Source organism: Pinus tabuliformis, chromosome Q (genome assembly GCF_031772625.1).
Source record: "Pinus tabuliformis cultivar Carrire ecotype Pingquan chromosome Q, CPIR1, whole genome shotgun sequence".
In the NCBI taxonomy this organism is placed as follows: Eukaryota; Viridiplantae; Streptophyta; class Pinopsida; order Pinales; family Pinaceae; genus Pinus; species Pinus tabuliformis.
The window spans coordinates 138,566,832-138,711,010 of NC_142296.1; positions in this window are offsets into that span (position 1 = coordinate 138,566,832).

Sequence of the window (144,179 nt, forward strand, 5' to 3'; positions counted from 1 at the left end):
ACCAAATCATTATCTTCCATTAATTTTAATTTGGTATCAGAGCCTAGTTGGGGAGGCGTTGAGCTAGTGCTGCAACATTTGGAAGTTTGTGAAGGTTGTTCCAAAATCATTGCCTAAACACTGTATCATGTCATGGCATGTACTTGAAGAGTGAGCCAACACAAAGAGTAATGATGCGTTGTTGGCACTATACATATCTCGGGTTCTAGTAAAGATGATTTCCTTGCTTGGCTATCCTCAAGTGAGTGGACTTTGTAGTGGAGAATAATTGAACGATCGACATGTTTTATGTTGAGTAACATCGAGAGATGGTGTAAGAAAGTATGTAATCCATCTTCCTACTATTAGTTCAACTCTAGCAAAGGTTTTGTGTTGAGGAGACACCAACGAAAGTTGATGCAGGAGCATCCATCTCCAGACGACACATTTTGACTTGAGTTAAAGGGGTCATGTAAGTTTCCAAAATGAGAAACACATTTCCTCTAATCGTAAATTTGTATAAAGTAGAATTAGAAAATTCAGGTAGAGCCAAGTGTCCAAGTTACAAAATAATCTGGGACTAGCAAGTTGTTAGTCAGTTTTATGAGTTGTTATTTGGGGTCAATAGGGCCTTTGCAATTGTAATTAGAATATACCAATGTTTTATATAGTTTTAGAATGCTAGAAATATGTCTCATTCTTTTTTTTTTTGTTGAGATATTTTCATGTGTCAATCCTATTATATAGAGGTATGTGTGTAGTAGAGGGAGAATCAATGTAACACCCTCCTCCCAGATCTACGCAAGCAATCAGCCAATCGGGGTAAACATGCGACAAAAGCCCACTATGATATGATTCGACCTCCTAAGTGACATTAAGGAAGTGGAACTTGTTATCACCCCAAGAAACTCACCTAGGTTGTATATCAGTGATGCTCGGGAACATTACAAACTCAACAAAATGTTGGATAAATTGATGGATGAATGAAACAAATGCTGCATATTCAAGCTAGATAACCACTCCTACTATGATTAACCCCAGACATGGGTGAACACCCCCAGACTACAAGGCTTTTAACCACCAATTACTTACAGTTTGAGGATAAGGTGATAATGGAGAAGACTGACCACACCAGCAGATGCATAGGACCCTGTGATGGCCGGCTGCAACCAGTTAAAAGGTCTGTAGAGCTGTTTTCTAATACACAGACAGGATGACATCTCTCTGGTATTAAAACAATAGAAACCTACAAACAATTTCAATGATGCATGCTAAATCCTAGCACAGAGGTGGGATGACAGCCCCTCTAATGCTAAACATTAACAACACATGAATAAATGTAAACCAAACACAGCCTGGAACAAGGAGAAGAAGTGGAAAATGAGCAATCAACAAGAAAAGAAGCTTGTATTAGTTGGAAATGAAGACCAGAAGCTGCAGGTCTCATAATAGTTACAGTCTCCAGAAGTTGAAGCTTTTCACAAGAATTACATTCATACAACACTCATCCTGATTACATTGTTTTTCTAGATATATATAGAGGTGTAATACAAAATTGCTCTGCATAACTCATGCGTGGCGGTGTTTTATTGGACTACCAACTGCATTTACATTCAGATATGGGTCTCTGATAACAGTTTGATTATTTTTAATTAACAAAATAGTTCTTTCTGTACTTTGATGTCCTTCCTGACCATATGGAATGTAATGCGCACAATGCTCCATGACTGATTAATACCTTGATCTACTTGAAGCCATCCTTCTTGTCCTCGGTCGTGCTGACTCTTCAATACAGTGGGTGAAGTATTAATTGCAGAGAGCTGGAGGATGATCACCTTCATCCCCTGGAAGCGCGGGGCAGGCCAAAACATGGAAATTGCATGGAAAACCAATGAGGGGCTAAGAACAAATGATAGCTGTCGAATGGTGTAAATAAATGACCGAGATCTAATTTGAGGGGCTATTAGGAGCTAACAGAAATGGAGGATCGGGGTTTAACGAAAGCCGTTGGATTAAGAGAATTAACAGTGGGGATTTGGTCTGAGAAGGCTATTCGGTGTAAACAAGGATAGGCAGATGATGGCTGTTGGATCGCGGCGGGAATGATCCAATGGATGATGAGAGGCGGAGATAGGCGCAAGTTAACGGGCTGAAAGCTGGGTACGGTGGCGAGAAGCGGTTTCCCCGCATCACTTTACGGGAAAGGTGGTTACCGTATATAACGATGTGACACAACCAGATTAAAACATGTGGCCAGTGGGAAACTGCTTCCCCGTGGGCTAAAGGATGAGTGGGTTGTCGGAGCGGGGAAAGCGTATGGTGTCGGATCAACAGGTGGGATGATCGGACGGTCACGGTAAAAGGGCACGTGCTCATGGGTTGATATGACAGGCAAGGGGTGGGCCCGGGCTTTATTAAATCTCAGGGTTATGAACTTTATTATATGCGCAGTTAAATGAACCAAGGTTAAAACTTAAACACCCGGGAATAAACATATAAGGTTTATGCAGGTTTTAAAAGGCTTTTAGGCTTTTATAAAAGGTAACAGAGTTTATAAAGGGTAAGCAGGGTTTAATAACATTATAAACAAAATATGCCAGGGAGAAGATAAAAGAAAGGGTTTAAGCGGGTTTTAAAAGGCTATAGAGAAAAATGATGATAATAGGATTAAAGAAGGGTAAGGAGAACGATGGAAAAAGAGGAAATGAAGGAAGAGGGAATTGTAAGGGAATGAGGCAAATGAAAAGGGAAAGGGTAAAATGGATTGCCACGAGCTCCTTAGCAACCAAAACCAGCATTCTCCAAACTGATTTCAACCCTTAAGCACTGAATCTGTAGCAGAGCTAACACTGGTTCCTTCTGGGGATGAGATCCTCCCTGTGAGGTCTCAAGAACCTGCAGACCATTACCTTTCCAACTGAAAACAATTTAACCAAAATTCCTAGTGTTCCATTTGGCATGGAGTCTACTTTGCCTGCAAAACTGATAAAAACAAAATATTTACAGCCTTTAAGGCCAAAGACCTTAAACAACATAAACTTTCAAAAACCGCCCATTAATTGGGCCATCAAAAACTGTCTCTCCTCCCATACTTTTTAGTATGAAGGTGTTGTTCCCTTGAACCTGTGAAATGATGAAAGGCCCTGTCCAGAAAGCATCAAATTTCCCATGATTGCCTTTCGTCTCTTTCAATGCATCCCACTTCAAAACCAAGTCACCAACCTGAAAATTATTTGTTTTTGCCTTCTTGTCAAAGGCTTCCTTGATCCTTTTCTAATGTGCTGCAACCCTTTCAACCAGCTGCTCTCTATTATGATGTAACTCTGCCAAATCAGTGATTCTCTTTCCCATGCATTCTTCATCATCCTACTCTTCTTGAAGGAATTTTGCCACAGGGAGAGTTGGTTGAATTGGAAATACAACATCAGTGCCATATACCAACTTGAAAGGAGAATGCCCTGTGGATTTTTTAATGGTCACTCTATCAGCCCACAGTGCATACTTGAGCTTTGAATCCCAATTCTTCTTATTGTCCTCTAACAGTTTTTTAATTATCATGATCAGACTTTTATTAGAGGATTCTGATAGACCATTTCCTTGAGGATAATATGAGGTAAAATGAACAAGTTTAATGCCCATTGAATCACACATTTCCACCAGCTCTTTGGCCTTGAAGGCTGTTGCATTATCTATGACTAATTTCTGTAGACAACCAAATCTGGTGAAGACATTCTCTGTTAAAAACTTGATGACCACATTATGATCAACCTTCCTGGTAGGGATTGCTTCAATCCACTTTGTGAAATAATTAGTGGCTACTAATATCCACCTGTGCTGGCCACTAGAATGTGGATTGATTTCACCAATGAAATCCAAACCCCACTACTGAAAAGGTCCTTTTGCCTGAATTGGCTTTAGGGGCAGGGATTTCAACTACTGCTTTCCTTCAAATCTTTGGCACCTGTCACAAGATTTAACAAAAGAAAATACATCAGAAAATAAAGTGGGCCAATAGTACCCAGCTCTAAGAATTTTATGGGCTGTAGTTTTCCAATAATGATGCCCTCCACACATGCTATTATGAAACTGCTGCATCACTTCTTTTGACTGTTCTTTGTCCAAACACCTTAAAAATAATCCAGATGGATCCCTCAAGTAGAGCAAATTTTGATTAATGCAATATTTTGCTGCTCTAAGTTTTAAAGTTCTAGCTTGACCTGTGCTTAAGCCTGAAGCTATTTCTAGCTTCAACAAGAAATTAATTATTGCAGAATACCAGCCACACGAAGTTAGATTCTCGGCTACTAATTGTTCTTTCACTATTTTAGCTGTTTCCTCTTCTTCTGTCTAACCAATTTTTGCCATCGTGCATAGGAAATCGATGTCTAAAGACCTGCAATTTTCCTCAGCTAATAACTTGGCAAGCCCCTGAGCTTTGACCAGCTTGGTGGGCTTTAGCTCAACATTAAATTCTATTAATCCATTTTGCCCTCCTTCCATCAACATCAGGTTGTGTTAGGAAATCGTTTATTGCAGCAGAGGGTACATATGCAATTATTTTTGAATGCAAGATATAAACTCTGAAAGCCTTCAAGGACTTAATAAGAGCATATGCCTGTTTTTCTATAATATCATACCTTAGTTCAACATACCTCAAATTCTTGCTGAAAAATGCCATTGGATGCTCTGAACCTTCTTCATCTTGCTGCAATAAAAAAACTGCAATGGTGTCTTCAGAGGCAAAAGAAAATATGTGGAATTCCTTGCTGTAGTTAGGACTGATTAATTTGGGAGCCTCCATAATAGCTTTCTTAATTGACTCAAATGATTTCCTTGCTGTATTAGTCCATCTTACCTCTGCTCCTTTCTTCAACATGGAGGTCACATGCTTCACCAATTCAGAAAAATTTGGAAAAAACCTCCTTACAAAATTTATTTTGCCCAGAAAGGATTGGATATCTTTCTTTGATCTTGGGACAGACAAAGACCGTATGGCTTTTACTCTTTCTGGGTCAATCTGAACACCTACAGTAGATACAATATGTCCTAACAACTTGCCTTCATTTAAAGCAAATTGAGATTTTTTAGGATTGACTGAAATTCCAAACCTCCTGCACTTCAAGAATACTTTTTTCAAATGCTGTAAATGATTTTGATGGCTGCTAGAATAAACATTTATGTCATCAAGGTATATAAGCACAAATTTGTCCTTCTCTCCCACAAATGCTATGTCCATAACTCTCTGAAAGGTGTCTCCAGCATTCATCAATCCAAATGGCATTTTGGCATACATAAAAGTGCCCCAAGGAGTGGTAAATGCAGTCTTTTCTTGATCATCTAGGTGCACAACAATCTGATTGAAGCCTGAAAATCCATCCAAAAATGACATCGATGTTAATGTGTATCACTTTAAAGCTTACTCTGAGACCCTTTGTCAGCAAATGCTTTCCTATTGATTCGAGCAGATTGGATAGTTGATCCGTATCTTTTCAAGTTTAGCATATTGTTCGTAAATTATTCAAAATGAAAATCAACATTTCATTTAACTTCACATAAAGCTATTGTGAGTGATTAACTAGTTTTTACCAATATTTACTATCTTGACTTATTTGCCTCACTTTCTAAACCCATTAAATAGGTTCACTAGCTTTTATTGTGAGTTAGCTTTGTTACCAAGTATGAAACTGAACTCATTTGAGTACTATATAATGAGACTGACCCCATCACTTTAGCTCCTGAGACCCTTTGTAGCAAATGCTCCATTTTCGGCAGAGGATAGTTATCCTTCTTTGAGCATTTGTTCAAATTTCTGAAATCAACACATAGTCAATTTCTCCACTCTTCTTCCTCACCACCACTAGATTGGCTACCCATTTTGAATATCTGAGAGGTACTATGATCTTTGCAGCCAGCAATTTTTTAATTTCTTTTTCAATCAGTGGAAGAAGCATAGGATTTATTGGTCTCAGCTTCTGTTTGAAGGGAACAGTGTCTTTTTCCAAAGGGATTTTACACTGAATTATATTCTCATCATATGTCTTCAGGTCACTATACTCCCAGGCAAACACATCAGCAAATTGCCTCATTAAATTGCAGTATTCAGCACTTTGATCATCAAACAAATAAGTGGAAATATTTACATACTTAGGCTAACCTAGATTTCCTATATCATACTTACAGACTGTAGATTGATCTTCTTTTTGGGCAGCCTTGTAAGGCACATCATTCTGGTCAAATAGTCTTTCAAGAGGAATTAGGCCTTTAGGAAGATGGTTACTAGGAAGCTGGACTATGTTGTCTTTACAAATTTTATTTCTAAGCTAGGACTAGGGGTTTTATTCCAAGGCATCATTCTCTTGGTCAATTTGCATTTGAGAAAACTCATCAATGACTTGCAAGAACCTACTCAACTCATCATCATCATCAAAAACTTTCCAATGATGGACATTATCAGGCAAGGAAGGTCTAAATTTCACTTGGACTTCGTAAACTAGTTTGGGAGGCATGGGAGGAATAAATATACTAGAAGAAACAACAAGGGAATCAACAAGCTGATTTTGGGCTCTAGGAATATATGAAATACAGAAAAAATCAAAAGAGTCTCTGATTCTCCATACCTCATCTCAGTATGCTTTGAGCCTTGGGTGCTTTGCTTGAAAGGTTTTATTTATTTGTTGAATAATTAGATCAGCATCTCCAAATACCTTTATATTCTTGATTCTTCTGTCTTTTGCTGCATTAAGGCCAAACAGCAAAGCCTCATACTTTGCTATGTCGTTTTTCACTTGAAAAACCAGCTTAAAAGACAGTTGAATGCTTTCTTGTTGTGGAGAAAGTAGCACCACCCTTGCTCTTATAGTTTCTCTAGAACATGCCCCATCAAAGAACATTTCCCAAACCTGACCTCCTTGTTCTTTCTTGGCCTGAACTGTTGGTTTCCTGAGCTGCATTTTGGCCTTCTAAGATTCTTCTATTTGGAGAATACATGCTCCAAAATCAGTGTCCACTGCATAAATGGGATGATTTGTAGGATTCTTCTCATCACTGATGATGTATGTCAGTTGTGCTTCTCTATATAATCTCCTGCTTTCTCCTCAAAACACTGGGACAATGGCATAAGATAAGTCATTCTGTAATGTCCCACCTAGTCTCTTAATCCACCCTCTGGACAACAGCATGCCAAACTTGGGAGGAACATCTTCTACTACAATATCCATCATCATACTCTTCATGGGCAACTGAGTTAAGGTAATGGCTAGATCTTTTATTAATCCAAGACATTTCACCTTCCTTGAATCAAAAGAAAACAAATCATGATATGGTTTGGTGATATCAAGGCCCAACTCCTCCATGATAGCTTTAGGCATTAGATTGTGGCTGGCCCCTATGTCTAGCAGGCAGTTGTGGAGGATTTTATCATGAATGGTCAATGAGACATAAATATATGGAGAATTATTATCAGCAGGTTCAATCATGGGGTTGAGCACAATGGCAGGCTTGTCATCTTGCAAATTGACAGAGTCAGTGGAGGTTTGTTTGGTTTCTAGCTCAAGGGCTTCAAGGATATGCTTTCTAAATAATTCACTCTTCACCAACTCAACCAGAGGCACAGATATTTTCAATTTTTGGACCTCCGACTCAAAGCTGAAAGAAGAAGGTGACTTATCGGAACTTTTTACCTCTTGAAATGGAGCTTTGAGGATGATTGGATCAGCTGCTGGTCTTCTCTGCCTGCTATTCTATGGTTCTGTTTGGACAACAGCTCCTTGGGCAGCATTCTCCTTGAAATTTTTTGCATTAGACCTCAGGTTATATCTCTGCTACTGCTCACCAGATTGTATAACAACTCCTCTATCCCACTCTTGATTGTTTTGTTCCTGTAGCAATGATTGTTCATACTCAGCTAATGTAAAAAATGTAGCGCTGTCTTTATCTTCCATGCAGTGAATTTCATCTTCATCTTCTTCAAATTGTTCCTCCTCCATGACTACATTATAAAGGGAGCTTTAACCTTATGTTCATCCTTTGTTTCTTCACCCCTTTGCATAATGTGTAACTGCTCATTTGCTCTTCTGAATGGATTTTGATTTCTTGGAGCAAATGTGTTATGCTGCCTTATTTTCCATGAATTTTGCTCAACCTTTAGCTTAGAAATTTCAGCAGCTAATGACTCTACCATCTTAGTCATTTTGTCTAATTTAGGCTCTGAAGATGGTGCAGAAGAAGTAGAAGCCTAATTTCTCTATCTTCTTCTGTCAGCTTGATTTTTGAGCTTCTCTGCAGCCATGTTATTAGATTCTACTTCTAAAGCTGCATCCTGCATGTCTGCCAGCGTAGCATGTCTCCTTTCTCTCAATAACAGGCAGAAATCAGAGCCAAATGCATTGGCATAAGTGAGCTTAGCAGAAGTAGGAGTAGGCTTTACCTCAGCTGGTATCTTACTATACATTCGGTTGAATCTTTTATTAAAATCAGGTATTGATTCACCAATTTCCCTTTTAAGATTACCAAACTCTGTATGGTAATACAACAAGTCCTTTTTATCTCCCCATTGCTTCAAAAATGCATCATCTAATGCTTCAATATTTGTTATTAATCTCTGGGGTAATTCTCTAAACCACTTCCTAGCCTCTCCATCAAGGCTCTGGACAAAAACTCTCATCCATACATCATTTTCACTTATATCTAAATTATCAACATAACTGTAAAAAGCTTCAATATGTTCTTCTACTGTTACTCCCTCTGTTCCAGTGAATTTAGGCATATATTTTTGATATTCTCCCACTGGCATAGGATTTAAAGGCACAGGCAACACCAATGGTCCATATCTGGCAGCTATAATTCTTTCTATCCTCGTAGGTGCTTGTTGTCCTGCCATGATTGGAATGTTTGGAAGAATACTGGCAGATGGAGCAGCAGCAAGTAATGTGATGGATGGCAGAGATAAAGGGATGTTTTGGACTGAATGGGATGCTTTCTTCGGACTGAGATTCAGAGGGGAACTAACTGCACTAGGGGCTGTACTAATCTCTGAGGATTTTTGCTTATTAACAGTGCTGTGTTCTAATTCTTCAAACTGTAAATCTCCAGCAATGACTTTATCCTTCAAATATGAGTAAGATTTCTTAGGCTTACCTGATCTCGATGCCCCTTTCTATGAAGCTTTCTTTGATTTAACAGTTCTCTCAGGTTCAGGCCCACTGTTTAACTGGAAGCTTCTGAGGATTTCTTCGAGTGTTTCTCACAAACTAAGCCAGAACTTCAATGTGGAGTCGCCAAAGGATGGTCTTCCACCAGTTGGAGTCGCCAGACATATGATTACAACTAGAAACTGTGTTCAAACCTTGTCTATCACCAAAGCTTGAAGCTGTGTCATTTTCCCAGGGAAGCTAAGCTTCAATTCTTCGATCCCCAACAATGACGCCAATTAATGTTATCACCCCAAGAAACTCACCTAGGTTGTATATCAGTGATGCTCGGGAACATTACAAACTCAACAAAATGTTGGATAAATTGATGGATAAATGAAACAAATGCTGCATATTCAAGCCAGATAACCACTCCTACTATGCTTAACCCCAGACATGGGTGAACAACCCCAGACTACAAGGCTTTTAACCACCAATTACTCGCAGTTTGAGGATAAGGTGATAATGGAGAAGACTGACCACACCAACAGATGCACAGGACCCTGTGATGGCCGGTTGCAACCAGTTAAAAGGTCTGTAAAGCTATTTTCTAATACACAGATAGGATGATAACTCTCTGGTATTAAAACAACAGAAGCCTGCAAACAATTTCAATGATGCATGCTAAATCCTAACATAGAGGTGGGATGATAGCCCCTCTGATGCTAAACATTAATAGCACATGAATAAATGTAAAATAGGCACAGCTTGGGACAAGAAGAAGAAGCGGAAAGTGAGCAATCAACAGCAAAAGAAGCTTGTATTAGTTGGAAATGAAGACCAGAAGCTGCAGGTCTCATAATAGTTACAGTCTCTAGAAGTTGAAGTTTTTCACAAGAATTACATTCATCCAACACTCATCCCGATTACATTGCTTTTCTGGATATATATAGAGCTTGAATACAAAATTGCTCTGCATAACTCATGCGTGGAGGTGTCTTAATGGACTACCAACCACATTTACATTCAGATATGGGTCTCTGATAATAGTTTGATTGTTTTTAATGAACAAAATGGCTCTTTCTGTACTTTGATGTCCTTCCTGACCATATGGAATGTAATGCGCACAAGGCTCCATGACTGATTAATACGTTGATCTGCTTGAATCCGTCCTTCTTGTCCTCGGTCATGCTGTCTCTTCAATATAGTGGGTGAAGTATTAATCGTAGAGAGCTGGAGGACGATTACCTTCATCCCTTGGAAGCGCGGGGTAGGCCAAAACATCGAAATTGCATGGAAAACCAATGAGGGCCTAAGAACAAATGATAGCCGTCGGATGGTGTAAATAAACGGCCGATATTTGATTTGAGGGGCTATTAGGAGCTAACATAAATGGAGGATCGGGGTTTAACGAAAGCCGTTGGATCAAGAGAATTAATGGTGGGGATTTGATCTGAGAAGGCTATCGGGTGTAAACAAGGATAGGCGGATGATGGCCGTTGGATCACGGTGGGAATGAGCCAACGGCTGACGGGAGGCAGAGATAGGCGCAAGTTAACGGGTGGGAAGCTGGGTATGGTGGTGGGAAGTGGTTTCCCCGAACCGCTTTACGGGAAAGGTGGTTACCGTATATAACGATGCGACACAATTAGATTAAAACATGTGGCCGGTGGGAAACCGCTTCCCTGCAGGCTAAAGGACGAGCGGGTTGTCGGAGCGGGGGAAGCATATGGTGTTGGATCAATAGGTGGGATGATCAGATGGTCACAGTAAAAGGGCATGTTCACCTGGGTTGATATGACAGGTGAGGGGCGGGCCCGAGCTTTATTAAAGCTCAGGGTTATGAACTTTATTATATGCGCAGTTAAATGAACCAAGGTTAAAACTTAAATGCTTGGGAATAAACATATAAGGTTTATGCAGGTTTTAAAAGGCTTTCATGCTTTTATAAAAGGCAACAGAGTTTATAAAGGGTAAGCAGGGTTTAATAACATTATAAACGAAATATGTCCAGGAGAAGATAAAAGAAAGGGTTTAAGCGAGTTTTAAAAGGCTATAGAGAAAAATGATGATAATAGGATTAAAGGAGGGTAAGGAGAACGATGGAAAAAGAGGAAACACATGAAGCAAGAATTGTAAGGCAATGAGGCAAATGAAAAGGGAAAGGGTAAAATTGACTGCCACGAGCTCCTTAGCAACCGAAACCAGCATTCTCCAAACTGATTTCAACCCTTAAGCACTGAATCTGTAGCAGAGCTAACAGAACCGATGGAAACACACCATACAGACATTCAACATCAGCTTCACGACCCTTATGAACTAATCCAACACTTCAGACAACTTGCCCTTGGGTCCCACTGAACTTTTGGACAACTTAAGCCTTAGTTGCTCGCATGCTACAGGCATGAAAACATCCAGAAACCCAAAGTCTCTCTCACAAGATTTCTCACCAGTGTCTAGAGACTGAATTTGTTAGTGCTGTGCCATTTTTCCCAGGATTTGAGCCACTTTTTCAGGCCCATAGCCCAGGTCATTACCCAAAATTTCATGACACCTTCAGAATAGTAAAATAACATGGAAAGGACAATACTAAAGTAAATTATTGAATGAAACCTTGACTAGACCCCTACTAGCCATGATAGGCATTTCGTCAAACACATCATGAATATGTAATCTACAGGTGTAAATAACAGTTCTGAGCATAGGGTTCTCATACTTAGTTGAGAATTTCCAAGAACCATTGGTAACTCAATACATCAACTACCATTTCATCCATTAAGTCATAGATGCATTGATCATTTAATTACAAGTAAAAACAAGATGAAATCCATACACAACTACTTTCATAAAACACATATATAGCCAACATAATAGCAACATAAATACTCATGAAAGTAAAACCATATAGACCACATATAATCCATCAAAATTCTCATAGAAATACAAGGAGAAATAAACTTTCATTAATGATGCGAAATCCAAACCTGGGATGAGACTTCCACGTTCCATGCGACCATAGAATGGCTGAGCCAAATATATCTTGAACCATTCACCCCCATGCCATCTTACAAGCATGAATGTGTGTTGGGAAAGAGTCCCCTAGGGTCAATTTTGGGGCTAAAAGCACAAATTTTGGGGCAGAAAGCCCAAGTTTTTATATGTAAAGTGTAAAGTCTCTACAATTTGTGGTCACGACGCGCATAGATGTAAAGTGTCATAAAGAGTTTTACCCTTTTGTTTATGTAAGTTGTGTCGGATTTAGAAGATCTACCCATGGTCTGTGGACAATGGAATTATTTAAAAAGGAGAGTCTTAGAAGAGTCTAAGGCATTTCAATTCAGTCATTGATGAAGGTAATGGGTCATTAGTAGAAAAGAGTGAGTAGAAGAAAGGCTCTGCAACTGTGTGCGCAGAGGCCTAGGGTAGAAGTCCATAGCTGAGTGTGCGGAACCCTGCAACTGAGTGCGTAGGGTAGTTAGAGTTTGTAATAAGATCTGAAGCATTAATAAAAAAGATTACTTTGTAAATACTTGTGTTTGATATATTACTTATGTTGTGAATGAATGCGATTATGTCATGATGAATACTAGTTTTATGATTTAATGCTATATTGATGTACGAATATCTATGTTTTACATTGTTATATGAATGCAAGTAATAATATTTTCTTCTGCGAAGACTATCTTAATGCATGCTAAAGATATCAGACACCTAAGACGATCTAGGTAATAATGGACTTAGGAGTGATTAGAGTGGCGTGTAAGTGGTTGATTCGCCTATTTAGGGTCCACGAAAGACAATCATAGACCTTCGCGAAGGTCTAGAGGCTAATAAGAGGAAGTTATATCGATAAGCCTCGAGGGTTTATCGATCTGCGTGAAGGTAGATAAAGGGGTACAAAACGAAATCATAACCTTCTCTGGGTGCGGAAACTTAGTTCCAACATCCCCCCATACTGCTTCGGGTGAGACTTTAGTTTACACTTCGCGGATTGATGTTAAGAGGACGTCTAGTAGTGTAGGCAATTGTTTGGCTATCTTAACGCTGAACCTGGGTTAGGACCCACTAAGCCAACAAATGGTTCCATTGTCGGGACCAGGATCTACATAAAGATATGTATGATGTCACATCATTGGAATCCAACCAAGAAGGAAATTAAATATGGGTTGGATATGAAGATCCACGAATTTGCGGAGGAAGAGAACAGGAACCTACGATTGACGAAAGAATAGTGGTTGGATAGGTATCTGTGAATAGAGATACACATAATTTTCTTTTGTTCCTTCCCGATTGAATTATACGAGTGGATCATTAAATTGGCAAATGACTAAGGAAGGTGGAGGCTTGATGGTCTGATAGCGTGGACCCTGGAGTTAGTGCAGAGATTGGAAGCCTTTAAAGATAATATTGTACGTGCTATTGATCATTGGCTTGATCGTATCATAGGAGGATTTGTGATAGAGTTTGTGGTTGATACTTCAGTTAGCTACAATGAAGTAGAACGATGCTTCTTCAAAGGACCGTGAGGTAAGTATTTAAGGTCTTTGAATACTTGGATTAAGATGCTCTTGGGTGAAAGGAGGGTTATACAGTTACCTTGATGTTTGGAGCTACACGAAGTGGAAAGTTATTCAAGGATAGAAAGGGAATAAGACCTGAATACAGCCCTCTGATTGAGCCTCCTCTGAGTGACGACAAAGGAGCAGCACAACCTTCTCTGCAGAGCACTGTCCAGTTAATAAGGAAAGGGTTCCCATGAATACCACATCCACCCACACCACCTCCATCTTCGCCTCCAGCACATACACCTTCGCCCACACAGCCACCACCTTCGTCACTATTCAATATGGCGAATTCGATAAAATTGCGTGTTTTAAAGGGCTTGTGGAATGAGGACCCGAACCAGTTTTGGTTCATCGTGAAGGCTGTGTGGGAAGCCCAGGGCATTACAAATAATCATATGAAGAAAGCTACATTGTCACTACTTTATAGGAATGTGTGCTAACATGGTACAATAAATACTGCACTAATAACCCGATGGCTGCGTTGGCGGAAATTCAGACTGCACTGAATAATGAATTCGGACTGCGTTGAATAAGGAATTCATACTGCGCTGAATAAGGAAATCAGTAGGCCCAAATCTGAAGCACAATTGATCGTTGGATTCAAAGAGATCATGACGAAGCCTGGCGAGACACCTTGGGAGCTAGATCAGATATTGAAATGCAAGATCCATGAAGCTAAGATGAATCTTACAGATGGGTAGCTCTGTGAATGGTTTGTGGCTTTGCTCTTGCCACATTTAAGGGTTTCTTTATCATAGCAAAAGATTGGGACCGAGGCGGAGGCCCTGGAGATTGCGATGAGATTGCACGAGACACCGATTCAAGATTCTTCTTTAGGAGTTCAGCAGATTCACATGGAGCTACAGAACCTTTGCCTAGAATTTAGAAGTCTGAAGAAGGATAGGGCGGCTCAGCCAGATGTGTGCGAATAGGTTTGTTGTTTGAAATGTAAGAGTCAAGGGCATGATAAAGATCATTGCCCTGTCTTTTCAAATTATGTTGTAGGAGGACGACCGATGCCTCTGAGGCTGGAATCTCAAGTAGGGCCAAGTGCAGGGCCCACGTTGTGGTGTGTTATCTATCAGGTAGCTAGAAAACATGCAACAGGTAATGGCCACTTGTTGTAAAAATTTGTACAGACAATGCAATAGCTCTTCTGAAAATTTTGCCTATCAGTAGGCCATGATGAGCACAATTGCCATAGTTATGAGTTAATGATGGAAAGAACACCTGTGTATCGAATGTAGATAGAAGCTCAGCCTTTGGATCAAGGCACTGGGGCACCACAAGGAGGATATTAGGGGCACGGACGAGGCGAAGGCAGAGGAGGAAATGCAAGAGGTCCGGGGCAAGTTATTTGCTACAATTGTGGGAGTCCAGGACACTATGCGCGAGAACGCATGAACCTGATGCACCTGTCATGTAGATACTACACTCAGTTTGACCACATGACAGAAGACTAACTTGTACTAATAGCTAAGATGCGCGAAAAGGGGATGTAGCCTACGCTGAACCTGTAGATGATGAGGATTGAACCTCGTGAGGAGGACCCCAATGTGAATATTTTGCTGCGAAGTGGAATGACAACTGGTGAAGATAAGGGAAAGCGACCTGAAGAAGGTGAATGGGTCTGCAAGGATCCAGAGAAGGAGGTTGGCTTTGATTTGAAGTGCACGAAGGAAACCTTCATGGAAGTAAAGAAAATCTTTGCTAAGGCTTCTACCTCAGGAAGTCAGGATAAGCAGTCTAAAGAAATGGACCCATCCATGCTTACTACATTTATGGAGACTTGTATGAAGCTACTATGCGATAGCAAGGCCATAAATGGATTATAGGAGTTGATCAATAAATGTGCTGGTAATGCTCCTGGGGCACCGCAAGTGGTCAGGAAAATTGGTAAGCATAAGGAAAGAATAGGGTGTGAGATGAGGCTCACCGCGCAGATAGGAGAGTATGAAATGGACCAAGTTATTTTAGATCTTGGGTTAGATACGAATGTTTTGTTGAAACAAACATGGGAGAGAATGGGGAGACCTGTGTTGCATTGGTCTCTTATTCAATTGATGATGAATTAGCAAAATATTATTCCCATGGGAAGATTATAGGGAGTGACAGTCGATATTAAAGGCGCAAGCGCATTGGCGGATTTCTAAGTAATTGTTATTGGGAAATCTAATGTCTATGCAGAGCTGCTAGTCCCACTAAGACTGGTAGCTATCTTAGAAATAAACAAACTAAAACTACTTTCATTTTCCTTTATGAGAAGTAGATAAGAGGGGAACAAAGGAGACCAACCTCTGTCTTACACTTGGTTCCTTGCTTGATTCCTCTCCCTTCTGATAGATATTTGCCACTCACTTCCTCGTCTACCCAGCTTCAAAGAGCACCTGTGGAATCAAAGCAGCATAACACTATCGAAGAACAGAGATCTACTATCATAAACAATATAGGACCAGATATATATTGACCACACAAATGCATATATCATCAATCATACAAGCGTGTGGAGGAAAACCTGAATAGCTTTATTAATATCAAGAATAACAATGAGGATTACAACCAATTGTTCTGACCCAGCATCATCCTCTCAGCAAGAAAGCCCTTCTTCACCTCATGAAAAGCTTAGATCACCCAACACTATGATGTTACACCAAGAAACTAGCAGCAATTCCTTACAAGATACAAAATTCCAGCCTCTGGATCTCTGGGATGAGGGATCCATATATAGATGTTTGCAGGGGGGGTGAGTCAGCTTCTGAGATTTGATTAGTGTCCTCTCTTTGATAGTTCTCAATTCCACTTGGAGATTGATGATCTCTTACTCATTCCTGGGCGGATGCAGAGAGGCAAGTGTCACAGGAGAAGTTTCTAGAAGATTCCATGATCCTCCACCTCGCAAATTAACTCTGCCATTTGTCCACTCTCGCCCATCGCACCCCATAGAAGGGCTTTTCAGTATGCATTGCACCTCCCATGTGCATTTAGGTGGGATGCAGCACACTTTGACCATGGAGCAGGTGAGATGGTCCAGTTTTGACCAGTTCTGAGTAGTTTTTCATGGAGAACTTCTGGGAGATGATGTAATCAGTTGACCTTGTTCTTTTAGGGGTTGGAACAACACTTTTAGGGACTTAGGAGCCCTCGGTTTATGGACATAATTGATTGGGGTTGCAGTGCCCAAAAATGTCTATAACAGTTGCCCCCTAAAGCATGAGGTCGTTAATCTTTTGATGTCGGGTGAAATGCTTTATCTTGAGGATCCGAAATTTTTTCGAGCTGGAAGGCAACCTGTAATACGATACAATACAATACATTATCTTCATAATATTTTCATGATCTAGCTGAGGTGGGCATTCCCATGCTCAAGTTTATAAATTCATTTTTATGTACATAAGACAGACAATCGTCTGTGTGCAGACTGATGATTCTGGCAGAGCCATCATTGCTTAGATGGGATGATTATCTGTGTAGCAATGATGTACATTTGATGTCTTTATTTTCATGAATATATATCGCAGCCCAGATGGATGAAACTAGATCCGGGGTCTTCAATCTCGTTCGATCTTCACTCAAAGTACAAGTCGATCCATGTGAGAGATGTTCTGGAGTCGAACATGGAAGGACATCGCCTGATTACCAACCAATGATGTAAGCTGTTAAAGGCGCGAGAGGAATCACCGATAATGATGATGACCCTCAAGGTACTACAGTACAATTCACGTGGTGTGAATAAGGGACTTGGCGTCGAAAACCACGCAAAATCTTTCGGTTGAATGCCATTGATGTAAACCTATCACCGGAAGTGAGAAAATTGCCATTGAGGCATGCAAGCTTCAAAGTACTAAAAGGGTTGTTCCTAGATCAACTTCCTGGATAATGAGCTGATGTCGACAAGAAGCGATCCATCATAGGAGGGCCTTAATGACTCCCTCATTTATGACATGGAACGGAGCAAATGATTTTAATGGAGGTGAAAACGATCTGATGATATGAGGTTCAGGGTGGCGGTCATGAAAGAATGGAGCGTAAATGTATTGCAGTGGATGAGACACAGGTGAATTCTCTGAGCGACTTCTCTTGAACATACCGGCGACACTGACATGATGGATTGGTAGCGTTAACCCCAAATATGGATGGCGTGATGGACTAATGGTGATATGACCAGTGAACGGAACAACCCAACCCGACTCGGATGAGGAGTGAAAGTGTCATGTTCAAGAGTGACTTGCTACCAATAAAGTTTCTTCAAGTTTTCTTCCCAATTTTTCCCCAGTCATTGCTGACCAGTACCTCTTTATTTTTGTCAAGCTTGAGGAGGATAACATATGCTTGTTCTATAATTTTCCCTTCGAGCAAACCCATCGCTATGTTTTAACGAGCCTAGCAATAGTGAAACTCGTTCTTGTCTATATGGACAAGTTTGTTTCTATTCGGTTTTAACGAGTTTAACGACAAAGATAACTCAGTCCTTTTCAATTTTAGAGAGTCTAAAAAGGGACGTAAAGAAAACTCCAACAATCCTTTTTCATCATATAAAAGTCCGAAAAAGTATAAAATAATACACAAGGGATGAATTTTCGGTAATTTTAACGAGCTGAACAAAACAAGCGCTCGATCGTTTTGTGTAATAATCCCTCAGGTCCAAAAATATTAAAATCTAAAGGAGGGATAGCACTTCGAGTCACTTTAACAAGCTGGAGAGGCTAATTTCTCGGCAATATTTTCATATTTTACGAGTCAGATGAAAAGAGCTTAAAGGAGACTCGTTTTTCGAGGAACGAGTGATAAATTCGGGTAGCAACTAATTCCAGGTAAGGTTTGGAATTTTCCAATCACGGCAGTGTCACAAGGATGGCTAACAGGATCACTCTTCGCAGATGTTCCTCAAAAAGGGTAAACAATCAAGTGGAGGTGAATGATCGGCCAAAATAGAGTGGAGGTGATGATGAGAACACGACCAAGGCTTCAAAGGCTGATGATAATGCATTCACAATGGTTATTTACCGGAAATTGGTTCATTTTTTAATGAATGAGCTTAAACTCTGGGGGAAACATTTGCTCATTGCTTATGTTTAATTTTTAACGAGCTTGAACTCCACATAAAAAGTACTCGATATAATGGTCATTGATTACCTTGATTTTACCATTGACAACTTTGTTCCTTCAAAGGTTGTACTGCCTTCAATTGCTTCATCAAACTAGTTAGAAACGAATAATATATGCTTGAAAAATGAGTCAAAACATTAATATTTTACTTGAATTACATGAAAGGTAATTTAAAAGTGGTTTTTACCTCTCATTTTACCATTTCATTTGAACTTTGGTTTGTTGGAGCTTTGGACGTGCTTTCCCCTTTGATTTTCACTAGATGATTCCGGGAGATTCTGTGGACGATTCTTGGCACCGTCTGGACCAGGTAAGAGCTAAACCTGAGCTCTTCAGTTTCATTCTTTCCTTTTTGAATTCTGAGCATGTTTCCTGGTTTTTCTGAGCCCCTGGGGTTTGAAGAATTCGCCCTGGCTCCATCACACTTTTCCTCTATCGAAAGGTGCGATGCATGCTGGCTTGGCCATTAGCCAGTCAGCATGCATCCCACCCAGTACACCACTGGGGGTGTGATGGGTGCAAGGAGGGAAACTTGTGCACATTTTTTCATGGAAATTTTTGCCTGTTTTTCTCCAAATCAGGGTCCTGACTCTTCTCTTGTTTGTTTTCAGAGATTCATTGGAGGAAAATTCCTGTTACATGGCGAGAACATGAACATGAAGAAGAGAACATGCTTGCTTTACATGATCTGGTTACGGTAAATGCATTGCGGAACTGTGGCCTGTTCAAGTTTTTCTGCATCTCTAGTATGAGGCAACAAATCAACTTGTTGCAATATTTTCTCGACGCATGGGATCCTACCAACCAGGGGTTCTAGATTAGGGGCAAATCCATCCCCTTGACGATTGTGGACATCTATTTTTTGACCGGTTTATCGAGGCGTGGTGCCCCTATCTCATTATCAGGTTCGGCCCGTGGGGGTGAATCCGTGAGAGATTACATTCGCCGGTATTGTAAAGAGGGATCTCAGCCGAGTAAGGACAGCAAGATCAATATCCAAGATGTCACTGACAGGTCTCTGAGGACCATTCTGTTCACTTTTGCTAGACTGGTGTTGAGACTTGAAAATGTCATTCATTTCCATTACACTTTCACTATTATGTCCATTATATCACCTCCATTTCACTACTATGTCACCACATTCATCCCACTTTCATTATCATTGGGCCACCTTTATGTTTTTCCAATATTTATTATTTCTAAGCCTTTTAAGTGAATTTGTGGTTAAACATTAGAAAATAATGTGCATATGCTTATACCTAACAAATGGGTTGAGGTTGTTGACATGTGTAGGTTGAAAGGAGACTTCTAGAAGACCCTTATGTGGCACCCCAAGGCCAAATTCGAATTTGGTTGGAAAGAATCATGGGATCATGAGGATATGTGTCACATCTCCTAATTGTATTGTAACTCTAAAAAGACATGTGTCTTATCAGTTCCTATTTTGATTAGGACTTTAGAGGTAGAGGGAGAGATTCATGGACTATCATTAATGAGATGGCTCTCATCTTTTTGTATAAATAGGAGATCTCTCTCCTTCATTAGTTAGTCTTTTTAGTCTTTAGTCCCTAGTTCTTAAGTTTGTAGTTCTTCCTTGATGGCTTTTGAAAGCTTTGGAGAGCTTTGTTGTACTTTGTACTTTTGAAGAAATTGAATAAAGCTTTGATGTTCTCAACATGGAAGGAGATGTGAAGTAGATGTCATGGAGCATATTAGGATGTAAGGTAGAGTAGATTTCATTTTGTAAATATTGCTTTGTAGAATGTAAGGTAAATTAGATTTTTCATTCATGCAATTTTAATTCATGCAAGTGTGTTCAATTTTGCTTTGATTTCATGACTAGTGGCATGTGTGATCATCTTGTCTATGTTGCTGACCTTTATTTTTCTGTAGTTTGATTTTCATTAGTATCATTTCTTTAACTTGCACTTTACTTTCTGCTCTTAGATATCAAGTTGTTCATCTATTGATGGTTCTTTTTCCATAATCAAATAACTTTGTTGGAGCCAAAATATCACGTAGTACAGCTTGGTTTAGTTTGCTTTAAGACTCACATTGCTGACTTGTTCATAACTATTCTCACATGATAAATCTAGCTGAAAGGCAAAAAGGTTAAGAAAAGGTTAAAGTAGTGTGATTTGTCTCCTTTATGTAGTGTCACTTAGATTTCACATTGCTTAGATTAAGTTGATTTCATTTTCATTTTAAATCAGCAGCAGAGATACTGGGCCGATGTCATTAGTCCTTTATTTGATGTCTTTATTTTCCTTTAAGCATTTGATTTCATAGGTGGTAGAGGGGCCCCTGCCTTGTATAGTTGTCATTTTATTTTTGCATTTTATTTCACCATATATATTAGCTGTACATAAATTGCTTTCAAGTTGATTGTAGATTAGTGATGCACATAGCCTTTTAATGAACTAATGACGTGATAGAATCATCTTGTCCTTTTGCTGAAGCAGCAAGGATACTGGGTCTCATAGTCATTCTCTCATTATTTGATTATTGCATTTTATTTCGATTGAACTAGTTGCATTAAACACTTTAGAAAAGAAACAAGAACAAAACCCCAAAAACAACATAAACTATAAAACAACGAAGTAAGAGAAAGGTTAACTAAGCACATATGGTGCACCACACTTCATCAGTTTACGATACCCGGATTGATAATTTATGTAGAGCAATTTAAGACGTTAAATTGACTAGACAACTGGCTGGTAGTGCGGCTCTTCATGTAGCCAACAGGTCTTATATGCGGTATGCCTTGGAATGCCTTGAACCAAAGGTGTTCAACTGGTGTGCTACAGTACTCTCTGTGATGAAAGAACAACTGACCAAGGTAAAAAATGGAAGATTGAAGAACTTTGGATATGGTTCTATTTTGACTGCTTTTGCCTTGGAAAATATCCCGCTGATGCAGCCGCAGTATGTTTCACTTGGTTTACCTCCACCGACTGAGCCACAGATGCAGAGATGGGTCGACCTTATGTCCAGACATGCTGGTCAGTCCCAAGTTTCCTTTTCTGATACCTTCTTCGAGTGGTTCAATCGTCAGGAGATGGTTTTTTCTGAGTATCCATATGCTGGTATGGATTTCCAGGGTGACCCGGATTTGGTGCTGCCGACTGGCGAGCAGTGGGGTGCCATCGGTAAATTCTCTGACCATATCTCTGTTTATCATTTCTTTTTTATAATGTTCTTGTTCTTTCTTCTATCAGGACTAATCAAAACTCATGTGCTCATGTCGATGTTGGACTAGTTCAGCCAGTAGTACGCCTGAGAGTGCTAGTTGCCGCTCCAGCAGGAGAGACTGTGGGAAGGGCTATCCTTCGCGACCTTGATGTGGCCGAGACTCTTTCAGCATTGCAGGATCAGGTCGAAGGCCTCACTCTTGGTATTCTGGACGTGAGGACTGACAAGCTGCCTCTGAGGTTGCAGCGACATACTACCGGCGTGCCGAGTCGATGGACTAGGCTTTTACACATGATTTCACAAGCGGTGACTTGTTATCACCAGCATCATTAGACTAGGGTGCACCCTAGAATTTTGAGTTTTGGGTCATCTGACCAATTTTGTCTTGGTTACAAAACATTATGTGTAAACCATAAACAATTATATATATATTTTTGATTTTCAGAGTTTTATTTCGGTTAAGTTACATGATCGCGATGCAAATATTGATGAAATGCTTCTTTCTTAAATGTTGCAAATGTCTATCTAACACATAATTTGCCAATGAGTCTGTTAATGTGTTTAAGTTTATGGAAATATGCTGATATTGAATAAGATCAAATTGCCTTTCCAAAATCTTTACCCTTAGGAACATGCGATAGATAGCTGGATTTCGGATGGAGTAGATGCCAGTGAGTTGTAGGATGACGAGTTGTGAGTCTAGCCTGATGACAAGTCGGCGTATGCCATGGGTGATGGCATCAAAGAGGAGTTCTATCAACATGCTATATTCAACGATGTTATTTGTTGACCGACCAATACATACCCCTCTGAAACTTACTAACTCGCTGCTTGGATCAAAAATGGCCCACGCTGCAGAAGATAGGTTCTGCGAACTACGAATCGCTCCATCGACATATCCAATAAATGATTCCAATAGGTTCAACATTTGCAACAAATGTAAAAAGTGGATTACTTGACCAAGACAATTACCCTTAGCGAAAACAAAAATGTAACAAAAGCATAGGGGTTACTACACTGAATCATGCGTAGTAACACTTAAGGTACAACCCGTTATGGGGTTGTGCCAGTGAAATACCGTCATAATCCACTAACTCATAGGCCCCTTTTGCTAATACACATTTAACAATATAGGGGACCATCCACAAAGACTTGAATTTACCTGCTCCCAATTTATCGGATTCCTGGTCATAAAGTAAGACCAAATCACCTTCTGAGAAGACACGGGGTTTGATATTCTTGTCGAACTGCACCTTGTCTCAATTCTTATGGGCTTCGTTAGCCAAAGTGACATCACGATGGGTTTCATCCAATTGGATTAGTTCCAAGAAACGAGCCTCCTCTTCTGAAGTTCTGGGGAGAAGGTCGACTGCGAGTTTGAGGGACGAGATTTCACACTGAACTGGTAAGATCGATTCTAGGCCATACACCAGTTGAAAGGGTGTAAACCCAGTTGCATTCCTTACCGATGTTCGGTATGCCCACAAGGCTGAGTACAAGATCAGGTGCCAACTCCTTTTGTGGACTCCAATCATCCTTTGCAGCATTCGCTTCAGGACTTTGTTGATTGCTTCAACTTGTCCATTGGCCTGTGGGTAATATTGAGTAGAGCTATCGTGAGACAACCCCAATTTGGTAGCCAATTCAACCATCATGTGATTGCGAAAATGTGATCCATGATCTGTGACTATGGCTTGTGGAATGCCGAATCTGGCGACTACATGATTGAAAAATAAAAGGGCAGTTTTTTCACCGGTGTTGTTTAATGTAGGCATCGCCTCGGCCCATTTGGTAAAATAGTCTACTGCGACTATGATATACCCATGCCCCTCGGTCGAGGTGGGGTTACATGTCATGAAATCAATGCCCCATTTGGCGAATGGCCCAACAACAACTATTGGTTGTAGGGGTGCGGGTGGTATTCTGGTTTTGCTATCGAAAATTTGACATGCATGGCAACTTCTGACTACGGTTATGCAATCTTTGAACATTGTTGGCTAGAAGTATCCTGCTCATAAAATTTTTTGCGTCGTAGCATAACCAAATTGATGCCCCCCACACGTACTTGAATGGTAATCATTCAGGAATTTTTCAGCCTCCTCATGGGTGAGGCACCTCCTCAGAACTGTATCGACACCACGACTGTAAAGCGTATCACCGACCTATATTTTTGGGTTTGGAGATAGATGATTATATCTCCATACCACAGATTGCTTGAAGATATCAGAAACAAAGATTCATCCACTATGGTTTCTTCAGATGTTTCATCGTTGGACGACGATGGGAGATCGCATAGTAATTCCACGAAAACCAGAGATTTCTTCGATTTGGATTTTACAAATTCCAGATCAAACTCTTGAAGAATGGCTATCCATTTCGAATATTTTCCCCCCAGCAACTGTCGCGACAATATATAAGTCATGGGGTTGCAATCTGACAAAATGGTAGTTTTTCAAAAGAGGACATAGTGTCGAAATCTCTCTATTGCTTGAACAGTTGCGAGAGCCAGCTTTTAAACATAGGAATATTTTCTTTCTATATCATTTAAGTTTCTACTCAAATAATATATGGGATGTTCAATTCCATTGTCTTCTTGAACTAAAACCATTGTGATGGTTGTATCTGCTGCAGCCAGATACAGGCTAAAGTCTTTTTGATAATCAGGAGCGTACATTAATGATGCTTTCATTAGGGATTCCTTTAAAGCATCAAAGGAAGCTTGCGCGACCTGATCCCAGACGAAGGGTAATTCTTTTTTCAATAGACATGTATAACCTTTAGCAAGTTCGACGTAATTTGGAATGAACCTCCTCAGAAAGTTTGCTTTCCCTTGGAGTTTCTGAATCTAAAGCAAATTTGAAGGTGGAGGCAAATTTATGATTGCCTGAACCTTACATGGATCGAGATGAATTCCGTCCTTTGAGACTACAAAGTCAAGAAAACGACCAGAACTGACATAGAACACACATTTGTGTGGATTGAGTTGTATCTTGTAGTGTCGGCAACGTAGAAATATCGCTCTCAGATGCTGTGGATGATCGGTCCGCTTTCGCGAATGAGCCAGAAGGTCGTCAAGATATGGTTGAATGATGTTTTTGATGTCATGGAAGGCGTAATTCATTTCCCTCTGAAATGTTGCCCCTGCGTTCTTTAAACGAAAGGGTAACTTTCGATATGCAAATGTGCCCCACAGACAAATAAATGCAGTCTTTGACTGGTCCTGTGGGCGGATATTTATTTGATTATACCCGGAGAATCCATCCATAAATGAAAAGATTTCACATATGATGCATTCATCAATTATCTGGCCAATAAAGGGTGTAGGGTAGTTGTCTTTTGGACAAGCTTGATTTACATCCCTATAATCGATGTACACTCTAATTGTCCCTTGTTTTTTCATTACAGGAACAATGTTCAATACCCAATCGGTTAGAGGAACCGGGTAAATAAAACCAGCGTGGAGAAGTTTTTCAACTTTTGCCTTGATGGCAGCGGCTTTCTTGGGGTGCACCTGCCGTAGCCGTTGTCGTACTAGTTTGACATCTGGATACATATTTATTTCATGTTCAACTATACTTGAGTCAATGCATGGCATTTAATCATATGACCAAGCAAAGACATCTATGAATTCACAAAAAAGAACTTTGTATATTTCCAGTTCTGAAGGAGAACAACATTTGCCAACATAAATATTCTCTACAACATCTGTTTTGGTCGAGATATTTATGGCGATAGTCTCATCGATATTGGACAAGTTTCACTCGGAATCCACCGTGTTTACAGTATTTGATAGGAAATAAAAAACTGAAGGATGATGAAGGTCATTAGGAGTATCTTCTTGACAATCCGGAAGACGGGAACGATGGTGGTAATCTTCCCATGGTGCCCCATCAATTATCATTGATTGAACAATTCCTTCGTCGGTCTAATGCACTTGCGACAAAGGATCTAAAGGGGTGCCATATTCCTTAGACCTATCTATCCAAACGCTTGATGAGCGTTGATTTGGGTTTGCCTCCCATGCCAAAAACATTGATTGCTACAATATTTCTATTGAACTTGGAGGCAATACGTGCAGATGATCCATGTTAATATCGTTTTCTGAGATCTTTTGAATAGAAGATATTATATTGCAGGTTCCTACCGTTGCCACTTCCGCCATATTGATTGGAGGTGGGAGGGAAAAGGTCCCCATTAATATAGGGTCTTTTAGTAGGCCTACTCCAATATTTTGAAGTGAATGGGGGCTTCCATGGATCATCGAAATGCTTCCCGTAACTTGGGAACTATTGGGGAGAAATGTTTGTTGGTCGACGATTGTAATTCCTCCTTGAAAGGGAAATGCAATCTTTCTAAAGTAGGTCGACACAATGGTAGCCATAGCATATATCCAGGGCCTTCCCATCAGGATGTTGTAATCGAGGTTTTCGTCGATTACTTCAACATCTATTTCTACTGTTTTCATCGACATAATACATGTAGATGCCCCCTCATCAATAATTGTTCGATGAACAATTTTGTTGAGGGCTTTCACTTGAATGAGGAAAGCTAGTTGAGCTGGTAACTGAGGGTCATATCCTTTGTGATTAAAGGACACCAGATTAGAATCCTTTGGGTCAATCCCACCTATTGCTGATAATAAAGCCTGCTTTTGGGAGGGGCAATTTTACTATCGGGAAATCTAGTGTCTATGCAGAGCTGCTAGTCCCACTAAGACTGGTAGCTATCTTAGAAACAAACAAACTAAAAATACTTTCATTTTCCTTTATGAGAAGTAGATAAGAGGGGAACAAAGGAGACCAATCTCTGTCCTGCGCTTGGTTCCTTAATTGATTCCTCTCCCTTCTGATAGATCTTTTCCACTCACTTCCTCGTCTACCTAGCTTCAAAGAGCACTTGTGGAATCAAAGCACCATAACACTATCCAAGAACAGAGATCTACTATCATTAACAACATAGGACGAGATATATATTGACCACACAAATGCATATATCATCAATCATACAAGAGTGTGGAGGAAAACTTGAATAGCTTTATTAATATCAAGAATATCAAAGAGGATTACAACCAATTGTTCTGACCCAGCATCATCCTCTCAGCAAGAAAGCCCTTCTTCACCTCATGAAAAGCTTAGATCACCCAACACTATGATGTTACACCAAGAAACCAGCAGCACTTCCTTACAAGATACAAAATTCTAGCCTCTGGATCTCTGGGATGAGGGATCCATATATAGATGTTTGTAAGGGGGTGAGTCAGCTTCTGAGATTTGATTAGTGTCCTCTCTCTGATAGTTCTCGATTCCACTTGGAGATTGATGATCTCTTACTCATCCCTGGGCGGATGCAGAGAGGCAAGTGTCACAGGAGAAGTTTCTGGAAGGTTCCATGATCCTCCACCTCACAAATTGACTCTGCCATTTGTCCACTCTCGCTCATCGCACCCCATAGAAGGGCTTTTCAGTATGCATCACACCTCCCGTGTGCATTTAGGTGGATGCAGCACACTTTGACCATGGAGCAGGTGAGATGGTCCAGTTTTGACTAGTTCTGAGTAGTTTTTCATGAAGAACTTCTGGGAGATGATGTAATTAGTTGACCTTGTTCTTTTAGGGGTTGGAACAACACTTTTAGGGACTTAGGAGCCCTCGATTTATGGACATAATTTATTGGGTTTGCAGTGCCCAAAAATGTCTATAACAGTAATAGATATTGTCGATGACAACAATCTCTACCATGTGCTCCTGGGGATCGACTGGGCTATCGACATGAATAGGGTGATCAATTTAAAGAAGTGGACGATGTCATTTGAAAGAAAATCACTCTGTGTAGTAGTACCATTGTACCTTGCATAAGGATTTTCCTATACTGAACCGGTCAGCGATTACGAAAGCGATGATGATTTGGACCAGATTTATAAGATAACAATGCGAGATCAAGATTGGGTGAATCTGACAACTGATGGATGTATTGCATGGGACGGCGAGAGCTCCTTCACAGCAGATTCAGATGAGGAATTGAAACACTGGTAGAATAGATTACACGAGCTATCTACGCTACGATGTAACATGATGACTAAATTACTGTGATGTGTATCATCAGAGGTAAGAAGTTTGCCTTATTATGATGGTCTAATTAACATTGATAAATTTCTAAATGCATTTGGAAGGGAAGTGCCAGAGAAGCATCACTTCCAAGCCTTGGATTTGGCATTGTACACTGTGCGCTACACTCGCAAGATGGTGGGGTACACATAAAGACAATTTCGACAGATGGCATGAATATAGAAGAATGATGAGGGTGCAGTTTGGTTGCTCAAAGGTGCGATTGAAAGATAAATATGATGGGAGGAGTGATCCATGCGATCACTTAGCAAAATGGACTGATGCCTATGGAGCAGAACTACAACAAGAGTGGGTGCATCTGTTCTGTCACATCTTGGATGTAATACTTATGAATTAGTACTTGGAGACAAAGCTTTGCCATGGCACAGACGGATGGGATATTTTGAAACATGGATTCTTGATGAACACAAGTAATAATATCTACTTACATGAAGACTATATTAATGCATGCTAAATATATCAGACACTTAAGCTGATCTGTGTAATAAAAAAGGAGTGATTACAGAGGCATGTAAGTGGTTGATTTGCCTATTTAGGGTCTGCAAAATACAGTCATAGACCTTCACGAAGGTCTAGAGGGTGGTAAGAGGAAGTTATATCAATAAGCCTCGAGGGCTTATCGATCTGCGTGAAAGCAGATAAAGGGGTACAAAATGACATCATAACCATCTCTGGGTGCAGAAACTTGGTTCCAGCATCCCCCCATACTGCTTCGGGTGAGACTTCAGTCTGCGCTCTGCGGATGGATGCTGAAAGAGCCAATAGTGTAGGAATTTGTTTGTCGATCTTAACGCTGAACCCGGGTTAGGTCCCACTACGCCAACAATGTGGGATCTCATAGGACACATCAATCAAAACTCATCCAAGGCTTCTAGAGGCCATCCACCTCAACCCATTAAATAATGATTCCACCTCATGGTCGGACATCATAAAACCATCATCAGATTGATCTCTATCCAAGCCTTCCAGGGCTACAGAGCATTTGTCCAACAAAGGCTCCAGGACTATTAACTCAACCCATCAAGGGCTCTAGAGCATTTTTCCAACCAAGGATACGAGACTAGTAGCTCAACCCAAGTTGTTCCAGGGCTCCAGAGCATTTTTCCAACTATGGCTATGGGACTAATAACTTAACCCAAGCTAAGGAAACATGAGTACCAACCAAAAACACAACAATGAAAATAAACCCACAATCACCATGACTATATAGGAAATGGCAATGCTAGGCAATCCACTGTCAATCTCGCCCATCCTCCATGCCAATGATAAATCACAACCAATAATCCACATGCATATGCCATGCATGCAAAAAATAGTGAAGAAATCATACATGCAACTGGGTACCTACAAGAAACTCTGATGTAGTTGCTTATCCTGATGCCTTCTTCCACTTTCCTACTCTTCCTTTTCCATCTTGCTCCAAGAATCCAAGTATGCCACACCCTCCAAGAGTGCTCCAAGAAAACTATAAGTCTCCAAGAGTATGAGAGAGAGAGAGAATAATGAGAGAGCTCCAACACTAAATTGACAAAAGGTTACCAACTGATCCTTAGAAGCCTTTTTATGAATGAGGCCTCTATTTTCTTCATTTTCCATTATTTTCCTTCAATTTCCTCCTCACATGCAACCTGTGACCTTTCACTTCCTTTTTATGCTAATTTCCATCATTTTCATAAATAAATGTGCCAAAAATGCCATTTTTCCTTTCCAAAGTCTTAGCCATTTCCTTCGCTAATTTCCTTAGCCATAAACAATCACAAGTGATCCCCATCACTATTATTTTTCCCAACGTTCAGATTGTAATAAGTGTCACATTGTCCGTGGTTATTATTTTGCCTTTATTTACTTTTATTACATGAAATTTTCACTAGGGTTGTTACAATCATGATCCCAATACATTACAAAAGAAAGATTTCATATAGAAAGTCCACAAGGGTCTTTGTAAATATTCCTTGATTTATAATGAATACATGTTTTCTTTGAATCTCCTTTATGCATTTGTGCATGATTCCTCTACTCAAACTCTTTGTAGATATAATTCTGTTCGATTGAGTCAGACATGAGAATTCTCGATTTTGTCTCAGTAATTATACATATGATATCTACTGTAGACATGATTTTGTTAGATATGAGAACCACTTAATGCATTCTCAACAATTTACATTGGTGGAGGGGAGAGAGGTGAAGGGTCCAAACATAAGTAGATCCTCATTTGATTTATGTTTATAATTACTATTAAATTGAGAAGGAAAGATCGACAAAATAAGCTTGCAATTACCATCTTATGGGCTTAGTGTTATTTCTGAAGAGCGAACTAAAGCCCTCAATAGTGCAGTGTTGTACATGCAATCTACAGAGACCACACGGCCCTCTTCAAGGTGTAGAATAGGCATACGACAAAAAGGTGAGTCCCAGTGAATTTGGAAGGTCACCATATCTAGTTTCATTGCACCTTGGAGAAGAATAATGGAGTCATCTCGTTAAGAGACAACCATTGTTGAGAAGAATGTGGGTTAAGGGCTTACAAAATGACAACTACCAAGAATAATCATGTTGATGCCAATACTATTCTAGAGTAGTCGAGAGTCAGCTTCATGGGTGTTGAGTTTTATACATAAAATACATTGCCGACCTCCGATCCATTGCGGGACAAACTCAAGCGAGTTCAATTTTGGTTAGGTCAGAGCTGACTATAGTTGGGGCTAAGGTGAGTTAGTGTGGTTGTATTTTCAATTGCGTTGACATGCGCAGAGGCATTTATAAGGTTTGACCTCCAATCCTCTAGTCAAGGCCGACCTCCGATAGGGCCTAGAAATCCCTTGAACGGTTTTGGCGAGATTGCGATAAAGCTTGAGGGTGGAGACGAGAAAATTCATCAAGGTATTAGTGAAGAAATTATGAGGCATCCAAGCTTGTTTTGGGAAAAGTAATCCCTTGACCAATTTTGGTGGGATTGTGGTAACGCCTGAGGGTGGAGGTCATTTAATCTCTTGGAAACCCTGATTATTTGTGTTCTTGTTTTGGGCCTAGCGATATCTTGAACTGTTTTGGTGGGATTATGATAAAGACTGACAGTGGATTAAGTTTAATCTCCCGGAAGCCTCGGTTGTGTTTTCTTGAGCCCTACATTCATGCTTAGAATATGGCCTAGGGGTGATTGGATGAAAGAAATATTTGGTTCAACTCAGTCTATGGTCGGGTGGTACATGGAAGTTCATGACTTGGTTAGATTTTACATAAGATATTAAGAGCTCTTATCCTATTGTATCTCATGAGTAATTGTTCTTGTTATTATTTGGCTTTGATGGTTGTTTTATCATGGTTATTATTCTAGTTATATAATGTTTATAAGCATGGTTTCATAATAGGTTATAATTATGGATCTTGATATGTTTTGATTAGTTGATGAATGATTAATGAATGCATGAGCTAAAGAATTTTATTGCAACTATTATGAGAGGGAATTAGACCTTCTTGATGATTCTCAGATAAGTATCAAACCTCTATGTTCAAATATGCATTCATGACCTATAGATTGCATGTTCTCAATATGTCTGACGAAATAAATGTCATGGTTACGCCTGGTTAGGTCAAGTCATTGTTCAAATTTTGTATGAATGAATTTGTATTGATGTCATTATTGATTCCGGAAAGTCTCACTGAGTTTTGGGAAATGGTTTGGAGGATGACCTGGAATTAAGGCTCAGAATCTAGGACTGCACCCTCTGAACTAGAAAAGTTGGGTTGCAACTGCATGGATGTAGACTTGTGCATGTGATTTGAGGTTCCCAACTTCATGAAGGCCTTGTTGTGGGAGAAGTTGAGGGCCCAGGGCTGAGAAATAGAGGTCTAAACAAGGGTTTGGCCACCCAGGTTGGTTGTCCAACCCTTGAGTGACCTGTGGCTCCTATAGGAGGTGTTGAGTTGTTAGTTTGTCATCATGGGTTGACCCCACTTCCTTAATGTGATCTAGGAGGTTAGGTAATGCATAGTAGCCCACAAATCATGCTTACCCTGATAAGTCGGTGAAAGTGGGTAAATGTGGGAGGGGTGGTTACAAAATTCATGATAATTAAATCCAAAAAAATCATCCATGAAAATTTAATAGATGATTACAATTACTTGAAGAAGGTTTCTTCATACAAATATTTAGGTATTGACATTCATCGTGATCTCAACTAGAATTATAACATTGAGAAAAGGATTATTGGCAGCTGGAAATCTTATTATGAGCTTGAAAACAATTGCAAGATGACTGATACCTATGTTTGGAGTAAAAAAAAGTTCCTCTCTAAGACCATTGTCACCCCTATAAGTTTATATGGACATGAGGTTTGGGGTTGCAGAGTTGTCATCCGGATAGATCATTCTACGGACAAGACCGATCTCCCTAGTATCAACAGATATCTAGCAACAAGCAGGACAAGCAAATATACCTTTCTCTAAATATATTGCGATTCATTAATAAAAACTAAGAGGTGTTTTAGACCCTACCTTAAGTCCAACGCTAGTTTGTGGTAGCCATGCTTCGACCATCCGAAATAGTTTCCTTTTGAGAACCTACAATAAAAAACAAGCACACATCAAATAACACTTGCATAGCTAATATAATAAATCATATTCATCATGGTGATCAAGGAATCCATGAAATAAACCATAAAACACAACTTATTGAGAAAAATAAACTTGATTGTATTAACTTTGAAAATAGAAGAACTTTACAACCTTTGGTGCCTTGATGTTGTACAAGCTCCTCCCAGGGTCTGAAACAAGAACCTCCTCTACTTTGACAAGCCTCACACTCTTCCAAATGAGATCAACAAGGTATGTAATCTTTCTTCACAGAAGCTCAATTAGGAAGACTAAGTTCCAGCAACATTTCACCTCAAAAATCTTTAGCTTTCAACCTCCTCAGTAACCAGACCAATGCTTCATTTTATAGTGCAAAGGAAGGAGGTTACAGGTCCACCTATGAAGGGATACAGTCCTCCTTCAAAGGGATAAGCTCCTTAAGGTATGGGATGCATGAACCTTAAAGGAGCGAACTTGCCACCTCAAGATTCCTTCTAGAAGCTTCCAGAAATGACTCAAAGTGAGTTTTTAAGAATGTACTTGCACCGTTTTGACTTTTACAGGGGTCCGCACCCATTACACAGAGACAGAGCGGTCAGGTACACAGGGGACATGACCAGTAGGTGCGGGACCGCAGGTAATGCTAAGAGAAAGTGCGGAACCAGAGTTTTAGAGACTTTTAAAGGATTTCTCTTATTTTCAAGGCTTGACATGAAGAACTGAGGTTTAAGACTTGCAAAGGAGGAAAGTATGAGTGGTGATAGACTCACACAGATTGCAGAATGTCATGGTAATAATATTTTGTGCAACAGATTGCCCCCTAAAGTGTGAAGTCTGTAATAGATGAGGATAGCATTTGTCATCTAAGAAGAGTGAAGTACTTTATCATTTCAAGGATCATCCTGTGGACACCCTGGTCAGAACCTGTAAAAACATTCAATACAAAATATATATGTGAACATATCATTGCTGAGGTAGGCATTCTCTTACTCGGATCAAAACTGACTAGAAAACTAACTAAACTACTCTAATACAGGAATGATTTTGTAATACATCACAAGTATAGACACATGTAGACACAGTATGGGCGCAGCCATCTGTTTATGAATAGTCCACTGTATAATTAATAATATAATTCCTCATAGCCTAGATGGTGGAAACTAGATCCAGGGTCTTGATTTCTGTTTCCCGAACTAGTATGATTCTATCCATGTGAATGAATGTGTTGAAGTTGAACATTGTAGAAACCACTTGATTACCAGTCAATGATGTGAACTATTAATAAGTGTGATAGAAACCACCAGTAATATAAATGGCTCTCAAAGTACTCAGTACAATCCATGAAATGTGAATAGATGAGCTGATGTCGAACAATTCATAGAATCCTTTGATCGAAGGTCAATGATGAAACCTGTCATTGAAGGCGAGAAACCTGCCATTGAGGTATGCAGATTCCAAGGTACTGATGATTTCTAGATCATCTTTCTAGATAATGAGCTGAATTCGATAGAAAGTGATCCGTCGTAGGCAAGCCCACAACACGAAATTGTAGATCAAGTTTGAAGAAATATATTTGGCAAGGACTAACTCAGGGATGGTCAAGATGGATGACAGATATTTTGCAGATAAATGGTTTATTTGAACTGACCTCTTGAACACATAATGACACTGCAAATGGTTTGGTGACAATTGACCCAAAGCTAATACCTAGAAACCGGCTGAAGACTTTCAATATGGTTTGATTAACTGTTAGGCAAAGGATTTCCCAACCCAGGTGAACAAAAGTGTCGTGTTCAAGAGTTGTTGATTGCTTTTATAAAACACAAAGTATAACAAACAGGTTCATTTTTCTCTCTTTTTCTCCACCATTTCTGGCAAGTACCTCTTTATTTTTGACAAGCTTGAGGAGGATAACATTTTCTTGGTTATAAGTTCATCCTTTGGATGAGTCCAACTTAGTTTAAAATTTGAATACTAAGAAGGAGTGGTTCGTTCTTGTTTAAAATTGAATAGGTCCTTTACTATTAAATTTTAACGAGTCCACTATAGGAGAAACTCGATGTTTTTCAATTTTAGGGAGTCAGAAGAAAAACTTAAGAAAACTCCATGGTTGTCCTTTTTCATAAATTTGTGTCCCCCAAGTCTGAAAATGTATAAAATAATACTTGAGAGAATCACTTGAACATTATGATCAAGGAGTACTTTTCATAATTAGTGTCCCTGATCCAAAAAAGTAAAAAAATGATCAAAGACACGTCATTTTATAACCAATATCGAACTTGAAATGACAAAAATCTGGCAATATTTTCATGTTTATGGGCTAGAAAAGAGCTGTAAGTGGACCGTCCTTTTAATTCCGTTTTAACGAGTTAAAAAGGGAAAAACTTGGCAATCTTTTCATATTGTACGACTCAGAAAAGAGCTTAAAGAGGACTCGTCCTAGAGGAACAGGTGGTATAAAGGGTAGCAACTGGTTCTGGCAATGGAGGAACTGCTCAAATATAATGGTTAAGAGGCTAGCTAATAAAACCACTCATAGATGCGGTCCCTTAGGATGGGTAAACAAACAAGTGAAAACATATGATCAGCCAAAGAGATGGTGGCGATGGAATGAAAACAACCAAGTCTTATCTAACAGAATTTAGCGGATAAAGACGGCAATCACGAGATGTAAATCAGGTATAGGTTCATTTTTACATAATCTTGAACCATAGAGAACTCTGCTTGGATTCGGTTTCATTTTTACGCAAGCTTGAAACGAAAAACTATGCTTGTTATAAGTTCACATGCCCCTAGCATAACAACGCAAAATGAGGTACATGCCCCCTAAGCTTCATTGCATTCAACTAGGTGGATGGAATGAAGGTTCACTTTCTAGATCTTGGAAAGAATCGAGGGAGTTGTTTCATTTTTTAATGAGGTTGACATAGGAAAAGAACTATCCTCAAAAACCCTTGTTTCATTTTTAAGCGAGCTTGACACAAGACAAGGAACTATGCTCTAAAATCCTTGATTCATTTTTTAATGAGCTTGACACAAGACAAGGAACTGTGCTCAAGACTCCTTGTTTCATCTTTTAACGAGCTTGACACAATACAAGGAACTATGCTCATAACGTCCAGTTTCATTTTTTAATGAGGTTGAGACAGGAACAAACTATCCTCGTGACATCCTGTTTCATTTTTTAACGAGGTTGAAAAAGGAATAAAACTATCCTTGCACCACCCTGTTTCATTTTTTAACGAGGTTGACATGGGAACAAAACTATCCTTGCACTCACTGATTCATTTTTTGACGAGGTTGACATAGTAAAAGGAACTTTCCTCAAACTCACTGATTCATTTTTTAACGAGGTTGACACAGTAAAAGGAAATTTCCTCAAAATCACTGATTTATGGCTTCCAACTGGAAGAAAGACATGTCAATGGACACACCTTGATCATGGCTTCTAAGAGATCTTCATCAGAAGGAAGAATAGTTCTCTGGAAGGAACACATGTCAAGGGACTCAAAAGGGATAAGAACATCACATTCAAGTAATCCCATAGAGTTTTCCATTTCAATTACTGGATCTAAATCAAAGGAAGATGAGCAAACATTGAGAGGCTCACTTACATTGGTAACTGAAAACATGGGACCAGTTGCCACATAATTAACCCATGGTGGGGTAGATACCACTTTAGAATTAGGAACATTCAGGGGTGTCATATTATTGGTAGTTGAAACAAGACTAGGGAATGAAAGCTGGTCTACAGTCAATATATTTGCATTGTGAGGGAAAGCCATCACGTGAAAGAGTGTTGATACGTCTGCTTTCATTGCATAAACATAGTCTCGCCCAAGGAATAAATTGAAATCCAAGGGACCTCGAACTACCATAAGATCAATACAGATAGTTTTACCTTCCAAGCTAATAGAAAACTTAGGAAGGATCCCTAAAGGTTCACTAATGGTTGTGTTAAAAGCTTTCAGATTCTATGTAATAGGCACAAGCTAAGGGGAACCCAAAGCTTTCCAAGCAATTGAGGATAAAATACTAACTGAAGCACCTTCATATACCTGTGTGTGGTGTATGTCCCTACCACTGGCCTTGACAATGATTTGGAAAGGGATGGAGGAAGGAAGACGAGGTTCTGTTAGTCTATTCCAATCAAAGGAAAATACCTCAGTACTTGGAGAGGGTTCTGTAGAAACAGGTGAAATGCCCCCTAGCATAGAAGAATCTGATGTAACAAGAAGAACCTGAGTAGTATGAAGTTCACTCTCTAAAGGGAGAGTGGGAGTGACCGAATGTGAAATTGAATCGACCACTTGATCAACTAATGGATCATCAACCTGAGTGATATGAGTTTCACTCTCTAATGGAAGAGTGGGATCGACTGTACTTGAAATTAGATCAATCACTCCGTCAGTTGACGATAGGTTGGGAGAAAGTTTACGATAACCAGTTGGAAATTCTTGCTGTGGAACAGTAAGGTTTTTCAACAATTTTGAGGCTTCATCCATGTGAGGGAAAATGTGAGTTTGATGACTCCCTTTGCATAACTTACAAGGAAACCTAACTTTACCCTTTTTCCCAGGAACCTGACTATCACTGGTTGATGGATCAATGGAAAGTTGATGAGATTTTTCTGACCATACTTCCAAGACCTTTGGAATACCAGGACAATTGATAAGGAAGTGGTCACCCTTACATAGCCTGCAAGGGTATTTGGGTTTGCGATGCATGTTGGAGGTTTCCTCAACACAACTAACACTTACAACCATGGTTAGTTGGTTGACTTCTTTCTTATCTTGCTTCTTCTTCTTCGTCTTCTTCCCTTTCTTCTTCTTCTTAGCCACCTAGTTACTAGCATCAAGGCTTTTACCAAGCGAAGAGGAAGAAATGGAGGAAGAAATATTAGGTGAAGAAGATAAAGGGTCAACAGAAGGTTGGTGATGTTGAGATGGTGAACTCTGTTGAGGTGAAGCATTCAGTTGAGGAGGAACAATTGGAGTATTTGGGGTCAACGAAGTTGAAAATAACCATATTGGTAAACCTATTGTAAATCCAGGTAATGACAAAGTATCCATATAAGGAGGACCAACATTTCCAAAGCAAGGAAAAGTACTAGGATTCTCATTAAGAGGGGTTCCTTGGTTGGTAAATTCCGGAATAGTTGCCATTATATTCAAATTCAGTGAATTTTATTAACAATTTAAAACTAAAATTAACAATTCACAATTCACACCTAACAATTAAAATTCATAATTCACACCCATGGTCTCTAAAAGTAAAAACAAACAAATTAACACGCGCTATCAAATCTAGGAGTCAAACAACACACAAACAATAACTTCCCGTACTAAAAACACTAGTTGGTGATGAAATCCAACTTAGCAGAAATTTAATACAGAAAGGGAGGTTGGAACAGTTACCCCGACAACCTACTTAATGAAACAGACTAGCACAAGTTTCTTCGCAAAACCATCTCGAGTGAAGAGAACCCACTAGAGAGTCCAAGTGAGTCTAGTTGACGTCTGCTCCAGGTACAGTGGGATCTTCCCTCCACCATCACCTTAGGAAAGAATCCTATAGATTATGGGCACTAAGGTTACCAATAGAAACAAATATACGTGGGGGAACAGTCTACGATTTGATACACACGCAAGGGCAGAGTAACAAAGCTCAATCCACTTGAAGGCTCCTTGACATAATCCAAGGTTTACCAACAAGTGACCCCAGGCTCCTCGACAATGGTCAATCCGAGGTTTACCGTTTTTAATACGTGTATATCTGCTATCGTTCCTAATGAGGAAGGATTGATTACCTCACTGGTTCATATATGATCTCACGCTTGACTCCTTTAGAAGGAGCTTCCCAGAGCATACATGCAACAATTGGAATTTTTCCTACCGCAAGATCGACTACTTGTTTGTTTTACTGTCTTGGAGAGTTAACTAAAACCTATTCCAAGACACTAGCCTAAGCTATATTGGTGGGAAGAGCCCTAAAAATGTAAAAATTACTAGATGAATTTTAATTAAGCGCTGTGTTATTTAGGCTGTTATTAATCAAAAGGGTAAATGGATATGAAACCAATGGTGTTATGACCCGACCCAAAACTGAATGCAATCGAATATGATAATGTAAATCTTTTCAATTCGATGAATCCTAACTAAAGTAAGGAGAGAGTTTCCATTCACTTCCAACAATGCCAAATATTGATCACTACGAGAAAATATAACAAATTCTCTAATGCACTAATTTCATCAAGAAAAATTAATGCAAATCAATTCCAAAACAGTTTTTTTATTTTTATTTTTGTGTGTTAAAAACAAGCATAAAAATATGTAAATTCAAATCAAAGAAAACTGATCTAAATCTACAATTGATTTTTCAGAATGTAAACTATCCAATTGTAATCTATGCGCAATTCACTTGAAAAGTATGCAAATGTAATCTATTCACATTTTTCATTCATATTCTGAAAATGAGAATTCTAATTATGCAAATGTGATCTATGCAAGAGAATCCTCAAACACAAGATGATTCTAATGTAATCTAAGAACCAATCAAGTGCAAGTCAAGAAAATTGGGTGAGAGTTCCAAAGATCAAAAAATTAAAACACTCAAAGGCGATTAACACTCATACACAATTGCAAAAACAAAAGCAAAAAGATGCAAAATTGTGAAAACACTGAGACAAACCTCCAAGTAATGACCAAAGGAAATCAAATTAAGAATTTCTCAAAAAAGAGACTCAAAACACATAATTAACTTAATGGAGATTGATGAGATGAAGAATTTGATGAAAGAAACTCATAAACAAGGCTTTTTGACAGAAAAATACAGATCTAGGTAGGCTAAAAGCCGTAAATAAAACCTAAACCTAACTGGACAAAAACATTTCAAGTTTTTCAAAAATTTAACAGGGTCCGCATGCTTCCAGTAGAACCAGATGAGATACCGCTCTGTGTACTAAAGGAAAAGTGCGGAGAGGTTCGCACTGTCTATAAACAGAAAGTGCGGTTCTGTGTAAACCTCGAAAAAAATGAAAGATAATCTAGACCCTAAAAACTACCCAATCCCACACACATCAAGCAAAAACCAGAAACAAGAACAAGTTTTTCAAGTCAAAGATAAAGGAAAACCAAAAACCAAATTCAGTTCCCCAGTGGTGTCGCCAATTTGTCAGCCGGATAAATCGTTCTACAGACAAGACCAATCTCCCTAGTATCAACAGATATCTAGCAACAAGCAGGACAAGAAAATCTACCTTTCTCTAAATATATTGCGATTCATTAATAAAAACTAAGAGGTGTTTTAGACCCTACCTTAAGTCCAATGCTAGTTTGTGGCAGCCACGCTTCGACCATCCGAAAGAGTTTCCTTTTGAGAACTTGCAATCACAAACAAGCACACATCAAATAACACCTGCATAGCTAATATAATAAATCATATTCATCATGGTGATCAAGGAATCCATGAAATAAACCATAAAACACAGCTTATTGAGAAAAATAAACTTGATTGTATTAACTTTGAAAATGGAAGAACTTTACAACCTTTAGTGCCTTGATGTTGTACAAGCTCCTCCCAGGGTCCGAAACAGGAATATCCTCTACTTTGACAAGCCTCACACTCTTCTAAATGAGATCAACAAGGTATGTAATATTTCCTCACAAAAGCTCAATTAGGAAGACTAAGTTCTAGTAGCATTTCACCTCAAAAATCTTTAGCTTTCAACCTCCTTAGTAACCAGCCCAATGCTTCATTTTATAGTGCAAAGGAAGGAGGTTACAGGTCCACCTATGAAGGGATAGAGTCCTCCTTCAAAGGGATAGGCTCCTCACATCAAGTGGTTAGCTCCTTAAGGTATGGGATGCATGAAGCTTAAAGGAGAAAACTTGCCACCTCAAGATTCCTTCTAGAAGCTTCCAGAAATGACTCAAAGTGAGTTTGAAGAATGTACTTGTGCCTTTTTGACTTTTACAGGGGTCCGCACCCATTACAGAGAGACAGAGTGGTCAGGTAAGCAAGGGAAATGACCAGTAGGTGCGGTACCACAGGTAGTGCTAAGAGAAAGTGCGGAACCATAGTTTTAGAGACTTTTAAGGGCTTTCTCTTATTTTCAAGGCTTGACATGAAGAACTGAGGTTTAAGACTTGCAAAGGAGGAAAGTATGAGTGGTGATAGACTCACACAGATTGTAAAATGTCATGGTGACAATATTTTGTGCAACAAAAGTATCTAGAGAATTGTGGAGGAAAATCGAACTGATCCAAAAGCAATTTATAACCTACAACCTCAAGATTGAAGGTAACAATCCCTATCCTATCCTCTTAACTGAAGCTAGCCTGTCCCCCATTGAAAGCATGGCTATGTTTCGCTATTTGAGGTATAAGAAGACGCTTTACAACATGGAAATGAAGAGGTTCCCCAAAATTACTTCTAACTCTAGCCAAAACACCCACTGTCATTTCAATAAGGGTTGGCACAAGGATGCCCAGTCTTGGATCGAGTATTGGGAGTTATAGGAGGAAATAATATGAGAGAATAAATATAATATTAAAAAACTATTACTTCCAAATTTAAAGACAAATTATGGGATGATAAGGATCTAGAGGGGGAAAGGAAGTTAAGGTATTATAAGGAGGTGATCAATCCCACTCTCGCTAACCAAAATTATCTCTCTCTATCTTGATTAGTGCTAGGAAAAGAATAAACATTGCAAATATAAGGACTAACTCCCATGAGCTTCGAAGTGAAACCTGACATTGGTCTATTCCCAAAACACCTTGTGATGAAAGAATCTATCAATTGTGCGACACTAAGAGGGTTAAATATGAAAAAAACTTTCTCTTTGGTTTTTCGACTCTTACTCATATCTAATATTATTTCCAAATGATCTACCACATTTCCAACCTTCTTGACTTGTTCAGTCAACAAAACTATAGTGATCTAGGAATGCTTCTTTCCCTTCTTTTTGATTATAGAAATAAAATATTAAAAAGTCTCAATTAATCTCTTTTCTTAAGGTTCAATAGAGCTCATTGGTCTTAGTGGATGTTAATCACCACCACCACCACCATCATCATTAATTTTATATGAAGAATTATTTGATTTTTATAGTTTTATTAGGGAATAATTGATTTTTTTCACATTCATTTACTTATGTACATTAAATATTTTATGATGGTTAACATTAATTTATTTTTTCCTCTCCCTATATACATATATATGAAATTCATATTGAAGTAAATTAGTTGTGGCCAATATGGTAGAGATGTTTTAATGTCCTATTCAACATTTTGACTGCATCAAATTATATAAAATTAAAAATAAAATTAAATAAGAACAAATAAAATAAAATAATTGATAATTATAATTGTTAATGAAACAGTTTGACTCCTCTCTCTCTCTCTCTCTCTCTCTCTATATATATATATATATATATATGTTGTATTAAGATAATTTTTAAAAATATAAGAATTATACATCTTGTTCACACTCAAAAGTGAATATATATATATATATATATATATATATATATATATATATATATATATATATATATATATATATATATATATTTTTATTATCTCTCTAAAATTATGATAAAAATTATCTTACTTTATATGCACATCAAAATAATCTATTTATGGTTGAGAGTAAGAATGAATATTTCAATTTTATTTTAAAAGTGATACTTGTCCATTCAATGCATATTTTATTTTATTTTCATTTTACTTTTAGAATGTACAACAAACTTTTTAATATATAATATTTTGAAAAAATAAAAAATAAAACATAAAAAAGTGCCATAATGTATGTTACATCATGAATAAAATATTAGAGAGATTTTCTATCTATTTATCTTTCATAAGAAAAATAAAATATGACATTTAACATCTGATTATTAACATCATGAATTAAAATAATAAAGAGTTTTTATTTTTATATGTTATATATAAAAATATATATATCACATACACTTTATATATATATATATATATATTTTGGGATGGTCAGAAAATACATTCGTTAGTGGAAGCGGTTAATGTCATATTCTTCAATATATATCTGCCACTCAATTTTTTGTGTGATGACAAGGCAATTCAATTTTGCTTTGAGTAATCATGTTATTATATAGAACGATAGATTTCATGTTACTTCTACTAGATTGTTATATAATCATCATAATAATATTTAAAATATTTTAAAACTAGCGATTACACTACATGTTACAAAGGAAACATCGTAAGGCGGTAGCATAGGAAAGAGTATCATAGAAGAAAGAAGTTCTTAGTGGTCATTATAGCTTAACTTATGTGAATACAATATTGGAAATTATTATTGACTATTGTCACATGTTTGTCCTTTGATAGTGCTGATTTTCGATAAAACTATCGTGAGAATGTTCATTTCTTCTACAATCATCTGCAACAAAACATAGTACTCATAGCAGAAATCAAATTGGGCAAGATGAGTTCCTTTGCAGTGTGACCACAAAGAAGAAATGATTGTGGCAAACCAAACAATGACAAATTTTCCTACTGTCAACCTTCTTCCCTTACCTCAACACTATCAACAATGCATCGGTCATCAACATCAAAGGGATGCATAATGAACACAAACACAATTGCTTCAAAGACTATGCAAATACCAACTGTGATGATACCAAAAAAATGACATGGGATGTGGCAATCCCAAAAACAAGTAAAATGACAATTATCATGGCTATGGATGCCCACTTTTGCCCGAAGGTCATTACTTTGATCATTGATGCTAGGAAATTTGCATTTATTTCGATGGTTGTTGATCCAATCCCTATTTTGAAAGGATGATATTATTTTGGTGCTGTTATTACTAACAGTTTCTCCAATGTGGAAAATATATCCTCAACAAGCATTGCCAAGTTGTGTTTGATATGGTACCCGGGCTTGCGCGTTTGATAAAAAGGCTTATGAATTGTTGAGTTTCACTTGGTTTGGATATAAGTAGCAGATGTACCAAGTCATCACCGTAATTCAGTCTTAGTGTCCCAGTTGGAGTTTTTTTATATGGGCATCTATGAATTGTGTACATAGGGATGGAAATTTTTTGGTGTGCTAAGACTGCCTGTTCCATTGTTCAGGGATTATTTTTTAGAAGTCATTATAGTTTACTAATCTTTAACTAGCATGTCCAAGCCTGTATAAAATTTTCCTAGATGGCTGTGATTACCTGGAGAGAGCCTCATTTTCCCCGGTAAGTTGTTTGTAGTGTTTTTAATATATTCTATTAATATGATGCATTGTATGCTTTGCTTGATTATATGCATCTATAAGGGGTCGGTCTCTAATCCACTACAAAATAAATGTGGAAGGATGAAAGTAAATATTGAATGTGTTTCTCGTAAGATCTCTTATATATGTAGGTTTAATCATATGGTATATGTATGTTTGGACCAACATGCAAGTTTAAGAAAGAACAATTTCTAGATTCATCAAGACAAGATTGATGAATTGATTCAAACACTTCATACATATGGAAAGATCCTTAGACAAGATATTGACTTGAATGAGGCCACCTATCCATCTACAAATAATACAATAGAATATCACATTTGACATGGGTGAAAAGTCAATAGGTAAAAATGGATACCATGCATAAAATGTGATACCATTAGACTTAGAATTTCATTTTATCATTAAATGCATGTGCACTTATAGAGTGATTACATTTCCACATTGATCAGATATAATATACAATCTATGCATCACACATAGTTGTACATATATTTGTAAAATATCAGCACTTGTTTGAGTACAAAACCATTACAATCCCACCATTGCAAATGACCACTTTGTTTTAATCAGAAACAACTCATTTCACAATTCCATATCTCAATAATATTAATATGAATATGGATATTTAAATTTATTAATAATATTAATAACTGGCTAGGAATTTGAACATAATAAATCCTAGGGTAGTGTTGTAACGGCTACAACCACCCTCCAAAAGTTTGCCTTTGCTTTTTTCTGGAGCCTCCCTCCTTAAATCATAGAAGCTTGTCTTGCACTGCTTAGGTACTTGTGTTTTCATTTGAATTTATCTATTTCTTTATAGCATGTGTTCGTTTACTTGCTTTGTTGTCTAACCACAATATGAACACTGTGACTTGGTTGATCCAGTCCTTGCATTGCCTTGGAAAACTGTGCAGTCCTAGAGGGCAGCCAACCTTGCTCTCAAGAATTGCACGGAGCAGCCCAATAGTGAGCCTTGCGCTCAAGAATTGCGCAGATCAACCCAACAGTGAGCTTCAGCCCCAGAAATATGTAGACCCAACTGACAACTTGTCTTCTGCTGGGAAATTGTGCAGAGCATGAGAGGTAGTTAGAGCCACTCAACCAAGGAATTGTGCTGAAGCATTCCCTCAGCTGATGTCCAATGCATGTGTAGGCAGGTTGCCTGGCTCCCTCCAGAACTGCACAATTTCTCTATGCATGCATGGTAGCCTTTCCCGAAAAATGAAAAAGCAAAAAGTAAAAAGAAACCCTATAAAATAGGGATCTATTTTAAGCAGTGGGAGCTGCACTTGAGCTATTTTTAGAAATTTTCACCACTTGTTGTTTTTTCCTAGATTTTTGGCATGTGTGTCATAAACCATAAATCGATCAAATCTATTTAATGGACGCTACCAGAGCTCATTTCCACATTTGATCATGGATGTCTAGCATTCCCGAAGCATCTACGGACCTTTGGCATGATTTTTCTTAGTAAGTTTTTCTTTTCAAGTCTTTTGTTGCTTTTTCTATCGCTTTTGTTTCCTTGGCTTATGTGAGTGATGTTTTGCATGTTTTATTGAACGACCATTGGTGTTTTAGTTTTTTTTAACTTGTATAATTGTTGTTCCAAGTTTTTCATTGTCTTTCTTGAGTGTCACATGCATAACCTCATTTTTGCACTAACAGTCGTCGTTGCGATGACTCTCCTCAGAATCTTTGTTGTTTGTCTGTTTGACTAATTTCTACACTTGCTTTGATTGCATGCATGACCATTCACTTAGATATGCACCATCCTTCCTCATCCATTTAGATCTACTCGTTTTCAAGATTCCCTTGGGAAGATCTAGGCTGCCTCAGCACAAATCTAGATTCTCTTGACATGCACTACACATTTATGGAGCTCAAGGCTCTTCCTTGGCTCCAGGAATTGCGTAGATGCTACAAGTGACTGGCTACAACTGTGCTCTTCATAGTTCCAAGAGACAGTCCCCTGTCTTTCACACAGGGATTGCGCAATGCGCAGTCCCAACTAGCATCAAGCCAAACTAAACTCTGCATTGTGGAGTTCTAGTCCAAAACAATCTATCCTGGACTATGCTCTGCATAGTTCCAGTCAAAAGGACCTCTCACTGGTAGATGGGACTGTGGAATGCGCAATTCTAGCTGATAGTCTCTCGCCTATGAACATCAAAACTGCACAATCTTGCCCAACAGTTGCCCAGTTTGTTGCATGATCGATCCTTGAAGTGCTTTGTGTATTAAGCTGACATTTGTTTACTGTGAGTGTCCACTTTGTCTCTAGGTACATCAGTTATTGAGCAGCTTCTCAGTTGTACAGACTTCATGGTTTCCAAGAGAGGTGGATCAAAGGATACTATAGAGAGAAACATTGGAGATGTGGCTGAACATGTGCCAATGAACTTTCCTATCTATGCAGACACACAATTTTTTGAAGAGAAGGACATGAAGATTACATGGCAGGAAATAAAGGACATATTTACAAGTAGTTTTAAGGAAGATCTGGAAGACTGAAAAGTCTATGTCAACATCCACAAGTCAGGCTTGTACAAGTTTACATGCAGGTACCTCAGCTTCCCATGTGAGAATATCATTCACTGGATTGTCTCACACATCGATCCTGAGACAATGACACTGAGAAGTACCAATGGAATAGAGCATGCCACCTTCAGGACATAAAACTACCATCAGATGTATCACTTTCGATAGTCTATGAACTATATGGATGTACTATTCTACACTCCCAACATCAATGTGAACATGAGAGACATCATGAAGTGCTGGGTAAAAGAGCTACCAATGTTCAGAGAGACACCCAACCAGGTCTACAAGACGAAGTCACTCAGGAAGGCTTACAATTTCTTGGTCACCTTTGCACGCTGCTTGTATGGACAAGAGAGAATATGGACCTTCCCACAAAGTTGTTGGTTATGTTGGAGCAGTTGGAAAATGAAGGAAGGCCATTAAACTAGTCCGACATGTTGTCTCTTCAGCTAAAAGTGCATGTGTCTAATTCTTGAAGTCTGCCTAAGAAAGAGCAAGCAAGATTCTTTATGTCCATGTACCTTCTTGATGCGATTTGTGCCCAACAACAGTTCCTTGGCATGGGTTGGACATGGAAACCATCAGAGGATGCAGTGAACATCTATTGCAAGCTTCTCTCTGAGTACAACTACTCAGGAGTCATGGTGAGGTTTTGTAACCACTTCATCACCCCACTATACATGATGATATTCGAACAAGATCCACCTTGCATGTCCTCAGAGGCGATGCAGGCATTTCTTAACGTTGCAGATTAGTATGCATCACCTGATGTCACCTTCATTAGGATGTTTGGCATGGAGAACCCTCCACATGAGCTATAGAGATTTTCCATGGATAAGATGGTCATGCAAGAGGTTGCATACCACATCTACAAAGGGTTATCAATAGAACTGCACAGGAGGAAGAAGGAATCATGGCCTACTCTTCCTTTACGGATTGGGTTGTACGAGATCCATACCTTGAAGGATGTGAATGCCAAGGCCAGGGACTTGAAGAAGTTTGGGTTCAGCACCAAGAGTTTCAATCCATATGATCCTCATTACATATGCAAGAATCACTGTGTAAAGGTGTATTACACATGGATCCACAGGGCATGTCATTGGGTAGAGGAAGATCCTTGGATGTATTGTTATAGCTCCTCTATGCTTAATGAACCAGTCAACATAGTTGTAGAATGTAAAGTAGCACCACAAGAAGCAACAACAACAACAACAGTGAACAACAAATTAGAACAAGACAAAGGTAAGAAAAAGATTGCTGAGAGCACAGAGGCTGAGAAAAGCTACAAGTTCAAAGAAGATCCTCTTGTTGAGAGAGTATATTTTGAGATAGATGGAAAGAGGTGACAATGCGAAAGGAGAGTAGAACGGAGAAAGAGAGATATACAAAGGCTGGAAGGTACAAAGAGGAAGTTGTAGGAAAAAGAAAAGAAGATGAAAGTAGAGAAAGAGCTCAAGAGGAGAGAACGAGAAGAAAAGCTGAAACAAGAATCAGAGGAAAGGAAAGGTGCACTGGTAGAGAAAACCATGCCTATACATATTGAGACAAAAGAGCAGCTAGCAGATGAAGAAGAGGGTGAGCGGGTGCAGGTTCAATAATTTTCTTAGCAGGTTGAGTAGATGGTTTATGCAACAAACATGGAGATGGAATAGAAGCCACAGGACCAAGACACTGATCTCATGCCAAGGGCATCCGAGGTCGCACTATAGTCTTTGCCACCTCTAGAATCATAACCAGTCTCGAGCGAGCAAAGGAGAGGTTTTTCTCCTTGATGGTGATCTCGAGATGGATCTGTACAATCTGTCATTCGACAAGTCACAACACAAGATTGTACAGGCATGAAGAAAGTAGCTCCCGGATGATCACATATCACATGTGCACATAGAGGAAAGGGTGATTGTATTAGATGTTATAAGACATGCAACAACCATGGCTAACGCATCTTAGGCTTATGCAGAAGCCACAAGTTCGCTGGTCAAGTTCTTCATAAAAGAGGATCATCATATGGCAAAGGACTTGCAAGAGTCTAGGCAGAAAATAGAACAGCTCACACGATCCACCATGGTAGAAATGAGAAAGAAATACTTGTGGAGATATCAACTTTGGAAGCCACCATGCAGACGTTGTATAGAAGATTTATCACCGTGCACAAAGTGGTTGTCCATCTATATGGTTTTCAACAAAAGTGCGCAAAGAAAACCCAAACTCTCAAGGAAATCCACGCTGCCATTGCGCACGTACAAGAATGGACAATGAGGTACATGGGGGCCCCGCTTTACTTTCACAAGATGATGAAGCCGTAGACAGAGCTAGGCAAAGCACGGATTTAGATGTTGATATGGAACTATGAGCAGCTGCCTCTACTCATCACCATCATTGAGGCTTCCTATGCATGGTTGTATAGGATTCTAGATGTCATAGTCAGGGCACACATGATCCCTTCCATCATAACCCTCACTCAAGCCATGAGGAAGAACCAAGTCATGCTGCAGGTCAAAGGGTACATAGAGAAGTTGATGCATGAAGCCACTAATGATGACTTGCAGCTAAGCATAGAGAACATGCAGAAGTACATCAGTGGTCCAGCCACACTCAGGACAGTGTTGTGCATGATTAAAGATGAACTGGACAGAGGCTTCAGAACCATATAATCGGAAGCCATGGAGGCGAGAGTCCGCTTCGATAAAGACATCACCAAATAGTATGGGGACACGATAGCGCAGTACCAAACTTGGTATGAGTTCATCACTGAAGATGACCATAAGGAGGTTACTGAGTTGGTATTTCCCCAAGACCCTGAGTGATGTTGTTTGTCTTGTTAGGCTAACTCAATCCTATTTTGTCCCACATGGGTATATGTGGAAATTCTATTATTGTAAATATGTTGTAAGTGAAATTCCAAGTGTCACTAGTGGAATGTGAAGAGTCATGAGGGTAGTCCAAGAGTCAAAGGGGAATGTCAAAGGCCACCCCACCCTTTTCTATATATAGTGTTAGTTCCTAGATTTACCTTAGGCTGAGGAAGGTAGGATCTAGGGGCAACATCAAACCACACTTAACCTGGTAGCTAGCCCTACCAGGTCAGGAGAGGGCTCTCTCTGGGTCAATCTCAGCAAATTATGATCGATGAAGGCTTGAGATGACTAATAGAAATGCTGATCTTAGGCTAGGTATATGTGTGAAAGGGTTTGATTGAATGAAATGATGTTTTGTTGGCTCAGATGGAAAGGTAGATTTTGGGTGCGGGGATTGAGGCTCAGTCTTGCAAAGATCTCAATGGGGCAAGGTAGGAAATTGGTTTTGGAACTTTAGTTTGAATGAGATGGAAGGATTAGATAGGTGAGGAGATGAAGAGGGCAAGGAAAGTCATGGATCCTCTCCAAACAACTGAAAACATCAAGAAACTAAAGCAAACCTCAAGTAGAGCACTGCAATTTCAATGGATTCTACTTACACTCTTGTTTGTTTAGTTAAGAAGAAAAAAGATAGAGAATGGCATACATAACACATAAGAAAATTCACAATTACAAAAGAAAGCACTGTACCAAGACAAATTGCCACATGGATCCCAAAGAGTGATGCAAACCTTGGTCTCAATTCCTTAGCCAAAATGCTGATATGAGTGTAAAATGAAGCTCAAAGCTTTCCCAAAAGTCCAACCATGCTAATGACTGAAAAAAACATAATATAGACAAACCATAGCTCATCCTAGCCTTTAGGGGTCGAGCTTACATGTTTAAGATCTATTTCAACTAATTCTAAAATGAGAACTAGAAATCAGGCAACAGAACAACATGCCTCTAGAAACATGGGAACTGATTCATTCAGTTTCAAACAACTTTTAAACTAATGAATATACGTTTATAAGTGAACATTTGACACATTTACATCATGATACATCAATTTACTTTAAATTACATCACAAATTTTCCATTAAGAAAGTGAAAAAGTCAAACTAGCCAAAGCTGGGTGAAAAACAGAGTAATACTTGGTCAAACTGGCAAAATTTCCTCTATGCGCCGTGCCTGATTCTCTATGCATAGTGCCTGTTTCGACTCACTTTTGGAGGCCTTCCTAGTGTCCCAATTAGCTCCAAGTGTGCTTTTTGGAAAGGTCTACCTTTCTACTTTCTAACCCAAGTGGCATTTTTCAATTTGGCCTCCATTTGCCCCTCCAAAAGTCAGTTCTCCCAACACTTCTTCATGTGTGTCAAAATAGGGGAAGTAAGGTAATTTTTTGAATGTTTTTGACCTTTTTGAGGGCTCAAAACCCACCCAAATTTCTTGGCCATTGGTATGTAAGCATATTTTTCCATGCCAAATCAAAAAATGTTGAGTTTTTGTCATTTGGAGGCTCCTAGAAAAAGCGAGCGCCACGTGGCATGGCGCATAGGGTAGAAAACTCTGTTTTTTGTGCCAAAAATTTCAAAATGCAAAAAGTGCCACAAATTTCTTGAAATTTGGGTTGAGTCTTCTTCATCAAGCATTTTTTTGGGCCAAGTAAGCCTCAGCCAATATCTGAAGTCCTTCATGCTCTTTTTGCCTCCTTGATGCTCTCTTCAATTTTGCCTTTAAGCTCCTGATTCTAGCTTAGCACACCAAGTTTCTCGACAAATAATGATATGATAGGTTTCTCAGCATATTCTTCTCATTGATGTCCTTTTCTAACTTCCTCTCCAAGTGGATATTTACACTTTCAAGCCATGACTCCTGATCGGCATTAACTTCTTGCTCAAGTGAAGTGAGCTCCGCTCCCCTCCTTTGGGCAGCTTGGAGATTCTCCCGAATGTTTTTCAACTCCATAATGACTTGCTGGTCTTCAAGCTACTTATTCCTTTGCTCCAGGTACTGTATTTTCTATTGGGCCCTATCCAAGTTGATGGACAAGGCATCGATGTCTGCCTACTGCTCCTGAATGACTTCTTTGAGATTTGTGCTTTGTGGGCCCATATCAATATCATCACCCTCAATGATAATGAAATCATTCCACCCTCACCTGATGGTCCTTCATCCTGTAGTGGCCTCTTGCCTTTGTCCTGAACCTGTTGTGTTGATGACATAAGCGAGACCCCTTCCACCCGGGTGGAGATAATACTCGCTTAGCTGCTGCAAATAACCGTCTAGTGCCCTTCTGATAGGTGATAAACACTGGCATGCTAGCGGTCTGTGTCTCATGACCCTCATGCTGATAAGAAGGTCCACCTATCTCATGCAAAGCCTCTGAAGGTCCCTGAGGAGCTCTGAAAAACTCACGAGAAATGAAGTCCTCCCAAGTGATGCCCTGCAAGCCAAGCTGATGGATGACCACAATTTTAATGAGAGAAAAATGATATATACTATTGAACTGCTGCTGAGGAGTCTTGTGCTATACTAGGGTGGTCATCTTCTCAATGTTTTGGCACATGAAGTAGGGGAAGTTCATCATCCTCACCCTGGTAAAATGCATCAGCAGCTTGATATGATAAGCATATAAATGGGAAAACCGGCCCTCACAGCTGAAATACTTCATGATCAATTTCATCAAAGGAGCATAAGAATCTTTGAGGTATCAGAAAGGAAATACTCTGCTGATTTGTCTCAAATAGCCATGTTTGATATATGGTTCATAATGCTACCGGTCAATTTGCTGCCTCTTGTTCCATTGCTCTCGAATGTTAGGAATACCAATTGCTAGTGAAATAGATTCTGGTGTTAATGTGAAAGTGACACCAGCTAGAGTGGCTTAACCATCATGTAAATGCAACACAAACAAACGAGCCAACTCATGATGAAACTGAATGTTAGAAACCTTCTCACAAAATTCATAGCAGGACTGGTGCTGAAAACAAATGATAGCAAGAGGGCAAGCCTGTAACTCAGCAAGAGTGGTTGGTTCTTCTCGAATATGCTTGCCACCTCTATGAGGCCTCCTGGGTGCATGTACCTCTGTAGGTGAGTCACTATGTGTCTCCTCTTCATAATCATATGAGGGATCAGATGCCATTTCTGCTAGTGGGTAAACTGTCTTGGAGCTGCTTTGATGAGAAGTAAGTGATTGTGATGTTTTTTGACTTTTGCCACCAAGGGAAAAAGTGATATGAGGGGCTGTGGAGGGAGGAAACAATGAGGGATTTAGGGACTGTTGGGGTAGGGTTTAGTTTAGGGAACAGGGAATTAGGGAGTAATTTGGGAGCTTTTGGTATAGGACTAGGGTTTAGGAAATGGGAATTGGGGTAGGAATAGATGATGTTTAGGAATGTGTGAATTTAGGGAATAGGGAGATCAGGGAAAATGAGGTGAGGGAGTGGAAAGATGATGAAATGACTTGGCAACCAAATAATTGATACAAACCCTAGCACTATTTTCTTTGAAGAGAGAGGTAGGGTTTGATTTTCTTAGCGAACCACCATAAGACAACCACCATAAAACAACCACCATAAAACAACCACCAAAATTGGATGAAAAGCAGTGATAGAGGCTCAACGTACTTGTACAAGTGAAGATCCACTCGTTTTGGCCGATTTTGAGTGATTTGGTGAGGATTTTGGGCTTGCTAGCTGTATGCGCTACACATCAAATCCAACGCGCCGTGTCAGTTATGTGTGCCGCGCTCGTGTTAATTTGCACTGAAGATCGTGGCCCTATGCACTGCGCCTGTTATGTGCGCCGCGCTAGTTACCCAATGCGCTGCGCCTCTGTTTTTAGAAAATTTTTCCCACTTTCTCTTGCTCACGCTAGACACGCCTTTGCTTTGCTCCAAGAGTGCAAATGAGCTTTTCAAATTTGGAGATATGACTTATATACAAGGAGTCTTTAAATTTTTGGTTTCCAAAACGCACTTTTACAATGTTTTGAAAATGACTTTATTTTGAACTCTGTTTTGAACTTTTTCACCTTATTAGAGCTTGTGATGAACTGAATGACTTATGCTTTGATTGTTTTGTAGGGAATTGGAGCTACTGGGGCTAGGGAAAGTGACCAGGGTTATAGATGAAATGATTTACATATGAAGAAAATGAAATTACATAAATTTGTACAATAAAAGCAAAAATACTCTATTTTTTCTCAAAACAGAGTTTTGAGGAAAGACACATCTCTGAATACTTGATTATAAAATTTATTGAGACTGGAACATCTTCATGTGCCTGCTTGTTGTTATTGGACACTTTGAAACAATTTTTTGATGAAACCCTAATAAACCCTAGAACAAAATGACAATGAAACCCTAGAAAAGACTTTTGCAATCTTTAAGACAAAAAAGGTGATTGTATACAATTTTTGATGAATAAACATGAGCCAGCAGGTAAATGACACGAGGGAAACTGTAGGAGAAGCCACTACTGTCAGATTATCCATGCGCCTAATGGAATGCACCTGACTGAGCGAGACACCTAATATGCAATGCAAGAAGAGGATTTGATCTCTGATGGAGGGATGAAGATACCGACACGAAGATTTGTCACCGTGCACAAAGTGGTTGTCCATCTATACAGTTTTCAACAAAAATGCGCAAAGAAAACCCAAACTCTCAAGGAAATCCACGTTGCCATTGCACATGTACAAGAATGGACAATGAAGTACATGGGGGCCCCACTTTACTTGCACAAGATGATGAAGCCACAGATAGAGCTAGGCAAAGCACGAATTTAGATGTTGATATGGAACTATGAGCAGCTTCCTCTACAAGAATGGATAATAAGTGATGTTGTTTGTCTTGTTAGGCTAACTCAAGCCTATTTTGTCCCACATGGGTATATGTGGAAATTGTATTATTGTAAATATGTTGTAAGTGAAATTCCAAGTGTCACTAGTGGAATGTGAAGAGTCATGAGGGTAGTCCAAGAGTCAAAGGGAAATGTCAAAGGCCACCCCACCCTTAATCTTTTGGAAAATCTTTTGTATAGAGGGATTTGGAAAATCTTTTGTATAGAAGATTTGTCACCGTGCACAAAGTGGTTGTCCATCTATACAGTTTTCAACAAAAGTGTGCAAAGAAAACCCAAACTCTCAAGGAAATCCACGCCGCCATTGCGCATGTACAAGAATGGATAATGAGGTACATGGGGGCCCCGCTTCACTTGCACAAGATGCTGAAGCCGCAGACAGAGCTAGGCAAAGCACAGATTTAGATGTTGATATGGAACTATGAGCAGCTGCCTCTACAAGAATGGACAATGAATGATGTTGTTTGTCTTGTTAGGCTAACTCAAGCCTATTTTGTCCCACATGGGTATATGTGGAAATTGTATTATTGTAAATATGTTGTAAGTGAAATTCCAAGTGTCACTAGTGGAATGTGAAGAGTCATGAGGGTAGTCAAAGAGTCAAAGGGGAATGTCAAAGGCCACCCCACCCTTTTCTATATATAGTGTTAGTGACTAGGGGAATTTCAAAGACCACCCCACCCTTTTCTATATATAGTGTTAGTGGGAGGGATTTGGAAAATCTTTTGTATAGAAGATTTTTCACTGTGCACAAAGTGGTTGTCCATCTATACGGTTTTCAACAAAAGTGCGCAAAGAAAACCCAAACTCTCAAGGAAATCCATGCTACCATTGTGCATGTACAAGAATGGACAATGAGGTACATGGGGGCCCCGCTTTACTTGCACAAGATGATGAAGCCATAGACAGAGCTAGGAAAAGCACGGATTTAGATGTTGATATGGAACTATGAGCAGCTACCTCTACTCATCACCAGCATTGAGGCTTCCTATGCATGGTTGTATAGGATTCTAGATGTCATAGTTAGGGCACACATGATCCCTTCCATCAGAACCCTCACTCAAGCCATGAGGAAGAACCAAGTCATGCTGGAGGTCGAAGGGTACATAGAGAAGTTGATGCATGAAGCCACCAATGATGACTTGAAGCTAAGCATAGAGAACATGCAGAAGTACATTAGTGGTCCAGCCACACTCAAGACACTGTTGTGAATGATTAAGGATGAACTGGACAAAGGCTTCAGAACCATATACTCGGAAGCAATGGAGGCGAGAGTCCGCTTCGATAAAGACATCACCAAATAGTACGGGGACACAATAGTGTAGTACCAAACTTGGTATCAGTTCATCACTGAAGATCACCACAAGGAGGTTACTGAGTTGGTCTTTCCCCAAGACCCTGAGTGATGTTGTTTGTCTTGTTAGGCTAACTCAAGCCTATTTTGTCCCACATGGGTATATGTGGAAATTGTATTATTGTAAATATGTTGTAAGTGAAATTCCAAGTGTCACTAGTGGAATGTGAAGAGTCATGAGTGTAGTCCAGGAGTCAAAGGGGAATGTCAAAGGCCACCCCACCCTTTTCTATATATAGAACCTCGTAACTCATAGTACATGCTTTTGGGAGCCAAGATTTTGGCTAGGCATTGCTTAAAGAAAGACTGGATAGTACTATGACGAGCCTCAGCTTCTCCACAATGTAGAGCAAGTACATCTCTTTGGAGGAGAAGGTGGTGTTGACTGTAATGTTCCACTATTGGGGCTACTGGCTATCAATGGTGTGTTGATGGATGGAACTTTCACTAATAATATAACTGAGCCAACATGTTTTGATGCATATGTTGTTATTGTAGTTCGAATATTTTGGTTACTTTAGAAATGTATGTTATTTAACTCACACATTTGTGTATGAACTATTTTGTATTCAATTGTATGAATCTTGTTGAAGATGTGTTGTTGTATTAACTTGTCACTTTGGATTTTGGAATATTCTGCTTCCAGCCTATGATGTCTTTCAGCTCATGTGTTCCTTCAGGTTCAGTACTATTACAGGCTTCTAAGGGACACACTTCCTTTCCCCCTCTTTGTGTTAGAACCCCCATGCATATCACTTGACTCGTTGCAAGGTCACACACTTTCTTCTGACAAAGTTATCATACTTACCTCTATGCATTACCACAATCAAAGCACTACTGTACTACCCACTGTTGGGACTCCTACTCCAAATGATCTGAGGTCTTGTTGGGAATTCTTACTGGGGAGATCCCCTGACATGTTGGCGGGTCCAACACCACCAACATTTCTGGTGCTAGAAGGAGGGCCAGATGACAAGCTGAGTCCTCAAAGTCTATTTTGAATCTCTACACATCATTCATGACTTACATTACAATCATACCTCTGACATATTTTTCTCATGCAGATGATTTCGAAGTGTCGGAGGACATCCTTTATGACTTGTCACATCTTAAGTATGATGGTGAGGGTGGAGAAACCCCGCTAAGGCACGAAGTTGAGTTCACAGGTTTCTGTCACAAGAATGAAGTCCCCTTAGACAACATTACTTGTGGTTTGTTTGCTTACATGTTCGAAAGGCACGTTAGGCAATGGTGTTGCACATTTACTGCAACCTCCATTCACTCTTTTGATCACATGATCAGAGAGTTAGGTCATCATTTCTGTAATTATGACTATAAAGCACTCAATAAAAAATTCTGGAATTATGGAAAGCACCTCATGACTCTATTACGCAATTATGGGATCACCTCTATAATCTTGCTTTTAAAATCCCCGAAGATGAATTTGATTGGAAATTTCTCAGGGAATGGTTTTAGTATCTTCTTCACATATTTGAAAATCCTCATGAGTTAGAATTATTCGAACCCCTCCCAGCATATCTCAGTGTTATATATTCCAAATCTGAGACAGACAAGGTTGCTATCACAAGTGACCCACCGTTCTCTCCTCATCAAACAACTCTAACTCCGCAAGATGAGGTGGGAGAATTTACGAACCCCTCTGTTGAGTCGTCACCTCCTCCCACCTCACCTTCTCTAGATATCTACATAGATGTGGACTGTAAGCCTGTTGGTTGTCACGTGAACTTGTTTTTTCAAACTCCATCCTCGATGAATTTGGTGTTGCGCAACCAACCTATGATGTCATTTTTGATGAGTATGTGTGGGAATCTGAAGAAGAACTTGCGGTGAAGTATGAACTCCTTCTATCCGCAGCTCGTCCGCTCTATCCTGACATCTTTTGTGATCTTGCCATTTTTTATTTGTCTTGTGAAAATTCATCCCAGATGTTTCTATTTCCGATCATTCACATGAAACACATGATTTCAATCTGTCATTTGATTGTGTAGAGGACAAATCCCCCTTTAGAAATCCACCCAATCTGTCATCTATTCTTTCTAGAAATTCAAAGGATGAAATTTTTTGCTTCTCACCTACCCCTCTGTATGATTTGTCAAACCATGAGGATGCCCATGTACATCTCAAATTTTCTGATTATGGTTTTCGTGATCTCTTTACTCCTTCATTTGATCACAATCTTGATTCATTTATTGTTGATCTTTCCAAGCCACCGGTCTTTGATGATCTACCTGCTGACGAATTGGAAATCTTGCAAGCTGTCGAGGCACTTCAGCCCAAGCTGATGGTTATGTTAGGTCCTCGATGTCTTGAGGTTAGTTATGCTCCTGATCAAACACCTCAGGCTCCTCATCACTCTCTCGCGCTGTTTCCGGGAAAGCTAGTGTCCGTTCAGAGCTGCCAATCCCACTAAGACGGGTAGCTATCTTAGAAACAAACAATTCAAAGTAACTTGTGTTTTCCTTTATGAGAGATAGATGAGAGAGAAGCAGAGAGTACCAACCTCAGTCCTTTTCTCGGCTCCTTGCTTGTTTCCTCTCTCCTTTGATAGAGCTTCGCCACTCCTTTCTCACTTGTCCCACTTCAAAGAACACCTGTAGAGTGAAAGCAACAAAATACCATCAAAGCATAGAGATCTATAACCATAAACAATGTAGAATTAGATGTACATTAACCATACCAATGCATACACAAATACAAGATTCAGAAATATACAAGTATATGGAGGAAATCTCAAATAGCTTTATTGATAGAAGTAGTAGACGAGAGGATTACAACCCAGCTGTCTGATCCAGCATCATCCTCCCAGCATGAAAGCCCTCTTCACCTCATGAAAAGTAAGATCACCCAACCAATACAATGTCTCAAAGAGAAACCAACAACACTTCCTTACAAATTACAAAATTCCGGCCTTTTGATCTCTAGGATGAGGGATCCATATATACATATTTGTAGGGGAGTGAGTCAGCTTCTAGGATTTTGATTAGTGTCATTTCATTGATAGTTCTTGGTTCCACTTGGAGATTTCATGATCTCTTACTCATCCATGGGCGAATTTAGAGAGGCAAGTGTCATATGAGTAGTTTCTAGAAGATTCTCTGAGTTTCCACCTAGCAAACTGCCTCTGCCATTTGTCTGCTCTTGCTCATTGCACCCTACAGAAGGGCTTTTCAGTATGAATCGCACCCTTTGTGTGTAGTAGGTGAGATGCATTACACCCTCAGCATGGAGCAGTCTGTATGGTCCAGTTTTGACAAGTTTTGAGTAGTTTTTAGGGAGAACTTCTAGGAAATGATGTAATCAACTGACCTTGATCCTTTAGGGTATGAAACAACACTTTTAGGGGTTTGAGAGCCCTTGGTTTATTGACATATGTGATTGGGGTTGCAGTGCCCAAATATGTCTATAAGAGTTGCCCCATAAAGCATGAGGTCGTAAATCTTCTGATGTCGTGTGAAATGCTTTATCATGAGGATCCGAGGTTTTTCAAAGTGGAAGGTGACCTGTAATAAGATACAATACAATACATTATCTTCATAATATTTTCATGATCTAGCTGAGATGGGCATTCCCATCCTCAGCTTTATAAATTCATTTTCATGTACATAGGATAGACAACCGTCTGTGTGGCAGACTGATGCTTCTGGTATAGCCATCATCCCTTAGCTTGGATGATTATCTGTGCAGCTATGGAATACATTTGATGTTTTTATTTTCTTGAATATATTGTAGCGCGAATGGATCAAACTAGATCCAAGGTCTTCAAACTCATTCAATCTTCGCCCGATGTACAAGTCGATCCATGTGAAAAGATGTTCTGGTGTCGAACATGGAAAGACATCACCTGATTACCAACCAATGATGTAAGCTGTTGACAGGCGCGAGAGGAATCACCGATAATGATAATGACCTTCAAGGTACTGCAGTACAATTCACGTGGTGTGAATACATGAGTTGATGTCGAACACCATGTAAAATCTTTCGGTCGAAGGCCATTGATGTAAACCTGTCGCCGGAAGTGAGAAACTTGCCATTGAGGCATGCAAGCTTCAAAGTACTGAAAGGGTTGTTCCTAAGTCGACTTCTTGGATAATGAGTTGATGTCAACAAGAAGTGACCCGTCATAGGAGTGCCTTAATGAATCCAACATCTACGACACAAAATAGAGAAAATGATTTTGTGGAGGTGAAAATGATCTCATGATACAAGGTTGAGGGTGGTGGTCGTGAAAAATGGAGTGCAAACGTATTGCAGCGGATGAGGTGTTATCTGGGTTGGTGAATTCTCTGAGCGACTTCTCTTGAAGATATCGGTGAAACTGAAATGGATTGGTAGCATTAACCCAGAAAATGGATTGTATGGAGGACCAATGGTGATATGACCGATGAACGAAATAACCCAACCTGACTCAATCATGGTGATGGAGTGAAAGTGTAATGTTCAGGAGCGACCTGCTACCAATGAAGTTCTTCAAGTTTTCTTCGCTTTTTCCCCAGTCATTGCTGAGTATTACCTCTTTATTTTTGTCAAGCTTGAGGAGGATAACATATGCTTGTTCTATAATTTTCCCTTCGGGCAAACCTGTTGTTATGTCTTAGCGAGCCTAGCGACAGTGAAACTCGCTCTTGTCCGTATGGACAAGTTTGTTGCTATTGTTTTAATTAGTTTAACGACAAAGATAAATCAGTCCTTTTCAGTTTTAGAGAGTCTGAAAAAGGACGGAAAGGAAACTCTAGTAGTCCTTTTTCATAGTATAATCCCTTAAGTCTGAAAAAGTATAAATAACACGAAAGGGATGACTTTTCGATAATTTTAGTGAGCCGAACAAGACAAGTGCTCGATATTTTTGTGTAATGATCCCTCAGGTCCAAAAATATTAAAATATAGAGGAGGGATGGCACTTCCAATCACTTTAACAAGCTAGAGAGGCCAATTGCTCGACAATCTTTTCATATTTTATGAGTCTAAAAAGAGCTTAAAGGAGACTCGTTTTGAGGAACGAGTGATGTTTTCAGATAGCAACTAGTTCCAGGTAAATTTGGAACTTTTCAATCATGGCAGTGTAAAGAAGGTGGCTAATAGAATCACTTGTCGCAGCTGTTCCTCAAAAGGGTAAACAATCAAGTGGAGGCGTATGATTGGCTAAAAAGGTGGAGGTGATGGTAAGAACACGACCAAGGCTCAAAAGCTGATAGAAATGCGATCACAAAGGTTATTTACCGAAGGTGGGTTCATTTTTTAATGAGTTTGAACTCTGGGGGAGCATATGCTCATTGATGGGTTTATTTTTTAACGAGATTGAACTTTGTGGAAACATTGCTCGTACCAGTCGTTTATTAAGGATGTCTCTCATCAGTAGGTTCATTTTTTAGGGAGCTTGCCCCATGCGAAATTTTTCTCCGGAGCCTTTTGTATGCAGGCTAGGAATGACCAACTACTATCCTAAGAGTTAATGAACTACTAAGGTTAGGCAGGATAGTTTCTCGCCAGGAAACATTTCCTTTACTTTACAGTTGCTGCCGGTCCCGACAAAGGTGAATGGTGGATCAGACCAATCACCTAACTTAAGCAGCTGAAGTTAGTAAAAACTACGAGGTTAGAGTTATGGTGGTCACTTTTCACTTGCATACAAAAGGTTTGCATGCCCCCAGGTATAAAGAAAATTAAAGTTTCCAGGTTACCATATGGAAGTTCTTGCATTAAAGCAAGGTTGTTTTGTCCACGTTGCAGACAAAACACTTCTTTGGCTCTGTCCATCGAAATAGACAAAGGTGAAAGGTGTGGATCCACTACCAATCACATAACCTTCGACGAGGAAGTCCTATTCTAGACTGATCCCATATCCTAAACAAACGGTTGTGTCAGATTGGTCATATATCCTATGAGGAAACCTACCTTATATCTAGGGTTTTCCTATCGAAGTAGACCAGGGCGCATGCCCCTTGGGTTCGTCACATTCACCGAATCACTTGCGATCATCAGGTGGACAGACTGGAGGTTGATGAGACATTCCTTGTGCAAAAAGACCATTTAGGGATGGCATTTGACTAGTAGCTGTGTTTGAACCTGGGAATGAAAGTTGGTCAACGAGCTGGACCATTCTGCCTTCATACGGGAAACAAATCACCCTAAAGAGTGAGGAAACAATAGCTCCCATGCTATAAATGTAGTTACGCCAAAGGAGTAGATTGTAATCTAGAGGCTCTTGGACTACCATCACATTTAGGTGAATGGTTTTCCTTCTCAAAGTTATAGGCAAATTTGGAAGGATCCCTAATGGTCAATTGGTTCCTTTATTGAAGCCTAACAGATTTCGAATCTCAGGCAGAAGCAATGGCGAACCAAGCACTTTCCAAGCAGTTGAGCTAAGGATAATCACAGAAGCCCCTTCATCTATGATAGTACTTGCCATGATCATTGTGTAAGCTTGTATTGTGATTCAAAATGGTATATTAGATGGTAGGCGGGGTCTTGCTAGTAGATTCCAATCAAAGGAAATGACTAGATTGCTTGGAGGAGGGACCGAATAAACAGCCTGATGAATCTCTTGAACTGAGGAACTTCCCTCCTGTGGTGGAGGAACGAGTAGATTGCCCCCATGTTCATTACATTCTGTGTTAAAAAAAAGAATTTGAACGGTGTCGTTCTCATTCTCTTTGGAGACTGTATCATCTAAAGGTGGACCTTTTGAAGACAAAAGTGGGTCGACTGCTGTCTCGACCAGTTGACTTTGGTCCGGTGTGGACTTAGAGGGTTTATCTTCAATGATAGGCATTTTGACTGACAACAGAGGTGTGTCAGTTGGATTTTCAACTAGTGATGGAATTGGCAAGAGTTTCTTGTATCTAGGAGGAAGTCGCTGTGGTGAAGCAGGACGGTTATCCAAGACTCTTTTAGCTTCATCCAGGAAAGGGAAACGGTGGAGGGCATGATCGCCTTCACACAACCTACATGGAAACTTAGATCTTCCTTTTTTCCCATTTACTTCATTTTCACTAGTTGACGGTGTACTCTTAACATGATCGACAGAGGTTGAAGACACTGGATTGTGCAAGCGGGGAGACCAGTCTCTCAAGATCTGCGGGATGTAGGGACTATCTCGATGATAGTAGTTTCCTTTACAAATCACACATCGAGATTTGGGTTTGGATGGTGCAGCGTGTGGGTTTTCGCCAGACGATGCATAGTTGCCCCATTTCGCCATTGGCTTCTTCTTCTTCTTCTCCTTCCCTTTCTTATTCTTCTCAGTTACTTGGTTTTTAGTGTTACTAGTTTCACCAAGTGAAGAAGAAGAAGGAGAGGGGAAAACAAACGAAGTGGAAGGTGGGGGAGCAACTTCAGTATCATCTAGTTGCTGATTTGATTATTGAGGAATTATGGCCTTTTGAATGACAGCGGTCGAGAATAGCCATACTGGCAGGCCAATTGTGAGTCCTGGAAGGGACAATGTAGCCATGTGTGGAGCACCAATATCTCCCCAAGAGGAGAAAGGACTAGGATTCCCCCCAAGGGGAAATCCTTGATTGGTGGACTCCATTTTCTCAACCTAAGACCAACGAGGGAACAGTGATGTTATTCCGAATAAAATAAATTTTATGACGCTTTGACACAACTTGATTTTTCAATTTTTAAGAGTCGAGAAAAAGCTAAAGATGACTCTAGTTGCCTTCGATTTTTAATGAGCCTGAAGTGACAAGTGCTCAGATGGACCTTTTCTTTTAAGGAGTCTGAAAAGGAACAAAAGTGACTACTCTAGAAATCTAGATAGAGGGATTACCAAACCAATCGCAAAACTACAATATACACCTCGGTGGTAAATTATAGAGAAATTACCGAGGACTTTATGTATGACAGTCAATCTTCCTGAATGCTGTGTTCAGTGCATTGCGATCGATAGAGTGGTAGACATGGCTTCCTAAGGATAGATGATATTAGCCTATTGTGGACTCCCAATATATACTCAACGGTATGTGGGAGCACAAGTCCATACTGGCACTTGTCGTATCAAAGAGGAGGAATCATCCAACCTACGATGAAAACGATAGTTACCAGGCTTTACGACGTCGGAATACGTCTCTAGCCTAGACTTCTAGATGTTGTGCATTTGGTTCCAAATTATTTTTATGTTCATTGAGGTTTATTTTATAGTTGATATTTCTTAAGAAGTTTTCCTTTCAAGGTTCACCGCGTGATGTAGATGTACAACTCCTAAATATGCAATCTAAAATGAAATTCCTAGCTACTAAGGAAAGAGAAAATACGATTCTTTCGACATAGAGTAGAGAGCACACACTAAATGCACTTTTCCTAAATCAATTTCTGCATGCAAACTAAATGCAAATTCACATGCATGTATTTGTTTTTCAGTTCCCTTAATGTGAGAATGACAAAAAGAAGACCAAGTACAAATCTAAACTATTTTTCCTCAAAGCGACACTTTAACAATTTCTTTTCAAAACGAAAGGAAGACTAAGACGACACTTTCAATTTCGAATGGAAAACTATTTTTGACACTTCAAGGAATTGATAATTCAAATAAAATACAATGGAAAAAGTGTAATCGACTATCTAAAAGAGGAAAACTTTATGACACTCTTTTTCTTGACTTAAAACGACAGTTGCAACACTTTTGAATCAAAAGACGACAGTTCGATTAAGCTACTATTTTCAAAGGAGGATTGTAAATGATGAAAAATACATAAAAAACATTCACAATTCCTTATCAATAGAGTCTGAATAATGTGAAGGAAGAAGGTTTCAATAGTGATATACTGATCATAGACAGCAAAACCACTGAATAAAGCTGAAAACAATGAAGAAAAAACCAAAATCTGGAGGCAGAAATAGTCTCATTCAATCATTGCACCCATCCTTAAGGAAAACAAGGATGCATCTCACCTACAGCACATGGGAGGTGAGATGCATCTATATTGCCAATGAGAGACAGTGCGACAGTCCAGGGATGAGACTGAGCTTGATTTTCACCTACAGTTTGTAGCTAAGTTCAGGGATTTAGGTTGAGCTTATGATAGACAGTAAACAAAAAGTATAGGGGCTGATCTAATGAGGTTGTTGAGCTACCACCAGGGCACTTAGGATGTTTGCAAGTCAGATGTTCAGCTCATAAACCAACCTGGAGATTGACTGAAGCAGCGTTGATCTACTTTGCAGTTGCATAGAAAAAGCAGTTCGAAGGCTAGCTGGCTTAACTTCAGGCTCCGTCTGTAGTTTATAAAGCAAACAACAGTAACAAACAAACAAACTATTCTCTCCCCAGTGGAGTCGCCATTTTGTTTCTAGGAAAACTAGTGTCCATTCAGGGCTGCTAGTCCCACTAAGATAGGTAGCTATCTTAGAAATAAAAAATTCATAGTAACTTGTGTTTTCCTTTATGAGAGATAGATGAGAGAGCAGCAGAGAGTACCAACCTCAGTCTTTTTCTTGGCTCCTTGCATGTTTCCTCTCTCATTTGATAGAGCTTCGCCACTCCTTTCTCACTTGTCCCGCTTCAAAGAACATCTGTAGAGTCAAAGCAACAAAATACCATCAAAGCATAGAGACCTATAACCATAAACAATGTAGAATTAGATGTACATTAACCATACCAATGCATACACAAATATAAGATTTAGAAATATACAAGTATATGGAGGAAAACTCAAATAGATTTATTGATAGAAGTAGTAGAAGAGAGGATTACAAGCCAGCTGTTTGATCCAACATCATCCTCCCAGCATGAAATCCCTCTTCACCTCATGAAAAGAAAGATCACCCAACCAGTACAATGTCTCAAAGAGAAAGCAACAACACTTCCTTAAAAATTACAAAATTCCAGCCTTTTGATCTCTAGGATGAGGGATCCATATATAGATATTTGCAGGGGAGTGAGTCAGCTTCTAGGATTTTGATTAGTGTCATTTCATTGATAGCTGTTGGTTCCACTTGGAGATTTCATGATCTCTTACTCATCCCTGGGCGACTTCAGAGAGGCAAGTGTCATATGAGTAGTTTCTAGAAGATTCTCTGAGTTTCCACCTAGAAAACTGCCTCTGCCATTTGTTTACTCTCGTTCATCGCACCGTACAGAAGGGATTTTCAGTATGCATCACACCCTTTGTGTGTAGCAGGTGAGATACATCGTACCCTCAGCATGGAGCAGTTTGTATGGTCCAGTTTTGACTAGTTCTGGGCAGTTTTTTAGGGAGAACTTCTGGGAAATGATGTAATCAGCTGACCTTTATCCTTTAGGGTTTGAAACAACACTTTTAGGGGTTTGAGAGCCCTTGTTTTATCGACATATGTGATTGGGGTTGCAGTGCCCAAATATGTCTATAACACGCGTACATTAAAAATCAATCTGATCCACATATTTCACTTCCTCCACAATAATCACACAATCCTATTGATCATGTATTGGAGGAGTCATACGTAGAAAGTCATGTTGCAAAGTGAAGTTTCCTTCTTTCTACATGTTTTCTCATTTGTAAAGATCAAAATAGTGTGCATGTTTGTCGACTGCACATAGTGCAATGCTTTGCCATGGTACGTTCACGTGTGTTTGCCTTGCACTTTTACTTTTTTCTTTTTGGTGGACGCATTCAAACTTCGAGTGTGTTGGTTTTCGTTTTTTTATCTTTCTTGTGCACTGGTTTGTATGAATATCCTTCTTGACAACCATGCCTTTACCAACATTGGCCACTCAATGTGCCCATGGCTGCATGGGAAATATCACTTCACGTGAGTAGGCTCATGCACTGTTTAGCTTAGGAGTAGGAGTAGTGTTTTCTTTCTTGTTTTGATTTGCTTACTTGTTTTGTTTTCATTTTACTTCTATCCTTTGCTTTGTTTGTTTGTTTGTTTTGCACTCGTAGGTTTAGCTTCACATGAAACCATGTTTGGCTCTTGAGACAAGTAGGGTGAAACATAAGAGGACTTGCAGAACTAACAACATTTCGCTATTTCTCTATTCCTTCTCTTTGTGAAGATATTACTTTCTTTCAGTCGATGATACCCTGATGGAAAATACATTCTGTTCAGAGTGAGTCTTGGTGAAAACACAACACTTGCATTTTTAACTAGTACCGCCTACTCTAATATGTTTTTCTATATTTAGTTAACCCTTGTCAACTCAGTCAACTAGAATAAGGTAGGGGGAAAACATTAACAAGTATGTCAAAGGTATATATAACATACTTCTCTAAAGGGAAAACCTCTTCTGCGCTCAATAAGTAAGGATCCCTTTTCCGCCTCATGAAATTAAATAAGTGCCTATGCATAGTTCTATGAAAAAATGAAAAGGAAAAAAAAAAAATAAAGGTGAAAGAAGAGAAAGGATTCCTTTGTAGAGAGGTGAAGCAAGCAACTCCACCGGGGTACTATCTAGGCTCCCTGGAAACAAAGCGATGCTTGTGTTCCTGAAGTGACTCCGCCGTGGTACTATCCAAGCCTACTAGGTAGTGGAGAAACACTAGAGATGAAATGAAAACTTTGACAGTCTACATTACTTATGAATAATTATAACCCTCCTCCCCAATTGAAATAGATTAGTTGACTTGGCTTGGTACGCGTGATAGCCAATCAAGAGAATGGGAGGGAGTATATCTTTAACTCATGCTAGTGAGGAAGCCATGACGATCAATAATCGAACAATACTTTTAGAGGAGTTAGACTCCCTTTACACAAGACAAGGTCCATACAGAGAGATGGAGTTCTACCAGTGTGTTTCCGATGTTGTAGCGGCTATAGCCACCCTCCAAAATTTTGCCTTCACTTTGTTTTGGAGTATCCCTCCTTAAATCTTAATAGCTTGTCTTGCATTGCTCAGGTACTTGTGCTTTCATTTAAATTTATTTGTCGCTTTACAACTTATGCTTGTTTAATTGCTTTGTTGTGTAACCACAATCTAACCCCCGTGACTTGGCTGATCTGGTTCTTGCACTGCCTTGGCAAACTGTGCAGTCCTAGAGGGAAGCCAACCTTTCTCTTAGGAATTGTGTAGAGTAGCTCAATATTGAGCCCTGCTCTCAAGAATTGCGTAGATCATCCCATCAGCAAGATTCTTCTCCAAAAATGTATAGACCGAGCTAACAGCTTATCTTCAACTAGAAAATTATGAATAGCATGAGAGACAGTCAGAGCCACTCAACCCAGGAATTGTGCATAATCATTCCCTCAACTACTATCCAATGCATGTGCCGATAGGTTGCCCAATTCCCTCCAGAACTGTGCAATTTCTCCATGCATGCATGACAACCTTTCCTGAAAAAGAAAAAAAGAAGAAGAAATAATCATCCTTAAAAAATAGGGATCTAATTTTAGCAGTGGGAATTACACTTGAGCTAATTTCAGAAATTATTGCCACTTGTTGCTTTTTCCTAGATTTTTGGCATGCACGTCATAAATCCTAAATCATTCAAATCTATTTAATTGACGTTTCCAGAGATAATTTTCACATTCGATCTTGGAGCTTTGGCATTCCTGAAGCATCTAGAAACCTTCGGCGCGACTGACACAACTTTTTCATATAAGTTTTGCTTTTCAAGTCTTTTGCTGCTTTTGTTTCCTTGGCTTGTGTGAGTGTTATTTTTCATGTTTTATGGAATGACCACTCATGTTTTAATTTGTTTTAATTTTTAGAAGTATTTTTCCAAGTTTTTCATTGTCTTTCTTGAGTGTCGCATGTCTAAACCCATTTTTTCACTAACAGTCGACGTTGCAGTGACTCTCCCCACTAGCTTCATTGTTTTTCTGTTTGACTTATTTTTGCACTTGCTTTGATTGCATGCATGACCATTCACTCAGATATACAACATCCTTCACTCATGCATTCATATATACTCATTTTCAAGTTTCGCTTGGATAGATCTAGGCTAGCTCGGCTTAGATCTAGCTTCTCCCGACATGCACTACACATTTATGGAACTCAAGGCTCTGCCTTGGCTCCAAGATTTATGTAGAGGCTGCTAATGACTGGCTCCAACTGCACTCTGCGCAGTTCCAAGAGACACTCCCCAATATTTCCCACTGGGATTGCGCAATGCGTAGTCCTAGCCAACATCAAGCCAGACTGAACTGCCATTACGCAGTTCCAGTCCACAACAAACTATACTAGATTGTGCTTTATGCAGTTCTAGTTAGTAGTACCTTTAACTGGTAGCTGGGACTACACAATGCGCAGATCCAATTGACAGTCTCTCACCTCTGAAAGTCACAACTGCACAATCTTGCCTAGTAGTTGCCCAGTTTGTTACATGATCGATCCTTGAAGTGCTTTGTGTTTTAAGCTGAAATTTTCTTTTTCATGAGTGTCTACACTGTCTCCAGGCATATCAGTTGTTGAGAAAATTATCAACAATATAGGGAATCATGGTTTCTAAGAGAGCTGGATCAAAGGATACTATAGAGAGCAACATTGGAGATGTGGTTGAATAAGTGCCAATGAACTTTCCTATCTATGCAGACACACAACTATTCATAGAGAAGGACATGAAGATTACATGGCAAGAAATAAAGGACATATTTTCAAGTAGTTTTAAGGAATATCTAGAAGACCGAAAAGTTTACGTCAACATCCAAAAGTCATGTTTGTACAGGGTTGAATGTAGGTACCGCTCCTTCCCGTGTGCGGATATCATTCACTGGATTGTCTCACACATCGATCTTGAGACAATAACATTGAGCACTACCAGTGGAACACAACTTGTCACCTTCAAGGTGGAAAAATACCATCAGATGTATCACTTTCCATAGCCGCTAAACTATATGGATGCACTTTTCTACACTCCCAACAACAATGTGAATATTAGAGACATCATGAAGAATTGGGTAAAAGATCCATCGAAGTTCATAGCGACGCCTAACCAGGTATATAAGACAAATCCAGTGAGGAGTTCTTACCAATTCTTGGTCATCTTTCCATGCTTCTTGTATGGCCAAGAGAGCAAGGAGACCTTCCCGCAGAGTTGGGTAGTTATGTTGGAGCAGTTGTCAAATGAAGGAAGGCCATTCAACTGGTTTGAGATGTTGGCTCTTTAGCTAAAAGTGCATGTGTTTAATACCCGAAGTCCACCTAAGGATGAGAAAGAAAGATTCTTTATGTTCGCATACCTGCTTGATGCGATCTGTGCCCAACAACATTTCCCTGGCATGGGTTGGATATGGAAAACATCATAGGATGCTGTGAACATCTATTACAAGTTTCTCTATGAGTGTAGCTATCGAGGAGTCCTGGCGAGGCTGTCTGACCACTTCATCACCCCACTGTACAAGATGATATTCGAATAGGATCCACCTTGCATGTCCCTAGAAGTGATGCATGGATTGATAACATTCCAGATTGATATGCCTCACCCAGTGGCACCTTCATTAGGATGTTTGGCATGGAGAAGCCTCTACATGAGCTACCAAGGTTTTCCAGTGACAAGTTGGTCATGCAAGAGGTTACATACCACATCTCGATAGGGTTATTATCAGGACTACGTAGGAGGAAGAAGGAACCATGGCCTACTCTTCCCTGCAGATTGGGTTGTACGAGATTTGTACCTTGAAGGATGCGGATACCAAGGCCGAGGACTTGAAGAAGTTTGGGTTCAAGACTAAGAGTTTCAATCCGTATGATCCCCACTGCATATGCAAGAACCACTGTGCAAAGGTGTATTACCCATGGATCCATGGGGCATGTCATTCAGCAGAGGAAGATCCTTGGAGGTATTGTTATAACTCGTCTAGGCTCAATGAACTAGTTAGCATAGCTATAGAATAGAAAGCATCACTGTAGGATTCAGCACCATAGGAAGAAATGACAATAGCAATAGGGAGCAGAAAACTGATGCAAGACAAAGGCAAGGGGAAGATTGCTAAGAGTGTAGAGGCTGAGCAGAGCTGCAAGTTCAGAGAAGATCCTCTTGTTGAGAGAGTAGCTTTGGAGATAGATGCAAAGAGGTGACAACATGAAGGGGAAGTAGAATGGAGGAAGAGAGATAAGAAAAGCTTGGAAGATACAAAGAGGAAGCTGTAGGAAACAAAAAAGAAGCTGAAAGCAGAGAAAGATCTTAAGAGGAGAGAAGGGGAAGAAAAGCAGAAATAGGAACAGGAGGAAAGGCAAGGCACACTGATAGAGAAAACTCCACCTATACAGGTTGATACAATAGAACAACCATTAGATGAAGAAGAGGTTGAGAAGTTGCAGGTTCGGGAATTTTCTCAGTAGGTTGAGCATATGGTTAAGGAAACGGAGATGGAGAAAGAATAGGAGCCACATGACCAAGACACCAATCTCATGCCAAGGGTGTCCAAAGTCTCACCATAGTCTCCACCACCTCCAAAATCACAATCGGTCCCAAGTGAGTAAGAAGAGGAATTTCTCCTTGATGATGATCCATAGATGGATGTGTACAATCTTCCATTCGACAAGTCATAACACAAGATTTTATAGGAAAGAAGAAAGCAACTCCTGAATGATCACATATCACTTGTACACATAGAGGAAAAGGTGATTGTATTAGATGTTAGAATACATCCAACTGCCATGGCTGAGGATTCTTAAGCTTATACAGAAGCGACGAGTTCAAAAGTCAAGTTCTTGATAGCAAAGAATGATCAGATGGCGAATGACTTGCAAGAGGCCAGACAAGGAATAGAGCAGTCCGTAGGATCCACCATGGCAGAAATGAAGAAATAAATACTTGCGGAGATATAAGCTTTGGAGACCACATTGCAGACGCTGTACAAAATATTTGTCAACATGCACAAAGCGTTTATCCATTTATACAATTTTCAGCAGTAGTGAACAAAGACAAACCAAACTCTCAAGGACATCCATGCTACCATTATGCATGTACAAGAATGGACAATGAGGTACAAGGGGGGCCCACTTTACTTACACAAGATGATGAAGCTACAATCATAGCTAGACAAAGCACAAATTCAGATGTTCATCCAGGACTATGAGAAGCTCCCTCTTTTGATCAACAGCGTTGAGGCTTCCTATGCATAGTTGTACAAGAGTCTAGATGTCATAGTGAGGACACACATGAGCCCTTCCATCAGAACCCTCACTCAAGCCATGAGGAAGAATCAAGTCATGCTGGAGGTTACCAGGTACATAGAGCACTTGATGCGTGAAGCCACTAGTGATGACTTGTAGCCAAGCACAGAGAACATGAAGAAGTACATTGGTGACCCAATCACACTCAGGACAGTGATGCACATGCTTTAGGATGAGCTGGATAGAGGCTTTAGAACCATATACTCAGAAGCCATGGAAGTGAGAGTCTTCTTCGATAAAGACGTCACCAAATAGTATGGGGACACGATAACGCAGTACCAAACTTGGTATCCGTTCGTCATTGAAGATCACTATGAGGAGGTTACAGAGTTGGTCTTTCCCCAAGACCCTGAGTGATGTTGTTTGTCTTGTTAGGCTAACTCAAGCCTATTTTGTCCCACATGAGTATATGTGGAAATTGTATTGTTGTAAATATGTTGTAAGTGAAATTCCAAGTGTCACTAGTGGAATGGAAACACTCAATATGTAATGTGAAGATTCATGAGCATAGTCCAAGAGTCAAAGGGGAATGTGAAGGGTCACCCCACCCTTTTCTATATATAGAACCTCATAAATCATAGTATAGGCTTTTTGGAGCCAAGCATTTGGCTAGGCATTTCTTAGAGAAGGTTTGGAGAGTATTATGATGAGCCTTGGATTCTCCACAACATAGAGAAAGTACATCTCTTTGGAGGAGCAGGTGGTGTTGACTGTAATGTTCCACTATTAGGGCTAGAGGTTGTCAATGGTGTCTGTATGGATGGAACTTTCACTTAATAATATAACTGAGCCAACACGTTTTCATGCATAGGTTGTTAGTGTAGTTCGACTATTTTGGTTACTTTAGCAATGTATGTTATTTAACTTATGAATTTGTGTATGAACTATTTTGTATGAAATTGTATGAATCTTATTGAAGACATGTTGTTCTATTAACCACTCACTTTGGATTGTGGACTATTATGCTTCCAGCCTGTGATGTCTTTCATCTTGTGTGTTCCTTTTAGGCTATGTACTATTACAGGCTTCTAAGGGACACACTTCCTTTCCCCCTCTGTGTGGTAGAACCCCCATGCATCTCACTTGACTGTTTACAAGGTCACACACTTGCTTCCAAAAAAGTTATCATACTTACCTCTGCGCGCTACTGTAGTCAAGGCACTACTGTACTACCCACTACTTGGACTCCTCCTCCAAATGGTCTGAGGTCTTGTTGGGACTTCTTACCAGGGAGATCCCCTGACATGTTGGTGGGTCCAACACCATAAATAGGTAGTTACTTTTCTATTCAACAATAGTTCTTTTATCCCATTACAACAAATAATAATGAATGTGAACAATATTAATAATTTATTGATAGCTAGAATTTTATTTATTGATCTATAATTTTATTGATAGGAATGCATCACGAGTAAAATTCGCATGTTAATTGCCACATGAATACAAAATAATGCCTTTGAATCCATCTTAAATCTTTAGTGATGACATATTTTAAAGCATGCAATCTTATAGCTATGAAATTATTGTTCTTGTGGACCTACTTTGGCCTTGAAAGACATTTAAATGTCTACTTGTTTGTCTTCTTTATTACCATAACAATGACACGTCCATAAATTTAACTTCCTAAGAATGGAGGGTTAATAAATTAAGATATACATTTGATTAGCTTTTGATTTAAATATTAACATATAATCAACCATTTTATGGTGAAGAAGAAACCAAATAAGAACCTACAGAAGTTGAAAAAAGATAACCATATGTCTAAATATAACATAAATCAAAAGCCAGACACTTAATATATTTTTTCTTTTTAAACATGTCTAGTCATTACAAAGATGAAATATAACTCTTCTAAACAAAGAGTCCAAAGTCTCCATGCGTGTCTTTAGGTGCCAACAAAACCACTTACTATGGTATTTCAACAATTTGGGTTGAAAATAACCAGAATTCTAAATGTGAGATAGACATTCAAGCTACCAGAGGATTTCTATGGGATAAAATGCATAATCAGAAATGCTACTCTAGCAAGTGAGCAATATCAACAATTTATAAGGTCCAAGAATTTATATCTAAAGGTTTAAGTTGAAAGAATAAATAGAGATAACTGTGCCCCTTAGTGGATTCCAGATATTTATAACTGTAAAAAAATCAGACGTTATGTGATGCCAACAAGGATAAAATCATTACAAACCATCAACATGCCAGACTCTTGCTAGGGAATACTAACTTCAATCTTAATGGAATATAACATGGAGCTAGTTGAAAGTAAATATTAAAATCCTTCAACATGCAAATTTGGAAGTTGAGCAGGACTCAAATTAACATGAATGGAAAGAACAAAGAAATTTTCCAAAACCTCTAATGAAAGAATATCCTATTTAAGTGAACTTTCTTTTTCTCCAACTATGAACCCAGTAATAACTTCAAAGTGGGCCATACTAACTTAAGTTTTTGGCTTAACTGAGGAGTTCCACCCATCAATAACATCAACTAAGAACCTTTCCCTTACATCTGACCCCACCCATAAATATTAAAACTTGGACACCAAAAAGGTAGAAATTGCTGAAGATTTTCCCGTACCACTATTCCCTACATGACCTAGCCTTCTCATAAAGTTTGAATTATACCTACCCATATTTTTGGCTAATACATTGCTTCCCAAAACCCTTATTGACCTCTAGTTCAAATTACCTACATTGGTTGATAATAGTTCAACAAATTATCAGGTTCCATTTGAATTCCATCTATACCAGGATACCTCTCACATTCTAGTTCCCTTCATGATTCAATGGACTTTATGATTCCCACTATCCACACAGACAAGAAGAATCATATATCTGTACCAAAGATATAGATGAGAATCATAGTCAACATCGAATTCAGGAACATGAATAATTTCAAGCTTATGGTTTTGTAATGTTCCATGTTTCTCTTGCTAACGTAGAACATCATTGAGATATTTTACAAAAACAATTAGTACAGAAGAAAAACCAAAACCATTATAGATTGTCATTCAAACAAAATATAAGCATCTAACCAGCTAACTCGCAATAATTTATACCCATGTGAAGTTGAATTTCCGCAATCGATTTTCAGTCGAGGAATAATGATTTTAAGGTAAAAATTACTAGATGAGTATATACCCTTAAGAAAACCTTCTTCGTTGACAATTTGAAAGATTTATTGATAGATAGAGCACTGATTTATGGAACAAATATGACAACTAGTTTTTACAGTGTTGTTTAATGACTCTATATCCTATTGTCTTTACGACGCTGCTTAAATTGGTCATTAAGATTACCAATTGGATTGATTTCTCCTTTTGATAGAGTAGTTCATCTTGTTAAGGGAATTATATAATGAAAGGGGATGCTTCGACCCTATATATTTTAGTTATAGGTTTTAAACTACTTAATGTGACCCAAAGATATAGAGGTATTGAAGGTGTATTCCTTTGCAAAATCTTCTTAATTGACCACCTGCAAGATTTTCACAATAGTTAGAGGCTTCAATCATGGATATAGAAAAAAATTTAAACTTCACGTTTCGATTAGAAAGAAACATATGCCACCTTGTTTATACAACTTGATGATAACAAATAAGAAAGTTTGATTAGATATATATTTAATTAGCTTTTGATTCAAATATTAACATATAATCAAACATTTTTTGGTGAAGAAGAAAGAAAAACAGAACCTATAGATGTTGAAAAAAGACAACCATATCTCTAAATATAACTTAAATCAAAAGCAGTAGGGGAGAGAGATAGTGGTGGATGAAATAAAATTTAATCGGTCAAGAACTCAAATCTGAGTGGAGATATTTTTCCTAAGAGATGATGTGAAAATAGTTTAACATACCCATAAGGAAATCATCCATGGAATAAATGCCTCAACTCCTCATTTCAAAGAATGAATGATTTGGAATCACATTAGCTATAGGAATATTATAAAACGAAACAAATATTCAACAATATTACAAAATATTTCGTCATTTTTGAAACATAAAAAGGGAATCCAATCAACAATAAACAATTCAATCACTGTAACAAAAACAATAGAAAAGGAGCAGAGGAGCTGCTAAAAAACAATAAACTACCTATAAACAAAGCATATGTTGTGAATATTATGCTCTGCGCCCCAAGGAAATTCTCAACATACCATTGATTCTTTGATGGGCATGATAAGTTCATCTCCATTATTCTTAAATCCTACAATGCTAGAGCACTATAAAGAGACAAGCTAGATATAATGTTAGAACTTGTTATGAAACCAGCTCACAAAAAGATAGAAAAGATAGATCAACGCCTTAGAATTAAGCCTCTTCGAGGGGGCAACCTCCTTTACATTACACAAATGAATGATTCCTTGATGATTCAAATGACAAAACCTCCTTTCTATATATAGGAGTCTAATGAGTCACAATATAACCTAGCCGACCTAACAATAATAATATAAAGGCACATAAATAACAATAGAGGGATTCTATGGGGCACAATAATAACAATATGGGTAAAATAGGGGCACAACAATATTAATAAGGGATACAACTACAATAGTAATGGGGTAATCACTGACTACTTCCAGTTCCAATATGACTTTTCCTTCCTCGTGAAGTTCTAGCAATATTGTTTGAACTGGGAGCTTGTCGCCTATAACCTTCTTTAAACATGAAACATAGAAAACTCGGTGCACTCGAGAAGCTGCAAGAAGCTCCAATTTCTATGCCATAGTACCAATCTTTTGCAACACCTTGTACATACCATAATACTTTGGTGATAATTTATTATCCTTCTTAACTTGCTTGAGGGACATTTGTTTGTATGGTTGTAGCCATAGGAATACCCAGTCACCTACATCAAAACTTCTTTCGCTGCAATGTTGATCTTCCTGTTGTTTCATTCTATTCTGTGCCAACAAAAGGTTATCCTTTAAGAGTTGGAGGACTTGTTTTTGATGCTCGATGTGATGTTCCACTGCTTGAACCTTAGAATTTTCTTTTAAATATGATGTGATGGATGGTGGCTGATATCCATAAAGTGCCATAAATGGGGTCGTTTTTGTTGCTGTATGGAAGGACGTGTTATACCACCATTCAGCGAGAGGCAACCATTTGAACCATTGTGTCTGTTTATCAGATATAAAGCAAAGAAGATATCCTTCCAAACATTTGTTTACTGTCTCAGTTTGCCCATCAGATTGAGGATGATAAGATGAGCTATGAGCTAACTGAGTACCGAGACAAGAAAATAATTATGTCCAAAAATTTCTAGTGAAAATGGGATCTTTGTCACTTACAATAATCTTTGGGTTTCCATGTAGCTTTTGAATTGTTTCCATAAATGCAGTAGAAACTGTACTGGCCTTAAATGGATGTGATAATGCACAAAAGTGTGCATACTTGGTAAGTCTGTCAACTACCACCATGATGACACTCTTTCCCTCAGACTTGGGTAAACCTGTGATAAAATCCATTGAAACCTCCTCCCAATGTTGGCTTGGAATGGATAAAGGTTGTAATAGACCTAGGGTCTTAATTGTTTCAACTTTATTTTGTTGGCAAATCAAACATCCCGCCACAAACTTTTGAATATCTAATTTAAGGCCATCCTAAAAAAATTCCTTCTTAACCCTGTGGTAAGTTTTTAAAAATCCTAAGTACCCTCCTAAGGGAGGTGTGCAATTCCATAAGAATATTTTTCTTGAGTTGGGAATTCTTATAGAGGTATAAGCGATATTTATACCATAACAAATCATTTTCCAGCTAAATGTATCAGATGTACTGGAATCTTGTTGTAACTTTCGAATAAGTGCCCACACTTCTTCATCATTCTTCCATTCCTCCCTTACTTTGTTTATCCAATCTGGTTGGATAATATAAATGGCACACAACAATGCTTCCACATCCTCATCCTTTCTTGAGAGTGCATCTACCACCACATTTTGCTTCCCTTTTTTGTAGATGATTTCAAAGTCATAACCCAACATCTTTGTGACCCACTTTTGTTGCTCTTCAGAGGATAATCTTTGTTCTAAAAAGTACTTAAGGCTATCATGATCCATTTTTACCTTGAAGTGTCTTCCCATTAGGTAGGGTCGCCATTTCTTAAGTGCATGTAGTATTGCCAACATTTCCTCCTCATAAATAGCTTTGTGTAAAAACTTTCCCTTGATTGGACGACTTTCAAAAGTAATGGGTCTTTCATCTTGCATTAAAACAACACCAATTCCATTTCCTGAAGCATCACATTCCACAATAAAGGTTTTTGTGAAGTTCGGTGTAGCTAAGACCGGTGCTTGGCACATTGCCTCTTTAAGATGTTCGAAGGCCTTTGTTTCTTCTGGAGTCCATGAAAATGCATCTTTCTTCAATAATATTGTTAGAAGTGCTGCTATTCTCCCATAATTCTTAACAAACTTGCGATAATACCCTGTCAACCAGAGAAATCCTCACAGATGCTTTATGGATGTGGGGATTCTCCTTTCCTTAATGACTTTAATTTTGCTAGGGTCTACCTTAACTCCTTCATGAGATACAATACGACCTAGATATTCCACCTCCTATACTCCAAAGAAACATTTGGATCTTTTTGCATATAATTGTTTCTCCTCCAATAGTTGTAGCACCCTGTCAACATGTTCAACATGATCCTTCCAAGACTTGCTGTAGATTAATATATCATCAAAAAATACTAACACAAATTTTCTAAGGAAGGGTTTGAAAATGGAATTCATCAAACCTTGAAATGTAGAAGGTGCATTAGTAAGGCCAAAACACATGACCAAAAATTCATAATGACCCCCATGAGTTCTAAATGCTGTTTTCGGAATGTCTTTAGTCTTCATTCTGATTTGATGATATCCTGAATGAAGATCCAACTTGGTGAAGTAAATTGATCCATGCAATTCATCCAATAATTCATCAATGACAGGAATGGGAAACTTATCTTTAATAGTGAGCTTGTTGAGCTCCCTATAATCCGGACCCATGCGCCATGATCCATCCTTCTTGTGCACCAATACTACTAGAATAGAGAAAGAACTTTGACTAGGTTGAATTATACCAGCCTCTAGCATTTCTGCAACCATACGTTCAATTTCACTCTTTTGGCCATAGGGATATCTGTAAGGCCTAATGTTTGGAGGAACACTTCCTGGAATCAGCTGAATAGCATGATCATGATCACAAATAGGTGGGAGACCTCTGGGAGTCTCAAATACCTTGGAATGATTGTCCAAGACTTTTTGGAGATCTGGAGAAATAAATGATTTCGATGTGGAAACATCTAGCGAACATAATTGAGCAATTACACCTCTTTGTTCCTTTTTTAGAAGCTTTGTCATACCGTTAGAGCCGATTATCTTTCCCGGTTTCCCTACAATACCCCTTAATTCAACTTCCTTTCCTTCTATAGAAAATTTCATGAAAAGTTCTTAAAAATTAAAAGCTATTGTACCGAAGGATTGTAGCCATTGGACTCCTAGTACAACATCAGCACCTCCCATTGGAATGGAAAGCATTGGGCTAGTAAATAAATATTCTCCCATGGATAGCTTGATATTATGGCACTTTCCAGAGAAATTTATTGTTCCTCCATTTGCAACCATCACTTGACACTCTGGTGCTGGATATAGGAAGTAATTCAATTCTTTTGCTACCTTAAAATGAATAAAATTGTGTGTACTTCCTGAATCAATCAACACTATTACCTTTTTCTTCTTGATTTGTCCTTCTATCTTGATGGTTTGAGGAGTGGTAATTCCAGCCAATGCATTACAAGATATGGTCGGATCCATTTCTTCTTTATCTAGGCTTTGCTCCTGGAGTATATCCTCTTCTTTTGACCTTTCTTGCTCCTTTTCTTCTTCCTCTTCACAATCTATGTAGAATAATTTCTTCTCAGCACAGTTATGACCTTTAGTGTATTTTCTATCACAACTGTAACATAGCCCTTTTGCTCTTTTTTCTTCCAGTTGTTGTTGTGTCGACCTTATAGGTTGTGGAAGACTAGGGGCAACAACACTTCCATCTTTATAGTTGTGAGTAGTATGCTTCCTGGTTGCCATAATTTTATTTTCCATTTTTCTTGCTAACCTGAATGCCTTCTCTAATGAATCAAGTTCCTAAAGGCGAACATCATGTTGGATATTATCCTTTAATGTCCCTATGAACACATCAATCCTATGCTCCTATGGAATATTTTTTACCCTTATGTTCAATTTTTGGAACTCCTCAATGTGCTTCATTATTGAACCCTTTTGTTTGAGACTTATCAATTGGCTAAAAAAAGTGTTGCTTTTTGTATCCTCATAATGTGCTGTCAATTCTTCCGTAAAAATTTCCCAAGTGATAATTTGTTTACGAGAGAAAAGCCATTGATACCATAAAAACTGATTTGGTTCCAAATATAAAGTTGCAATACGTACCTTTTGTGTGTTTTGCACATTATTGTGATCGAAAAATTGCTCCATCTGTAATATCCATGTTGCGGGATCCTTGCCATCAAACTTCCTCATATCGATTTTTGGAATATAGTGGGTCTTCAATCCAGCATTAGAGTCTATGAAATCATGATTAACATTTCTTTTGTTCGCATCATGAGTTTCCTTTACTACGCTTTCACTATTAGTAAGTATTTCTTATAGAAAATTTGTCAAATCTATCTTCAAATCTGCCATGCCTGTCTTCAAATTTGTGTTCAAATCTATCTTCAAATTGTCCATCTTAGCTTCCATGCCATTCATCTTAGCTTCTGTTAGCTTTTGTGAGAGTGACATTTGTTGCACTTGGTCTTGTAATTTTGATATATCATGTAGCATTTCTTCCTCTTCTTCATGAGTCATGCTAGAGCTTTCAGGTTGCTTACTAGGTGTTTGCATTTTCTTTCCTCGGGGCATCAGTTACCGATAATAATGCTCTATTATGCCCTTTGAATTCCTTCAAAATAATTTTTAAAACCAAGCTTAAGAAAGAATTTAAAAAAATCTACACACCTTTTTTCACTTTGTAGGAGCTTGATATTTCCTCTGATGTATATCTGTAATTTCAGGTCATCTAGTTTTGAAATTGCGACCTGTAGTAGCTCTCTGTGTCCTCCTTCCAATGCCACCAGTCTAATCCAAATTGGATTCTGCACGGAAGAGTTATGCCAAATCTCCCACAGTGACCTGATTATAGACTAGTTTAGTAGAGTTAACTTGTATGACGTGCCACGTGTCCCTGTTTTGACCTTTGACTCTGAAAAATATACACAAGAGACTATAGTCCATCCTCTTCCTGTACCTTCTTACGAAATTTCAATCCGCTGCTCAGAGAGAAAGTTATGACGATTTTCCCAAGGTCACTTGTTTGGAATGTAATTGAGTAGTCTGCAAAAAGACCATCTTCCTCAGATCATATCTCTGCAAATATAGTGCAAAAGGCTCTGAAATTCGGACCCGAGGTTCAGTGCAATTTCATCTCAAATGGGTTTTTTTTTTGCTTCTGAAACGTCGCAGAAAAAAGTTATAGCAAAAATACCACGATGACCTATTTGGAGCAGCGAAACCCTAGAATCCAAAAGCTCTGATACCAAATGTTATGAAACCAGCTCACAAAAAGATAGAAAAGACAGATCAACGCCTTAGAATTTAGCCTCTTCGAGGGGGCAACCTCCTTTACATTACACAAATGAATGATTCCTTGATGATTCAAATGACAAAACCTCCTTTCTATATATAAGAGTCTAAGGAGTCACAATATAACCTAGCCGACCTAACAATAATAATATAAAGACACAAAAATAACAATAGAGGGATTCTATGGGGCACAATAATAACAATATGGGGACAATAGGGGCACACCAATATTAATAAGGGATACAACTACAATAGTAATGGGGTAATCACTAGTATTATAGGGACCTAACAGAACCCTAACATCTTTAACTTCTTCCCTACCAATTAAGTGTGATTGAACCGTTGTCCAACAATTCCTCTTTCACGTTTGCGAGAGCACTACCTAGTGGATGAAGGGTTATACTTCATGTTCTCTCCTATAGGGAATTATTGAATGGAATCAAGAAGCCAATTCTTGAATAGAAGTAATAAGCCATTAATGAGGGTTAGGATTTCAGTGGATCTTCAATTTTAATCCTTCTTAACAAATTGTCTAGGCAACAGGTACTCAACTGCAAGATTTTCTTCAATGTCGTATTAGGTATCGCATAATAGGTTAAGAGACAACATCTTCGACTTTGATAGAGATGTAAATTCTAACATCTCTGATTTTGGATTGGCTAAAGTGGTTGGAAAACATTTTAATAGCAGTGGATAACAGGGATACCCATTACTGCTAGGAAATTTGGAGGACCTTGTGCTCATTCATTGACCAATAACTATGTTCTTAGCTCTCCTCCAAAGGATGTTTCTACGCTTGATGTTCCTAGCACTGACGAATCTATTTATGATATTCTTGTTAACTGACATAAGATCTCATCGAGCACCCTAATATTTGATGCATCAAGTGCTACAACTATTGGTATTGTCATCTCTATAAATGAAATTCATGTCTGATGTCATCTCTTGAAGTTCTTTGAATTGTGTTTCTTCTTCTAATGTCTCTTCTTTGGTGTAGGAAATCATTCTACCATCTAAAAGGGTTGTGGGTTGTGTTCCCATGAGTTAAAATTCTAATTTTTTTTGTTAACTATTATTAACTATTAACCTAAAACTATTATAACTATGAACTTGTTATTAATCTAACGACTGATAACTATTGAATAGTCTAACATTAAATTTTAATGTGCAGAGTAGTGCAAAATAAAACCCAAGGGAGTCTTTCTCAAAGAGAACACTTTAAAACATAATTAATCATATTTACTAATAATTAACTTTATTTAATTATAAATTATTACAACTAAAAATTATTAAATATAATTTTTTATTATTAATATATATATATATATATATATATATAATTTAAATAATTTAATATTAATTAATTGTAATTAAATATAATCGATCATAATTTAGAATAATATTAAGTATTACTACCCATCCTTGATTAATTAGGATGATCAGGTATTATAATTTAATTAAAAAAACCAAAATGTAAATATTGATTTATTTTTGACACATTTTCTTATTCTTATTACAATTTATATCTCCAAATAAAACAAATTAATGCTAAATTGCTCAATCGTAAAGTTCCCTTTTAGGATTACGACTCACAGGTTGGTGGCAAATGTGAACACGTGTAGAATGGTAAGAAATAATAAGATTTAGATAAGAAGTTTTGTAAAATAAGGGGCTTGAGGCAAGGATCCATATGCAGCGTTAAAACAATATATTGTCGTATGAGAATACAGGGAGAAGTTATTTTAATATTGTCGTATTCTCAACAGGGAGAAGTTATTTTAGTGGGAGATTTCAATGCTAGAACAACAAATAATCAAGCTAACACCCTTTGTTGCAAAGATGATAAAAATCCTATTTGGCTCAGTGAAGAGGAGAATCCTCAATGGGTGAGGTGTTCAAAAGATGACAAAGTTAGCAATCATTTTGGAGATGAGTTGCTTACACTGTGTGAAGCTTTCAACTTAATTATTTGCAATTGTCTAGATAGATGGAAAAGGTCTCGGAACTTCACTTGCAACACATACAAGTGTCAAGTGTCGTTGACTATGTGATGTGTTCACAAAGCTTAATAGAAAAGATAGATGAAGTTAGTATTGGAGAGCACATTTGGAATTTAAAATCAGACCATAACCCAATTTTTATAAGGTTATCATGGTTAGAAGAAAGGTAACTTAGGAGGAAAATTCTTCTAACACAAGAAAATGGTACTATCTTCAAGACAATGTTAGAGAGATTAATTCAGAAAGAGAAAACTGGTTTCAAATGTTTCAACAACCATGAGTTAACAAATATAATTCAAAGTGCAAAAGAACAAAAAATAGGAAATCAGAATCAAATTGCTTTCGTGTAAATGCTTGGTTTGATGAGGAATGCAAAATGGCAAGGATAACCTTGAAAAAGGCAGGAAAAGAGAAGATGAACGTAAAGTTATATAAACAAATACTAAAAAAGAAAAAATATGAGTTCATGAAAACAAGGAGAGAAGAGTTAATATATTTAAGCAAGAATAATCCAAAGATTTTCTAGCAGGAACTGCAATCAAGGAAGAAGCAAATTGAAAATAATATTACCGCCAATCAATGGTTTGAATATGCAAGGAAACTCTATCAGAAAGAATCTGAGGGGGAGTCCCCGCCTAAGATGAACACAAATTCAGGTGGAAAATGGAATTAAGAAGCTGAAAACGGAAAAGGCAAAGGACTTGTTTGAACTTCAAGCAGAGTATCTAAAATGGGGAATGAACGCTTTTGCACCGCACATCATGAAAATATTCAACAAGGATTCCCAAGAAACTGGACAACTAGCCTAGCAATACCCCTTTTTAAAAGTGGAGACATTAATAATCCATCCAACTATAGAAAAATTATGATCAATCCTTTGTTTGCAAAGCTTTTGGGCAGCATGGTAAAAGAAAAAATTAGCAAGTGGGCATAAGTAAAAGAAAAGAGGGCAAGAAGACAAGGGTGTTTTAGGCTGAGGATCATGGCATCACATTGAGACACATTGTTGAAAAGGTTTGGGAGGACAAAGAAGAAGTATTTTGCTGCTTTCTTGACTTCAAAAAAGCATTTGACACAGTCCCTAGGGATAAGTTGTGGCTTATAATGGAAAAACTTGAAATTCCTGTACGTTGTGGCTTATAATGGAAAAACTTGAAATTCCTGTACATTATAGAGCCAGACTTTATAAAAAAGTGAAAGTCAATTAAAACCATTTTTACAAAAATTAGGAATCTAAGTCTATGGGCTCTATTCATATTTTCAACCTTTCACGTTTCGTTTTCCTTTTCCAATGCATTTACCACGTGGGGCTTTGAATTTGAATTAGAACTCTGCCACTTGGGATGCATTCACATAGTGCATTGGAGTTTCAAAAATCTATGATATTTAAGAAAATACCGTATGCATTAAACCAAAACTGAAGCCACATGGCATACGCATTTTTCTACGCAGTGACTTATATAGTCATGTGGATTGATTTCGGTGTGCTATTCATAAGTAAGTCATATAAATCACAATTTTGATAAGTAATTAATATAATTTTCTACATCGGTGCGTTATTCAATTTATCTAGCACAAAAATAGATTAACAGTTTTTTGGTATTGTTAAATGCTAAATACTTCACATAATCCTCCATCGACGGTCTGGAGTGAGATTTCCACTTTCTACTGACATTTCTGCATAGTTTCAGCCTTTTACTGCCATTTTGCCTATGTCAATCAAATCGTTTAATTTGATGGTGCATTGTTTGGTTGCATAGTTTCAACCTTTAACCGACATTTTGCCTATGGCAATCAAATCGTTTAGTTTGATGGTGCATTGCCGCATTTTGTTTGGTCACATCTATCGTACTTTAGTTTCACTTTAATTCCTTGCATGCCATTTCTTACAAATTCCGTGTCAGGCACCATTAAAGTAATGAAATGTTCTGTATGTTACAAAACCCTTGAAAAACTGCACATTCTACAAGCACTGGTATGCACTGTGTTGTTGTAACGACAAATGACACTGACTCAAAAGCTGGGTAGTCCTACATCTTCTCTGAACAGTATGAACGAGGTCTGTCACTATTTATTCTGGTTGCCAAATCTACAATGCTTGTGAATTTCAGATATGAAAACACTAATCCCGATTCAATCTTGTCACATACATGATGAGTGTTGTTCCCAGACACAGATGGTGGGTTTGAAGGATTTCGTATGAAACTGGCCTTCACTTGTATATTTCAAGGGTGCGCGTGCTGGTTAGCAGCTTCAATGCAGATACCGTTATCTGAAAAGGCGTTTAATTGCTAGAGGGAACGGGTATGAGCTTCAGTCATGTGCGCCAGTTTAGATCTCTGTAAAATCTGCAACAACATGAGATTCATTTAATTGCATTTTCACTCAGAGATTAATATGTTAAAAGAATAATAAATTATATTATGGGAATCGCTGCACATACAGATATCTGAGATATTACAATATGAACCGTTGATACAAAATTCTTTTCGTTGTAGGAAACCACTCTTCCATGTAAAATGGCTGTGGGTGCAGTTAAACTTCTAATTTTTATTTTTATTTATTTTTAATTATTATTAACTATTAATTTATTATTAACTTAAAATTATTATTAATTATTAATTTGATAGCTAATTACTGTTCAATCCAATCTCACGCTTTAAATTTCTAATTTTTTTATTAATTATTAATAACTATTAACTAACCATTAACCTAATTGTTCAATCATCTAACATTAAATTTAAACCTAATTGTTCAATCATCTAACATTAAATTTAAACGTGCATAGTGGCGCATAGTGACACTTTGCAGAGTATTTCTTAAAAAACGCTTTACAGGATAAATATTAATTAGTGTGATTTAATAGATATTCAAATCATAATTATTGAGGATAATCATTATTATTAATTTAAATTATAACAAAAACATATAACATATTTATATAAATATTTAAGTGATGACCTAAACAAATACAAAGTGTGGCATATTATGATGATTGAGAATACCTACTATTAATTAATTAAAATATAATAATCATGATTATTATATTTATCATAAAAGTTAAAAAATATCTAATGATATAAATAAGTATAAAATGTAAATGATTTTAAGAATACATTTTAAATCGATATATTTTTAAATCAAAAGCGAGAGTGAGGTTGTGAATGTTATCATCAATAAATCAATCATGTAAATGCACAAGTTAAAGTTAAAAGAGGTTAAAAATGCAAAAAAAAAAAAAATTCCTAAGGATAATAATGAACCACCGAAATATAAGGTCATTAATTACCACAAATCTTGCTTTAATCAATCTGAAGAAAGTCATTTGTTCAAATTTACACAAATTTGTACGATTTATTCTTCAACAATGGCAAAGATTTATTGAAAACAACACTCCAATGACCAGTGACATAAGGAAACATGCATACTTAATCTCGTTGAGTATGTACAAGATTCATTCAGCTCGCCCCTGAGCTTTTACACACTTGAGGTCAGTTCAAGAGCCCCCAAAGGAATCCTCATCTCCCCCCTTAAGCATGGGAAGCCCACACCAAGCCCAAAGCCCATTAAGGGAATTCGATGAGGACAACAACTTACTTGGCCTATAAATTCATAGCCTAGGAATTAGCTCAATAAGAGAATACCAATGCTGAGTTATGCTAGCAAAATTTCCTTCCAATTTTTAGCATTTCTTTGCATACTTATAGGTCCACCATTAGTGAGTTTTCAAGAGCTTCCTTGGGAGAGAGCATCTCTTCAGAAAGGGATAAGAATGATCGTCATTTAGGAGAGCCACAAGGATTTACTACAAACAAGTCTCCTTTAATGTCTTTGGGGAAACTACATTGCCTTCTCTCTAACATTAATAAAGAATTATTTGCTTCCCAATTTCTTATTTTTTGGGTTCTAGTTCAATGTTGTAACTTGTTTATTTTAAGCTTGAATATTGTTACATTGTTTGTTGTTTTTATTTTCGTACATTCTAACGAATCCTAATTGTCTATGTAGGGAACAACAACCTATATAGAATTGGATATTGGGACACTCATTCTCCAAAAACCATCAAATAAATTAACGAGTCCACTTTTCTTTTTTCTTTGATATTTGTTGTTTACATAACCAGAAGGATTACCTCCTTCTCCATTGAACTAATACATAATCAATTAGGACTTTCATCCATCCATTTAACAGTTACAAGTAAATATATGAAATAAACATGACATAAAGAAATCATTCAACCATGCTTATAACAAGCATAAGACCATATACATATCAAGATATGATAGCCATTAAATCCACATATAAATTAGTGCAAAAGTAAGAGAACTTAGCTTTTATTAATCATAGGAAAATCCAACTGGGTTTGAGACTTCCATGTACCACCCGACCATAGACATTGCTGAACCAAATCTCCCTTTCATCTAGTCACCCCCGTGCCATATTGCAAGCATGAATGTGGGATCTCATAGAACAACCAATCCAAGAACAATCAAGGGAATCTAGAGGTTAAACCACCTCCACCCTCATCCAACTGTGATCACACCAAAACTGGTGCTTCGATCGCAACCGAACAGAACTTGGAATGCCATCCAGAATCCATCACCATCCTTAAGGAATTTTCCGTCTCCTTGTCTCTAAGGCTTTACTGCAATCTAAGCCTGGATCACTAGGCCATAAACTAAGACTGATCCCTCTTGCTTTACCGTGTATCCCGATAAAATAGATCAAGGGATTTGTTAGGTCCCTATACTAGTAGTGTATCCCCTTATTGTTGTTAGTGCAACCCTCTTATTGTATTGTTGTGCCCATGTAGTCCCCATATTATTATTATTGTGCCCCATAGAAGCCCACTATTGTTATTGTTGTGCCCTTAAAATATTATTGTTATGTAGCCTCTGATTATATTGTGACCCATTAAACTCTTATATATAGAAAGGAGGTCTTGTCATTTATATCATCCAAGAATTGTTCATTTGTGTAATGTAAAGGAGGTTACCCCTCGAAGAGGCTTATTTTGAAGTCGTTGATCTATCTCTTCTTCTATTTTGTGAGATGGTTCCATAACAAGATTCCTAGGCCTTTGGGAATGAACCTTAAGACCACCTTTGCCCCAGATTCTGCAATCCATCAAGCAATTCCAAAGTTCCAAAACTGCAATAAACATCCCAACATACCATGACATCTGGAAAAAGTCTAGGCTAGGTTGGAAACCAATGTCATGCCATGACAAAACCATGCCATCGACAACAAGAGAACTATACACCAACACGCAAATCCATGCATGTCCTAACTAGCTACAAAATCACACATGCAAAAGGTTACCTGGAAGTATTCTTGCTGAAGTTGCTTGAGTCTTGCTTTCCTTTATTTTTTCCTTTCTTTCTTTTCCTTTCCTTTCCTTGCCTTCCCTTTCCTTTGCTCCAAACTAGAGTGCTCCAAGAAAACTCTAAGTGACCAAGAGAGTGAGAGAGAGAGAGAAAGAATAATGAGGGAGCTCCAAGCTTGAACTTGACAAAAGCCATGAACCTCTATTTTATTCATTTTCCATTATTTTCCTTCAATTGCCTCCTCACATGAAACCTATGACCTTTTACCTTCGTTTTCTCCTAATTTCCTTTATTTTCATAAATAAATGTGCCAAAAATGCATTTTTTCCTTTTAATTCATTTTCCTTAACTTTTGCCAATTTCCTTAGCCAAAAAAAACATCTAGTGATGCCGACTAGGACATATTTGCCCAACATTCAACTTGGAATAAGAGTCTTTTAACCGTGGTCTTATTTTTCCTTTATTAACTTTTATTACATGAAATTTTCACTAGGGTTGTTACAAAACCCTCCCCCTTGGGGAACACCATCCTCGGTGTTAAACCACACCAATATCCCATCAAAACTACGAAAAAGAAAACATACTGCCTATGGAGATTTATAACTTAGCTTGCTACAGTATTTACAATGAAGAACCTACTTAAAAGAAAAACATCATGACAACATGACATTATAATAATCATACCGCTTATTGGATATTTATAACTTAGCTCATGACAGTATTTACATCCATATACATATAGATATATAAATATCAAAACATGAGAAAAACATATGCCAAACATAAACCAACATTAAACCAAAATTGCTTTGCCTCAACCGACAAACAATGAAGGATATAGGGCCTGCATCTGATCTTCCATCTTCCATGTAGCTTCTTCAGGCCCAAAGTGCTTCCACTACACTTTAACATGCTCTATGGCTCTATTCTTGAGCATGAGACATTTCCGATACCATATGCACTGAGGCGCCGACTGGAAATCTCCTTCTTTCTCCACCAGCAATATAGACCAATCAATAACATGATTAACATCCTTTATATACTTCTTAAGCAATGAAATATGGAAAACATCATGGACTTTCACTGTTGGAGGCAATGCAAGTAGATATGCCATTGGTCCAATCCTCTTAAGGATCTCAAAAGGACCGCAATACCGTGGTGCCAACTTGGCACATGAACTAATCCTCAAAGAGATTTTCTTGGCCTTGATGCGCAAATACACATGCTCCCAAACCTGAAAATCTTTGAACACCATGTGCTAATTCACATAACTCTTTTGTCTATCCTATGTTGCCTTTAGATTCTTCTTTATAACCTACATTTCCTACTCCATGTCCATCAACATGTCCCATCCAATAAGTACCCTATACACTGGATCACTCCAACTGATGGGAGTGTTACAACTTTGCCCATATAATGCCTTGAAAGGACTCATCCTCAATGACTCCTGATACCCATTTTTGTATGTGAACTCAACCAATGGAGGATACTCCTCCCATTTCCTCTACTGGTGCATCACATACATCCTCGACATATCCTCCAAGATCATGTTGACCTTTTTTGTCTAACCATGTGTCTGTGGATGATAAGTTATGTTGAAGGCCAACTATGTACCCAAGCCTGCAAAGAGCTCCTTCCAAAATGTGTAAGTGAAATTTGCATCCCTAAGTGAAATTTGTAGGTTTTAACCCCGTACAGAAATTACCTGCATGAATTCTAAATCACAGAAAAATAAACAATGCGAGAGCATAACACATAAAACACATATACACAGAGATTTTCCCTTGGATCCCAAAATCGGGACTAATAGCTTGATTTTTCATTATATTCCTTTCAATGTTACAATACATATTTATACATGCTGAAGCATCCAATACCATGGACCAAAAATTATCGCGTCCAAAACCATGGACCGAAAACCATAGGTAGGTTCGCCCAACCTAATATAGGGTCCAAATTTTTTTTTTCCCGAGGCGCTGCCCTGGACCCTGTAGAGGGGGGCTACCCGCCCCCCTCAAACCCCCCGGACAGGGGGGGCTGCTGCCCCCCCTGTGACCCCCCCACTACGCAATCAGCGCAACGAAGGGGGGGCTCCACCCCCCCTCTAACCCCCCGGTTCACTATGTAGGTTAGTCGTGGAAAGAATATAACACAACCCAACAATCTCCCACTTGTTGTTTTCTTTCCACAAGGGGCCATAGGAGAGCTTAGTCATTTTTCCAGCCCTAAAATGCCCATTGTTTCTCTACACCAAGAGAACTTCTCAGAGCTCACATATTTTGTCAATGCATCTGCAGTATTCTTCAAAATGTCCACCTTTACCAGCAACACCTTTTTGTCTTCTATCATATCCATCACAAAGTGATACTGAACATCAATGTGCTTTGTCTTTGAATGATAAGCAGGGTTCTTTGCCAAGAAAATTGCACTTTGGCTGTCACAGTCTATTCTTATAGCTCCCTGTACTAACCCCATACTTGAACACAATCTCTGCAACCAAACTGCTTCCTTGCTTGCATGAGTGGCTGCCATGTATTCTGCCTCTGTAGTTGATAGCGCCACTACAGATTGTTTCTTACTCATCCAACTGACTGCACCTCCAAATAGGTTAAACACATACCCACTTGTAGATCTTCTCTGATCCAGATCTCCAGCCCAGTCTGCATCAACAAAGCCACGAATATCCAACACTCTGTCCAATCCTGGTCTTCCTTGGTAGCACAAAACATAATCACTAGTGCCACGCAAATACCTGAAAACCCGCTTCACTGCTGTCCAGTGCTCGTTCCCTGGTTTTGACATAAACCTGCTCAATACTCCCACTGCATGTTCAATGTCTGGTCTAGTACAGACCATTGCATACATCAAGCTACCGACTGCACTCGCATATGGAACACAGGACATGTCCTCTTCCTCTTCTTGTGTCTTGGGACACTGTTCAGCAGATAACCTCACACCTATAGGAATAGGAACCTTCACCAGTTTACTATCCTGCATATTAAACCTCTGCAGTATTGTCTCGACATACTTCCTCTAGTTTAACCAGAGGTTCCTCTTTGCTCGATCTCTTTTAATTTCCATGCCCAAAATATAGTTTGCAGCACCAAGATCTTTCATGTCGAATTTGGAGGACAATTGGGTCTTCAAATCCTAGATAATTTCTTTGTCATTTCCAACCAGCAACATATCATCCACATACAAGACCAGATAAATAACACAGTCACCAATTAATTTAAAATACACATAGTGATCTGCTTTGCTTCTGGTGAAGCCAAGTCCCCGTATAAATGTATCAAATTTCTGATACCACATCCTTGGTGACTGTTTTAACCCATACTGAGACTTCTTTAACTTGCATACCAATTCTTTCTTACCCTTCACAACAAAGCCTTCAGGTTGCTTCATGTAGATTTCCTCTTCCAAATCCCCGTGAAGAAATGCTGTCTTCACATCCATCTGTTCTACCTCAAAATCAAAAGTAGCAGCAACAGATAAAAGTAACCTAATAGAAGTTACCTTAGCAACAGGAGAAAAAATATCACCAAAATCAATTCCCGGCACTTGGGAATAACCTTTTGCTACCAACCGAGCTTTGTATTTCTCCACCTTCCCTTCTGCATTTGTCTTCTTTTTGAACACACATTTACTGCTAATGGGTTTCCTTCTAGCTGGCAACTCCACCAGATCTCAAGCCTCATTTTTGTGCAAAGATGCCATTTCATCAACCATGGCCTCTTTCCAGAGTTTTCCATCCTCTGAATCTACTACTTCCTTCACAGTTCTGGGATCATCATCAGTAATAGACAAAGCAAAATTTGAAAAGAAAGCAGATGGACTATACCTTTATGGCTGCCTTCTTTCTCGAATTGATCTTCTCAGAGCCAGAGTTTGTGGCTCTTCATCTTCTGATTCCTCCTCTACTGCAAAGTTTGATTCTTCCTCCTTTAGCTTGAACTCTATCTTCTTAGGTTCCTTTGGTTGGACTTCATGTTTAATAACATCTTTTACCTCTTTGAACACCACATCTCGGCTGTACACAACCTTCTGTGTGATAGGGTTCCAAAGCTTATAACCCTTTAAACCATCCTTATACCCAATAAAGATGCACTTTTCAGATTTACTATCCAACTTGGTTCGTTTCTCCTTTGGAACATGTACATATGCATCACATCCAAATACCCTTAGATGTGAAAGAGAGGGTTTCTTACCAATCCATACTTCTTGTGGAGCCTTATCTTCCAACGCTGATGAAGGTGACCTGTTGACCAAGTAACATGCAGTATCCACCGCCTCTGCCCAGAATTCTTGTCCTAACCCGGCACCACTGAGCATGCTTCTTGCCCTTTCCATCAACGTCTTGTTCATTCTTTCTGCGTCTCCATTTTGTTGAGGTGTATATGGAGTAGTCTTCTGCCGTGCTATACCACACTTCTTACAGAATTCTTCAAATTCCTTGCTGCAAAACTCTCCACCATTATCTGTCCTCAGCACCTTTATCTTCTTCTCTGTCTGATTTTCCACCAGAGCCTTAAATTCTTTAAACTTGTCAAAGACTTCAAATTTCTTCTTAAGGAAATATATCCATGTATTCCTTGAGAAGTCATCTATAAATGATACATAGTACATAGACTTACCCAGTGAGGGAACCTTCACAGGTCCAAACACATCACTGTGCACAAGCTCTAATATCTGTTTCGCCCTCTTAGCACCAGAGGGGAAACTCACTCGATTATGCTTCCCATATACACAATTTTCACAGAAATCAAAGTCCAGAGAGCTATTACTCATACCTTCTACCATACCTTTACCATGAAGTATTCAAAGGCCCTTCTCTTCAATATGTCCAAGCCTTTGATGCCACAACATGGTCTTCTCTCTAGAGACCACTAGATTTTCAGCTCCATTTTCAGGAACCACAGAACTGTTGCACCCATCAACAACAGTGCTACCTTACAGCTTGTACAAAGTTCCAGTCTGAACTCCCCGCATCAATACCAGTGCTCCCTGAACCATCTTGCAGGTATCCTTCTCGAACACTATTTTTACACCTGCATCATCCAACTCGCTTACAGAAATCAGATTTCTGGCCAATGCAAGAATATGCAGAACATCCGGAAGTGTTCTAACCCTTCCACCTTGCAACTTCAACTTTACTTTTCCATGACCAATGATTCTAGCCTTCCTATCATCTCCTAAGAAGACATCACCACCATCGTATTTCTCATACTCACAAAACCACTCTCTATGGGGAGTGAAGTGAAAGGATGCACCTGAGTCAATCAACCATGCGTCATGATCTACATGTGTACTTGAAGAAGCCAAGTACACATCCCCACCTTCATCTGAGGTGGTTTTCACCTCTGCAGAAGGAGAATCATCAGATCCCTTTCCTTTATCAGGAGCTTTAGATTTACAATCCCTTTTGAAGTGCCCTTCCTTTCCGCATTTCTAGCACACCACCTTTACAGGTTTTCCTGGAGATTTAGATCTCCCTCTAGATTTAGACCTCCCACTCGATGACTTATTTTTGTTTCTATTCTGGGACCATCCTCGTACAGACAAGGCATCACCATTCTGGCTCTCCATATTTTTCCGTCTCATCTCCTCCGTCAGCAAGGCTGAGACTATTTCATCAAACTGCAAAGCAGTTGCATTGCTACCTATTGTAATAACCAGACTATCCCACGAATCTGGTAGAGAACACAACAAACTGATGCACTTATCTTCATCTGAAATTTTAATATCAACAGACGCTAACTGACTTACAACAATATTAAATGCGTTCAGATGCTCTGTCACCGAGTCTCCATCTTTCATCCTCAGGTTATACAGCTTTTTCCGCAGGAACATTTTATTCACCAGAGACTTAGATTGGTATAAAGTCCCTAACTTGTCCCACAAAGCCTTCGCCGTAGCTTCCCCTGATACATTGAGCAATACTGAATCTGAGACACACAATCGTATTGTGCTCTTTGCCTTCCGATCTAACTTCTTCCATTCTTCATTGGTCACTCCTGTTGGTTTAGTACCTGGATCTACCATGATCTACTGATCTTTATCCACCAATTGATCCTCCATCTTGAGTTTCCACAACTCAAAACTCTGACCATTGAACTTCTCGATCTTTATCTTTCCGTTGCTCGACATCTTCTTTCACCACTAGAATCGATCTCACAGATCTCCCACTGAACAGGGTCTACCACAGGCCCAAGCAAAACCCCTCAGCAATAAAGGCGTCCCCTTGAAGCCAAAATAGCTCTGACACCAAATGTAGGTTTTAACCCCATATAGAAATTACCTGCATACGAATTCTAAATCACAGAAAAATAAACAATGCGAGAGCATAACACATAAAACACATATACACAAATATTTTCCCCTGGATCCCAAAAACGGGACTACCAGCTTGATTTTTCATTATATTCCTTTCAATGTTACAATACATATTTATACATGCCGAAGCATCCAATACCATGGACCGAAAACCATCATGTCCAAACCCATGGACCGAAAACCATAGGTAGGTTTGCCCAACCTAATATAGAGTCCAAAAAAAATTTACCCGGGGCGCTGCCCCAGACCCCGTAGAGGGGGGCTACCCGCCCCCCTCAAACCCCCCTGTGACCCCCCCACTGCGCAATCGGCGCAACGAAGGGGGGGCTCCACCCCCCCTCTAACCCCCCCATTCACTACGTAGGTTACTCATGGAAAGAATATAACACAACCTAGCAAAAATTTTAGCCCTATTTGACACAATCTTCTTTGGAAGACCATGTAGCCTCATTATCTCTCCGATGAACACATGTGCTACCTCACTGGTTGAATATGTAATCTTCGTTGGAATGAAGTGAGATACTTTGCTCAACCTATTGACCAAGACCATAATAAAATCATGCTACTTCAATGTCCTAAGAAGATCTATGATGAAATCCATGGAAATGACCTCCCATTTCCATTTTGGAATCACAATAGGCTGTAGTAGACCACTTAGATTCTTGCATTCTGCCTTTACCTGTGGACAGTCTAAACATCTAGCCATGAACTTAGCCACTTCCTTCTTCAGATTCAATCGATAATAGAACTTCTTTATCGCCGTCAATGTCTTATGATATCCTGGATGGACCAAATACGATTTCACATGAAACTCCCTCAGAATAAGCTTCTTGAACTCACTGCAATTTGACACATAGATCCTGTGTCGAAACCTCACTAAGTCATTTTCCGTGAGATGATAGTCTACATCCTGATCACATATACTTGCACCTGCACCTGTACCTATACTCTGCTGTAACCTGTGCATGATCTCCATGTATTTGTCATCTTGTTGACCTAATTGCAATATCTTGTCCTATAACTCTATCCCATAGGATCTTATAGCTGCTATATGACTTACGTGTACCTTCCTGCTAAAAGCGTATGCAACCTAATTCTCCTTCCCTTTGATGTATCTTATCTCGAAGTCAAACTCACTAAGGGTGGTCAACTATCTATCTTGCATGGCATTTAGATTCGGCTGGTCAAACAAAAACCTCAGCCCATTGTGATCGCTCATTAATGTGAACCTCCTTCCCAGAAGATAGTGTCTCCACATCTTCAATGCATGTATAATCGCTGCTAGCTCAAGATCATGCGTCAGATAGTTCTGTTCATGCTCATTTAGTTTCTGTGACTCGTAGCACACTACCTGTCCTTCTTTCATGGGAACTCCACCAAGTCCCCTTTTGTAAGCTTTTGTACACAGAGGAAACTCTTGCTCCAGATCCACAATCTTTAGCACTGATGCATGTGTCAACAACTCCTTATGCTACTCAAAACTATCTTCACATTCTGCCGTCCATTCAAACTTCTTACCTTTTTGCTGCAATGATGTGATAGGATATGGAATGCATGAGAAGTGCTTGATGAACCTCCTGTAGTAACTTTTCAATCCCATAAATGATCTCACCTCATCTACATTCTTAGGATATGGTCATTCCATGATGGCCCTTATCTTTTCCAGATCTACTGATATGCCTTCCTTGGAGACAACATGTCCCAATTAGTGTACCTCAATTTGAAAGAAGATGCACACTCTAAGTTTAGCATACAACTGATACTCTCTTAGCAATCTCAACACTACTGCTAAATGTTCAACATGTTCCTCCTCATTCTTAGAATATACCAATATGTCATCAATGAATACAATAAAAAACTTGTCCAAAAAAGGACGCACCATGCTATTCATCAAACACATGAATGTAGCTAGAGAATTAGTTAAGCCAAATGGAACAACATTAAACTCATAATGCCCATACCTAGTCCTAAATGTAGTCTTGAAGATATCCTCTTCCTTGATGTGTATGTGATGGTATCCCGATCTCAAGTCAATCATAGAGAACACTGCTTCTCCCTTTAGCCAATCAAACAAATCATCAATCCTTGGCAAAGGGTATATGTTCTTGATCGTTACTTTGTTCAATTGCTTGTAATGAATTCACAATCTAAGAGTGCCATCTTTCTTATTTAAGAATAGCACTAGTGCACCCCAAGGTGATACACTGGGTCTGTTGTATCCTTTGTCCAAAATTTCCTCTAGCCGCAACTTCAGTTCTACCAAATCAAGTGTGCTCATCCTGTAAGGTGATTTCAATGTTGGAGTTACCCCTGGTACCAACTCAATATAAACATCTACCTCCCTGTGAGGTGGCAACTCTGTAATGTCCTTAGGGAATACATCCTGAAACTCCTGCAACATTGGGTACCTGTTCAACACATCAACCTGCTCAACCTCCTTACCCTTATCAATCGAAATGTGTACTGTAAACATCACACAACCTTTTTTGCAATTATGCTTAGTCTGCATAGAGGTAACCATCCTTACTGATGTAGGGTTCATATTTCCCTACAAGGTCCTCTTTTCCCCACTATCATCCATGCACTCAATGGCCTTGTCAAAGAAATCCACTTTGGTTTTGTGAAGGTATAGCCAATCCATACCCAAAAGCATACTATATGATCCTAATGGAAATACATTCAAATGTACTACTGTAAGCATACCATTTAACTCAAATGAACAAGCTCTTACCCAAAGATGAAATCACTTCTTTGTACCTGTAGCCAACTGTACCAACCAAGATTCCACGTGCACTTCTTTTATCAAACCACACTTATCCACTGGGTTAGGATTAATATAACTATATTTAGATCCAGGATCAATCAAAATATAAACAACTTGATAAAAAAGATTACCATCCATCTCAATGATCGATGCCTGATGATTCACCTACATGTTGTTCACAACGGCATAAATCTGAGGAATGCTATGGCCAACATCACCAACTGTATGCGCCTCTTGAGAACTATAGATATGAGGTCATTTACCACTCTGATACTGCGAATAATACCTCTTACGATGATCCTTACCACATATCGAACACTATAATGGTTCCTTACGACCACCTCTAGCCTGCTACCCTCCATGTCCCTTCTCAGTTGCATTGAATCTCTTGTAAGTAGCTACATTATATTTCTCACTTTCATCTTGAGGTCTTCCTCTCTTTGGTGGCCATTTTCCTTTAGCTTTGTTGTTTCTTTCAATTCATGTTTAGGCTTAACTTTGCTATTCAATTGCTCATAACAATGATTCAACTTTCAGATGGCCTCCTCCAACATCATCAACATACCCCTCAGGAGACAAATCATCCACTCAAACAGCTTGTCCCTGGGTCCCATTTCCATTTTTCAGTGCTTAGGCCTTAATCACTCTCATGCTATGGGAAAGGGAGTGACCAACAATATAATGTTTCTCTCATCGGACTGCCTTCTAGTGACTGTGGTCTAGAATTGTTAGTTCTGTGCCAACGACCCTGAGATTTGAGCCACTTTTCTAATCCAGAATCCTGGCATCTGCACAAAACTTGTTGTAACTTCCAGAAATAATTAAAAACATGACAACCATGCCGATCAATCAAAATTGCCCTCAGGGCTAGGCCTGAGCATCTCCAACCAGGACTGAAATTATGTCAAACACTTGGCATCAATGCAACATATAGGTCTAGGATACAAGACAAAGCATAAATGAGTGAAACAACTTATGAAACATAACCAGAAGGATCACCTCCTTCTCCATTGAACTACTACATCATCAATTAGGTCTTGCATCCATCGATTTAATAGTTACAAGTAGATATATGAAATAACCATGACATAAATAAGCCATTCAACCATGTTTATAACCAACATAAAACCAAATAGATTCCAAAGATATCACAACCATTATATCCACATATAAATCAATGAAAAATTAAGAGAACTTAGCTTTTATTAATCATAGGTAAATCTAACCAGGTTTGGGACTTCCACATACCACCTGACCATAGACATGGCTGAACAAAATCTCTCTTTCATTCAGTCACACCTGTGCCATATTCCAAGCATGGATGTGGGATCTCATAGAACAACCCATCCAATAACAATCAAGGGAATCCAGAGGTTAAACCACCTCCACCCTCATCCAACCGTGATCACACCAAAAAGGGTGCTTCGATCACAACCGAAAAAAACTTGGAATACCATCCAGATTCCATCACTATCCTTGAGGACGTTTCCATCTCCTTGTCTCTCAGGATTTACCGCAATCCACACCTAGATCACTGGGCCCTAAGCTGAGACCTCCCCCTTAGGCTTTATCGTGTATCCCACCAAAACTGGTCAAGGGATTCCTAGGCCTTTGGAAATGAACTTTGAGACAACCCCCACCTTGAGTTCTGAAATCCATCCAATAATGAGAGAGCTCCAAACATGAACTTGACAAAAGCTATGAACTAATCCTTAGAAGCCTTTTTATGCATGAGGTCTCTATTTTCTTGATTTTCTATTATTTTCCTTCAATTTCTTACTCACATGCAACATGTGACCTTTTACCTTCCTTTTCTCCTAATTTCCTTTAATTTCATAAATAAATGTGACAAAAATGATTTTCTTATCCAAAACACACATACAGTGATGCCCACTAGGATATATTTTTCCAACATTTAGCTTGGAATAAGTGTACCTTAACCGTGGTCTTATTTTTCCTTGATTAACTTTTATTACATGAAATTTTCACCATGGCTGTTACATCTTCACATATTTCTTGACATATTTGAAAATGGTGGGCCAGTAGTACTCCATGATGAAGTACTTTCTACATGATATGCTTGTCTACAAACTAGCCCTCACAAGGACCATCATGTCAAGGATTCAATATCTCATAGATCTCTTCTTATTATACACATCTCTAGATACTATGTTTTGATCGTGTGTGGAAGATACACTAATCAATCCATGAGAATATGTAACTCTGTTTGGTGGTCTTTTCCCACACTTTTGGAGACAAGTGATGAGGAAGTTTTCCTACAACCAAGTAATTAGAAATATCTATAAACCAAGAAGAGTTAGTATATATTACAAAATATGTTCTTTAAGGAAAGAATCTTCTAAAGTAGGTTCATTCTCATTTGATGCTAGTCTTGAAAGGAAATCATTTACTACATTATCCTTACCTGGTTTTCCTTAGGACAAGTCCAATGGTAGTGCCTGATTCATCCATGGATATGTGAAATGAGAGGGACCAATTGGGGCCCTTTCAAAACATGAGCCTTGGACACTCTATATTTCATATCTTCAAAGGCACACCAACCTTTTTCCCACACAAATCCAACATATTTATTAAGTAGAGAAAACATTGGGTGAGCTACTTTTTCTAGATTGACTAGGGCTAGATTGATTATATCACCAGATGTTGTGAAATCTTCCATATATATTTCCACATAGTCATGAATTGGATCGAAGAAGATTCAATCATGGTTCACTAGAAAGTGGTTGGCACATTACAAGGCCCAAAGGGTAGAACTTGGTAAGGAAACATTCCCCAATGATAGGCGAATGTAGTATTATATTAGCCTTTTCGAGCGATAAGGATTTGGTTATATCGATTGAATCTAACAATGAAAGAAAAATATTTTTTCCCTACAAATATATATCCAGAATGTTGGGAAAAATACTTAGAGGGGGGGTGAATTAGTATTTTAAAAGCTCACAATAATAATTTTCTTTTCTGAAATATGTACGCGACTTTGCTGAACCCAACTTGCATATGTAGGTGACTGTTGTAAAAGAAACCAGTGTATGCTTAGTAAACTTGTAAAGCAACTACTTTTTTATATGTTAAACTTAAACTAAAATTTAATAGATTTAACAGGCATTTGATAAGCAGTAAGCAGGTGTAGTAATAACATAATAGAGTATCACAAAAAAGAAATACACATGAACACAAGGATTTAAGGTGGAAACCCAAGGTGGGAGAAAATCATTGGTGTTGTCGTCCTAGTCTTCAAACTTATTAATATAAAAAACATCTTACATTCTTGTAATCGTATAGACTCATTCTAGTACACAGTCACCCACCTGCTGAAGGCTACAACCTTCACTCGTTCTCAAGTTCCTATTGGAAGGGAGCTCCAACCCCTTGATTTGACTACCAGCTATTACTGGAAGCAAGCTTCGACTTCCTCACTGAAGGCTCCAACCCTCAACAACATCCGTGGACCAAGTTTAATAAATTTTCATAGTGGATCCACTTGCTTTAATACATCACAACTTGTAGATCAACTAAAGAAAACACCAACTTAATTCAATCATAACAGTGAGATCATTGTAACCAGAACACATAACTGAACTCAGAATACTGCATCAACACGCAGAATCAACTGCAACCCTAATCATTCATATGCCAACATGTATAAACTACTTCACTTAAGGAAACCTGCGTATAGATTTCAATATACTAAAAACTTCTAATTCTAAATCAGACACAGAGTTGACCAAAGTTATTCTGAAATATTCTGTTAGCTTATAGAACCCTCAAATAGGTAGCAACATCAATAATATTTTAAACCAATCATCATGTAACCAAATTCAACTTTATCATTCAATCAGTTTTACTTCAGACATTATCACTCAACCCAGATCAACATCAGGACATCATTGATAGACAACAGAGATACAACAGCATTGATAAGGTTGATCAGTCATTTATGAACATAAACCCTTCCTTTATTTATTTGACTTTGAAGAAACAAACCCACGTGTATATGCGACTTAACCAAGACCAACCTATGTACAAATCTACAAATTTTGACCTAAAATTACACAACTCTTCAGAACTTAAGAAAGACCCACATCATAATATTTAGAGATTAAAAAATGCATCAATACGTAGACTAGTCAATCCATGAGAAGATCATACAATGAAAATTCCTTTCATATCTCATGATCTTGATCCATCATTGTATTCATTGGTGCATAATTATTTCAGATCTATGTGTCAACTATGGCCCTTACAATGCAAATATACTTTAGATTGAATTATTCATCAAAAACCCTTTGATATGCACACTTAGCACTTTGATCTTCACCCCCTTATATAGTTAGAACCTTAGACAATACCATGCGTCAAAGCTACACTAGTGCTGATGGTAATCTTGGACAGGATCAAGTAATGAATATTGCGCTCAATATTGTGGGCTAATACCGTGGTAAGGACCCTTGGTATTCTTAAATTAGTGCACCAGTATTTACATGACTTTTCTTCTTTGTACCTTCATGTATACATGACTTGACCTTGATGAACCTGCCTATAGATCTTCAAATATTCACCTTTATCAAACTTCTAATTTGGATCTATAAACCTTTGCCCCATCATTCTATTATTCCGTTCCATCACACTGTCACCTCTGAACTGACTTGTGGATTCATTTAGTTACCATATACTTGTTCATTTACAAGTGAGTTTCCATCAAGGGAAACACATGCATCATAATGCTAACAATATCCCCCTTTGGACTTGATGGCAACCATGTTGGTGTTGATAACCTCAACCTGCAGAAACCTATTAGATACATCAAATAACCATTATTCAAACACCAAGATATTATCCCCCTTTGACATCAAGGGAAAAGGGAGGACCAAATCTCCCCCTTTGGATCTGATTTGCACTATACTGTCCATGCTCTGCCTAAGCACATGCTAAATCTTCAGAAAGATTTTCAAATGAAGAACATGACTATATAAATCAACTGAGTATGACCTTCCTATCACCAAGGACTCATACTTACATCAATCACCCAACCAAGTGGGGATACATATTTGACTCATCCACCTAACCAAGTGGGATTACATTTTTGACACTACCACCCAACCAAGTGGGATTACATATCTGATATGACCTCAAAAGTCCATACATGACTGAATATGAAAATTATTACATCATAGGTCTTCACATGACCTTTACATCAAATGACAGATATGACATTAATAACTGAGACCAAAAGATCTTAAGAGTAGCATAATTCAACAACCATAATGCCAATAATACATTATATTCTGCAAGGCTAATGCTCCCACTGAACCTGTGCTACCTGTTCATTATCAACAACTCATTCATCAAAGCATCTTCATCAATCATATAAATGTCAATGAGAAAAAAATAACTCAATATCATATGAGCAGACTATACCCATCAACACCAGACCAAGAAAAATCAAATCATAGCTATCAATAACATGTTAGAGGCTAACCTTAAGTCTGTCCCACTGTTTTTCTATCAGAGAAAAACATACGCGACTGTCTGCAAATAAAATCGCGTATATATGCGACTATACTTCATGAAACGCACGTATAGAAAAAAACCTTCTAAATTTTTACGTGTAGACTGAGCATACTAGATTAACAACAAAATGAGGTAAAGACAACTCCTAGTTTTTGTCTAAGATATTCAAATGCTTCTCTGGGAAGAGGCTTAGTGATCCGAACTTAAAAAGGAACACAAAAACATACATATATAATCATAAAAACAAAGATGCAACATAAAAATACTTCATTTCATTAATAGAAAAATAATGAACTATGCTTACAAACAGAATGGAAATAAGATATCTCGACCGATGGTAGCTTATCTCTGAGAAGAGATGTGGCAGCTACATGCCTCTAAAATGTGTTACAATGAGGCTCAAGGGCCTATTTATTATTGGAAAACATGAGAAAACCCTAAAAAACCAAAACCCTAACCCTAGGAGATATAAGACCAAGTTTGTGGGCCCCGTTGGGGTTAGTTGGGTAGCCAACTTCTCAGGGTCGTAACTTGGTCATATTATCTATATTTGGCACATATGATACCTTGTTGGAAAGGTCTCTCTAAGTGGTATAGGTTTTGCCATAGGCCTTTGCCTATGGCAATGGGCCTGCCTAAGTCCCCAAAATAATGCCATTTAGGGTGTCAAAACTGCTCCAGAAGTTCAGGATCCGAAAAAATGCTAAAAATAATGAATGATAAAATGAAAAAGGAAACATATGAGACTAATTGGGGTGTTAGGGTGGAATAGGCAGGTGGCCACCAATATTCATCTTGATCATTCCTCCCCCCTTATGAAGCAATGGTTCCCATTGCGTGAAGAGCCTTCATGAGGTGAGGAAATTTCTGTTGAATTTGATCCCTGGTGAACCACTTGCCCTAGTCAAGGAGTTGACCTACTTTCACATATCAATATATTTTTATCCTCTGTTGGTGAGCGTTATTGATCTGTGTGTCCATGATCTGATTAGTTTTGGCCTATTCCATGCAATCCAGGTTGACCTCTGTTGGTGTGAGATGTTCTACAATGTAAGATGTGTCCAACAATAGTGGAAGGTATGGTCGAAGGCGATCTACATTGATCACTGGGTGTAGACCAAGGAACGGTGGGATCCTGAGCTCAAAGGCATTGTCACCAATGGCCTTGGTCATGGTCTATGGCCCATATCGAAGCGGGCGAAGCTTGCAGTGGGGTCTACCAAGGCACTCTTTCTGCAAATGTATCCAAACTTTGTCGCCCACTTGGAACTTGTCTGACACTCGATGCTGCTCATGGCGTTGCTTGTACTTAGCATTGGCTCTATCCAATATATCATGGACCTATTGGCGGATGTGTTGAATGTGCTCAATGAATCTATTAGCCGTTTTAGCTCAAGACTGAACGTGAGCCAAATCTACTTAAGGTGCTACAAATGGTATGGCCACATCAATGGGGCAGAATGGCTGAAATCCCAGCCATATCTGAAAGGGGCTGTGGCCTGTTGAGATGTGGAGAGCTCTATTGTAGATGTGTTGGATATAGGGGAGCATTTCATCCCATGTGCATGAATGCTTCAAGTTGTACATGCATAGAATGTGTACGATAATTCTGTTGAAAAACCCTATTTGGCCATCAGTTTCATGGAGGTTGCAAGTGCATTTGTCAATCCGAACGAGATGACCAACAATTTGAAAAGGCCCTTCTTGGATTTGAAGGTAGTCTTCGACACATCGGAGGGTTTGATAGGCACCTAGTGATAACCTGACTTCAAATCAATCTTGCTGAAATATTTCCCCCCCTTGAGCTGGTCCAGAAGGTCATCATTCCATGGGATTGGGTACTTATTCTAGAGAATGATCTTGTTCAATGCCTGATTGTCAATACAGAGCCTCCAAGTCCCATCCTTCTTCTGTACCAATACAATCGGGCTCCCACAAGGTGATGATCTTGCCCTGATGTGCCCCTTCTACAATAATTCTTGAATCTGCCTCTTGATCTCATAGTTCTTCGGAATAGAGCATTGATAGATCGGTTCATTGGGAAGCGACATGCCTGGGGTGAGATTGATGAAGTGCTTAACCTGACAGTGCAAAGGTACCCCTGTGGGTGAGGTGAAAATATCCCTATACTCCTCCATGACCTTGTCCATCTATTGCTGTTGTACAGAGGAGCCCTACTTAGAAGTCATGTCCACAACCTTCTTCTTTCCCTGGGGGTGAATCATAAGGAAATTTTTTTTCCTGGTTTTGGAAATGATCTTACTACATTTCTTCGCAGTGATCAAAGAGATGGTGGTAGGCAGGGCTACCTATGGTATCCTGTACAACTTATTAGCCAATGTAATAATCACAGAGCAAGGTCTAGACTCATATACAACATGTCACATCCACAAGCATGGTTGTCCTAACAATACATCACAAACTTCAAGAGGAGAAATGTCACACAATACCTCATCCGTGAAGGGCTTGATGCTGTAGGGAAGGCGACACTACTGGCTAACGCGAAGTTCTCATCATTAGTGAAGCCACCCAATGGTGTATGGCTGTGGATGTGTTGTATTCTTTAGGTCCATTTACTTCATGACCTTTGCTGAAATGAGGTTCTTTTGGCTCCTGATGTCGACAATGAACTGCAACGGAGAACCCCTCACCCACATCTGTGAGTGGAAAATGTATTCCCTCTCCTTTGGATCTTTAGGATCAATATTCTGGATCTTGGTGGTGGCCACGGTGGCACTGAGCTCCGCATTAATCATCTTCTTCCCTTTGTTAGTTCCCTTATCAGGTTCTGATTTAGAGTCGGAACCTACGTCTAATTCAGAAGCCTTCAAACTTGGCCCAACACTCACTTGTATTGTGAGTGGATCTATTATGGAACTCACACCATTTTCCCGTGTCCTTCTTCGTCTTCGGGGCATTGTTCTTTTCTTACGGCTTCGGTGGCCTATCCTAGGTAGCCCTGCCTTGGGTTGGTCCTTTGTTCTATGGTTTGGGGGTGGCTTTTCATTGCTTTGGATTCGCAGATCCAAAGTTTAGCTTCTTCTATTTAAAATTCTACTCAATCTTGATAGCGTATCGATATGCCCTAACGAGTGAGGAAATGTCTAGGAACTCCATCTCATCCTGGATGTAATTGTGTAGATAACTGTGGTACTTGAGCACCAAATGCAGCTCAGTATCCTTGATACCCAACTTCATGCGAAGGGTATGGAAAGTATTCGTGAACTCTGGCACATCTTGGTCCCTTCCCTCCCATAGCGTGGTCAACTTTATGTATTTGTCTTCATAGCTCTCGACAGGGTAATATTGTTCCTTGATGGAATCTTGGAAAGAATTCCAGGTGGCTGTGGCTAAAAAAAATGAGGGTTCACTCTCGTCCTTTTGTTCACAGTAGGTTTACCACTAGTCCTTGATGTGTGGGGTGGCTTTAAGAAGTGAGAAAGTAATATTTTCTCGATTGAAAAAGTCATGAATTGAAAAATATCATTCCAGTAGATTTAACCATTTATCTATGGCATCTACATATATCAGGCCTTCGAATGTGGGAATATTGAAGTTAACTTGTACCTTAAGTGCCTCCAAAGTGGCTGCTAGATGAAGATGCATTGCCTGTGGGTAGCCTTCGAAGGATCTGGGCAAAGTTATCCATCATCGTGTCCCTCTGTCGCTCAAGGGCTTCCTCGAGCAACATTTTGAAAGGATCTCATGCCCCCTCATCTTTCTTTTCTTCCCCCATGGAGGTTGTCAGGTTTTCCGAGGTTGATCTTGCAATGGTTTAGCTGGATCAATCCCTAACTCCTTATACCCTAACCTCATTGGGGACATGCAAAGAAAAACAGAGAAAGAGAAGACCGCTCTAATACCACTGATCTGAAATTAAATATGAATGCAACAAATTACAGGTATAATCATAAACACAGAGATGCAACAAAAAAACACTTCATTTTATTAATAGAAAAATACTAAACTATGCTTACAAATAGAATGGAAATAATATAACTCAAACGATGGTAGCTTATCTCTAAGAAGAGATGTGGCGGCTACATGCCTCTAAATTATGTTAGAATGAGGCTCAAGGGCCTATTTATTATTGGAAAACATGAGAAAACCCTAAAAAACCAAAACCCTAACCCCAGGAGATGTAACACCAAGAGTTTGTGGGCCCCATTGGGATTAGTTGGGTAGCCAACTCCCCGGGGCCGTAACTTGGTCATATTATCTCCGTTTGGCACATACCATACCTTGTTGGAAAGGTCTCTATAGTACTACAGGTTTAGTTGCAAGATCTTGCCTATGGTTGTGGGCTTGCCACGAACAACCAAAAAATGTCATTTAGGGGGTCAAAATTACTCTAGAATTTAGGACCCGAAAAACTGTTAAAAATAGTAAATGCTAAAATGAACAAGGAAATAGATGAAACTAATTAGGGGTTGTAGTTGGAGTAGGTGGGTGGCCACCAATATCCACCTAGATCATTTAGTAAATATATCAACAACTTGTTCTATGGAGGGAACATACTCCAATTTAACCTTTATCTCAAACACTTGTTGTTGTAGAAAGTGATACTTAATTTTAATATACTTGGTCTTGGAGTGCATAACAAGATTTTTTGAAATACCAATAGCACTTGTATTATCACATAGGATGGAGATGGGTGGAGAACATTCGATTTGTATATCTTGTAATGTTTGCATTATCCAGAGAAGTTGTGTGCAACAAGATGCAACAACCACATATTCTGCTTCCGCTATAGATAATGTAATGGAACTTTGGTTCTTACTAAACCAAGATACCAATCGGGGCCCCATGTAAAATGCACCTCCACTAGTGCTTTTTCAGTCATCAACATTTCTAGCTCAATCTACATTTGTGTATGCATGAAGGGCAAGATCTGCATATTTAGGATGGCATATACCAAAGTCTTGGGTTCCTTGGAGACATTTGAATATTCTCTTTACTGGCTAAAGATGTGATTCCTTTGGATTGGCTTAGAAATGCCCAACAATCCCAAATGCATGCATGATATCTAGTATGGTACCTATTAGATAAAGGAGACTTCCAATCATAGACCTGTACTCTGGTTGGTTGATCATGGGAGAATCATCATTAGAACTGAGGCTACATCATGTCCTCATGGGAGTACATACAAGTTTGCAATCTTCCATCCCATACTTCTTCAGAATTTTCTTGAGATATTTTATTTTGTGAGAGAAAGATGCGATCTTTTGCTTGTTTCACTTGTAGACCAAGAAAATAGGTTAGTTCCCCAAGTAAATGCATTTCAAATTATTGCTACGTAACAGAAGCAAAGTTTTGACTCATAGATTCTTAATTAGTGCCAAATATGATATCATCAACATAAAAAATAATAATTAGCAGTTTATCATCATCAATTTTTGTGTACAAGTTGCTATTTGCGGATCCTTTTGTGAAACCTTGTTGTTGAGGGTATTTGTCAAGATGATAAAACCATGCCCTTGGAGCTTGTTTTAGCTCATATAAAGGCCTTTTGATTTTGCATACAAGGTTTTCATCATTCCCAAAAATGAATGCTTTTGGTTGTTGAATATATACTTCTTCTAGATCTCAATTAAGAAAAGAAGATTTTACATCCATTTGATAAACTTTGAAATGTCAAAAACTTGAAAATGAAAGAAACATTCTTATGGCTTCAAGTGTAGCTACTGGTGCAAATGTTTCTTCAAAAGATATACCTTCTTGTTGAGCATAAGCTTTACAAACAAGTCCAACTTTGTTCCTAATGACCTCTCCATTTTCATTCAACCTATTTTTGAATATCCATTTTGTCCCAATAACATTTTTATCATGAGGCCTTGGAACCAATTCCCAAGTATCATTATTTTCAATTTGATCAAGTTCTTCATCCATGGCCTTAACCCAACATTCATATTTACTATCTTTATTTACATTTTGTTGTTCAATGGTGGATAATAAAGCTAGATAACTAGGAGACCCTACAAGGGTTCTTCTTCTTTGTACCCCAGATTCCTTTTCTCCTAGAATTTGAGTTTCTGGATGATTCTTTTGAACATACCTGGATCGAGTCTTTTCTTTGTCTGATGTGTCTTCTTCTGTTTCTTCATTAGTTTCTTCTTCTATATCAATGCGATTTGATGTGGGAAAGCATTCATCATAATCATCGTCTTTTGATGATGTTACCTTTTTGGGATTTGTACATGCTTCATCAATCACAACATCAATGCATTCAACAATTTTTCGAAGTCTCTTGTTGTAACATTTGTATCCTTTGCTTCTATATGAGTAACCAAGAAGTATTCCTTCATCTGATCTAGCTTCAAACTTACCAAGTTTTTCATCATTATTTTTGATGAAACATTTGCTTCCAAAAACTCTAAAATTATTTACAGTGGGAGGCTTACCATAGCAAAGTTCATACGAAGTTTTATCACTATTCGCATGAACATTATCCTTGTTGAGAATATTTACTGTGGTATGTGCAGCCTCACCCTAGAAGGTGTCAGGAGTTCCAGACTCATCAAGCATAGCACAAGCTATTTGTTGAATAACTCTATTCATTATTTCTACCATGCCATTTTGTGGAGGAGTTCTAGCTATAGAAAATTGTCTTTTTATGCCATGTTGTTCACAGAAATAAAAGAATTCATCTAATATGTATTCTTCTCCTCAGCTAGATCTGAGACATTTGATTTTTAGATCTAATTCATTTTCAACTAATTTTTTGAAGACTTTAAATTTATCAAATGGTTCCTCTTTGTGTTTCAATAAACTGATCCAACACATTCTAGAAAAGTAATCAACGAATAAGATATAGTATTGTTCTCCACAAGGTGAATTTTTCCTTACTGGTCCACACAAATTAGTATGTATAAGTTTAAGAGGCTTACTTGCTGATCCTTCTTTGGCATTGAATTGAAATTTGGTTTTCTTACCGAATTGACATGACTTACATATGTTACTTTATGATAAGGTGATGTTAGGTAGATCACAAACAGCTTTGAGCCTACTTGATTTTCTTATTTGAGAGAAGCTTAGAAGTCCCAACCTTCTATTCCATAACCAATTTTCCTCTGCCTTTCCTAGGTAACATTCTTCTTGGCCACCTTTCAATATGTACAAATTTCTCGGGGTTCTTGTTCCTTTTCTTATGGTCTTTCCTGTATGAAATTCATGAACCACACATTCTTTTGATCGGAATACCACCCCATTTTCTTGGTCACACATTTGGCTAACAATCAAAAAGTTATGTTTTAATCCATCAACATACATAACATTACCAACTTTAACGTTTTCTTTTAGAAAAACCAAAACTTTACCCTTAATGACAACATGTGAATCATTTCCAAAAGTGACATTCTTTCCTTTCTCTAAAACATTGTATGAAATAAGTTTATCTTTATCACCTGTAATTTGTTTTCAACATCCACTACCAATGTACCATTGATTTTCTTGCCCTTCTGCAAACAATGCTATGCCACAACTTTCAGACTGTAACTCCTTCCTTTTCCATACCTTAGAATTTTTTGATATTTTCTCTTTTCGAGATGTTGAATATAATTTTCTCCTGCATTTAGATTCTTCATGTCCAAAGTTATTGCAAAATGAGCATTCAATTTAATATTTAAGAGGTGAGAAGTTATTATAAGTGTTTTTCTTGACTCCTATCTCATTCCTTTGTTTTCTTGCTTCTCTAGTCATGATGGTTTTGTATGAAACACATTGAGTAGACTTATGACCAAAATTATGACATGAGAAACATTGTCCATTAAAGAAGAAATTTCTGTGATCATCTAATCTTCTGGTGTTGTTTAACTTTTGATAGGTGCTTCTGTTGCTGTCCATCCTTGGAATAGAGTGAACATGATTTACATGTGGAATGCATTTATTCTTTTGCTAAGGATTGAAGCTTTGCTGATTGGTTTTTGCTGCATTTAGATAGCTTCTGGTGCTGGCTAAAGACTTTTATGTTTAAGATGGTTCTCCAGTGTATCCAAGACCTTTCTTCATAAGAGGAGAGCACTGTACCTTGATAATTTCATCTAAGGTTCCAGATCCTTTAGAAAATCTAAGATTCAGAGTTTTTATTTTCTCAAGTTCATTTCTTAGACTTACAGCTTCACATTCTAACTTCTCATTATGATTTTCCTTTTCTATGAGTTGACGCTTCAATGTATCTATGGCTACCTTGTTTTCTTCCAAGCAAATTTCGAGTTGAGTAGTTTCTTCAAAGAAATCTTTTTCCTCTAAAGCATCCACCAATTTATCATTAGAATCATTAGTATTTTTCTCAAAAGCCATGAGTGATTCAATATCTTGATCAGATTCTCCTTCTTCACTATTTGACAAGGCATCACTATCTTCATGAGTATAATAACTTATTCTATTGTCAAACCATCTCCTATTACCTTTTGCAGTATCCTTCCCTTTGTCATGGTTGTCTTTATGAGGAAATTTAGCAGCATAATGACCAACTCTACCACAAGGAAAACATTTGAAGGGAAGCAAACCTCTGAACCTTCCAGTGCCCAGTTGAAGTTTCTTTACAAAGTTCACCTCATCTTATTATGATATATATCCTGATTCTTTGTGTTCTTCCTTTTCTTTTCGTTTTGTATATGCTTAAAATGCGGCTTCTCTGACTTATGAGGGACCTCCTTTCCTCATTTCAAAAGAAGTCAGGATCCCTTGAAGTTGAACAACAGTAAGAGTCTGTAGATCCTACCTCTCTTCAATTGCAGGCACTTTTGACTCGAATTTAGGAGTTAGAGATATTAAGATTTTCTCTACTAAAGTGGTGTCATTTATTTCTTCACCCAAATTTTCATGCGATTTACAATCTCATTTATACGTAGAAAGAAACTAGAAATACTTTCATCATTATGCATTTTGAGAGTTTCATATTGAATTCTGAGAGTTTGGAGTTGATCACTTTTTACCTTGGTATCGCCTGCATAGATTTGAATGATTTTGTCCCATATTTCTTTTTCTATGTTTAACTACATAACTTTGACAATTTTTGATTATGTTAGACTTCCCTATAATACATTGACAACTTTGGCATTGGTTTCATACGTCTTCTTTTCTGTTGCATATATGCTAACTTTGGCTGGATATTGGTAACCTCCTTCCACAATTGCCCAAATGCTCCAAGGGACTAAAGATAGGATCTGGTTCTTGTCCTCCAATATATTAAATTATTTCCGTTGAAGAGTGGTGGTTTGATAGATGCCGTTTCTTCTTGATTTCTCATCTTGAGAGATCTCCCTTCAAGTGATCAAGCTTCTTTTGAAGGACCTGCTCTGATACTAATTGTTGGAAAAATACTGAGAGGGGGGGTGAATTAGTATTTTAAAAACTTACAATAATAATTTTATTTTCTGAAATATGTACGTGACTTTATTGAACCCAACTCGCACATGTATGTGACTGTTGTAAAAGAAACTAGCATATGCTTAGTAAACTTGTAAAACAACTAATTCTTTATCTGTTAAACTTAAACTAGAATGTAATATATTTATCACACATTTGATAAGCAGTAAGTAGGTGTAGTAAGAACATAATAAAGTATCACACATAAGCAACACACATGATTACTAGGATTTAAGGTGGAAATCCAATCTGGGAGAAAACCACCGTTGTTGTCATCTTAGTCTTCAAGCTTATTAATATCAAAAAATTCTTACATTCTTGTACTCATGCAGACTCATGCCAGTACACAGGCACCCACCTGCTAAAGGTTACAACCTTCACTCATTCTCCATCTACTACTCGAAGGGAGCTCCAACCCCATGATTTGATTACCAGCTACTACTAGCAGGAAGCTTCAACTTCCTCACTGAATGATCCAACCATCAGCAACATCCGTCGAACACGTTTCATAAATCTTCACACTGGATCCACATGCTTTAATACATCACAACTTGTAGATCAACTAAAGAAAACACCAACTTAATGCAAACAAAACAGTGAGTTCACTATAACTAGAACATAGAATTGAACTCAGAATATTGCATCAACACAAAGAATCAACTGCAACCCTGATCATTCATATGCCAACATGTATATGCTAGTTCACTTAAGGAAACTCACGTGTATACACACTTTTTTGTAGAGAAACCTGTGTACAAATCTCAATATACTAAAAGCTTGTAATTTTGAATTAGACACAGAGTTAAACAGAGTTATTATGAAATATTATGTTAGCTTAAAGAACCCTCATATAGTTAGTAGAATCAATAATATTTTCAACCAATCAACATGTAACCAAATTCAACTTCATCATTCAATCCATTCTGCTTCAGACATTATCATTCAACCCAGATCAACATGAGGATATCATTGATAGACAATAGAGATATAGCAGCACTGATCAGGTTGATTAGTCATTTATGAACAAAAACCATTCCTTTATGTACGCGACTTTGAAGAAATGAACCAGCTTGTATACATGACTTAACCGAGACCAATCTGCATACATATTTGCAAATTTTGACGTAAAATTGTGTAGCTCTTCATAACTTCAGAAAGACCCAGATCATAATGTTCAAAGATAGAAGCATGTGTCAATACTTAGATCTAGTAAATCCATACATAGATCATACAACGAAAAGTCATTTCAAGTCTCATGATCCTGATCCATCATTTCATTCATCGATGCATAATTATTTCAGATCTATGTGTCAACTATGGCCCTTACAATGCAAATATACTTCAGATTGAAGTATTCATAAAAAAACTTTCACATGCACACTTAGCACTTTGATCTTCACCTCCTTATATAGTTAGAGCCTTCGCCAATACCATTAGTCAAAACTACATTAATGCCAATGGTAATCTTGGATAGGATCAAGTAACTGTTATTGTGCTCAATATTGTGGGCTAATACATTGGTAAGGACCCTTGGTATTCTTAAATTAGTGATCCAGTATGTACACGACTTTTCTTCTTTGTACCTGCATGTATACGCGACTTGGCCTTGACGAACCTACATATAGATCTTCAAATATTCACCTTTATCAAACTTCTGATTCTGATCTGTAAACCTTTTTCCTATCATTGTTATTCTATTCCATCACTCTGTCACCTCTAAACTGACATGTGGTTTCATCTAGTTACCATATGCTTGTTCTATTACAACATAATGCTAACACAGAACCTAGTCATTAAATGATAATGGGAAATGGTATTTTTGTGCCACTTTATTTTGATCCCTATAATAAAAAAAGGTCCTCCAATTTGTATTCTTCTTTGGTACAATGATAATAGGATATACCCACTGGACGTGAGAAATGGGGTAAATAAAATTGATTGATAATAGCTTTTGTAGCTCCTCTTTAACTAAATTCCTCAATGCTAGATTCACCTATCACCGAGGTTAATAAATGGGCCTCAATCCTTCCTTGACATAGATATGTTGAGTGCATAGGTTGGGATGGATTCCCTTCATGCTAATGTATCCCTAAGTGAAAGTATCACTATGCTTCTGCAATAATTTGATGAATAATCAGTCGGATAATGAAATGTATCAATTTCCAATTCAGTACAATGTCATGAAATTTGATGATGGTTATCTCTATTGGATGAATAAATAGTTGGATAATGAAATGTATCAGTTTTCGATTCAATATTATTTGTAAAATTTGATGGATATTTATATGATATTGTAGATGTTAATTTAATTATTATTATTATTTTTCATATTATCTTTGAAATTCAAAGAAATTTTTATTAAATCAAAAAATTACATAACTACCTACAACTTTTCGAAATTGTGCTAGCCTCACTCCTATGAGGCTATTGGATTTATTGGTCGATAATTGATTCATAAGATCTTTATAGTAGCCAAAAAAAAATATTGAGAAAGCCAAAACAAAAAAGAACATGAAAACCAAAAAGCCAATAAAATCTAGCCACAATCTGTAGTCATAAGAAATCATAAAAAGTTTTTGACGCGTAATTTTTTGAACTAAAACCTTGGAATGGTGGCGCCCGATTGAAATCCTTTTCACTATACTCATCCACCTCCATGGGAATGTTTATTTAATTTTTAAAACCATTAATTATTTATAAATTAATTAAAAATTAATTTTAAAAATTTACGAGTGAAAACATAAATGACCTATATTATTTAAGCACCTATCATTAAAGATGGGACATGGATATGACCCAGACTCTTTTTATATGAAATATATGAAATAAGGAAGGAAGATTGTAAGTTAAACGAGTGGTATTCAAATTTATTTCAGCATGATGATAAATTTCATATTATTTTCTCACATATATAATATTAAAAATATGACGTACACTCTAAATGGAATATTAGAGGTTTTTATTTATATATTTTATTATTTTGAAGAATATGATAAGATAAGATATCAACGAATGTGACTATACATTATTTTACGGATAGAATGTTGAGAAGGTTTTTCATATTATTATTATTTTTTTATATGAAGAATAAGAATTTTTTTTAAGCCTTATGGACAACATATTATGGCAGCTATTGTTAAAATGGTACGATGAAACCAAAAAAATAGTGAGAGTTACCACTCAATTTTAGCAAATCCAGTTTGAAGAATAAAAAATTAAAAGGTAATTTTTTTTTGGAATAAGAAATAATTTTAATTGGAGTTGTTTTTAGTGCGATTTTTTGGAAGCTTTTCTGGTGGGGTTTTCCGGTCAAATTTCTCTAAAATCCGGCAGCAATTTATTGAAATCACAAGTTTGATAGCTAATTTCTGCACATCAAAGAGTTGTCCTAGGGGTTTTTCAGGGTGTTGAATCCAAATATGCAGTTAAAAAACCATTTTAAATAACACAAATTAAGATTTAACCTCAATTTTTTCCACCGGATTTCGTTGCCGGAATCTCCAAAAGGTTGCACTAAAGATAACTCCATTTTAATTTCATTTCTCAATAATTAAATAACTTTGTTTTGAGTAGTTATGTTATTATGATAAATTTAGCATTATCTTTATTCTAATATTTTTATTGCATTGTGATTTAATTTTTATATCTTATTTAAAATATTGTTTAACAGTGTTAATTATTATAATTTAATAATATTTAATTTTTTTACTAATTAATCCATAAATTTGAATTATAACTCATTGCAAAAATGTTTTAATAATATACTTATTTATCATCAATTCAAAATTTTAAAAATAAAACCATTTAAAATATAATTAAACATTGATTATTACAATTTAAATAACATGTTAATCATTATTAAAGATATTTATTATTAATAATTAAAACTCATAACAAAAATTAACAAACACATCACAAAAATTAACAAACACATATACAAAGTGAGCATCAAAATCATGATAATTCACAATATTTGCCCTTTAGGTTATTAATTATAATATTATATTTATAATAAAAGCTAAAAGTATTTAATAAAATATATTTAAGTATTTAAACAATAATATAAATAATAGGAAAGTGTAGAATAATTAGCCTTATATCATTTGTGCTATTTTACGTTAATGTTTATTTTAGAAACTTAGTATATCATTTTTCTTATTTTGATTGATATGGAGAAAATAACAGGGTGTCAAAGCTTCCTTTAAAGTGAGTAAAGGTCCTAAGGTTAAGAAATACATCATTGATCATAGTTCAGGAGTTTACCTCCACTTCATCCAAGGGACAACAGACAAGATTGCAAGAATCCTGAAGAAGCATAATGTTCCCTCAATCTTTAGACCCCTCAGTACCATTAGAAGTTCCCTGAAATCTGTTAAAGATCATGTGAACCCTATGGATATGAAAGGTGTTTATATCATCCCATGTTCTTATGGAACCTCATACATTGGCGAAACAGGTGAGTCTATTAACCAGAGGATTAAGGAACACGCTACTGATATTAAGCACGGGAGGACGAGATCTTCAGCTTTGGTGGAACATGTAGAAAAGACCAAGCATCATATATGCATTGAGGAGGCTAGAGTTATCGCAAAGATTTCTCATTTTCATCACTGTAAGTTTATGGAAGCCATTGAAATTGAGAGGTCTTCCAGTAATATTAATAGGGATGACACCTGGAAAATTAGTAGCTGTTGGAATCCCACCCTTGCTTCTTAGTTTTTCTTCGTCATTATCTCGGCTTTTTGTCCCTTTTTTTTTATTTACTAATCCCCTTTTTTCATTCTTCTTTTTTGATGTATTTCTCATCATAATTAACCCTTTATTAGTAAGTAGTGAGGAATACCCTCATTTATTTAATTTATTTATTATTTATTATTAATATTATTATTTCTTTATTTATTTATTATTTATTATTTATTATTTTTATTATATATATATATATATATATATATATGAATTATTATTTTTCCTACTCTATTGTAGATATTATTTTCTCAAATAAAAATTTGTTATATTACCTTTTTCGAAGTATCCCATGCAGGGTTGGAATTTGACGGACATTTTGCCTGTCATAAGTCATTTGAACGTATTTTACGTTTAAAATTTTTAAACGAACGTTTTTTATGATGGGTTTTGAAATGTGCAGAACGTTTTTTTGACGGGTTAATTTTTTGGGAAAACGTTATTACTACTTAATTTTAAACAGCGAAAAAAGGCACTAACACTTTTCATATAGGTGAATCACAATTGAATAGCGAAAAGGCACTCACACTTTTCATATGGGTGAATCACAATTTATCAAGGTTCGTGCACCAACACGTTTCATATGGGTGACTCACAATTTCTCAGGTTTCGTTGGTCAGTTAGTTTGTCTTTTATTATAGGTAAGTGTGTCACAAGGCCCCACAAATTTTATTAGACAATTTTCTATTTTATATATTTTAAATATGTAAGAATGGTGAGTTTAGAAATGAGGATGTCCCAATGGCTGCACCTTTGCCCCAGAGACATGTTAGGTAGGTAAAGAAGCGGAGGACATTAAATTGGAAAGGATGACCTCTTGTTGCAAAGGAGCGTTGAGTGCCAGGTAGCCACTTAAGCATGGCAAAGAGAGTAATGGCAGTTATTCTCAGTGGCCTCGCCTTTTTACTACTTTGTGGCTTGTCTACTTGTTCATTTATGTGTATATTTTTAAAGTTGTTTTTTCGTTGAAAAAAAGGGATTGGTATATGATTATTTTATTATGTATTTATCTATATAATTTATCTACATGTTTGGATAGTTTTCATAGTTTAATGATATACATTTTTATGTTGTTGTTTTGTTTATTTGAAATTTTAGTGAGATTTTTATATTAATTTAATAGGTTTTAGGAAGATTTTAGGGCATAGATTGCAGTGCAATATAATAGGGTGGAGTGTGTTTCGACTTTGATAATGTGTAGGTCAACTATTGCATTAACAATTGGATGTTACGTGGCACTTATGACTTTGGTTGGAGTGGAACCTTTGCTACCTTTAATCCATGTAGGTATTGTTTTTAAGTATTTTACCATTTAAAAAATAGGTTTATCAGTGTAAATGTTTGAAATATATTTAAATATTTTATTTTTAAGAATATGTTTATCACTCTAAAAATGTGTTTGTTATTTGTTATTAGTAATTTAGTATTGCTAGGATCTATTTTAAGTTGTGAGTTCTGGAAAACCATTTTCCTCTTATTCAAACTCCCACAACTTAATTTTATAAGTTTGTTTTGAGTTTTGTTTTTCTCAAAAAGCCTTTTCCCTACAAATTTTTCATGAGTATTAACCAACTTAACTTGCTTCCATGGACAATTTTTTTAATTAACATTTATAATAATTTATTATTTGAGAAATAATAGGAACAATGACTAGATAAAATTCATCTGATCTGACTATTAATAAGTTTTAAGTTTAGACAGTTATTAAGCTTCAGTTTAGAGGGTTATTAAACCGAAAGTTTTGTGAGCCAATTCTAAAATGAATGCAAAGGAGAAAGAGAGTTGCCATTAGTTTAACATTCTAAGTTGAAGAGTAAGAATTTTTCAAGTGAAATATTAACAATTTTTAAATTTTCATTAATTTTTTCAATTCTACAAAATCAACATTATATTTACATTTTTCACATTATGTGGACTATAGCATGTGGCTTTTCCAATTTTTGACTTTTGCACCAGGAACTTCTATTCTACTATCTTAATGCATGGATAGAAGAGTACACCTCGGTACTTGTTCACTTGGAAACAAAGCCAAAATTCCTACAATTGAAAATGTCTGCAAAATTCCTAAGAACTTACCACCATCAATGAAGTAAACATATCTAAGACATGACGTCTATCAACCATATTTTAAAATTTTGAAGATGGTTGACGTCTATGAAACTTATTTTAAAATTTTGAGGATGGTTGTGAACCCAATCGCATAAAAACATGCTTAAAAATGGTATTTGATTATTTATGACTAACCACCTATAAGGCCCCAAAAAAGAAAAATTGTCATGTGAAAGATATACACAAGCCATATATTGTCTTGTTGTTTCTCACTAATAATAAGTAAAATAAATAGTGTGGATTATATTGAGCTAGTTATACATGTCTGATGGAGTAATTGTTTTTAATGTGTTGAGAATATGTTACTGGCCAACACTCATCTATGAAAACTTTCTGAAATATTAAAACACTTAATACAATATGTTGATTTTATTACAAACCCATACCCCACTTGATTTAATGTGATTATGATGGGGGAGAGGACAGGGAGCCTAGATGATAGCCTCATGTAAAATCTACAGTCCTTGAGATGGAAATTTCCTCTCGGATAACTTTTCTGTTCACATTAGTGGAAAAAATCCATTTGTTTTCATTGAAATTGTAACATTTAACAATGTAATCAAAACCCAAATGGAAAATTGAAAATACTGCAATATGAGCACATTGATTATAATAATGGCAGGTCTGATGTGAGTGGAATAGATTTCCATATTTGCACATAATTGTAGTATCTTGTGTTTTGGAGAAGAAATTATATCGTATCAAAAACTGAGTAAAACAAACTTTAGGGTTTAACAAGTCATTAGTTTCTTTTGGTCATGTTTTTTTTCTTATGATAAATATGTGAAAAAATTTAACATATGTGTGTTATTGAAGGGTAATTTTTTAGTTAAAGTTTTATTGGTGAGAAGTTAATTTATTATCAAAACATTGTAGTTGAAGGGCAAAATTTTAAACATAACGTTCCTTGAAGGGAAACATAAAGACCCAAAACGTCAAAAAAAATTTGTTTAATGGGTAGAGAAGAATCCAAATTCCAACCTTGATCCCATGTTTAAAAAAAATTAATAAATAAATATATATTATTATTAAGTAATAAAATAAAAAATATTTGAACAATAAAAAATATTTCCCCTTTCCTCTCCTAATCAAATATAGCAGTTTAGATAAAAATAAAAATAAAAATTTAACATTATAAATTATTTCCTTTTTCTTCCCTAGTCAAATATAGCCCTTTCCTTCTAGCTGTTAGGATGCCCTATCTTTCTATTTAACAGACTATCTAGATCTGTTTCTTCATCTTATCCTCAAGATGAATCACACTGGTTACAGTAACGAAATATACACCCCAAAGGCCAGACACAGTTGTGATATGGTAAATAAGAGTGTTAAGGACTGAGTGAAAAGGTCATAACAGAGTAGAAGTAGATGAAGACAATACTGGAAACGAGGCGCCCTGTTTCTTTGGATCACGACGGCATTAATGATGTCATTGGTGAAAAGGATGAAGGTATCCTAGGATATCAGATTATAGCGCCTTTTTGTTCAGCAGAAATCGTGTATAAATCTCAACATGATTGCTCACTGAAATTGTTGGGAAAAATACAAAATATTAGCTTATCTAAGGTGATCAGATCACAATAATTATCCTTTAAAAAATTAGGTTCGTTGGAAAAAGTAATATTTTACTGAATTTCATTAAATTTTGTTTAAATTTAAATTTTTAGTAAATTTTATTAATATATAAAATATTATCTTATCTAAGATGGTCAAATCACAATGGCATCCTTTAAAAAAATGTAGGATTGTTGGAAATGTAACTGAATTTTATTAAATGTTGTTTATGAATGTTCTCTGGTTAGGTTGAAGAATGTTCTGTTTTATGTCTCTTTTGTCGCGGTCACCAATGTCCGAGTCTTAACTCGCAGTGCAACAATACTCTTAATAGGAAGCAATAAGCACTTTAGTGGATATCGACTTCTAAAAACGATTCAATGCCTTCGCTAACACACCGTGCGAAAATAAAAATCTTCTTCAACGATATGTCACTGGGCGTTGAAAGATTTATGTATTTTTCTAGGGATACACCATATTCATTTTTCTAACGTTCATCTCACCAACGTGATGTGACATACAATTTTTGAATTCCCGCAGCAGCTTTTAACCCGTTTCTAGCACCATTTGAGCCCATACTCCAACGGTTTACACTACAACTTCATGGACTGTTGACCACACATGCGACTGCAACGTCATTACCGTTTCAAAACATCCTCCAAGCACCAACTGCTGCCCTGCTAATAGTTAAGTCGACCCCTGACCAGCTCAACGTTCTTTTGCTTTTTTTTCTTTTTCTTAAATGAGGCATGTTCTCTCTTTCCCCTCCATTATAGCGGTCTAGGAGCCACAGTCCTTGGAATGCAGCCAACGGTTCTAGCCTCTATCATGCCATAACCTCTATCATGCCATTGTTTCTTCACACCCACTGATCCCTAGAGCCTCTATCATGCCATTGTTTCCTCTATCATGCCATTGTTTCTTCACACCCACTGATCCATTAAGAGATATCGAAGAGATTGAATTGTTCAGTCTTAGTTGCTCAAGTATCCATGGATAGCTACTTTTGAGTCTGTGATTCAAGGGAATACTCTATACACACTATACTATTTTTTCACCAAAAAAAAATCATTTTATTTGTGTTTTAAGTATATATTAAATTTTATCAAGGGAGTTTGGAGGTCAAAAGTTTTATCTCGGTGTGATCATCATGTACCATATGTATTAGAATGATTTACATTGTGTATTATTTAATTGTATTACCTATATTCCTCTTGTCTATACTTTAATATCTATATAAGAAATCTATACTTTATCACATACGTAAACATTCTATCGAAAACGTTAATCAAAATATTTGATGGCAACCACTAGATTTTGAATCACTAGTTCGTCTCCAGAAACTAAAAACATATACCAAAAGGGAGTATATAAAATGTGACAAATTAGGTGCCCTAAGAGAAATTAATGCATCCAACATTTATCAAGGAATGTTGGACAAAAGCGGCAGAAAAGAACTTACCCAAATCCTTTGAAATGCCTCTCATTGACAAAAGATCCACGACCTGATTTTGCTCCCTCTAGATGTGCCCACATGTAATATTCTAGAAAGGCCTCACCCAAAAACATATGTGACACATCCAATTAGAAAGGATAGGAGGACTAAACTGTGAATGGTTCTTAACCCAATCTATGATGCCCTTAGAGTCTCCATGTACATGTAATACATCCAATCCCAACAATTTGGTGCAGATGAGAACTCCCCATAGCGCAATAATTTCTGCTATGTTGTTCATGCCATATCCACCCTCCTACGAGAAGTGATAGTATATGTCTAGCTCAATAACGATGAAAGCACCACAACCACATTTCCTATGTGAACAAGCTTTGTCGAAAAACCCTACAGGGACATTCTTCCATATGTCATTAATCCTGATCGATCCCTCATGCACCTTCTTCCTAATTGACCCTATTTCAACATAATCTGCCACATCTTTTAACACTCTATTCCTGACATTAGCCATTTTTTGTTCAAGCAATATGGATTTCCCACAACACCAAATGGTCCAAATTATGTAGAGTGGAGGGGCACTATGTGCCTTTTGAGTATTGACCCAATTTTTTGGATATTCCTCCAATGAACTCTTTTCCCAAGACTTGTCAATGTTTAAAGCATGTAATACCGCATTCTAAACCACTAAAGTGAACATACAATTAACAAATAAGTGGTTCACATCGTCGGAACCATTCATGCACATGGGACAAATGCTAGGGCCAACGAAACCACTATAGTGAAGATTTACCCCAATGAGAACATGATCATGTAGTTCCATCCAACAAAATCATTTTAGTTTCAGTGGAATCCCCCACACCCATGATTTTTGGAACCAAAGTTTGCAATCAATATCGATCTCGACCATAGGAAGTATATGGTAGATTACCTGCACCACAATTTGAATTTTCTTATATTTCCCATCTTATACCAGCTTATCATCTTGATCAGAAATAGTAATTATACAGGTGGCACACAATTGTGTGAGATAATAATCCCATTCTACAGCCAGATTGTCAGAGATCTCCAGCTCATCTGCCCTAATCCATGAATGAAAGATGGAAAAATAATTGTGTGCAATAAGAATATGGTTATGATAGAAATACCCTTACCATGGAGGAAACAGAGAAGAAGTATCGATAATGTGTGGTTTCCCAAAACATCTTTAAAGGCATCCAATACTCTCTCAATCCGTAACCCAACACCAACATCCCAACGAAGACTCCTAAGCAGCCAATGCATGTTTTTCATCATACTGCGTCAAATATAAGATGACCCTGGTTTCATCACAACACCATCCCTAATCCATATTGTTTAGTCCTGATAGTTCATGTACTTTTCATTGATAATTTGATACCATATGTTATTTTCAAACAAATCCCTTCAAAGATTCATGATAATTAGTGACTCGTTAAAAGTAGAAGTGTAAAAAATGCTCCATCCTCCATCTACAATTGAACGAGCTATACCATTCCATCTAACCAAATGTATTTTCCCCATCATATTATGGCCATTCAATAGGAACCTAGCCAAAATGTAATCTATCTTGTGCAAAACTCCATCGGGAGTTGAAAGAGATGCATCAAGAAAACATATATATATATTAGAGCATCGAATTGATCATAGTCATTCACCTGCCTATAGATAACCATCTTTGTGACCATCCTACCATTTTCTTTTCAAATTTATTAATAAAAATACCCCAATCCTTTATGCCATACTTATTTAGTTTTAATATGAAACCTATGTAGACAAATCCTTCATCGAAATGAATGGAATATATCTCAAATAAATTAAATATTTCCTTGATCACCAAAGCCTCTTTGTCACCCAAGGTCAGTGTAGACTTTGATTTTCGAATATATAAGCATGTAGCCTCACTAAATGACTTGAGAATCCCATGTATGTGCATTCATTATTCCAATTTTGTCTGGCCTCCAAATAGCAAATCATTGATTGTAAAAATCAAGTGTGTGATGGCAATGTGCTTTTTCACATCCTGATATCATATCCTTGGACCTCGCATCCCCCATCTTACAACTCAGACAATCAATGAAAAGTAAAAATAGGAGAGGGGACAATGCATAACCTTGTCGTAGTTCCCTAAAAGCCCTGAAAAATTGTGACAGAAAGACATTAATGATAATTATGCAATTAGTGGAATTGAAACATGCCATAATCCATTTGATATTTTGAGAACCCATGCCTGTGATATGTAAAACTAGTTGCAGGAACTCCCAATCCACACAATCATAGGCTTTGAACAAATTGACCTTAATCATACATGCCTTCATCTTCCGGACCTTCATGGAGTGGATACATTCCTGAGCTATAACAATGGAATCTTGAATCTGTCTTCCTTCTAGAAACCTGAATTGTTAAGGAGAAATGTGTAGAGACAAATTCTTTTCAAGCTTGATAACTTTTGTAGCATTTTTTGGTTTTGATAAGATAGAATATTTTGAAAAAATGTTAAGTTAGGATATGGACATAACAATAGTGAATAGAATGTTTATAAAAAAAATATTGATGATGATGTCCACATCAAAGAAAATGTTAGGTTAGATGTCCTAAAAAATCAAGACAAAAAGAAAATTTTAGGTTAGAAAGAAAAGAAAACAAGTAAATTTTGAAAGTGAGCAAGTCTAAATGCCACTACTATTTTTCTACAAAATAATGATTGTGTGCAGCTTGTTATAAATGCCACAACCCATGACAGTGAAATAGTTTAATCTTGATTGCTTCATGCTTTAAATTTGATGTTATAGTTAGAGAACAAAGATTTGGCCAAACTGTTTAATCTTGGTAGATCAGTAGTTAAGTAGAGAATAGTAAGGTGCTCATCAGTTTAATCTGAGCCCTTGGATGTTATAAGGTTAGAATTAGATAGTTTGCTTTTGTAAAATAAAAAGAAAGGAAAAGGGTTTGCTAGCTTAAATGCACCCATTAAGTGAAGAAAAAAATGATAGGATAAGCAAAGGGTAAGTAGAAGGAAGGTTGCATAAGTATGATAATTCATTGGACTAAATGTACATTTGTAGAGTTTAGGCTTCTGTGATCCATATCAAGTTTACAAAAAAAAAATTCGGCGAAGATCACATGAGACATTATTTGTCGACGTGTTTCAAACCAACCAGTGTGGTTCATCATCAGGACAACTTGTCCTGACGATGAACCACACTGGTTGGTTCGAAACGCGTCGAAAAATAATGTCTCATGTGATCTTCGCCGATTTTTTTTTTTTGTAAAAATGTACATTTATCATGTTCTACCATATGTTTCTATGTTCATGAGGCAATTACACAAAGCAAATGAAGGTCTACAAGATCAATTAATTAACTTCCCTCATCCCTATTCATCCCTATATTTACTAATTTCTCCCTTTCCACCTTCATACATTTCATATTCATTCGTTTTTCATAAAAAACCCCTTTTCCTAAGGTTAAAATCATTTTTTCCTAGGAAAAGTGAAAACCTTATGCTAAATCCCCTTTTACCATAAAAATCCACAAAAGGTTGTTTAGCTTAAGCATATGTGTGTGTGTGTGTGTGTGTGTGTGTGAGAAAAGCAAATAACTCATAAAAAACATTATACTTAGTCTATTTTCCCTTTCCGCTCATATTTCATATTAACACTAACTTAATGTATTAAAACCCTAAAATTCCCCTTTCCCGTATATATTAACTCACTTTATTAAATAACCTAAAACCATAAGTTTTATTATAAAAACTATATATTTAATAAAACATCGCATATCACGGATTGCAAGCCTTTCAACATGAATACACTCTCCCCGCATTGCAATATGTGATTGTGATGGGCCTGGACCCGACACAAATATATACTAGAATTCAATCCCATTTCACATCTGCATCCATCGCAAGTCCCAACTAAACCACACCCAGACCCGACGCGGTATTAACTATGATTTATTTTCCACATTGCGTTCGGCCTCTATCGCATTTCTTTGTGATGGGGCTTCCCCTGTTAAACTGCGATTGCGATATGCGATGAACCCGGACCCAATGGCATTTATCTGCCCGAGTTTTTTTTCAAGTCCGCCATACTTCATTTTGTGAATTATTTCTTTGTTAAATCGTTTTTATGATTTAAACGAAGAAATAACTTAAACCTCCATTTAACTACTAATCTCAATTTTAATCCATAAATAAAGCCATTGCCGCCATAATTAATCGTTGATAGGTCCCTATAATACTAGTGATTACCCCATTACTATTGTAGTTGTATCCCTTATTGTGCCCCTATTGTCCCCATATTTTTATTACTGTGCCCCATAGAATCCCTCTATTGTTATTTTTGTGGCTTTATATTATTATTGTTAGGTCGGCTAGGTTATATTGTGACTCGTTAGACTCCTATATATAGAAAGGAGGTTTTGTCATTTGAATCATCGAAGAATTATATATTTATGTAATATAAAGGAGGTTCCCCCTTGAAGAGGCTGAATTCTAAGGCATTGATCTATCTTTTCTATCTTTTTCTTAAGCTGGTTTCATAACATTTGGTATCAGAGCTTTGGATTCTAGGGTTTCGCTGCTCCAAACAGGTCATCGTGGCATTTTCGCTATAACTTTTTTCTGCAATGTTTCAGAAGCTAAAAAAAAACCCCATTTGAGAAGAAATTGCGCTGAATCTTGGGTCCTAATTTCAGAGCTTTTCTCGCTATATTTGCGGAGATATGATCTGAGGAAGTTGGTCTTTTTGCAGACTCCTGAATTACATTCCAAAAAGGTGACCTGGGGAAATTGTCATAACTTTCTTTCTGAGCATTGGATTGAAATTTTGTCAGAAGGTACAGAAAGAGGACGGACTGTAGTTTCTTGTATATATTGTTCAGAGCCAAAAGTCAAAACAGTGACTCGTGGCACGTCGTACAAGTTCGCTCTACTGAACTAGTCTATAATCAGGTCACTGTGGGAGATTGTACATAACTCTTTCTTGGAGAATCCAATTTGGATCAGACTAGTGGCATTGGAAAGAGGACATAGAGGGCTACTACTGGTCACAATTTTAGAATTAGATGATTTGAAATTACAGAGATACATCAGATTCAATATTAGGCTCCTACAAAGTGAAAAAAGGTGTGTAGTTTTTTTTTAAATTTTTGCATAAGCTTGGTTTGAAAAATTAGTTTGAAGGAATTCAAAGGGCATAGTAAAGCATTATTATTGGTAATTGATGCCCCGCGGAAAGAAAATGCAAACACCTAGTAGGAAACCTGAAAGCTCTAGCATGACTAATGAAGAAGAGGAAGAAATGCAACATGATATATCAAAATTACGAGACCAAGTGCAACAAGTGTCACTTGCACAAAGAGGAACATAATCTAAGATGGATGGTTTAAAGAAAGACGTAGAAGCTAAGATGGATGTTTTAAAGAAAGACGTAGAAGCTAAAATGGATTGTTTAAAGAAAGGCGTAGAAGCTAAGATGAATGACATGGAAGCTAAGATGGATGATTTGAAGATAGATTGAAGACAGACATGGAAGAATTGAAGATAAATATCAATACGTTGCTATAAGAAATGGTCACTAATGGTGAAAGGGTAGTAAAGGAAACTCATGATGAGAACAAAATAAATGTTAATCATGATTCCATAGACTCTAATGTTGGATCGAAGACCCACCATATTCCAAAAATCGATATGAGGAAGTTTGATGGCTAGGATCCCGCAACATGGATATTATAGATGGAGCAATTTTTCGATCTCAATAATGTGCAAAACACACAAAAGTTATGTATTGCAACTTTACATTTGGAACCAAATCAGTTTGTATGGTATCAATGGCTTTGCTCTCGTAAACAAATTATCACTTGGGTAGTTTTTACAGAAGAATTGACAGCACATTATGAGGATACAAAAAGCAACACTTTTTTTAGCCAATTGATAAGTCTCAAACAAAAGGGTTCAATAATGGAGCACATTGAGGAGTTCCAAAAATTGAACATAAGGGTAAAAAATATTCCAGAGGAGCATAGGATTGATGCGTTCATAGGGAATTTAAAGGATAATATCCAACATGATGTTCGCCTTTGGGAACTTGATTCATTAGAGAAGGCATTCATGTTAGCAAGAAAAATGGAAAGCAAAATTATGGCAACCAGGAAGCATACCAGTCACAACTATAAAGATAGAAGTGTTGTTACCCCTACCCTTCCACAACCTATAAGGTTGACACCACAACAACTGGAAGAAAAAAGGAGCAAAAGGGCTTTGTTACAATTGTGATAGTAAATACACTAAAGGTCATAAGTGTACTGAGAAGAAATTATTCTACATAGATTGTGAAGAGGAAGAAGAAAAGGAGCAAGAAAGGTCAAAGGAAGAGGATATACACCAGGAATAAAGCCTAGATAAAGAAGAAATGAATCCAACCATATCTTGTAATGCATTGGCTAGAATTACCACTCCTCAAACCATCAAGATAGAAGGACAAATCAAGAAGAAAAAGGTAATAGTGTTGATTGATTCAGGAAGTACCCACAATTTTATTCATTGTAAGGTAGCAAAGGAATTGAATTGCTTCCTATATCCAGCACCAGAGTGTCAAGTGATGATTGCAAATGGAGGAAGGATAAATTGCTCTGGAAAGTGCCATAATATCAAGCTATCCACGGGATAATATGTATTGACTAGCCCAATTCTTTCCATTCCAATGGGAGGTGCTGATGTTGTACTAGGAGTCCAATGGCTACAATCCTTGGGTACAATAGCTTTTAATTTTCAAGAACTTTTCATGAAATTTTCTGCGGAAGGAAAGGAAGTTGAATTAAGGGGTATTTTAGTGAAACTGGGAAAGATAATCAACTCTAACTGTATGACAAAGCTTCTAAAAAAGGAACAAAGAACTGTAATTGCACAATTATGTTCGCTAGATGTTTCCACATTGGAATCATCTATTTCTCTAGATCTCCAAAAAGTCTTGGACAATCATTCGAAGGTATTTGAGACTCCCAAAGGTCTCCAACCTATTCGTGATCATGATCATGTTATTCATCTGATTCCAGGAAGTGTTCCCCAAACATCAGGCCGTACAGATATCCCTATGCCCAAAAGAGTGAAATTGAACGTATGGTTGCAGAAATGCTAGAGGCTAGTATAATTCAACCTAGTCAAAGTTCTTTTTCTGCTCCAGTAGTATTGGTGCGCAAGAAGGATGGATCATGGTGCATGTGTCTGGATTATAGGGAGCTCAACAAGCTCACTATTAAAGATAAGTTTCCCATTCCTGTCATTGATGAATTATTGGATGAATTACATGGATCAATTTACTTCACCAAGTTGGATCTTCGTTTAGGATATCATCAAATCAGAATGAAGACTGGAGACATTCCAAAAACGGCATTTAGAACTCATGAGGGTCATTATGAAGTTTTGGTCATGCCTTTTGGCCTTACCAATGCACCTTCTACATTTCAAGGTTTGATGAATTCCATTTTTAAACCCTTCCTTAGAGAATTTGTGTTAGTATTTTTTGATGATATACTAATTTACAGCAAGTCTTGGAAGGATAATGTTGAACATGTTGATAGGGTGCTACAACTATTGGAGGAGAAACAATTATATGCAAAAAGATCCAAATGTTTCTTTTGAGTACAAGAGGTGGAATATTTGGGTCATATTGTATCTCATGAAGGAGTTAAGGTAAACCTTAGCAAAATTAAAGCCATTAAGGAATGGAAAATCCCCACATCCATAAAGCATCTGCTAAGATTTCTTGGGTTGACGGGGTATTATCACAAGTTTGTTAAGAATTATGGGAGAATAACAACACCTCTAACAACATTATTGAAGAAAGATGCATTTTCATGGACTCCAGAAGCAACAAAGGCCTTCAAACATCTTAAAGAGGAAATGTGCCAAGCACCGGTCTTAGCTACACCGAACTTCACAAAAACCTTTATTGTGGAATGTGATGCTTCAGGAATTGGAATTGGTGTTGTTTTAATGCAAGATGAAAGACCCATTGCTTTTGAAATCCATCCAATCAAGGGAAAGTTTTTACACAAAGCTATTTATGAGAAGGAAATGTTGGCAATACTACATGCACTTAAGAAATGGCGACCCTACCTAATGGGAAGACACTTCAAGGTAAGAACAGATCATGATAGTCTTAAATACTTTTTAGAACAAAGATTATCCTCTGAAGAGCAACAAAAGTGGGTCACAAAGATGTTGGGTTATGACTTTGAAATCATCTATAAAAAGGGAAGCAACATGTGGTGGCAAATGCACTCTCAAGAAAGGATGAGGATGTGGAAGCGTTGTTGTGTGCCATTTCTATTATCCAACTAGATTGGATAAATGAAGCAAGAGAGGAGTGGAAGAATGATGAAGAAGTGTGGGCACTTATTCGAAAGTTACAACAAGATTCCAGTACATCTGATATATTTAGTTGGCAAAATGATTCGTTATGGTACAAAGATCGCTTATACCTCTGTAAGAATTCACAACTCAAACAAAAGATTCTTAGGGAATTGCACACTTCTCCCTTAGAAGGGCACTTAGGATTTTCAAAAACTTACCACAAGGTTAAGAAGGAATTTTTTTGGGATGGCCTTAAATCAGATATTCAAAGGTTTGTGGCGGAATGTTTGGTTTACCAACAAAATAAAGTTGAAACAATTAAGACCCTGGGTCTATTACAACCTTTATCCATTCCAAGCCAACGTTGGGAGGAGGTTTCAATGGATTTTATCACATGTTTACCCAAGATTGAGGGAAAGAGTGTCATCATGGTGGTAGTTGACAGAATTACCAAGTATGCACACTTTTGTGCATTATCACATCCATTGAAAGCCAGTACAGTTTCTACTGCATTTATGGAAACAATTCAAAAGATACATGGAAACCCAAAGATTATTGTAAATGACAGAGATCCCATTTTCACTGGAAATTTTTGGACAGAATTATTTTCTTGTCTTGGTACTCAGTTAGCTCATAGCTGATCTTATCATCCTCAATCTGATGGGCAAACTGAGATAGTAAAGAAATGTTTGGAAGGATATCTTCGTTGCTTTGTATCTGATAAACAGACACAATGGGTCAAATGGTTGCCTCTGGCTGAATGGTGGTATAACACTTCCTTCCATACAGCAACAAAAATGACCCCATTTATGCCACTTTATGGATATCAGCCACCATCCATCACATCATATTTAAGAGAAAATTCTAAGGTTCAAGCAGTGGAACATCACATTGAACATCAACAACAAGTCCTCCAACTCTTAAAGGATAACCTCGTGTTGGCATAAAATAGAATGAAACAACAGGCAGATCAACATCGAAACGAAAGAAGTTTTGATGTAGGCAACTGGGTATTCCTACGGCTACAACCATATAAACAAATGTCCCTCAAGCAAGCTAAGAAGGATAATAAATTATCACCAAAGTATTATGGTCCGTACAAGGTGTTGCAAAAGATTGTTACTATGGCACACAAATTGGAGCTTCCTGTGGCATCTCGAGTGCACCCAGTTTTCCATGTTTCATGTTTAAAGAAGGTTATAGGCGACAAGCTCCCAGTTCAAACAATATTGCCAGAACTTGACGAGGAAGGAAAAATTATATTGGAACCGGAAGCAGTCACAGAAACAAGAACTCGACAGCTATGAAATCGATCAATCTCGGAGTATCTCATCAAGTGGAAAAACTTATCTGCTAAGGATTCCACATGGGAGGATGAGAATTTTATACAGAAGCATCCATAACTACTCAAGCGTTGAGGAAAACACTTTTTTTGAAGGAGAGGGGCATGACAGGTCCCTATAATACTAGTGATTACCCCATTACTATTGTAGTTGTATCCCTTATTAATATCATTGTGCCCCTATTGTCCCCATATTTTTATTACTGTGCCCCATAGAGTCCCTCTATTGTTATTTTTGTGGCTTTATATTATTATTATTAGGTCAGCTGGGTTATATTGTGACTCGTTAGACTCCTATATATAGAAAGGAGGTTTTGTCATTTGAATCATCAAAGAATTACTCATTTATGTAATGTAAAGGAGGTTGCCCCCTCGAAGAGGTTGAATTCTAAGGTATTGATGTATCTTTTCTATCTTTTTCTTGAGCTAGTTTCATAACAATCGTTGGGACCCTCTGCACTGCTCTTTCACTCCACCACCATTTGATCTAATACATTCAAATCCAACGATTCTCAATGATTTTGGGTTGTCTCTCTGTCTGAGTATTACTCGCCGGAAAAGTGGTATTCCACTGACCTCCCCTTGCTACGTGTCAGGCTCAGATCATTTTGAGTGACCCCTCCCAAAACCGCCCACACCTCATAAAGCAGTGTGAAGAAAACCAAAACCACTTCTCGAATAACGACAAAATTACCACTATTCACTTTGCCCCATATTTAAAAAAGAAAGCCATTTTTCAGTTTAAACGCAAAAATCACCATTTTCCTTTATTTCGCCTGTTTTCATAGTAAACCCTCCATAAGCCTCTTTGACCAATAAAGCCATTGTTTTACCTTCCGATATTCTCTGGACTCCTTCCAATATCCTTTCCCTATGATTTCTTAATAATTTCTGTGTTTTGCAGGTAAAAACTCCTATTCAAGGCTTACAAAGAAAAAGCCTGCATACAGTTTGAAGACAAATATGAATATCTTAGTACTGAAAAACACAGTAAAAACCTGAAATGAATAGCAAAGGTTACTCAACAGGGTCAAAGGATATTCACAGAGTCTAAAGAGTATCAGATGAAAGATCAAATCAAGGAATTGACCAACGTAAAGGATACAAACAATCAAGCAGCTTAAAGGGGAAAAATATCAAACAACAAAGGCAACACAACCTGAATAAAAGGGATAGCAAGAAATAGTTAAATAGCTGCCCCTATCTTCTTGCATGAAGATCTTTCCTTTCCTAGAATAAATCTTATTCAGTTTTAGGATATTTTCTTAGTTTTATTATTGTATAAATAACCCTCTTCTCGAGTTGTTATGGGTTCAAAGTTCAAGTTTTATTGTTCATTACTTGTTAAGTAGTGATTGTTCATTCTAATTTGAACCTAGTTGCATCTATGAAGGAAGCTTTTGTAGACACTTGATGTACTCAATCTTTCTAGAACCTTAATACAAAGCATAGGATTCTGAATTTGGTCTTACATAGTTTGTGTTATCGTGTAAGTTTTTCCAGTTATCAATCATTATGTTTTTCTTCATATGATTATGACTTATAGAGATATCTAGGTAGGAATAATTGTGTTTCAATTTATTCCTATAAGCTCCTAAAGTGATCATCTATTAAGAGAATGGATTAATGAACTGTCTGTTTAGCTAATCCCCTCTAATCAATAAATCATTAGCATCTTTTGTAAGCTTAAGTATATTGCCTTGAACCTTTAGAACGTAGTTTAGAAGGTTTTCCTACTTATGATTGTTCTATTTTACAGTCTGGAAACTGTGATTATCATATTATTTTCTGTCTTCTTCTCACCACTATTTGATCTATATCATTGTGTAAAGCTTTATAGCAGCCCTTTGCTGAGATATTAATATTACCCAAAGGATTAAGTATATCAATTCTACATCTGTCTTCATTCATTAGTCTTCCAAAATTAAAACCAAGAACCCCAAAACAAATATTTTATATGCTTTGGCATTGGTAGCTGATCTACTACTATCTCAGAGGTACAACAATAACAATCAATTTTGAAATAGTCATATATACATAGTTGCACAATGAAATGGGCCCATAGTCTACAAATGTAGAAGGATTTGTTGTCTTTGTGATTAGTGCAATAAGAGTTGCAATAATGGCCCCAGATATGTGCCCTAGTCACTGTGACTCTTCTGCAACTGCAACAAGGCTTGGTATCATCAACTCCATGAAGTGAATAAATAATTCCACTCCCATCCATCTGGACCCAAGTTTTTTTCTTTCGCACAGGCTCTCAATACCATTGATAATTCTTCCTTCGAAATCTACACACCTAGTTGTTCGTTATCATCATCAGAAAATATATTAGGCATGCGATTTATAAACTTCGTAAGTGAAGAAAATTCCTATGCATTTTCTATAAACTTCCTGCTAAAATGTCTAACAACAAACCATTCAATTTCCTATTGAGTGGAAAAATAGAAGACCATTATCATCCCCTATACATCTTATGCTATTTTCCTTCCTTCTTTTGTTTGCATGGAAGTGATTTTTTTTGGTATTGTTATAGCCTGCTGCCACCCAGATAGCCCTACTTTTCATGTGCCATTCTGCCTTTTGTGTCATGAGAATCTGTCTCTTTCTTGCTTCATGATCCAATACTTTTGTTATATATTGATCAAAGAAAGATAGAGGGTCTCTTGGGTCATTAAAATATCGTATAACACCTTCTATGTCGAATAGAATCTTAGAATCAACTGACTTCTTATCCTTATACCAAATGCTCACTTCCTTTTTAAGGGATCTTACTTTGCAGCAGATGGATTCCATATGGTCCTTTGGCGGAGGAAAAAGAGTCGTGTTCCATACCTCTGTAACCAATGATTCAAAGTCATTCATTTTCAATCGTGCATGATTGAATTTGAAAGGATATGCTTGACGCATGTTATCCCTCGTCCATAATAGCATAATCAGAGGGTGGTCAGAAATGAATGAGGGCATGGCCATCAATCTAATATCTTTTAGGCCATTAAAAAGTCAATCGTTGATAAAGAATATATTCATTCTTTTTGAAATACCATGCGACCCTATACAACCATTCCACCATGTAGGTACCATAGGATTTGAAGTGACATCTCTGAGAGTGAGTGAGTTGAACATATCATTGAAATAAGTAGAAAAATGATCCTCCTTGACCTTATCCCCCCAAATCTCATTCATCCCCATAGAAATATTGTGGTTCCCCACTAAAATAAAGGAATTAAGGTCTATAAAGCCACTATTGGTGATGTGGTCCCAATAGTTCCTTTGACCAGAATATGGGGCATATGAATTGATGATACAAAATTGTAAATTAGTACCCATCATATCGTTGATCAATATGATACCTGCACATGAGAGAAAAGCCTTGAATGTAATGACCCTAGGATCCCACATTGCTGCCCAGCCACTAGAGTGACCCATTGCATTCGTAGCACAGACAAACCATTCAGGACATTTCTTAAGTAATGTCTCCCATGGTTTTTCTCTAAGGATGATGGTCTCCTGTAAGAGGATCAAAAAGGGTTTGTACATCTTGATAAGGCCTCTAAGGGAGCTAGATTTATAGACCACTCCCAAACCCCTAATGTTATAGGATAAAATATTCATGGGGGAACTTGAAAATTGAGCATATCCCCTCTAAGGACTTGAGAGCGAAAAAAATAAGAAATCGAAATTTATCTAGAAATATATTCGGGATCAACATGCAGCTGTGACACATAATAATCCTCTAGAAAATATATAATAGAAAAACCATGATGATTTCATAAGGAAACCTTTTTATATTTTGAATTCTTCTTTTTTGTCGAGGTCACATTCCTTTGTAGCTAAGAATTTTCTATTCCCTTCGCAAGCTAGAAGAAATATTTCATAATCATCAAAGGCTCAATATTACAGGGGAAGGGTGAAATGTTTTGAAGGGATACATGCCAAGAAGATGGAATAACATTATTTTCAGCCTCAATTTTAATCTCAATCAGAGTCTCTGATTTTGGCGATGACATCTCCTGATTGTTTTAATAGGTGTCCTATTATAAAGAAAGTACTGGCACATAGAATGCCACCGAGGCATAATGAAACAACTTCCAGAAAGGGTGTAAAACAGAACTAAAATAAGATAAAGGATAGACCATGGTGGCCTGATATCTCATGCGGACTAAAAGTCAACAAAATGAAACATTGAGATAGATAAACAATGGGGTTGACAGTCCATATGGTCCCCAAGGATATGCCATCCAACCTACAAATTGTCCCAAAAATTAAATGGCAATTGGAATACCTACAACCACCCCCCTTCATAAATCAACGACTTCGAGATTCCAGTCGATAAGAAAAGTGTTAGATGGTAATAAATAAATGATTCTTCAAAGAATTAGTTTTGTTGAGGAAAGGGATCCAAGATATCGGCACCCGATAAATATTCTAGGATCCCCATAATAAATGTGACAATGATCATTTGTGCAAAAGAATTCAAAATGCAAACCCCAAGTCACAGGAAATCTAACGAGATACAATTCAAATCATTTCACCGAATTATGAAACAAAGACACTTCCACAAAATATTGTTCCACAAATGTCTCTCCTACCAAACTGGATGCACCACCCACAACACATAGATGGAAACGATTGAGTTTAGATCTATTCCTTAAACCTAATACTCCTATATTATCAAATAAAAGAGCTCAAAGTATGTGTAAATGAGTCTCTTAGCAATGTAACCTCATTGGGAGGTAGGGTATTTTTTTCTAGCACTAAGATCTATGTTGTTTTTTACCCTTTGGACATTATTAAGTTGCGATCACACCACTGGTAAAAGGCTGATCGAATATGTAAAACAATCCTATCAATATAAGGTTGTTCTATTTTTTTCTACTGAAAAAAAAGTATGTGTAAATATATGGCTCTGACCAATGAAAATGGGAAGTGGTAGGTATTGGGGTAGACACTTGTGAAAGACCCCAACTTCAACAAGGAACTTTGATGACAAAGAATAAGCACCTCATAAATATGACAAATACCATATAAAACAACAAGTGATAGAAAAAACTCATTGGTTGAACAATAGAAAAACCAACAGGTGATAAATTCTGAGAGTAGTGGAGAGAGAATAAAACAACAATAATCGTATTACTCCCTAAATAAAGGTCCCAATATGGTTCAGAATCATACCAATGTCTAACCCATCCTGACCCTCTATGCCTATGTGAGAAACAAAGTTAAAGAAATAATGTTATCCCTTCACATTAAAAAAAGTCATTGCACCAACTGCAATTGCACCGTAAGAAACTGATACTCCAACATCCGAAGCAATATGACCATCCAAAGATCCACAACCCATATTGGATCAGAATCATGTCATTGCTTGACTCGACTCACCTTTGCAAGCCTGTAAGATAAACCAATACCATATTTATGAAGATACATTTGGGAAAGCCAAGAAAAAAATAAAAATAAACTTTATAAGAATCTATTACATAACTTTCATTTCATTTATGCTTTTATGTATGTACAAAGTTATATTAATAAAATTTTGAAGTTTTTCTTACTAAAATAAACTAGTATCTCTATTTATATATAGAAAATACATTTTGTAGATACACATTTTCACGTGAATTTAAAGATTTGAAGCTAAGCCATACAATACATATAGTCCTAAAAAAATTGTGAAAGTAACTATTGTCCAATGAGATATCCACTATCCAAAGAGATGGAAAAAACAACCTCCTATACCCTCAATCAAAAATCCTATTATGATAAATAAGTCTATCCATAGGACATCACTTGCAAAATGGTTGTAGATGCAACATATATAGATATATAGTAAATATGCATAGTAAAGAAAAAGACACATCAAAGTAAGGACTATGATAAAACCAAAAATGTTCAATCCCCCTGAACTCAATCACCATCCATAGTCTCGGATCCATGAGAAGGCCAACTTTAGTAATCCCGTTAGCAATACCATTCCTCTCCTTGAAAACATGGCAGCATGAGAAGGATGTGAAGAAAGATAAAATATGATGAATGGCCCCAATTATAACAATAAGTAATAAGTTTTTGCAATATTAAATCCTATTCACCCAATTAACGACAACAAGCGAATCCCTAAAGCACTAAAAATTAGAAATCCCCTTTTCCACAACAAATGAAAAAGTGCCCAACATGCAAGAACCTCAACCCAATTGCTTGAACCTTGACCCAAACCCATCTGAACACGGAAATATTGATGTGAATTTAAATGAAGGGTAAAATCCCCACCACATAGCTGACCATTGCCTTGTGAGGCCCCATCTAAAAAGCCCCAAGGAACTGAAAAATCCACTAGTTCAGGTACAATCTGTTGGCCTAAAGTAGGAGGTAGAGGCAATGTAGAATGTTTTAAAAAATCTAACCATTCAACAACAATTTTAATGTGGAAGGAGGAAATGTCTTTAACAATATCCTTATTTTGTGAAATCCAGAGCCCCCAACACAGGATCAAAGGTAAAGATATAAAAGAATAAGTCACCCGATCAACCAACCAAGCTTGCCAAGAATTTTCAAAATAAAGGCCCTCCCAGTGGTAATAAGAGCCCAACACCAAGTGGACATGTTCCCAATCCCAGACCATGAAAGGGAAAAAGAGAAAACAGTATGAGATGGACTCCCCCGAATTTTTGCATAGAGTGCACCACCCAGGACCAACCATAAACCTACACTGCATAATATCCCAAGTTGGAAATTTTCCATTCATGATGGTTCATACTAGCGATTTTAGTTTAGAGGGATAGTGAGAATTCCATAGAACTCACCACACCACCAATCGATGTCAAGACCCAATCTTCCTCTCAGAGAAAACTATAACCCATATTATGAGAATAAACACCTTGTGGTGCGAATACCCAAACTAGCTCATTTGCACAATCACATAGATGAATGTGTGGCACCCTTAATGCATTAGTAAAATGTCTCCATGATGTCTGCAAATAGAATGGAGAATCAAGGGACTAAGGAAAGGACAACCATTGGCTCCGCATGGTGGTACTTCTTAGATCTGCAATCTCAGACAACTGATATATACCCCTATCATGAAGGAAGGAAATCAAAGGTAGCTAAAGAGTATGTTCGTTTAACGCCCAGGACAAGGATCCAATCCAATGCAAAACCGTTGGGCATTACAAATCCACCAAGCCAACCAAAATGCCACAAGATCAAAATAGAGAAAAGTAGCACGCCATATAACATACATATTTTGAAAAGATTTATTTGTCATATGAATCAAATTCTCTGCAAAGAGTGGCTCAATATACCTATGTATAATAACCCACTTCCATAGGCTCTCCATAACAATAAGCCTCCACATAATCTTAACATCCAGTGCCCGAGAGAAGTATAATATATTTGTTAGGCCCCATCCAGTTTTGGGATGGCCAATCTCTACCAATGCACCCATTGTAGCATATAGTTTTCTTTGGAGCCTGCCCAAAGGAATTTAAAGCATTTTATCTGAATGTGCTCCAATGTACTCTTGGGAATCCATGCACGCATGATATAACCAACAAAATGACCAAACAAAAAGGAATCTATCTAGTTTTTCCAAAAGTGAGTCCTGGTCTGATTTTTTATAGCAAGTTGGTTTTAAATGATACACGAGATATTTAAAGTGATCCTCCAGATCCTTAATAGAATAAGGGAAAATGGATCCAATCAATTTGATTTCACAGTCCTCCAAATCTTGAAAATAATTGGGGACTTTTGAACATTGATTTGAATACAAGTAGTAGAGCCAAAAAGAGCCAAAAGGTATGCAATCTCCAGCAACATCATTAAAAATAAATAGTGTGTCATCCACAAAATGTAAATGAGCGATATCCAGCTCTTGTGACACCATAATCCCTAGAATTTTTTGGATAACACAACATCCTTAAGCATTGGACTGAGATCTTCATCCACGAAGGTTAATAAGAGTTGAGATAGGGAGCACCCCTGTCACAAACCAAACTATGCTAAGAAAAAGGGTGATGAATATCCATTAATGAGAACAAGAAAAGAAACAATGGTAAGGTAACCCATAATCCAATTTATAAAAGTGCCATTAAAGGCCACATGGATGAGAAGCAATTGGATGAAGGAAAAATCCACATGATCGTAGGCCTTTGAGAGGTTGATCTTAAAAACATCACCTTTTAACCTCTGCTGTTTAATACTATGATTGCTTTCCTGGGCCACCCCTATCGCTTCATGGATTTGTTTGCTAGCCAAAAATACAAATTGTTATGGATAGATGCCCCAAGAAATGATAGGATTAATCTGTTTGGAAATAACCTTTGACATTACCTTATAAACAAAGTTGTACAAGGATATTGACAAAAAATACTCAAAGGATTTAGGATTGCCAACCTTAGGAGTTAGTGCAATGAAAGTGGAATTAACCACTTGTAATAGATTTAGGCCCAAGATCACATAAAAAGTTGAGAAAAATTCAATATCCCATCCGTCCGGCCCTAGGCTCTTATCCTTTTGGAAGCTCGCAAGGGAATATTTTAGTTCCAAATCAGAAACCTCCCCCGATAAATCCAATTTTCCTCATCCTTGACAAAACTTTCGAAAATAATTGCAACCCTAATAATGCATACCACATTAATCACCCTAGAAGCACTAAAAATAACTTTGAAATGTTTAACCCCTAGCTTCACCAACCCAGCAAATTTTGATACATTATTCCCCATCTCATCCTCCAAACCCTATATGGGGTTATGAAGCCTATGAAGCTTTGCATATGCATGGAAGAAATTTTGTTTTCATCCCCACTATATAATGAAATGACCTTGATATTTTGTCCCCAAGTCTCTTCCTTCTTTGACAAAATTTCCTTTAGCTTTGTAATCAAACCATAGTACAAATATCTAGATGGTTGATATTGAAAAGAACCTGATCTCATGTTTCCAAAGAACCCCAACTCCTGTTCAATCTTCAATGCTCCTGTTTTCTACAGGAAAGAGCCAAGTATTTGATAGCAATCTTCAACTATGTTAGATTTCGACCAAATTGACCTACAACATAAACATTTATCCCACCATCATATGGAATCAACAAAAGGTTCCTCCTTCAACCATTTTGAATTTATTTTGAAAGGGTTGTTTTATTTTTGAGATAGCCCCTTTGATTCCAAAAATATGAGCCTATGGTATGATATACCACCCGATCCAATCCATTTTCTAAAAAGGGTAAAAGAACCAAGAGATGCTTCATCCACCAAGAAATGATTAATTCGTTTTGAAATATGATCCTCCCCCACCCTTTGATTGTGCGAATACGACCCTAAGCAAACAACGTGTACATCTACCATTGATCCCAAAGCAATTTTGTGGGACAAAAAAATAGAGTGTGAGTTTGGTCTCGCCTCAAAACCCAAATATTTTTCTCCCCCCATAGAAGATTTTAAATCCCCCCCCCACCCCAAAACAAGAGGCGAAAATTGTAAGAGTTTCATCCCAAAGAGTGAAATCCAAAAGTTCACTCAATTGTCATTAGGGACATATATGTTGAGAAAAGTAAGGACTTTTTCAAGTTCTGAGTAATATCCAGACATCCCTATACCAAAAATCATGCCCTAGAAATCATGAACCATAATATTAGGGGTGTCCCAACCCATTTCCAAATCGCCTGAGTGTCCTTGGACATCACAAGTAGTAAAATGCCATGAAGGCATAAATGAAACCAAGAGTTTGACCAGATCGTCCCCTTCCCCAAGAGTTTCTTGCAGAAATATAACATGAGGACATTCTATAGAGAAAAGGCATCTAAGGGCCAATTTTTTAGGACCACTGACCACTCCTTTGTAGTGAAAGATAGTATTTTCATAAGGAAACCTCGCTATAGTCCTTCATTTCTCTAAGCACCCCATCCATTAAATACTGTCGGATCGAAGCCAACTCCAAATAAGCTCGTGCTTTTGCCAAAGAAAGATGTGATTTTCGACCATGACCCTTGCATGAGGATTCTGGGAAGTTGATACAACCCAACCCACCTCGCTTGCAACCCAAACCTGTAACCAAATAATGAGATTGGAGATGATGAAGAATGTCACCCCCACCCACATCCTCAGAAACTAGAGAGAAAATAGTAGCCTGTGGGGAGGAATGATCATCCGATCCATATGGCATTGAGCAAGAGGAAGATTGAGTAGGAAAGAAAAGAGATTGAGTAGAAACATCCCCATCCACTCCTGACAAACACACATGCATAAAACAAGAAAAATTATAACAAAAACCTATATTTAGTTTATCAAGAGGGAGGGATACTAAATTACCATGATTTGATGACAATTCCTGAGACATAGCAGCCGACGTCGAGGAAGTAGAAGGAGCCTAAATCAATCTCGAGATAGTAACCATCACTAAGGTAGCAATAGAAAAAAATTCAGACCGAGTCTTGTGCAAAATAAATGAACATGGAGGGCACCCGTTTCATTGATACATCTGCACCCCTATTAGTATGTTTCCTTTTTGAAATATTACAACCATTCGAAATGGCATGGAAAGATAAGGGACATTGGTTGACCGAGTGTCCAAACTTATCATGACGCTGAAACCTAAAGGAAGCCCCTCACAGTCTAGGTTTTGAAGCCGAACAATATCCCACCCTATGTTTATAGTAGCATGTGGATTTTTCTTGAGGTCTAGGCACACCAAAACCTGAGCCACCGACTTGTCCCTGATTTGCAAGAAAGTGTAGCCCGCATCTATAAAATGCTCAAGATTGTTCTCCAAGTGTGTGAAGCTTTCATAATTCCACATATTTGATGGTAGACCCAGAAACTGCACCCACACCAAACTTTCATCCATCCATTCCTTCCTGGCACTGAAAAGAGATGTTCATAATTTGAAAAGGATTGAAGAAGAGTCAATTACCCAAACCCCCATGGCAACTTGCTTTGCATCTTACTTCAATTTAAAATATAGGTAAATCCAACCCATGGCTAAGAGAAAAACATCCGATGCATCAGAAATAACTAGGGTCTGTACCTTATTGCACCACTCTAAAATAGTGAAAATCACAATTTTTCACGCACGAGGCCTTCCAACCAGGGATTTCTTGGCCAAGTCTATAAGATCCGCCATGACCACTGCCTCGCCAACACATAAGCTATATGGTGCAGGTGCAAGTGCCCCTTTTAGTGCTTTGTACTTATTTTTTGTTTCACAAGGAAGAGTAGAAATACCCTCGTCCTATGACCCATTACTAGATCCATCATGGACTGTTATCTCATGGCCCTATGAAACAAAAACCCTTATGAACCTCGAGGAGAAAACAAAGTGGAAGGTGAACAAAAATCCTTGCTAAAACAACCATAGTCAGATGTGCCAACCTTATAAGAGAACCTACCCCAGCTCCCACTATCGATAGATAATGAAGACAATTAAAAGTAAAAGAGTTACCACTAGTGCATGATTTTAATGAACCTCTCTGCACACCACCAACAAAAGGCTAGGTAAGGGAAAAAATACCTTCATTTGGGAAGTTGGGAAATGAGAAACCACTAGAAATGATCGGATGTGTATAACCATATGTCGACGAGAAAAACATAGGACTAGTAACCTTTGAAGTAGTATTCTAACATGTGGCAACAAGAAAAAAACCATTGGAAACCATATTTGTTGAGTTCCAAGGAAACACATTTCTAGATTCAAACCCATAACGAAAAACCCCAAAGACGATTGCTGAAAACTCCCGTTTAGGGTGACTTCTCAAGTCGATGCAAATACGGAACCCTTGTGCGGATTAACCCCATCATAATCCATCTCATCCATTTATGCAACTTTAGTGCTCTAAAGACGCCAGAACCACTAAGATGAACTTGACAGACCAATATAAGAAATCCCCGATAGATCGAACCTAGTAGAGAACCAAATGATACACAAATACAGTAAAAGAAAGTAAGAAAAATGTAAAACCAACGAAAGGGATGGGCGAAGATAGTATCCAGGTCCCCCACGAAACCAAAGAAAGACCAACCGAGAAGTATCGTGGACAAAAAATAGGCATAGGGAAAATAATAAATGATGTGTAATCCCC